At 43.7% G+C, this 125,487-nt stretch overlaps 1 protein-coding gene across 1 annotated transcript; it reads left to right on the top strand.

The window, feature by feature from the left end:
• The first annotated feature begins 20,803 nt into the window (after positions 1 to 20,803).
• GPCPD1 (glycerophosphocholine phosphodiesterase 1) lies at positions 20,804 to 101,690 on the top strand. The gene is made up of 20 exons (XM_039528583.1): positions 20,804 to 20,987; positions 30,710 to 30,793; positions 44,332 to 44,422; positions 45,683 to 45,767; positions 52,029 to 52,104; positions 54,105 to 54,146; positions 55,513 to 55,636; positions 60,804 to 61,038; positions 70,734 to 70,896; positions 75,603 to 75,735; positions 75,971 to 76,025; positions 82,351 to 82,443; positions 84,252 to 84,329; positions 86,137 to 86,176; positions 90,096 to 90,157; positions 91,667 to 91,732; positions 92,611 to 92,747; positions 94,968 to 95,103; positions 95,509 to 95,669; positions 99,998 to 101,690. The coding sequence occupies exons 2-20, from the start codon at positions 30,745 to 30,747 to the stop codon at positions 100,185 to 100,187; spliced, it is 2,016 nt and encodes a 671-aa protein (XP_039384517.1). The 5' UTR covers positions 20,804 to 20,987; positions 30,710 to 30,744; the 3' UTR covers positions 100,188 to 101,690.
• The last annotated feature ends 23,797 nt before the right edge of the window (positions 101,691 to 125,487 follow it).

The raw sequence follows: 125,487 nt of genomic DNA, 5'->3' as shown, positions 1-125,487 counted from the left end.
CCTCTTTAGGGAATTTTTCATGGATACTTCTGGTCTCTACTTCAACGCAAGCTGTTAGTGACCTTAGCCTTGCCTTTCATTGTAAAGACTGAGCTGCAATCTGTGGAGTTAAGCTGAAAACCATAGAGGTCTTGGTCCACCAGCTCCTAGAGAGGAAGAGATGTACGTGAGGCTTAATAAAATGAGGGACTTCTGGGTAGTAGGTCATTCCCTCTCTGCTCCCACAATGTGATGTCTGTGCCTCATTTTCCTCTGCTCCCACGACTAGTCTCTGCAATTGCCAGTCTTGATGTCCTGGCATATTTGTTTGAATGAAACAAATAGGGTTTTTTTTGTTTTTTTTAATTCTAACGTCTGAGGCCTTGAAGGTCATTTGCCCAAGTAATAGTGCAGTGGTCCCTGCAGGGACCTTTCTTTGTACTCTGCATTAGATTATGATCAGAACATTGTTCAGTGCTCTCTGTCATGAGCAGAAGGGGCTCCTAGCTGCCAGGCTTCCAAGCTGTAGCACACCTGGCCGAATCCTGGTCCCTCTATTCTGGTTACAGCTCCAGAGCTAAACCTCCTCAAAGCTTTATGTAAGGGGAATCCCTGGATACCATACACACCATACACAGTGGTTTTGATCCAGTCTCCCTAGTCCCCAGCATAGGAGGTCTTGCCAGTGGAGAGGTGCTATGGCCAGAGTGCCTCTCCACTCTGGCTCTTCCCAGCTGCCTCTGGGCTGCTCTAATTTGCCAGGGAGGAGACCAGTTCCCAGCCAGTCCTAGAATCTGGTGTTGCAAAGATGACATGAAGTCTCTCTTGTCTTCCCACTTGCCAGAGCCGTGCCATGCACAGCTCAGACTGGGACCAGAGTCTCACTTACCTACTCAAGACACAGTACAGCTTGATTTAAAAGGATGTGCAACAGATCTGCTTCACTCTAGTCTTCTACTCAATAAGCTCTTGTCCCTTTCCCTCTTTGATTGTAACGTGGTTCTCTTATTCAGGCCAGCAGCAGCTACACAACAGACAGGCATCCTTCACGCTGGAGCCACAAGGAGAAGTGAAACTGAATGTGCCAACATTGAGATACAAATGACCATCCTCTCAGGGCTTGTCTACGCTTACAGATATGCTTACTGGTGAAGCTGCGCCGCTGTAGCATCTAGTGGATTTTTCACACCCTGAGCGGCGTAGTTGTACCAATATAGGTCTGTAGTGTAGACCAGCCCCAAGAGGAAGCAGAGAGACAAATCTTCTTGGGCACAGAGCTTGTTGGAGCAGCAGATTTGGGGATTTGTGAGCAAGGAAACTGCCTTCTGTTTCTTCTTTGTTCAGGGAAGCAGGACTTTGTGTCCATATTTTTGTAAGATCACCCCAAGAATATCGTTGACTCATATTGTTTTCTGCTCCTAAGGGAAACACGCCTGCAAGACCCCAATTATTGGCTAACAGTTCAGGCCAAAGGGATGGCTCTGTACATTACTGACTACCTTACAGCTCAGTTCTTCACTCCTTTGTTTGCCGCTTTCAACACAGAAACTTGGAAAGTTTTTGCTGGTTTTTTTTTTTTATATATATCAATTTAGAGTGTAGTTGGAATTAAAACAAAACATGAAATTTCAATGAAAATTGTAGTGAAAAACTCACTATTCCTTTCCAACCAGCTCTAAAAGAATGACTTGAGTGTTGTGTGGGCAAAATTACTTTTGAAACATCCTCTAAGCGTCAGAAATTACAAGATCCAAAGCAGCTTCTGAAAAATGACCTTTGCCACTGAAATTACAGGATTACCCAACTGAAACAGACTACAGTTGTGGGAAAGAGAAAAAGAAAAAGGCTGTTTATAACCCAAGTAAATAATGTTCCTTAGAATTGAGGTAAGCAGTGCATGCTATCACAGGACAGTAACTGACCACAATTGATCATCCCAGTGTTACATCATGTCTGGAAAAATGCCAAACCAAAGTATGTCTTCCACTGTAGCTAACCTCATCGTAATGTTGGGAATCAGAATTTCTCTGATGCTGAGGCACTTTCGAAATGCTCTAAAGATGAAAGGCCAAAGTAAAGGACCAACCAGTATTCTATGCATTCAAATACATAGATTTCAGACGGCTACTAAGGCTGAAGCTTATTCATTCACGCTTTAGTCCTTATGCTTCTAGGGGAAAGGGCTGGCGAGGATTTCCAAGTGAGTGTGTCTTGGTTCATACTTTCAATGTCTTTTTGTTCTGTGTTTGTACTGCACGTGGCATAATGGAATCCTGGTGATACAATTAATATTTGGCAGAATCTGTCATTAGATCTAGAAAATGTATAAAACAGTTGTGCCCACGGTCACATTCTACCGCCCCTTCACACACTACTAGACCCCTTATTATTGAAGTAATCCCATTGTAAGTAATGGGACTTCTCCAGGAGTAAAGTGGTTTTTGAGTAGTGTAATCTGACCTTTACTGAGCTAGATTCTGCATGACTCTTGTAGTTTACTAAGACCTGACCAAGAGTTAACTGAGCAGCAGCAAGAACTTTCCCTATGAAAACTCCATAATTTTAAGGACACTGAAAATAAAACCTAGGATGAATTGTACAGCAATGTTTAAATCCGGTATAGAGTTATTTCAAAGCAGATTTATAAGAGTAATGAATGCTTCCACCACCCCAACAAATTCTTAAAGTTACAGGACAGAGTTTGCAAAACACGTTTTGATTCCTTTACCAGATATTCATGATTACTTTAAAAAGTTGCCTTGGTTCTTATGCCCACTGTGGCACGATAGCAAATTTCATTCAACTATTTGGGGAAGTAAAAATGCAATATGAGTGGAAATACAAATAAAATTTATCTGAAGAATATTTGTGACCATGAAAATACTATATGTTCAGTTTCAAAACTGTTTTACTATAATTTACTTGTAAAGAAATTCAATCTTTTTGTTTATAAATATGAAGCCTCTTGTTCCTATTTCGCCAATACAAGGTTTCCATAGCAAAAGAGTGTCAAATGAGACCCACACACTAATTGGGTAACTGCTAAGCACTGAAACACCAGTGAAATTGACATGAAACTTTAAAAAAATGAGTAGTTCTATATGTAACATCTTTGACATATCTGTTTAATATTAGGGCTTGTCTACACAGAGACGAAGGGTATGTCTACGCTGCAATAAATGACCTTTGACTGGCCCAGGTCAGCTGATTGAGGCTCTTGGGGCTCATGCTGCAGAGCTATAAAATTGCATATTAGACTTTGGGTTCAGGCTGGAGTCTGGGCTCTCAGACCCTGTGAGGTGGGAAAGTCTCAGAACCCAGGCTCTAGTCCAAATATCTCCACTGCAATTGTTAGCCCTGCAGCCCAAGCCCAACGAGCCTGAGTCAATTGACCCGGGCTCAGAGACTCAGTGCCGTGGGGTTTTGTACAACTGTCTAGATGTACCCTTGGCCTTAGCAGCCTTCAATCTACAGCACCTGCGCCTGCCAAACACTAACTGTCCAAGAGCAGTGTGTCAAAGCACGCTACAGAACATTTAGTGCAAAACAAGTTAGTACACTGTAGACTTTCCCCCAGCTCACCATGCATTAAGTCTCCATGGGGACCCTTGCACTCTCTTGGGACCTGTACATACAGTGAGATTGTACGGTAGTAATGGGGAACAGTGGGAGAATAGATCCTTAACTTTTTAGTGATTATTTTTTAAATAAAAGGCATCCAGAAAATCTGTGGGTCAGAACCTCAGCTAGGAACATAAGAATTGCCAAATTAGATCATACCCAAGGTTCATCTAGCCCAGTACCAGGTCTCTGACAGTGGCCAGCACCAGATGCCTCAGAGCACAGTGTAAGAACCCTGCTGTACCAGATGTGTAATAGTCTGTCCCTAACATGTGGTTTCATCCTGATTTCTAATAGAGATTAGTGTAAACTCTGAAGCATAAAATTTATGTTGTCATCAAACATATCCAGAGTTATCATTAATCTATATATAGATCGAATTCCTGTTTGACTCTTATGAAAGCCATAGCTGCTGTGAGCAGGATTTAAAGCTGCATGGGGAAACCCCATTGGATTTCAAGGCCAGTGCCTTAATCACTTAGCATCAGAGGCCCTGACAAGCTATGTATTTGACACATACACGTAATAAGAGACAGACCATGCCCCAAGAAATTAGGTTCAGTACTAGAGTTGTATTATCCCCATTTTACGGATGAGGAGCTGAAACACAGACAGAATAAGTAACTTGTCCATGGTCACACATGAAGTCTGTTGCAAGGGTGGAAATTGAAACCTGGTCTTCTGAGTCCTAGTGCAGTGCTGTAACCACAAGACCATCCTTCTTCTACAAGGCTGTGCTCCAACACCCACTACCATCAATAAGTCTTCCCATTAAGTTCAATGGGCCTTAGCTCAGGTCCTGAATGAATTCAGATGAATGAATAATTTTCCCTCCCAAAAAATTAAATTATCTGGAATAAGAACTTTCTCAGATCAATCAGCTAAGCAAAGACAGCTCCCTGTCCCTGCATTCGAATAATTCTTCCTGCCAAAAGATACATTACCTCATTCAGGACAACCGTGAATACTAATCACTAGCATTCATGCCTTTTAATGCTAATTGTATTAAATGAAGTGCAGTGGATTTCTACATCAGTGCTATGAGCAGCTATCTATACCAATCCCTTGTGTGGCTATAAGATTCTAGAACTATTTGATTTTTTTCTCTTGAAAATAATTTTTTGTGCTGTAGCATCTTTTAAAATCACTAATTTTGCTTCATCTTCATAGAATCAAGGGCTAGCAACCAATTACCTCCGCATAACGCATGCCTATTTTATAAAGATCTCCAGTTCCTTAATCAGATAGTTTCTGATGCCTAACACACTTCTAAGCAAATGGGCTAAAACAAGCTAATATAGTAAATTGCTTACATGTACTCCTGTGTCTGAGTTGAATTAAAGCCTTTTCAGCTGAAGATGCTCTCTCTCGCTTCAGCAGAAGTTTCCTGCTGACCCATTGTATAACACTTTACATTAAGTGATTATTCACGGGTGCTGGCATTCAGTGTAAGGGGATCATCTGTGGTTGGTGTACTTTATTGTGTTGTGGCTAATATTTTCAAAAATATTTAATTACATGTTTAGTAAAAATAAATACAGGATAACAGGTCAGAGTACGTAGCAGATAATGCAGCCTGTCTATGTCCAAATTTAGTATCATTTCCAATATTGCTGCACCTTCTTCCAGCTATTCCAGGCACCACAGAAGAAATGAAGACATTAACAGTCAGCCATAATTTGGTTTAACCAGACCCACACGCACACATTCAAGACACCATACAAGACAGCGGGACAAACACAGGGGGCAGATTTACATAAGATGCAGACAGGAGTATGCAATAAAGAGAGGCTGATTTCTTTTAATAGGCAATCAGGCTTTGGCATTCCTTCCTTACTCTAGCATAGCAGAAAAGGTCAAATTCCTTAGCCATTCTGGCAACAAGCATCTTTAAGTTTGGTTATGTAGCCATGTCAGCAAGTAGAGAAATGAGCCATTTTTTTCTCTGCCTTTTCCCCTATAGTGCCCCATACTACCCAGGAGTGCTCCAGAGGCAAAAATATCATGACAAGTTCTCTTGTTTTTTCCTGTCTGCATTAGAGAGTTGTCATGAATCAGCACTGTTGTCCCTTCAACAAATTGTCTAATTCTTGGGACATGCACAATGTACATCGCAGGCTTTGCTGGAGTCACTCTTTTGTGGATCTGTGGCCTTGTCTAGACATTTTTGGGAAATCCTCCACCATTTCACCACCAGCCTCAGGGCAGATCGATGGTGGGAGCAGTGGCAGCTAGTGCAAATAGGGCCTTGGCATTAGCTGGAGGTTTTACCATGTTGTCATCTAGATGTGTGCTGAATAGGTTAAGGAGGTACAAGTCCTTCTGCTCTTGGAGCTGCACCAGTGTTGGTGAATGGTGCAGGATTTCCTAGATACAGAAACATTGCAGGGGACAAACAGGTGGTATCTACAGTCATTGTGGGCCATGGACCTGCTGTCAGACATGATTCCAGCTGGCAAAAGTTTCTGAGTTTCTATGGAATCCAAAACAAGTCCACCTGTCAAAGTTCACCAGCATGTGTACTCTCCAAGCACCCTCTCTTGGCAAGTGTCAACAGGTGGGATCACATTTAAAGAAACATGCGGTACCAGAGCTTCAGTGCTGGCACAGAGGATGGAGCATTCTGCAAAAGAGAGGCCACTCATAGTAGTGTCCTGGCTGCCTATCTGAATGCAGGGTCACTTGGCACCTTTGAACCTCAGTAGATTGTAACTAATATGTAAACAGTCAGAATGCCAGCATAACAGATGGACATATGTGGATGAAGCCAAGAGATCATCTGCATTGGATCAGGTGTCTAAGGGCTTGATTCGCTGCCAACACTATTTCAACAGCTGTCCAATCAATTCCTCTCCCTCTCTGATGGAGCAGAGGTGTCATTTCTAATTCCACTCTGACAATATTAACTTTATAAAATAAAAATAAAAATCCTATTTCTTTGATGGAGCCAAGAGGGAGCCCAGTTGGCTTGAATCAGATAGACAGACTATTAAAGAGTGGAGAGAAGCAATGTAACGTACATCTCTTTGTCTCTAGCCACACTGACTGTCTCTAAGTAGGTCAGCAATATTCATAGATTTGTTCCATAGCTTTCTGGGCATGCCAGGAGTGTATAATATTGAGTGCTTCTATCTCCTAGAGAGCAGCCGGAGGCTAGCTGATCTCCCCAGCCAGCTGTGCGCTCTCAGGGCTGAGTGCTTCAGGAGCATTCCAGCTCTGTGCTTGCAGGAGGGGAATGCTTTTTGTCCCGCCTATGCGGAGACCAGGCTGTTCCTCCTTATTTGTGGTGCTCCTGATTAATTTCCCAGGAGGCGGGAGAATAGGGAAGGTTGTTTTTCAGACAGGGATTTCTTCGTAAGTACAACTTGAAAACCCATAGTCTCTGGGGTGAAATCATAGCGTTGGCAGGTCTGCCGAGAGCAGGGGTAAGGTCTCTTTAAGGGCCTGTCTAGGAAGTGATAATCGTTACATCCCAAGGGGTTTAGCACTTCATATAATGAAGTGACCCTGCACTACAAGGCCTTGTTTGGGAAGTAAAGACACATCATTTGCCAACAGTCCAGGTCTGCTGGTGGCTGCAGTGGGCAAAGTTGCCATACAGAAGGGGCTCTTTACCCCCATGCCATCTAACCCTGCTCATTGTTAATGATGGTCACCCAAAAGCTGAAGCACTTGAAAATTTAGGCATAAATCATTGAAGGCCCAATTCTGTTCTCTTTACTCCTGCTTAGTAGCACTTACCCACGTGGTCCGACTGACCTTAATGAGGGCTTCTCACATGAGTACAAGTTAGTATGAACTGGGAGTCCAGAATCAGGTTCTACAAAATTGGCAAAGTCATATTTAAAAGTAAAGGATTTCATTGATTCCTCAGCAATATTGTAACTTAGATTTACAGCCAGTCCATGACAGAAAATTGCAAACATTTGGCACCTGATCGTAAAGATATAGTGGCCCAAATCCTGATGTACCTGGTCATATTTAGAAAGGATAAAGTTTGAATAAAACAGAACAAAGGACTCATGACCTGAACCATGTATAATTAAAATAAATGTGAAAAAATAAAGCAAAGAGTATATAGCAATGGTCTCACTAGTGCAAATGTGCAATTCAGTATTTTCAGACTAGTTCTGTAACACCTGCAGGCTTCCCATAGAGCACAAAATATTGTGAGCCCACAGCACTAAATAGATGAACGATAGGTTAGATTTCGAGTACTGATTCGATAAAGGTTCGTGCATGTGCTTGATTTAAGCTCCCGACTAGGGCCGCTGAACACTGAGGCCAACTACACCACGCTGGCAGCGTAGTGCAGCCTTAAAGAGTGTGTACGTGCAATTTGTGCCCACTTGAGGGGCCCTTTACATTGCCTGAGCACCCAGAATGAGAAGTAGGCTCAGTGTGATTCACTGTAAAGTTAAAGTTCAGCACATGCATAAATCTTTGCAGGATTTAGGTCTGAATTCAACTGGGACGGTCTTTTGCCTTAAATTTAACTCTAATCTACTATTCCTGCTGTGCTTGAGGAAAGTCTTTTATTCACCTTTGAAATTGCTTCAATCTCTTTTCTTATTTTGAGTGTTTATTCGTTTCAGCTGGGCAGCTAATTTAAGTACAGCAGGTCACATGGGAGGTCTTTGCACTCAGGGCTATCCTCATTATATTACAGATGATTCTGGGTACTGATGGATCTATGATTGGCTGATCTCAACATTCCCCGTCTCAGTTTAAACAGCACCTTTAAGGTAGGACAGAGCTTTAATTAATGTTTTCCTATGAATTCTTCTAGTTACCTCCTGTGTCCTGTTGGTTATTTAATTGAAATAGCTACTAAGACAGCTGGTGAACATTGTGGCAATATTAGACTGCTTCCTCACAGTGAAGAACTGCTAGCAATTATCCGGGTTAGTGTGAATCAGCCATGCAGGTTGCTGCTTCTCAATTTTCAGCTGAGCTTTGGACCTTGCTAAATTTGATTTGCCTTCAAGAATACATGCGGGAAGCCAGAAACTCACTAACCATCATCCTTGAGGTTCCTCCAGGGAAACAGGTTGCCTAAACAGGTGGGAAAAAATCCCAAGTGTGGAAACTCATCACTCCAGTTCCCCACTGCATATTCTCTTTAACTGGCCCCTTAAAAAGCACCCTGCAGTTCTCCCCATCTGGCTTCCAGTCAAGTTGGCAGATTTTGCCAGCTAAGCTCTTCCAACGCATCTCACTGAAGGCATCTTGCGGACTGGTCCAGCCTCCCAAGGTTCAGGGTGTGAATTTAGCTCAAAGTTTAGACTATAGTAGGGCTCCGACTCAATCCAGTACTTGATCGAGGTTTATTCCTCCCTAGTATCTGCCAAGCTCTGAAAATAAAACTTTTCTGAGATTGCTGAAAAGGACATCTACTGTCTGATACAACATACATCACACTGTCTGTGGGAATGGTCATCTGCTGCCTTTCCCTTTGTGTAGTCACTTACACCTGTGTAAAGTGTGAGTAAAACACTACTCTTCCGAGTTGGTAGTGACATACGCCCATGTTGCTGTCAGTGACTCAGCATTACTCTTCTTTGTTTATGTGAAGTGAGTGTCTTTTGCACACAATATGGCCCTAGGAGACTGTGGCTGATATTCTTGGTCAGAGGAATAAAGTTTTGATCTTCCCTGGTAAATACAAGGCAAAAAATAATAATAGTGCTCAGACAGAACCTTTTCCCATAATCACAGTGCCCTGTCCGTCTTGATAAATCCCAGCTTGAACTCCGTTGAAGTGGGACTGACAGTCCCCATTCCTTTCTTAAGGTCAGCAGACAAGGCTGTCATGCACTCTTCACTTTGGCAGGCTACCATGTGATCTCTTCTGAGACTTTCTAGGTGACTGACAGTCGGGACAGTCAAGTCAGTGTATAAAAATAGCTTTTTATTACAACAAATTGGGTAATTGGATAACAGGGACAATCCAGCCTAATGAGTAGCTGTGTCACCCCTACCCTCTGACTTGGGGTGCCCATTACACTACTTTGCTGCTGTAGCCTCCAGCCTGGACTGTTCACAAACAGCCTCCAGCCTGCAAGTCACTCCCAGCACTGCAGCCAGCCGGTCACACCTTGGCTCTTACCAGCCTTGGTTATACCGCAGGGTGACCCAACACATCCCCAGTCTTAGAAATGTATGTCCTGTACTGCCCAGCCCTCTCCTGCACAGTACAAATTTATATAAAGTCCGTTATTTCTTTAATAGAAATAATAGGCATACAACTTGCCACCCAAGTGGAGTTTCCCAAACAGTTCAATTTAAACACACTGAATTAGATAAAACAATAAAACAAGTGTATTAACTACAAAGAAAGAGATTTTAAGTGAGTACAAGTAATGAGACATAAAAGTCAGAAATGGTTATAAGAAAATAAAGTTAAAACACTTCTGGTGCCTAACTTAACACGCTATATCAGATTCAAGCAAGGTTCCTCATAACATGCTTTCAGCAGTCTTACTGACCAAACCCTCTAGGTCAGGACCCCTTCTCCCAGAATCCAACTAATGCTTCCTTTGTCGCTTCATGTGCCATCAATGCATTGAGCGGGGTGTGTGGGAGTGTGTGCCTTGTGGGTGTTTGTCCCTCTTTTTATAGTTTCAGTCCTCCCCTTGACAAAAATTTCCGGCCGGGTACCAGGATACAAAAAGTCGATGGGGAAGGATGTTCCCTGCTGCTTTTTCCTCACCTGTTTGAGCCTCCTTTGTTTCCCTTCCTGCTTGATGACTCTGTTTACTGCTTACATGCAAATCAATCAGAGCACACATTCCTTTGTTTGAGACAGACCTGTCTGCCAACCTCACTTTGAAGCATGTGTTGATAACACCATACAGTGGACTCATAACTTCACATAAAAGGTTACCACACATATTTTACCAGAACAATAATGACTAGCAAATTATGAGTTTTCAAATGATAGCTCACAAGACATACTGTGCAAAGATCATTACAATAGCATGTAGGGTGTGGACTCAGGTACATTTTGTCACAATGAGAAAATGTAGAAACCAAGACTGAGCTTTTCAGTGCTGTTTCTAGGGTTTTAGACTGGGCATCCAAATCTCCAAGGCAGCATTGAAACTCTCAGGCCAAAGATTTCAAAAAAATAAAAATGACATTTTAGATCTTAACAACACCATAGCAGAAACCTTAAAATGTACACACAGGCAACAAAGCTACCGAGTATTCTTGTTGGATAACTGTCACCCTTCCTTTCCACACCCATCCCTTCTTACTTGAACCCTCCCTTACAGCAGATGTCTGATTTTTTTAGGCACTGAGCCCGTAAACCCTTAATTTGTCAATGAGACTACTCAGGTGAGTAAAGTAGAACATGCTTATTGTTTGCAATTGTTTTGCACACTTTGGGCACTTATCAATAATTAGTAATCAAAGCAATATAAATATGCGGAAAGTTTGGCAACATATTTAGAGGATGACAATTGTTCCTATTGGAGTCAATGGGCGACAGAATCCTTTACTTCATGGTCTTGTTCACCCCAGACAAGCTGATACTGTCTTCCCAAAATAGGGTCTCTTTTCTGAGCCCAGGATTTTTACCTGCTATCTTTAGATGGGCAATGAGGTGATATGTTAAGTTGAGAAAACCTTGTGTGTTGGGGTTTGTTTTCCAAAACCTGAGAAGGGTTAGGATCTGGATTCTAAGGAAGTTCCAGTGGATTTGGATGAAGTTTCTTAGTTTAAACCCATCTCTACTACTATCCAACTCTTATCGGCCATCTAGAAAAATCTCTGATTTCCTCTGTAAGAGAGTTTCAACACCTTGGTTAGTTTCAGGAAATCCATGAAGGAGTGGTTCATCCTGACAATTTCTGGCTAACTACTTTCCACCCCACCCGCTTTGTTAATAACTGCTACACATGAGGCAAGCCTGTAAAGTTCAAAAGCCCATGAGAATTTCTAGTACAAATGACTATGGCCCAGATCCTGGACTGCAGTGTGCTGTGCCCCTTGCAGCCAGCACCTATGGCCACAACATGGGAGATTGTCTGGTGATCTAGAACCCAGTGTAGCAGCTCGGTCGGTGGGAACAGGGATGTGGGACAGTGACAAGCACACATGGGCTGGTGAGGGGTACTCAGTGCTGGCAGGTGAAAGGGTGGTGATATGGGGCCTTACAACAGGAAGAAGAGAATGAAAGTAGCATGAAAACACAGAGGTCCCAAGGCACAGGAGAGTGATGACATGCAGCTGGTGGAATAGAGGGGTCTCTTCCAGTTCAGCTTAAGCCTTTTGGAGCTGTGCATGGAGGGAGCTCTCTTTGCGTGGTTCTCCCCAGCCCCACATTGAAAAGGGGTCGGGTGAGCTGCCTCCATGCTAGCATTCTTGTCCTGCTGTGTTGTAATTGAAATCAATACATTTGAAAATGTAGAAAAACATCCAAAAATATTTAATAAATTTCAATTGGTATTCTATTGTTTCACAGTGCGATTAATCACGATTACTTTTTTAAATCACAGTTAATTTTTTTGAGTTAATCGCATGAGTTAACTGCGATTAATCGACAGTCCTAGTACGTGCCACTCGGTAATGCAATGCAGGTAGGACTCTGCAGTACTGATCCCCATTAAAAAAAGGAAAGGATCTCTATTTCATGGCTTTGGAGTTACAGCCGATCATTCAGCTCCTTGTTGATCAAACTCATGTTGCCATGGTGTCTTGCTGCAATTAAGCAGTTTACTGGATACTGTTGCTTCGGTTGAAATTAATGAAGTGAGGGGATTTTAATCCCTGGCATTTGACAATTTTACAAAAATAAGTATCAGAGGAATAGAAATAATCTTGACGTTTATGTGCCTTGTCTTTACACATGACTAGTGAATGCTTAAATCTCGAATCACCATTAGTGTGTGACAATCAATCTATAGGCTAAAATATGTGCTTCAGCTAGTTGTCCAAGACTTTTGCATAACAAATAAATGATTCTAAATTGCAGATGGTTTGCTGACAGAAAAGAGGACTTAATTCATCCCATGAATCATTTGCTGTGAATACTTTGCCCAGCTCTAATGACAAGGTGTTCTACTGCCTGTGTGTCTTGGTTATTAACAATGGTCTGTAACAGGATGGCCTGTCTCTCTGGGAGCCAGAGGCCTGGGGTCAGCCAGCCCTGTTCACTAATTAGATGCAGTTGAGACAGGAACAGGTGTTCCCTATAAGGAGCTGAGGAAAGGGACAGACTGCTCCTGGAGAAGTTCCTGGAGAAGGAAGGCTCCCGGTGGTTAGAAAGCCTCAGGTGGAAGTTTGTTTCCTTTTGCAAGTTTGCTGGTTGTTTGAACAATAAATGGAGCTCAGAGGCAAAGGCTAAAGATTGATCTGGGCGTAGCTGATAATTTCCCAGGCTAGTCGGGAAGGTTGCCAGTTTACAGTGCGCGCCCTTGGCAGGTAGATGTCAATGTCCCTTTAGAAGAAGAAAGCCTGCTGGACTGTCTTTGGATGAGAACACAAGACCGAGTAGATAAAGGGCTCAAAACATGCTCTACTTGTCATTTCTGTTCCCCTCTCAAATACCTTGTGTCCATCCAGCCTGAGATATTATGAAAAGCAGATGGTCGTAAATAAACAATGTGTGTACATAAACAAAGCCCATTGGGTGGGTGAGTGTGAGTCCCTCTGGGATTTATCAGCACTGCTCCTGGCAAAGCTGGGAGGAGCTGCTTAAGAATAAAGGCCCTGATCCAGCAAAGCACTTAAGCATGTGCTTTAAACACACAAATAGTCCCATTGGCTTCAGTGGGGCTACTTGTGCTTTGCTGGATTGAGATTCTGCCTCCTGCCCAGTAGCTGAGCATGCTGCCTCCACAACATTCCCAGGAGTTGGAGGTACTCTGCTTAGAAGTCATCCCTAGATCTGACATGCAGCATTGTATAGCTTGCAAGGACACACCTCGCACTTGTGTTGGGAAAATTGGGGAATCCAACAGGATAGAGTTAAAGACAAATATTGTTGCATAAGAGGTAAGAAATTCAGTCAAAAGGAATGTCCAAATTAAATATTGTTCCTCAAAACAGAAGACTGACTGCAGAGCACATGTAAACAAAACAGAGAGACTTATCTGAGCCCTTCTTTCAACAGTTCCAAATACAGACGCTGCTGGCGTGTGGAGTGTATGACCCAAATATTTACAAAAACCTCCGCACACAGCAGGTTTGTGATGCATTATTGGGTAACAAAAGGATACGGTCAGCCCCTGCTTCACTGGGACATTTGTTCTTCACAAAACAATCTCCTCAATGTGTAGCCTAGGTCATATCTCTGGATTGCTGTGATCCCCTGCTGTGGTTATCAAATGCAGAAGGCCAGAATGGAGAACAACCTCTTCATATTAGCCACTCATGTCCAGAAAATTCATCAGCTATCCAGAACCATGGCCCCATTGATGTGTAACCCATGTGCTTGCACTGCAACATTTACTGGTATAAATAAGGGAAGAAACAGTGGGGAGGATCCATGGCTCATTGCACAGCGGGTGGGAAGGGGCAGGGTAACTCCATTAAAAGAGCAAGAAACATCCCATCTGGGGTGTAGCAGTCACCACACATGCTCAGTAGCTGATTTGAAGCTATACAGGCAGCTGTTAATTGCGAACAAACTGCCTGACAGAACCTACTCAGAGTCCCCATCTGAAGGCTGAGCCACCTGAACCTCAGTGAGGCTATAAATAGGGGAAGTCGGAGACCACCTGTGGGAACTCAGCAGCTGAAGCCCACAGGATTAAAAGGTGTTGATGGCAAGGTCCGTGTCTCAAAGATTGTGCCAATCCATATGGATCCAGATAACCTGCTCCCTATCTCACTGGGAGCTACAGGAGACCGAAGTTACTACTGGTTATAAGAGTTAAGACGGCTGTTGCTGAAGAGGTGCAGGGGAGTTGGCCGAAGACCCTGGAATTACTCTAGCTGTAAGAGGCTCAAGGAACATATATACTTTGAATTACACACATTGTAAGAAGGGCTCACCTCATGAGAAACTTGGAGGGAAGTGAAGATACATGTGTGGGTCAAGGTAGACATTTCCTCAATATCTTGTAATAGCAGCAAGTACGGAAGTTTGTGAGCAAAAACACCAAAAGGTTATCACGTAAAAACACGGCTGCTACTCTGAAACACATAATAGTTGTTTATGGGAAATATTGACAACCAAGTCAGATATTGCATATAGATTATTTATACTTATTAAATGTTGGGGTGTTGTTTTTTTTAAAGAAATTGTGTCAGACTCTTTCTCTCAAAAGTGTAATTGTATAACCGTAAATCTCAGTCCTGAAAGGACTGATCTCTGACTTGTGCTTCAGCAGAAGAGTAGGTCAAAATGCAGGAAAGGGAAAGTAATCCTAGATAATATTATCTCTGTCCCCTTACCTGTTACATATGCACATGTACCAGTGCCTCATCTAGTGCCCCTACAACCCAGTAGGTCTTTCCACTACTTAAAAAGATGCTGAATCAAGCCCTTAATGAGTAACTTATTACAAGGAGTAGAGTAGAGCCTGCAGAGGGACTGGGATCCCGTGGGTCCCGCAGGACCCACTGCCGTAAAATCAGGAGTGTGTAAAATGTACTTTATTGTGGGTGGGATTGGGTGGGCAAAAAACCCAACCCAACAGACTGCAGAAATTTACAGGAAAACACTAAATCTCTTGTCAGTTCGTCATAGATAGATTTTCAGCAGTGTAAAACAAGATTTTCTTTTCTTTTCTTTCTTTTCTAAGTTTTAATACTTAAATTTAAGTGAGGGCTAGAAAGAGATTTGATATCTATTATAACAGGAGTTAAAGTATTTTTTACATGGTTTAAGATGTATTTTATTCTTTAATGGCAAATATTGTCTGAATTCCGTGTATTTATATAATTAACCAACTGTAGTAGTTTTTTGTTTTGTTTTTGTTTTTTACCGGCATGGAGGAATCTGTCGCTCTTGTGGAATTTGAAGGATCTTTTTGTGGGACAAAAATGCAAGAAACAGTGAGGGAGCAAGTGGGAATGGGAATTGCTGGGTGGACAGGATTAAATAAATAGCCCCACATAGGGCTCTAGATTGGAGCTCTTCTGTACTCATACAAATAGCCTTATTCATGTGAGTAAACCTTGGTCATGTGCATAGTCCTATTGAAATCAAGGATTGCACATGTGGTTAAAGGTGAAGGATGAGGCCCTGAGATGAGATATGGGGTAGTTGGCGTGTAAAACTATATTCATTACTGTTTAAAAACAGCTGGATAATGAACTTTGGCCATGATTCAGGTGAGTGTATAATAAAAATGGTTTTAATACAAAGTTATGGTTGTGAATTTAAATATAGCTAATGTTGGGAAATTCTCAGTTAAGGTTCTAATATGCACTTTATGTATATTTGCTAAGGTTAGAGATGACAATAGAGTATTTCATTGAAGCACTGGAGCCTTAAAAGCCCACCTGCGCTGCAGGAAGAGAGTGAGGCCACAGAGCTATACAACTGTGAACATCATCCCTCCTCCCAGCCTATGAGAGGAGGCTTTTCAAGGGCAGGAGCCTCCAGCCCATAGCAGCAGGGTGGATGGGTGGGGATAGGTAAGGACACTTGCAGTCCCTGGCCCACATGTTGATGGGGATGGTACATGGGAGGGCTGGTGTACATTGGGGTCTCTTGCCTGTACATGGAGGGACGGCAGAAGTATGAGTGGGTCTCCAGACAGTGGAGTTAAATTAAATGCAGAGTTCTAGGTCCTCCAGTTCCTAGAGAGGAATGAGATGTTGTAGGAAGTAATTTAATAAATTGCTGGATTTCCAGGTTCGGGGTCATTCTTTAGCTCACTGTTCTCTCTACTCCCACAATCCATCCAGAGGGTGGAGGAGGTTGGACTGGAGAATATTTTCTGTCCATATATGTACAGAAAATCCAAATCTAACCCTGACTCCAAACCTAATTCCAGTTTAGGGAGCGGAGGCAGAGTTAAAATTGGTATTGATTTTCCAGACTTCTTTGCATTTAATTTCTCAATATAACCTTAGCCTTCATGGAATTTTTTGCTGTTGACATTTCCTACGGCCAAATCCTCTACTGATGTAAACTGGTTCTGCATCAGTGAAGTCACAGAATTGCACCAGCATACAACAGCTGAGCATCGTGCCCCTTGCTTCCATTGCATGCTTTACTTAGAGTTTTGTTTCAACACTGCGGCTAAACATAAAAAAGGAGTAACACAACAGTGCAATTGCTTTGTCTAGCAGTTAGGACTGCAGTGAGGGTATGAGTTTGCCATTTCAAGACTTGGAAGAAAATTTTATAAAACAGTTCCTTTAATTATAAAGAAAGCAAATTTTTTTTGTAAATGTCTGCCAAAAGGTGTCAGAAAAATCTGCTTTGTGCAAAGTTAACAAATCTTATTGACACTTTATGTGTTTATAAATTGAAGTCTCTGTTTGGAGTACAGTATACTACAAACCACACTGGAGTAAACTTTGACAAACAGGAAATAGTTGGAAGGTTAGCAGTAATACCAATGGGATGGAGTCAGAAGTCTCTCGGTCTTGGCTTTCAATTGTAATCTTTTCCATTTTCTATTTTTGATGGAGGTTTTGGAACTTTAGTTTCATACTTTCTCAGCTTTTCCGTGTGTGTTTTAATGGAACACTCTCCTCTCTTATAAAGATTTTAAAAAACAGGAAACAACATACTTTCATCTCAGTGCCACAGTAGGAAAGTTCACATCAGGAAACAGGATGCTTACAATGCATCTATCAGGACCTGCGTTTGAAAATTAATTGGTTTGCTCTGATTCACTTGAACTTGTGTTACACTGGTGATTTCATTGGACCAGATCCTTGGCCCTGTTCAGAACCCTGTGCACTGACTGCTCTGTGGCACAAAGGGGCCAGAAACCCAGCATATCCAATAATCCAATCCGGGTGGCACAGAGCCAGCATAGCCTGTTTCCCCCTATTCCCTTCACACTTTCCTGCCCAGGCAGCATGTTGGGGGCACAGCTGAGAATGGACATATGAGTAACATGCTCTGCTGCACTCTGGTGATCCTCAGCTAGTGTAAGAGCCCCTTAGGGGCTGTTACTAGCAGGCACAAGCTAGAATAGCCAAGACTACTCGGGCTGAACTCAACACAAAATCAGCCACTCATGCTGCGTTCCTATATTCTGTGCCTCAGATCACTTGCTCTGTTAAGTCAAGCCAGTGGCGTAGCCAGCATGGGATATTTGGGTGGGCAGGCAATGACGGTGGCAGGTGGTAGGAAGGATCAGGGAGGTGATAGACATTCTGGCCAGGGGCCCCCTGCGTGCACCCAGCTCTGGAAGGAGACACCACTCTCCAGTGTGCATGGCTCCCGGCCGGCACCCATCCCCATCCCACTCTGGGCTCAGCTCCTTGAGGTGGCAGGCCTATCTCTTTTTTGAGGATCGCCTCTGCCATGCCGCTCACCTTCCCTCCACCTGTTGCGACGTGTTTGCATGACATACTCATCCAGCACGGTGCTGCTGTCCTGCCCCCTCCGGTTGGGCCGTGTGTGCACCCAGCGTGCGGTGTCCTCCATGTCTGGGTGGGGCTAGTGCTGGGGCTGGAGCAGAGGAGGGGGCGACATGCCAAACCCACATAAAACCCACAGAAATTGGGCTTGTTTTTGGCTTAATTGGCTTGTGAGTTTCTTGTTGACTAGTTTTTGGCTTGTAGCTTGTTTGGCTTCTTTTTTTTTTGAACGGCCCCCAGCAAGCAGGGGTGAGTGGCAAGCTGGGGTAAGGAGGAGAGAGAGTCAGGGGTGCACAGCGGGCCCACTACAGTCCCAGACTGCAGGCCAGGGGGATCTAGTCACAGAGTGTTGGGATTCTTAGGGATTGTCTTGTTTTGCCTTCTTTTGAAATAGGATTAGCTTGATTTTTGGCTTATTGTGAAAGTTGGGGTGCTTATTTACCCCGTGAAAGTTGGTAACTGTGCACACAGACCCACTTGTGGCTACGCCCCTGATTCAAGCACAGAGTTTTGACTCCAAAGGCCAGATTTTTAAAGGTAGTTAGGTGCCTATAAGTGGGTTGTGTTCCTATGCAGGCTGATCCAACACCCACTGAAGGTAATGGGAGTCTTTCCACTTTATCAGTGACCTTTAGAGCAGTCCTTATCCCTTTGTGTAATTATGGCAAGCCTTTAAGCAGGATCTTGGGTTTTCAGCAAACAGTTTTAGGAGTGTTTAGTTGCAAGGAAGTCTTTTTATTTAGCTATAATCCCATTAATATTACTTACCTTAACATTAAATAATAAATAAAAAAAATACAATTGGAGATATACCAATCTCCTAAAACTGGAATAGACCTTGGAAGGTCATTGAGTCCAGCCCCCTGCCTTCACTAGCAGGACCAATTTTTGCCCCAGATCCCTAAGTGGCCCCCTCAAGGATTGAGCTCACAGCCCTGGATTTAGTAGGCCAATGCTCAAACCACTGAGCTCTTTCTCCCCCCAAGGTAGCCTATTGTCAAAGCTGCAGTTTGATTTCAACAAAATTAAAAACTAGTTCATTTTAAGGAGACAAACATTCTAATTATTATTTGAGTGTGTGTGTGTGGCAGAGGATCTATAATAATGGTTACTACAGCTCTCTCTGAAATAAAACTGTTACTATACCATGGAGATAGGTACTTTACTGACAGCTAGAACAGATGAGTGAATTAAGAATTCACTCTACTTATATGAATACACTTATTTTAAAAAAGTACTTTAAAAGCGTCCAAAATTTGACATCTGAAAGGTTTTTAAAGCAAATGGTTTTCCACTCAGAATATGTGGGTGTTTACAAAACAGTAGGCCCCACTACAGCATGCCATCTAAATTCAAGGTGCCTTTTAACAAAATCTGTAAGTGCATGGTGCTACCCTCCTGGAATTCTGTAGGACTTTTATAATCCGGAGGATCAGAATGAGAAAAAATGGCTTTTAATAACAGGTTATGGTATGAAAAGTCATCTTCCATCTGCCTGAACAATCCTTTAGGATAACTCATATGGGTATTTATGTAGTCAAATAAAATGACAGTAATATTGTAATGGCTACATCTCCCTGTCCTGTGCAAAGGAGGCTCAAAGACACGTTTCCCTTGGCCTCAGCCTATTCCCACACCCAGCACAGGCACAGAAGTCCAAAACAGCCCCACCAAGCGAGAAATTTTCCAGAACACTAGTGCTTTTAGGGCTTTTTTTTTTTAATACAGGAAAACAGCCTGACTGGTCCCCTAAAGGGCTCAGCTCCTTCCAGACCTGTTCTGACCTCTCCCTCGTGGCCCTGGCTGAACCCCCTCCCCTGCCTGCTGAGCTCCCTGCTGGCCCTAGCTGCATCCTCAGCTTCCTCCTGGCCCTGGCTGCATCCTGCCCTCCCTCTGCTCCACTCCCTGCTGGCCCTGGCAGCACCCTGCCCAAAGCTCTGCACCCTCAACTCCCTAGCTCCCGGGGGCAGGCAGGGTCCAGGTGTGGGAGCAAGAGGCGAGTGCAGGGCTCCTGGGGGGGCGGGCAGAGGGGGCAGGCGGGGTCCGGATGTGGGGGCAAGAGGGAAGTGCAGGTCTCCCAGGGTGGTGGTGGTGGGGGCAGGTGGGATCCGGGTGTGGGGGCAAGAGGGGAGTGCAGGGCTCCCGGGGGGGCAGGAGGGGAGTGCAGGGCTCCGGGGGCGGCGGAGGGGGCAGGTGGGGTCCGGATGTGGGGGCAGGAGGGGAGTGCAGGGCTCCCGGGGGGGGGCAGGAGGGGTCCGGGTGTGGGGGCCAGAGGGGAGTGCAGGGCTCCTGGGGGCCAGAGGGGGGCAGGAGGGGAGTGCAGGGCTCCCGGGGGGGGCAGGTGGGGTCCGGGTGTGGGGGGCCAGAGGGGAGTGCAGGGCTCCCGGGGGGGCAGAGGGGAGTGCAGGGCTCCGGAGGTGGGGGCGGCCCTGGCTGCACCCCGGCCCCGCTGCCCCCTCCCGGCGCTGGCACCCCAGTCCGAGTCATCACATCTGTGTCCCCCATCCCGGGCCGGCAGGGCACTCTCCGCTCTGATTGGCTGGCCGTTGCTGCGCTACTGATTGGCCGACATCCTTAGCGTAGTCCCGCCCCCCAGGCCTTCCTGCTTCTGCTCCACTCAGCGCCTGTCTCCCGGCCGGCTCCGACGCCCCGCCCCCTAGAGCTGCGCTTTCTAGGAATCTTCTCCGCTCCCATTGGCTGTGCTGTCACGTGGCCGCTGCTGTCCCCGCCTCACGCCCGGTTCGGCCGGGCGGTTGGAACCGGTTTGTCCGGACGGTTGGGGACTGCAGAGCTCGGCCGGGAGCTCGCGCGGCGCGTCCTGCAGCCGGGGCAGCCGCTTCCTCAGACAAAGGCAGCCGGAGCCGCCAGCCGCGCTCAGCCTCCAGGTCACACCCGCGGCCGCTGAGGTGGAGGGGAGGCGCCTGGGGGAGGGGGCAGGTCTCTGACAGGTGGGAGCTGGGGTCCGGGTGTGGGGGCAAGAGGGGCGTGTAGGGCTCCCGGGGCGGGGGGGCAGGCGGGAAGTGCGGAGCTCTGGGGGGACGGGGGACGGGAGCAGTCGGGGGCAGGGAGAGGGGTGTGGGCGGGAGCAGTCGGGGTCCGGGTGTCAGGGCAGGAGGAAGAGCGGGCTCCCGGTGGGGGCCGGGAGGAGAAGGGGGGCGGGAGCAGTCGGGGTCCGGGTGTGGGGTCAGGAGGGGAAGAGTGGGGCTCCCGGGGGGTGGAGGGGCGAAGGGGGCCGGGAGCAGTCGGGGTGTGGGGTCAGGAGGGGAAGAGCGGGGCTCCCGGGGGGGGTGGAGGGGCGAAGGGGGCGGAAGAGCGGGGCTCCCGGGTGGGGGTGGAGGGGCGAAGGGGGCCGGGAGCAGTCGGGGTGGGGGTGTCAGGGCAGGCGGGGAAGAGCGGGGCTCCCGGGGGTGGTGGAGGGGCGAAGGGGGCCGGGAGCAGTCGGGGTCCGGGTGTGGGGTCAGGAGGGGAAGAGCGGGGCTCCCGGGGGGCGGGAGCAGTCGGGGTGTGGGTGTGAGCGGGGGTTTGTGGGGGGCTGGAGCAGGCTACGGTGTCTTAATCGCCCGGCGCTGCGGAGGAGGCGGTGAAGGGTGATGCCAGTCGGGGCAGGTGCTGTCCGGGCAGCTGTTTCATGCAAGGAGGTTTTGTTTACTGCCCTGATTGGGCGCAGAGCCGGTGACGAGCCCCCCAGAGGAAGGTTGTTTAAATCGCCTTTCACTTCACCTTATGTAACCCGCTCTCAGACTGAGGAGACGGCTCTTGGGTAGCTGCAGCCAGCAAGTGTCGGGACAGCTCTCTGGTTAGGAGCACGATGAGTCACTGACAGCGCTATCTCCCAGTGCTTCCTGGGTCTCCTCGGGAGCGCTGTCACGAAACATGGGGTCGCCATCCTTTGGGCTGCTTCTGAGCTGGAAAACAAGAAACGATGCTGGTTACCTTAATTAATGTCTTGTTCCACATGTGCCTATCTCTTCTTTTGACCAGAGTAAAAGGAGGGGTGATGTGAAGGGATTAGGAGGACTTGTCAAATTTACAAACTAGGGTACTTTCATAGATACACCTCTACCCCATATAACGAAAAAAATCTTCTCGCATTATAGGAGAAACTGCGCTATATCAAACTTGCTTTGATCCCCTGGAGTGTGCAGCTCTGCCCCCCTCCCTTCCCCGCCCCGCTCCAAAGCCCTGGTCGAGGGGCTAACAGTCACGTCATAAAATATTTTCATAACAGAAATATGTCACACCTGTAAACCAAAACTAATCCATTGTGTTACTGTCACTTCTGGAACAAGTGTAGAGTATGTTTAAAATCTTCCTGGGAAAATTACCTGGCTTGAATAGTGGCCACTTTACGAAATAGTCAGCTGACTTTCTCACTTCCAAAAAAACAGAATTCAGTACTCCACATAATGGGTAAATAACTTAAAAGCACTTTTTAAAAAAAAGCTGTTTTTTAGTCCTAGGACTGTGGGGAGCATTGAAAATTTGTGATTAAGTGTCCATTTCATTTTTATCCAGGGGTGAGCTGGAGCCGGTTCGCACCGGTTCGCGAACCCGTTGTTAAATTTAGAAGCGGTTTTAGAACCGCTTGTTAACTAGCTTCCCTGGGAGGGAAGCTTTGATGGGCTCTGCCTGGGAAGCCTGTAATTCCTCCTCCCGGCCGCTAGGGGGCGCTGCGCTGTGCTGCGAGAGCCATGTGAGCTGCCTCCTGGCTCCTGCTCTTTGGACCTCTGGCCCTGGGACTCCTGCTGCTGCCTGGTGAGTCCCTGGCTGCGTCCTGCTGCTCCCAGCCGCTCCCCCCGTGTGAGTGTCTGCGCCCCTGCCCCCAGCCAGCCCCTGCCCCCAGCCAGCCCGCAGCCACCCCCCTGCCCGCAGCCACCCGCAGCCAGCCCCTGCCCACAGCCGCCCTCTGCCCGCAGCCAGCCCTTGCCACAGCCACCCTCTGCCCGCAGCCCCTGTCCACAGCCACCCCCTGTCCACAGCCACCCGCAGCCCGCCCGTCTGCATCACCTGCCCACAGCCAGCCCGTGTCACTCCCTGCCTCCAGCTAGCCCTGCCCCACGCCCCTATCTGCAGCCAGCCCCACATCCACTGGTGCCCTGCAGTTCCCAGGGCAGTAACCCTGCACACCTGCTTCAATGAGGGGGGGGGGGCAGGGAGCAGCTGGGACCCACACATGTGCACACCCTAGAGTGACCAGACAGCAAGTGTGAAAAATCGGGACGGGGGTGAGGGGTAATAGGAGCCTATATAAGAAAAAGACCCAAAAATTGAGACTGTCCCTGATCACCACCCACACATGTGAAACGGAGCTCATTTCTAGTTCAGCCCCATCTTTTTAAAAAAGAACTTTAGGTAGGGTTAAAATACATCTGTATTTTCCTGGACATGTCAGGCTTTTCGGTTCTTAATCACCTCCTGGGAAAATATGGACGTATGGTAACCCTATTGGTACAAAAAGTACATGCTGTCGCACATCCCTTAAATCAGAACCTTTTATAGGGAACCCATTGTTAAGATTTTGGCTGCTCATCACTGTTTTTATCACAAGTTGGTATGTGAGAAGTAGGGTTGCCAACTTTCTAACTGCACAAAACGGAACACCTCTGCCCCACCCATTCTCCAAGGCCCCACCCCTGCTTGCTCTATTCCCCCCCCCCCTCGCTTATTCTCCCCCATCCACTTTTATTGGGCTGTAGCACAGGGTGGGGTGAAGGCTCTGGGGTGTGGCCAGAAATGAGGGGTTCAAGGTATGGGAGAGGGCTCTGGGCTGGGGCAAGCGGTTAGGGTGTGTGTGGGGGGGTGAGGTCTCCGGCTGGGGGTGCAGACTCTGGGGTTGGGCTGGGGATGAGGAGTTTGGGGTGCAGGAGTGGGCTCCAGGCTGGGGCCAAGGGGTTAGGAGTGCAGGTGGTGGTGCAGGATACGGCTGGGGGTGTGGACTCTGGGGTAGGGCCAGGGATGAGGGGTTTGGGGTGCAGGAGAGGGCTGGGGCAGGGTGTTGGGATGTTGGGGGTGGTTTGGGCTCCTGGAGGGAGTTTGGGTGCGGGGGCAACTCTGGGCTGGGGTAGGCGGTTGGGGTGTGGGAGCAGGTGTGGGGTCCCGCCAGTGCTTACTGTGGCTCATGGGAAGCGGCTGCCAGGTCCCTGCAGCCCCTAGACATGTGGGCAGCCAGAGAGGCTCTGTGTGCTGCCCTTGCACCTGCGGGTGCCACCCCTGCAACTCCCATTGGTCGCAGTTCCTGGCCAATGAGAGCTGCGGAGCCAGCACTCGGGGTGAGGACAGCACATGGAGCCTCCCATGCATCTAGTGGCTGCAGGGACCTGGCAGCTGCTTCCAGGAGCCACACAGAGCTAGGGCAGGCCGGGAGCCTGCCTTAGCCCCGGGCCCCTGCTGCACTGCTGACCGGAGCTGCCAGGGTCCCTTTCTGACTGGGCATTCTGGTTGAAATTCAGATGCCTGGCAACCCTAGAGGGAGGAGGTTGAGAGGGGGGACTTGCTCCTAGACTGAGACTTTTTTTGTCAAGTTTCAGCACTGAAATATTTCATCCCAAACTAGATCTTTATTAAAACACTAAACAAACAAAGAATACCTACACAACTTGGTGCCATTGCAAACATGCCCAGATCATTTCCACTTTCTTTTCTCAGGAACTCATTCTTCAGAATTGCTGTTAAATGACTGGGCTGGAAGAACAGTTTGCATATAGGCATAGTTCAGTTATTTCTTGTTTTGTCTGTTTTTTAAGAGATGACAATGTAAGCTAATGTTAGCTGCAAATTTGTTTTATTATGGTAGCAACTAAAATATAACTGATATTGAGTTTGGGATGCAGGAGGAGGCTGGGGCAGGATGTTGGGCTATTGTAAGTACTCACCTTTGGGGACATATTTAATTTTCCAGATACTTACAAGATAAACAATTTCCTTAAATGTTAGTGTTGCTATTTTAAACCCCAGGCATATTCTGATATTTCTTGAAATAGTATTTCTGTTTCGCTTCTTCCTAAATGATGGATTAAAATGTACAACAGGATTTTGTTTTGTCAGTAGAATTTCTGCTTTTGGATCAGAAGTTGTGTGTTCAAATCTTGCACCTAGCTTAGCTCATATCTAAATGTTAATGCTGCAGAACTTGTAGAGGTGCTTACCTATGTAGGAAAGATGAAAAAATAAGGTCCTTTTTGTCTGTGACTATTCAGATGGAAACAGAGGGTTTCAGAACTCTTTTTGTAAAGAATGATAGCAGTTATGATTTGATATGCTGTCCAACCTTGGCACTGGTTCTGATGTCGAACGTTATATGATTATTGCTGATTCATTTGCCTGTAGTCACTGTACTGCATGTATCTGATTTGTTACTTTCTGATATCTTGTGTATGAGCAGAAGAGAATTCTATTCTTTGTACCATTAGCCTAATGAGTTTTTGCTGGAAATCATTTAAACACTGTGTGATGCTGGAAGCAACTTATGTTGATATTTGGCATCTGAGGGTTTATTTCTGTAAGACGTGTAAAAATCACATCTTAGAATGTTAGTTAGCAGTTGTCTCCTTTTTTGTTCCCTGCATTACTGAACATTTTGTTCCATAGATACTAAATATATGTAAAACAATAAATATGATTTTAGGGTAGGGCAAACAGGGGGGCCAACAAGTGCCTTGTCTGTACTTTCCTGTCAGTAGGGACAGGTGTTGATAGCATCCATATATTCTGTGGATATTATAATAGGGAGAAGGACTGCTTAAGATGGAAACATGCAATTTTAAAAACACTGTAATGCAACCCTCATGTATATGCCTATGAATTTTGGGTTTGGAAAATATAGTCACATTTTGATATAATTAAGGAAAATACTTATTTTCTGCAGTACCAGTATTGTACACTTTGATCTGTTCGGTGATTAGTGTGACGTTCACACAAACATGCTATGTGTTTACCATTATTTTCATATGGCTAATTAAGCAAACTTTCTAGCATAGTGACTTTGTCCCTTAAACTCATTATGCACCTAAATACCTCTAAATATCTAAAATTAAAGATAGGTGTCCGAAAATCCCACTAGATGCCTGTTTGCATCTTTAGGCAGCTAAATAACTTTACAAATCTGACCCTCCATAAATAGCAAGTCAGAGATTTTTTTTTTTCAATGAAAGATCTGAATTCTACATTACAATTTCTTCCTTCAAGATAACATTATCTAGGTGAGTTTCAGGTTGGTGGAGTATGTGCCAATCAGAAGTTTCTGATGGTCTTTTGTCAGCTGGAAAATGTTATTTTAGATCCGGAAATTTATATAACATAAGCAAAGCTTAGTTCCAGGTAAATCCTGCTCCTTTTGGCTTTCTCATAAAAAAAAAAAAGTAGCATAAGAATGACCATACTGAGTTAGACCAATGGTCCATCAATCCCAGTATCCTGTCTTATGACAGTGGCCAATGCCATATGCTTCAGAGAGAATGAGGAGGACAGGTCAGTTATCAAGAGATCCATCCTCTTTTGTCCAGTCCCAGCATCTGTTTGTCAGAGTCTTGGAGACACCTGGAGCATGGGATTGTATTCATGACCATCTTGGCTAATACCCCCTGATAGACCTATCCTCCATTAACTTATCTAACTCTTTTTTGAATCCAGTTATGTTTTGGCCTTCACAACATTGCCTAGCAACGAGTTCCACAGGTTGATTGTCTGTTGTGTGAAGAAGTACTTCCTTTATTTATTTCTTCAGGTGACCCATGGTCCTTGTGTTATGTGACATGGTAAATAATGCTTTTTCTCCACAACATTCATGGATTTTATAGATCTGTCATATCCCCTTTAATTGTCTCTTTTCCGAGCTGAACAGTCATACTCTTAAAATTCTCCTCCTAAAACTCAGCTTGCCAAATACTGATTAACCTCAGTGGGTAAGGTTCACCTAGAAGACCAAATCCTCATATGATGTAAATAGCTATTATTTCCAGTAAGTTAATTGGAACTACTCCACCATAATGCTGTCTGAAGATCTGACCTAGAGACTTCAGCGTATCAAAATCCTTGGGTTTTGTCGTATGTACAGCTAGATTAGACAATTTACTTAACTTCTTGTCCTACCTTTTAGTTCTTTCTGCTTTGAATTCTATTCTGGCACCAGCTGGAATTTTGTCTCCTTTCTTTACTTTCCAAATTGCAAAAGGTTCGTACTGGATTCTTTTCATTAAGATGTAAAAATGTTAGTTGTCTTTATGGGGATGATGCAATACTCAGCTACTCTGCTCCCCTTCCAGATACTGTAGTTTACAAAATCAACACTTCTTTCAGGGTCTAACAATTCTTCATCTATTTTGGATAGTGAATGGAAAGTAGCTCAGTCAATCTCTAGTCTCAAAATTGTCTCCTTTCTGATTCTGAAAGTCATAAGTTAATGTAAGCAAGAGACTCTTCAAGATTTGTAATACTTGAGGGTTTTTTTTTTGTAAGTTCCTGTGAAAGTTGGAAAATTCAAGAGAGCACTATAGCAGCAAAGAGTTGTACTGGAGGTCTAGTCATGAAGTGATTAATACCACCTGAGCTTGAAATTAACAAAATGTTGACTTATTTTGGTACATCCTGCCTGTAGCCAAAAATTAGACCAGTACCCTGTTTATGCTAACAGCCCTAAACTATGCTACATACAGTCTTTATGGGAAACAATTGTTATACTTAATTGCAGTACATCCAGACTTGATCACATCTCCTCAGAGGGAGAAGGGAGATGCTCCTTTCTCTCTTCAACTCTGGAGATTCATCAGCCTCTTCAGAACTCTGAGGATTATTGCAAGTATGAGGAAATAGGGAATTTTCCTTGACTGCTCTTAATTGGGTAGGGAGTCTTGCATACCAATAGGATCCGGGGCTTATAAAATTTACATGACACTGACTAGCCAGAGAGTTAGAATTCTTAGCCAGGAAACTCTTCCCCTTGCCTTGCAAGAGTTTAAAGGAATAAAATTAAAGCCTTCTGGACAGTTTCATTGTGTGTTCTTTTCAAGATATATCAGGTTGTTCATCCAGTATCACAAATGTACACAGCGCTTTACAAATGCAGAATAATATACAGCATGGATTTTGATGCATTATTGTAAAGTTAGAGGGAAATCTAAACTGAAATATAGTAACTTGATGCCACAGAGAAGTGTGCGTGTGAATTTGTATTGTATTCCATACTTGCAGGCATAGCTTTCCTTCAGGAACTTTCTTGAAAATTGTTAGGTTTTTTTTACCTAAACCTGGTAAGACTAATCATAAGCCTGATATATTTGGCAAGGAGTTCTACAGCTGCAGTAATGTCCCTGAAAATGTTCTATTTCCTGTGAGTGTAAACTAGGGTTTTTTCAGGTGTATTATCCCTGTGGAAGTTGAGGTAGTCTCGAGGTAGATCGTTTCCATTCCATTGAAGGAAGCTTTGCAAAACTGCAAATGAAAGTTCTTTCAGCCCAGGCTCAAAATCCATTCATCCACCCTTGAACATTATAATGAAAAACTAATTATTTTTGCCTGTCAACTAAAAAGCCCAAACTCAATATTATCTGTCGGTAAATGAGTGAATAGAACTTTATAAAGCACTTAAAGCAACCTTACAGATTTAAGATCAGGATATTGACTCCCAATTAGTTTCGAAACTGAATTCAGAGTTAGTGTAGCATAGGCATAGTCTCTTTCATATCCACCTTAGCTTTGTGAGACACGCTGCATCATCGTTGGAGGCAGTGTTATCCAGTGATAAGACATTGGTCTGGGACACCAGAAGTTCTGGGTTTAGTTTTCAGCTGTGCCAGTTACTTGCGTGATAGTCTTGGACAACTCCCTTCCCCTCTGTACCTCAGCTTCTCTTTGTTTGGGGTGGGGTGGGGTGGGGTGGGGGAAAGCTCCTTCCTGTTTCCACTTAAGTTAAATCTCCTCCCTCCCAGTTCACAGATGGAAGAGAAAGGGGGTGGGGTGAATAAGAAAAGAACAGGAGTGAAAGAGGTAAAATAATGTGTGGGGCAGATGAGGGACAGACCCAAAGGGAAGAAGTGTGGAGGACACAGAAGGAAGAAACTCAAACATTAGAACTTGTTTTTTTCAGCTCTCTGACTTTCTGCTCTGGGCTCTGAAGAGCTACCTTTCTGCATTCTCACCTATTTGGTCTCTAGATCTTCTCACTCTGCCTTCTGGGCTCCTTCTCAGCTCTGTATACGTTTTGCAATCACTGGAGGACTGGGGCTTGCCCTCTAGTGTTGTAACTTGGATATTTTTTGTTCAGTAACACTAAGGCTCTCAACATAGGCATGCTGCTGTCAGCATTGTATTATATAAACAATACTTCTGTTTAGAACTGGATTTTTTGAAACCCGGTGTGAAGTGTTCAGAAACTGACAAGGTGGGAGTACAGAACTAAAATTTCTTGCTGTATATAACCCTTTCAAAATCATTTGGCTTATTTGGCATTCTGCTGGTAGTGCATTTACATACAGTGTATGCTGTTTACATATAGAAACATTATGGCCTTCATTGACTCTGAAATTATTTTATAAGTAATGGAAAAGGAAATTATTTTAACTTATACATTTCAAATCCATAGTTATTTAGGACTGCCAGTGTTGTCACTAGGAACTGTCTTTTATTCAACTCTAAAATACCTTGCATATTTACGGCAGGGCAATAAGGCATAGATAATATTTTAATAGTCATAGCAGTTCTGAATAAATGTGATTTTGGTTTTTTTCCTGGTTATTAAAATAGGACTGCTATAGTTATGTAAACTATCATCATGTTTTCATTGCTGCCATGTTATTTTGAGGCATTATTTTTCATGAGTAGCTTTGAAAGTAAGAGTAGGGTTGTCAACCTTCCAGGATTGGCCTGGAGTCTCCAGGAATTAAAGATTAATCTTTAATTAAAGATGTCATGTGATGAAATCTCCAGGAATACATCCAACCAAAATTGACAACCCTAAGTAAAAGTAAAGAATAGCTTAAAGAGGTAGCTCCTTACTCATAGAAAAGCCATTGGCCATTGAAGGGTATAATTTCACTGTCTCTCTAATGATAAAGCTCCCATTGACTTCATTGAGAGCAGAATTAGGCAAATGCTGAGTGCTTTAGAGCAGTGCTTCTTAAAATGGTGGTCTGCGGACCGAGCCATCGGCTGCCAGTCCGCGGCGAGTTTCCTCATAAGAGCATCGAATTGGATGATGATAATATGGCACTGGTGCATTGGGGAAAAAAATTGCCAGTCCCTCACATCAGATAGCTTGAGAAGCACTGCTTTAGAGAAATCCTCCCCTAAAAATATTGAATTAGTGCTATTCGTCATTCCACATATCAATCTCACTATTTCTATTTAACACTTGTTAATCTTGTAGATAGGCTCTGTGTCACGCTGACTTCCTTGCTGACTGGACAATGGTTTCTTGATCTGGGCAGTCCTTTTCTTTGGGTTGCTGTGGGATGGTCCAGAGCTCACAAGTACTGCCATTTGCTCAGAACATTAAGACCAATACTTGGTCACCCCCCTATAGATGACTGAAGTTCATACCCTAGCTTTTAGTGAGACAGCTACAGAGGCAGTATATTGTTACTGAAATACTTTTATTTTTCCCTCCTCCTAATAGGAGACATCAGACTTCCTTAGTCGTCATCTGCAAGTATGACCCCATCTCAAGTTACCTTTGAAGTAAGAGGAACATCAGTACACGGTACGCAAATCACACTTGTCAAACACTTTTGTGTGTGTGTGGTAAAGCTAGAAGAAAATCTTCAAGCCATACAGTTTAAAAAATATTTTTTTATTTTAGTTAGAGGGCAAAGAATCATATAATTTTGATACCTGGGATGACAAGGTTCAGGAGGGTGGATCAGTAAAGAGGAGCTTTACAAAATAATTATTCTTTAGCAGAGAGTTGGGGAATGAATTTTATCTTATTTATTAATAACTTGTTTGTAAAATGTTAGCATACTAGAGATTTTGATATGCTCCCTGAAATAGTCTGAATACTTTTAAAATTAGAATTGTATTTGTGATAACCTTACTTTATCAAGTGGAAATATTTAGCATTAATCCTGACCTCAGATATGCAGGCATATGGAAAATCCTCAGTTTGTGCATAGGTTTGCAGAGGGTTCCTGTTGAACCAAATATAACAAGAGAATGATTTTTGAACATAAGTTAATATATTTGATCAGAACAGTGTGCCATCTTATCCAGTATTCTGAAACCTCAGAAGGGAAATGTAACCAATATCTCCGTGTAGCTGGGTTTGGGATGTTAGCTCTGTCTGTGTCTAGCCAGCAGGATGTTATCGAATCTTTGCCTTCAACCTTTTTTCCTAAATCATTACAAGCCAAAAGCAGACACTGGGTAGCTATTCCTTTGAGTTTCCTATCTTTCACCTCCTCTAATTCAGAGACAGACACCCCCGCCCCCAATCAGTGGTTGACTGCATCTAAAACAGAGTGCTTCCTCCATGAGTCATTATATGATTGCCACAGGGTGGATTTGATTTAAATCATGACTAAAATCACTAGTCAGGAAGACTCGATTTAATCATGGGTTTTCTACATAAAAGTGCATTTTTGTTGGTTGTTGTAACCTTAATATATATTCTTCACAACTCAGAGGTAGATGTAGGTTTCATTTTTAGAAGGTACACGCTATACATTTTTAAACAGTGATTTTATTTTGAAAACTTTTCAGATTAGTTTTACAGCTATATCAGAAAATGAATGATTGGTTATTTCATTTACCAAAGGTAATTGAAGCAAATATTTATGAAGTCATTGGGAGGTGAACTATCTCCAATTCAACAGGCTAATCATTAATATTTGGAGGATTTTCTTGCCATGCTGTATTAGGAGGCGAACATCACCAGACAGACATTTAAATTGTTTTGTATTTAAAACAACAACGTTAAATATTCTGGATTTTTTTCTTCAACGGCAAACATATAATATAATATTTTAACAAAACAAGCATATGTCCCTTACTTCTCACATTTATCTCAAGATTTCTTCTACTTATCCAGATCTATTCCGCCCCCAACAATCTTCTATTTGTTGAACTTTTTGAAACTTTGCACTTTTAGAGAGAGGTAAGGGATTGACACATTTGCAAAGGGATATTAGAGTTGAGGTCTGTTGTTTCTCACTTCTATATATTTATTTATTTATTTAAAAACATTTGTGCTGTTAACAAGCATGTTACCTCTGGGGAGACAAATCCATAGTTTGAGAACTGCAAAACTAAGTATCTCTGATGGTATCTTCTAGGCTGAGCACTAAGTCCCATTGGGTAGATAGATTATTTAGGTTAGTCTTTCTATAAAGCCCCTTGAACCCCATAAGACTGGGTCACTAATCCATGAACTATTGGAACTCATTTACAAAACTTTTCTTAAATGTTACATGAATATATTGTCTCATACTATAGAATTTATAATCCTTATTCCATGATGAGATATCTTTGAGCTACAATAGGTTTTTTCTCAAAAAGCATTTTATCAAAAAAATCTGATTTAAATAAAAAAATCACTGATTTTTATCCACCCTGATTTGCCACAAACGTATCTAAGGTATTCATCTTCTCAGTCATCCTGGTCAGCCTAACCATACATGCTCCCCTGTTTAACAGCATAGCAGTACCTAACTGTATATACACAACTGTTGTTTATACAGTGTTATAATGCTTAAATTCACAGTTAGCAACTCTAATAAATCACTAGAAGGCATCAGTAACCATTCAATAATAAATCACTAAAATCACCAGAAGCCCCCCCTCCCCTTCTTACTGAGCATACTCTGCTATGCCAAACTTAGTGGAGGTATGACTAAGCACTGTTTGCTCCCCTCTGCTAAAATCATAGGGAAAATTCCCATTCTTGGACTTGTGGGAGCTTAGCTCTCTCCCCCTCCTCTGCTGGTGAAGTTGAGGACTCAATAGGTGTTCAGGATGTTCCACTGGTCCCTTTACATTCCTTCCATGCTGCAAATCAGAGACCTTGTCTACACTACAGGGGAAATGCGATCTAAGCTACGCAATTTGTGTTATGTGAATAGCGTAACTCAAATGGACATAGCTTAGACCTACTTACTGTGGGATCCACACTACGCGATGTCGACAGGAGATGCTTTCCCTTCGACTCTCCCTACTCTTCTCGATCCAGTGGAGTACAAGAGTCGATGGGAGAGCAATCTGTGGTCAATTTAGTGGGTCTAATGAAGACCCACTAAACCAACCTCTGATGCATCGATCGCTGTGTGTCTTTCCCCCTGGTAAGCGTAGACAAGCCTAGAGCAGTTAAACACCTTCTTGTGACTTCTTTAAGCAGTTAGTCATTAGGTAGAAGATGCATGGAATCTGCATTTGTGTTGCTACAAAGATGCTACTTGGGTATACCCTTGTTTTGCTGTACTTTTTGCTGTACCCGATGTTGCAGTTCTTGCTTATTATGGGTTATCATAGAGTTTCCAGTTTCAACTTAAAATGATGAATCTAGATCCCATTACCAAAAATCTGAATTATTTTTTTGTTATAAACAATCTTGGAAAAGTGCTTGTAGAGGAAGCAGGTAGGAGCCTGGGAGACGTTATTTTCTGTAGCATGTGATTTCAAAGGGGCCATTTTGAACATTACCATTTGCATGGTAGGAGGAGGCAAGAAATGTAGCAGGCCAATATTACTGCAGCTTATGTGGCAACTTAATAAAATCTTCAATATATCATTCTGCTCTTTGATATAAAAATGTTTTATTTGGCGGTAATTAGTACAACAAGAAGTACAAACTGGAAGTAAACAGGGAAACAGTTAACCATACATGGTTTATTACTAGAATGATATTGGCAAAATAATGAATATATAATAGATTTCTTTTTTCACTAGTCATCTGTTGAAACTCCTTAGGGGGCACACTTTCTGTCACATTTTAGTTCAAAACTATAAGCATTAATTGTATCTTTTTTGTTTAAAATTACACTGAGCTTATGATATGTAACGAGGAGAAGTAACAGACTATTAAAACAGAAATATGCATTGAGACAGAAACCAATGCCAACATCTTGATAATTTGTTGATTGTTCAAGCATTTGTTGATAGTTCAAGTGCAAATGTTTACCAATAACCAATTGCAGTTTATTACAAAAACTTAAATTTGCAATAAGATTGAAGTAGCATTCATTTATTTCACATAAAATAAATCAGTAGCTGTTGCTCAACAGAAACAGCTGAACATGTAATTATGAATATTGGCTGTTGTCAGTGTGTTACCGGTGTGGTGCTCTGCTTTCTCCTTGTTGATATCACTCGGCTGCGTGCATGAGTTCCCTCTGTGTGCTGCCCCAGCTCTGCAGATAGCTGACACAGCAGACCTGACGAGAACCCCCAATAACCACAGAGTCCAGTAAGATGCAAAGCCACGTTGGCTAGGTTTATTGTGACCTCGGACACAATTGCAGTTCCCTGTAGGTTTCTTAGCCTAATTCAGAGCATGCTACGAGAAAGTGCCTCTTGGCAATGGACCCGGCTCAGTCAGTGGCGGGACTTTCCACTGCCCCCTAGACTGGATAAAGACACCGCCCTAGGAATGCATTCTTATACACAGATACAAACAAGTTACACATCATACCTGACGTATTGAGGTGCAACTTTTCTACGTAGCAAGGTACAACCCCTCTACATAGCAAGGTGCCGTCTCTCACCTTGTACATGTTGGTTCGATCAAAACAACTCTATCCATCATATTACCCTTTTGCCCCTGTCATTGGGATGGCCAGCCTGTTCTTTGTTATCTGTGTGGAATGTGCAAGTATGTGAATGTTCTGATATCTAGTGTTCAGTACCTTTTAGGTACGTATCTTCTTGCAGCATCAGCCCTTTCCTTGCTTCTGTGAGCAGGGCCTGTCTCTGGCTCACAGCTTAACTTTGCTTTATGTTAGCAAAGTCTTGACCATTACTTTAGGCCTCAGGCCTCATACCAGGCCTCTGATACCAAGGTTTATATCTTAGGGCCACCTCTTACGACATTGGCAAATATTTGGTTGCATACGTTTCCGTTGCATTTGAGCAAAATGTTTCAGCCATATTTGAGTATGAGGCCAGAAGGGCAAAAATATACTTTTACTGGTATAAAAAAAACTTGCAATTTTTTAAACAGCTGTACAGGCAAAATGTCCAGGGCTTGGAACCTGAAACCCAATATGAATATCTAGCCTTGGCTAAGGAGCAGTGTCTTTGATTTTTGTATTTTTAAAATAATGACTCTCCATGATTCTAGTTGTCACAATCTGTAAGAACTGTTCGATGCCTCAGGGAGAGTATTTTGTTTAAAAATTATTCTAGTTGTATGTCATAGTTTTTGTAGAATTCTGAAAACTTGCAAAAATCAAAAATAACTAACAAAAAAAGCCACAATTCTCCAAAAAAGCTTCTGCTGTGCTGCTTATTTCCTTCCTGTAGTTACAAGCTTGTTATTTCTAAAGCAGCTAGTTGCGACATTGTTGTCCCCAGCAGAACAGACTTGAGTAAGATTTTTTTTTTTTCTAATTGCAATAGCAACAGTAAACAATAAGGCTAGAGAACATTAATTCCTTTTCTGTCAGTGGTTTGCGGGGAGCCTTTCTGTGGCAAATACTTACAGAATGTGGATGGCATAAGGGGATTCTGTTGCACCACAATACTGACATGACATGAGTGCTTGTCTTCACTACGGGGGTAAGTCGACCTAAGTTACGCTGCTCTAGCTACGTGAATAATGACATAGTTTACGTTGACTTACTGTGGTGTCTTTACTGCGCTGTGTTGAGGGGGGGGACCTCTCCAGTCAACTTCCCTCACTCTTCTTGGAGAGCTGGAGTACCTGAGGGTATGTCTACGCTACAAGAGTAGTTCGAATCAACTTAAGTCGAATTTGTGGAATCGACCTTACGAAGTCGAATTTGTGTATCCACACTAAGGACACTAATTCGACTTTGTGAGTCCACACTAACGGGGCAAGCGTCGACTTTGGAAGCGGTGCACTGTGGGAAGCTATCCCACAGTTCACCGCTTCCAAAGTCGATGAAGCTATCCCACAGTTCCCGCAGTCCCCGCTGCCCATTGGAATGCTGGGTAGAGCCCCCAATGCCTGCTGGGGGAAAAAATGTGTCGAGGGTGGTTTTGGGTAACTGTCATCATTGAACTGTCAATCACGCCCTCCCTCCTTGAAAGCGCCTGTGGGCAATCTGTTCGTGCACTTTTCTGGTCAGTGACAGCGCGGACACCACAGCACTGCGAGCATGGAGCCCGCTGCAGTTATGGCCGTTTTCACCTCCTCGCACCTTATCGTCCACCTCTTCCACAGTCAGCTGCTGAGAAATCGGGCTACTTTTCAATGGTGCTGCAAGCACTGGTGGACCATAGGGGACATTTTGCCAACATCAACGTTGGGTGGCCAGGCAAGGTTCATGACGCGCGTGTTTTCAGGAACTGTGGTCTGTTTATACACCTGCAGGAAGGTAGTTTCTTCCCGGACCACAAAATAACTGTTGGGGATGTGCAGATGCCTATAGTGATCCTCAGGGACCCAGCCTACCCGCTAATGCCCTGGCTCATGAAGCCCTATACAGGCGCCTTGGACAGCGACAAGGAACTCTTCAAGTACCAGCGAGCAGCGTGACCTGTGACTGTTCAGTTTCTTTACAGAGAAGCTGAACCTGCCCCTGTTTCTTTACCCAGTTACTGTTGACTATCCTCTGCAGTTACATACCCCATTCACCCCGTTTCCCCCACTTCCAACACACGTGTAAAAATAAAATACATGTTCCACTGTAACTTTACAAAGGTTTCTTTATTAATGACTTTGCGTTAAAGGATTGAAACTGGGACGCAGACTGTGCTGGGCAGGGTGTGCAGTGATGTAAAGACCACCTCTAAACTCGAGGAATGACAGGCTCCTGCTCCTAAAGCGGTCCGCAGTGCCGGACTGGTTGTTTCAACGGAGTCTGCCATTCCTCCTTTTTGGGATTCTGTGTGCGGGGGCTATGTGACCTTGGCGGAGGAGGACGGATACAGATTCCTCTGCTGCGTGACTCTGCGGTCCAGGACAAGGACCGCTGCATAAGATCTGTAACCGCCCTCCCCCGCTACAAAGTCACGTACCCCCCCACCCACACAGAACCTGGAAACCACCTCCCATACCGACCAGGATGCCTACTGACTGCACTGTGTGTGTGACCTGCTGCTGATCCTGCCCCCGTGTCTGTACCCTGGTAAAGGTGACCGTCCTATGCAATTACCAACCCCCTTCCCCACCCCCCCTTCAAACACAGTCTTCTGTAAAAAAGCATGACGGAAACAGTAATTAACAGCAAAGTATTTTTAATAATTAACTAGACAGTTAGGGGATGAAACTGGGATTGGGGCTTGGGTGAGTCAGGAAGGGAAGGACTTCTCAAAATTTAGGGTATGAGAGCTTTTGGGTACTTGAGCACTCTGCTGGGGTGCAGTGACAGTTTTCACGGCCCCTGGCGCCCCTCCTTCTGGTTATTTTGGGTGAGGGGGGTATGGGACTTTGTGGCGGGGGAGGGCGGTTGCAGATACACTGCAGGGGGGCTCTGTCCTCCTGCCTGAGGTCCTGCATAACATCCACAAGGCGCCTGAACGTGTCCGTTTGCTCCCTCATTAGTCCAAGCAGCGTTTGAGTCGCCTGCTTGTCTTCCTCACGCCACCTCTCCTCCCGTTCGCTGTGTGAGCGCTGGTACAGAGAGAGGGTCTCCCTCCACTGGCTCTGCTGGTCCGCCTCGGCTCGGGAGCAGCCCATAAGTTCAGCGAACATCTCGTCCCGTGTCTTTTTCTTTCGCCGCCTAATCTTTGCCAGCCTCTGTGAGGGGGATGCTGTGGCAGGTCTGGAGACAGTCGAAGCTGTGTGATGGGAAAAAGGGAGTGAATTCCTTGCAAAGATACATTTTTGCGAACAATGAACACAGTCTAGTCTGTGTCTGTGAACAAGAGCATGCACAGCACCTATCTCGTGCGCACTCCTGCTGCAGGCGATCCGGAAAGCGTAAACTCTGCCCCTGTCCCACCCCATCGCAGTGTCCCCCGACCCTTTGAATTCTGGGTTGAGATCCTAGTGCCTGATGGGGCAAATTTCATTGTTGCGGGTGGTTCTGGGTAAATGTAGTCACTCATTCCTTCCTCCGGAAAAGCAACAGCAGACAATCATTTTGAGCCCGTTTTCCCTGGATTACTCTGGCAGACGCCATAGCGTGGCAACCATGGAGCCTGTTTTGCCTTTTGTCACTGTCACCGTATGTGTATTAGATGCCGCGGACAGGGGCGATTCAGCAGCGCTACACAGCAGCATTCATTTGCTTTTGCATGACAGCAGAGATGGTTATCAGCCATACTGTACCATCTACCATGCCATTGTAAATTGGCAATGTGATGACGGTTACCAGTCGTATTGCATTATACCTTCTGCTGCTGTCATAGGTGCCCCTGGCCGAGATCAGCCGGGGGCGCAAAAGACAAAACTGGGAATGACTCCCCGAGTCAATCCCTCCTTTATGGTATGTAAAAATAGAATAATTCCGGCATAGAATATGGGACTAGTGTAGTAGAGATCCAGTGTTTCAGAGAACCAGAGAGCACAGCCGCTCCGTGTCAGATTATGCAGGAATGATGAGCTGCATGGCATTCACAGGGGGTGCTCCTGCAACAACCCCACCTGTTGCTTCCCTCCTCCCCCAGCCTTCCCGGGCTACCATTGCAGTGTCCCCTGATTTGTGTGCTGAAGTAATAAAGAATGCAGGAATAAGAAACAGTGACTTGTTAGTGAAATGAAATGAGGGGAAGGCAGCCTCCAGCTGCTATGATTGTCCAGACAGGACATTAAGCAGTGTGGGGGAGAGGAGAACAGCATCCTGCTGCTATGACAGTCCAGGCAGTACAGAATCTTTTCTTTACACATGAAGGGCGGGGGCTGATGGAGCTCAGCCCCCTGTTGCTATGATGAAGACGGTTAGCAGGCCGTCTACTTATGGGCTGATGACGAGGATGGGTACCAGTCGTATTGCACTACACCATCTACCGCAAGGCTGATGATGACGGATATCAGTCACATTGCACCGTCAGCCACCCATGAGGCGGGGGGGGGGGGGGAGGATGCTACAGTACAGGGCCGCAGCATCGCGTCTACCAGCAGCATTCAGTACACATAGCGTGACATTTAAAAGAGTCAAGAAACGATTTTTTTTCCTTTTCCTTCTGGAGGTGGGGGAGGGGGGTACATTGACGAGCTATGCCCTGAACTGCCGCGGACAATGTGTTTGACCGTACAGGTATTGGGAGCTCAGCCAAGAATGCAAATGCTTTTCGGAGACTGCAGGAACCGTGGGATAGCTTGCGTCCTCAATCCCCCCTCCCTCCATGAGCGTCCATTTGATTCTTTGGCTTTCCGTTACGCTTGTCACGCAGCAGCGTGCTGAGTCTCTGCTACACCGTCTGTCTGGAGATTTTTTAAAAATAGTTTGGACCAGGCGTAACATTACAGTAATTCCCCTAATTAGATGCAGGAGTCTCTGAGCGAGATCACCCTGAGGACGGTCACTGAAGGAGATAGAGAGCGCATGCTGCGTGAAAGCCAGCACAAACCAGGGGCCTATGCAGCCATGTTCGGGGAGGCAATGCTCCCTGAGTACCTCATGAAAGCCTGGCGCGGAAAAGGTGTGCTACCACGGAGCACCCAATAAGGCAGCTCTCCCCAGGAACCTCCTGCGGAGGCTTTTCGATTACCTCCAGGAGAGCTTCGTGGAGATCTCCCAGGAGGATTTCTGTTCTATCCCCATATATATATAGACCTCCTTTTCACATAGTTCAGATTCCTGTTCCATTAATAGTAAAAGTTTACATGTTTAAAGCACTTAACGACTGATCCTTCCCCTGAATCAGGGTCCAGGTTAACGGCCGGGGAGGATTGGTAGGGGATCTCCATGAGGGTGATGAAGAGATCCTGGCTGTCGGGGGAATCCAGCGTTGTAAGCGCTGTCGCCTGCCTCGTCCTCCACAAACCCTTCCTCATCTTCCCCGTCCGCGAACATCGCCGAGGAACTGGCCGTCGACACTATCCCATCGTCAGAGTCCACGGTCACTGGTGGGGCAGTGGTGGCAGGCTCCGGAGCGTCCGTTTGCCGCTTTGGTCTTGTGGTAGCCTTGTCTCAGGTCCTTGATTTTCACGCGGCACTGCGTTGCATCCCGGCTGTATCCTCTGTCTCTCATGGCTTTGGAGACCTTCTCGTAGGTCTTTGCATTCCGTTTTTTGGAGCGCAGCTCCGAAAGCACAGACTCCTCGCCCCACACACCGATCAGATCCAAGACTTCCCGGTCAGTCCATGCTGGGGCCCTGTTTCTATTCTGAGATCGCATGAACTCCTCTGCTGGAGAGCTCTGCATCGTTGCCGGTGCTGCTGAGCTCGCCCCGATGTCCAACCAGGAAATGAGATTCAAACTGGCCAGGCAGGAAAAGGAATTCAAATTTTCCTGGGGCTTTTCCTGTGTGCCTGATCAGAACATCCAAGCTCGGACTGCTGTCCAGAGCGTCAACAGAGTGGTGCAGTGTGGGATAGCTCCCGGAGCTACTAAGGTCGATTTCCGTCCACACCTAGCCTAATTCAACATGGCCATGTCGAATTTAGCGCTACTTCCCTCGTCGGGGAGGAGTACAGAAGTCGAACTAAAGAGCCCTCTATGTCGAATTAAATAGCTTCGTGGTGTGGACGGGTGCACGGTTAATTCGAATTAACGCTGCTAAATTCGAATTAAAGTCCTAGTGTGGACCAGACCTGAGTCGCTCTGCCGTCAATTTAGCAGGTCTTATGAAGACCAGCCCTTAGTTTCATTTTGCTGCTACTAGTGGAGAAGTGCTTTGGGTATCAGCAGAGGCAGGAAGCAGGCTTGTGGACATGTAAACAAACTTTCCAAGAGGCTTCAGCAGTTCTCTATGCAGTTATATATTTTTTCCTCCTTATCTAGACATAGTGTGTGTGAATTTTGTCAAATCACAGCTATAAATAGTAAGTGATGTATGAAATTAGAATCCTTGCCTAGTGCATTGAGAGAATATGTATTTTAGTCCCACTACTATTTTCTGTAGTATTCAGCTATGGAGTGTTGCAGTGAACTTGAAAATGCTCTTAACATTAAGGAATTCAAGTTTATAATATACTTGCGTTTCTCTAGTGCCTTTCATCTAGGGACTTTACAGCATTTTACAAACACTAATTAAGCCTCAACACCTTTCTGAAGGTACATAAGGGTTCACTACCTCTATCATTTAAATATAGCCACTTGTGTGTTGCAGCTTTCTGTGTGGTGAGCAATTGCCAAACCTTCACACATTTAGGACAAGAAATGAAGAATATTGCTAAATAAAACTGCAGGGGAATTTAGAGAGGCAGAATATAATTATCTAATCTAGAGATTGGCCAGTACACAGACTTTACTCTTACTCTTAAGACAAGAGACCTGGTATCTGTGATGTGCGTGTGGGACAGATCTGTGTTTTGTTTTGTGTCCCGCCCCCAACCTTTTTTTTTCTTTCCTCAGAATAATCCAGGCCGTGAACTTCTTAAATGCTTTAAAAACTTGCTAAAAGCTACTAGGTAGATTTGACTTACTAGCAACCCCTCAGTTGCCAGAAAAAAGTTGCTCTTATCCAGAAGTTGCTGAAAAGTGGAAGGCAGGTTTGCAAGGCAATAGCCCGGGAAGAAGCGTTGGGACGTGCCATCCCTGGCTGCAGCACTACAAGCCTGCCTGTGTAGAGGACAGCAATGGAGTGGGGTGCTGCAACCCTGCTTCCATGGGCAGCAAGAGCACAGGAGACCCATGGAGCTGCACTGTACATCTTCTTGTGCTGTCCAGTGATCGGGGTTCAACGCTTCCCAGCACTTCCTTCCCTGCTGCAATCTTCTGGAAGGGTTTAGGGAGAGGTACCATGCAGCCAGGCTGCAGCCCCACTCCCTGCTATGGCTCTTCCCACAGCCCCTTACTGCTTATGCAGGGCCTATGTGCAGACAGGTTTGCAATCACAGAAAGAAAATTTTTGGGATAGACTGAGCACTGGCCACAGGCAGACTTGTGGGGTTGCAGCCAGAGATAGGCATATCCCAGCACTTCAGTGCTTAAATTTGTAATGCTAGAGCTCAAGCAATTTTTTAACTTCCATAACTGATGTGGCAAGCCCAGAAATGCCGGGGCTCAGCACTGGTAAGCCCTGGTGCAAATTAAGCACTACAGCACTTCCTTCCCTGGCTGCAGCCTTGCAAACCTGCTTTCAGATGGTGCATTTCTTCACCCCCCCCCAATGTTGCTAATAAGCAGTATGCCATTGCTGATACCCAAATCCAATTAACGTTGATGTTAATGAGGTGGGATTTATTTCCAGCAATATGTTGCTATTAACTGGAAGTTACTAATATCATTGCTGTTAAATGGAATCTGCTGTATTTTAAGAGTGTTCCAAGTGTTTTTACCTTAATATTAATCTACTATAACAGTTCTAGTTTGGAATCTCTTGCCTTTGTAGCTGCATGGTGTTAAACAAATCTTTTCTGTAGCACGTGTTTTTTAAAGAATAGCACCTGACTTGCATTGATTTTGTGCGCACCAGTTACATAGTAAGTGCATTGTCATATTACCCATCTGCCATTGTAGGTTTACAACAAACTGTAAAGTAGGTCTGTGTTCTGTTTTTTCTTTTTAATATTTAAAGAAAATATTGATGCAAAATTTGATTGGCAAAATACTAAATGGGATGAATAATTACTATTACTGGGACTGAATGAACTTGGTAACATCCTTTTTAAAGTTGTAAGTTTTGCATCTACCTCCAAGCTGCAATATATTCTTTCCCAGTATGAGAATTTGAAATAGCTGTCAGATATAATGACTTGTGGCACAGGTTCACAGCTTTTTATTAAGGCTCCCTGTGTCTCTGTAAGATTGGTTCAAGTTTAATAGTTGAAAATACCTAGCCCATTGTCATAACAGGTAGGTTAGTCTTCATTAATCCCATTTTTCTGATGCTCATGTTTACTGAAATTAAAGAACTATTTTCCTTTTGGGCTAAAAATGCTGCATGTTTGGTCTCAGCCCAAAGGTGACATTAAGACAATTCAGTTTTTAGTGAGGGTGAAACAAATTCTAATCCTGGTTTTTACTTTTTAGGAACAGTTCTAGTAGAAATGACTGACATTTGAAATTTTTGCATGCAAATTGTTCTTAATGAAGGGGTAATACTTTTATAGGCGTTTTGGGGAGGGAGGTGGTGAGTAGAGGGAAAAGCTCAGTGAGCTTCTCCTAAAACTTACAGCAGAGCCAAATGAAACCCCATCACTGTGTTAATATTTCTATGTTCTTGCATGTATAGACTACTGCTCTGAAGTGGAACACTTTGCATGAGGGAGAGGAGGCAATGCTCACTGTGTAAACTACAAAAAACCCCAAACCTCCAAAAGTACTGTTTTAACATCAAGAAAAGGAAGAACGTTAAAGTTGTGCAGTTCAAGTAATCCAGGGGAAAATTCTTGAGATTCTGAATGTTAACGTCCCAACAGAAGCATTAACCCCTTAACTTGCCTCTGTTGCATATCCTTTTAATGCAGGTGTAATGTACATATGCACAATCCAATTAATTTTGTGTGTTGCTTTTCTATTCATGTAAACATAAAAAAAACCCTAAAAGAACAAGATTAAGGTTGAAAAGTCAAGTATTCAAGTTTGAAAATGCCAAAATAAATTAGCAGCCTGCTCTCTTATCAGTGCTTTCCTGCTTGTTGACACCAGTTAAGAGACTTAAAAATAAACAACAAAGTAGTTGCTGACTATTGAGTGTAAAATTCTGCTTGAGCTACTATTATGTATTTGAAATGAATTTCAAGGAAACTGACTTGGCATTAAGCATCTGTGCTTCAGAATCTGCCTCTACCATTGTCTGCAGAAGCATTTGTGTGGTTGTCCCTGTTATTTAGCAGTGACTGTCAATGGACCTGCCCATCGGTAAACTGGAGGTGAAGCCTTCAAGATGGAGATGAAATGTGAAGCACAGTCAGTCCTGTAGTAAAATATCCTTTGTGAAACAAAAATAATGAAGAGAGATGGATTGGTGTCTTTCATGTATCACAAGTTTTTAAATCCCTTCAACCACTGTGTAGAATGTCCTTTCTAATTGAAGACAAGTCTAAATAATTATGATGATTATCTTCCTAGGAGAGGTTTTTGCAATATGTGGGAGTTGCAGCGCTTTAGGAAACTGGAATCCTCAAACTGCAGTGGTACTTCAGGCTGATGATGCTGATGGGTAAGCTTTTAGTAATAAAAACACTGATCTAATACTTGCATTTTGATACTGAATTCAGAATTCTAAAAACTATACACACAATTCATAGAACATGTTTATCTAATCAGGTCTCTCCATTGCTTGATCATTTGGAATGCATTTTTAGAAAAAAGTTGTTTACTAATGTAATACAATTTGTAACTTACACATGTGCTTTTCCAGTTATGAGTGATATCACATACTGGAGTGGGGTGGTAGCACTGCTCAGCAGTACACTTGCAAAATCTTCTTTAAAGTGCAGTTATGGATGATCTGTACTAAAAACTTCTGTTGCTGTGACTGTAAACCTGTAATAAGAGTAATTTTTTTGTGTAGCAATGAGTGGGGGAATATCAAACACTAACACTTGTGTTGCATACATTTTAAATGGTTTAGTATGAGAATAAATACTGCAGAAAGAGTCAACCATTTTCTTAAAATTACACTATGTTGCTTATTTTTCTCTGGTTTGGGGAATAGCATGCATGGAATCTGTTTCTAACTCTGCCAGTGACTGTGTGTGACCTTATTCATTTAACTGTTTCTCATTTTCCCCCTATCTTTTAAATGAAAATTTTTCCCTTACTTTGTAAAACACCTCAGATCTACAGATGAAAGGCACAATAGAAGTGCTATGTATTTTATTTTACTTGATGCATGCTTAATTAAGTCACCTAGAACAGAACTTTTTGTGATTTTTTTTTTTACATGTAGTTTATTTTACAAGACATATGAGAACATGCACTTATGTCTGAGATCACAATCAAGTTTCAAAGCTTTTTATATTTAATGGAAAAACTGACAATGCTGCATATTTGTATTACCACAATATTCTACATGTGGTCTCTTTCTAAATGACTGAATCACGACTGCAGCATTGATAATAGATGGTTGTAGCAATAAAATCGTACTGCAACTTCATTATAAATGTTGTAAAATGCTTTCAGCCTCTCAAACCATTTTAGAGGGCTGTTAATAAATTCAGTGTTGCTATTCAAGTTTCACAAATACACTAAGCTAGCATTCTTGAATCTGTTTCTTTGACTAACTTTTTTTTTTAAACAGCCCTGGTGCTTTCTTAAAAGGTAGCAAGAAATGTACTTTGATAGTAAAATCATATTTTTCCCAAAGCCATGTTTGTATACTTACCCGTTTCTATAAAACTTTTAGTTTTGGGCTAACGATAAAAATTTTTGAAAACCTTCATGTAACCAAATACTTTTAAAAACTATTTTTCCACAGTACGTTATGGAAAACTACTGTTGAACTTACTAGAGGAGTTGCTGTTCAGTATCGATATTTTAAAGGGTGCTTCTTAGAACCCAAGGTATGGATAACTTTTTAAGCTTTTTTTTCTTTTAGTTTTTACTGTAATACTTTAACTTCATAAGGAATAGGTCTTATGACTCCAGCAAAATAATAAAAGACACAAACTTAGTCTGCGACAACTTACTGTTACTAAATGGAGTTTGTTACTTTAGTCATGCCTACTGCCCTGCCCCACAATTGCTGGTTTTTGTTCCACCAAAAAAGTGAGCTTAAATACATACAAAATCCATCATAACTGCAGGTCGTCTTTATCTGTTCTCACTAGAAGTAATCATTAAAAGCCAACAAGTTTATTAATCAGAGTAAGAGTATTGCATCATAATAATGTGAATGTGTAATAGCAGAAGAAAATTATTGGTAATTTCAGTAAACACACTAAAATTCTGCCTTACCAGGCTGTCTTTAATATTTACATTTTTTGATAAAACATTAAATGTTAACTGCCTCTTTTCTTGTGGAGTTGCCACATCTTAACTGCTTTCATTTAAAAAAGCCAAAAAAGAGTGAGAGCATTCCAATATTTTCCATAGTTCCTATGTAGGCATTTGCATGAGTTATACACCTGCAGTTTTTACATGGATTCATACTGAAGATGCATGTGAGTAGGAGTTAGAAGGCAGCATACTCATCTGTGGATACCAAGCTCTTCTTGGGATTAAGGATAGGAGAGCTCCAAGGAGATGTAGGGGAAGACAAACAGCTACTGTTCAGCTGCATTTTCCTAGAATCCACCATACTGAAGAAAAGGGGTCCACTAAACCCACCCAACTGTCTTTTTATTTATTTATTTATTTATGTTTTGCACCTATTACGTCTACAAATATATTGTAGTTCTTCACCTGGGCACAATTCATTGTCAATTATATGTGACTTCAGTAGTAAGTAAGTGCATGGAAGAAGGGCTGCAGAATCGTGCATCCTCTATGTATAGCTCAATTATTTTAAATTATTTCATGGCTAATAGGTCTAAAAATTTACTGTTCTTGGTTTTCATTTTTTGGCGATTGGGAAAAATTCTTTCTTGAGTTGAAAAATACATTATTAAAATTCTCTAACATTAGCTTATTTGACACATACTCTAAAAGATAGTGTTAGTTTATCAGTTCCAGCATGTGAAATCAACCAATCTTAAACTGAGACTTAAAATAGATATTTGTGAAATATTCTGGGGGCATAAGAGGAGGGTGCAATGATGGTTTTTTCAAGATGAGAAATTTATAAATTGGTACTCCTGTCAAGGTAGGTCAGTTTTTAGGCCTAACAAATCGGATAGTATCCTTCTAATTGTTCACATACCCCAATATTTAAAATGTAAGCAGTAACAAACTGGGGGGAAAAGCACACTTAGATTTAAAGAAAATTGGCAAGGAATTTTTTGCTAGTAAAACACATTTTTCCCTTGTAATATTTGTAAAAGTTCACAGTATATATTGGTGAGTGTGTTTCTTTAAGTAGGTGCTCTGTATCGTGCACGCTCTATGTACCGTGTGATGCAGAGGCTGCCAAGGTAAGTATGAATTTTATGGAATAGCAGAGTAAATAGCTACTGTATATAAAAACCCATATAAATAGCCATAGTGAGAACTATCCACCCGCAAACTTTAAATTGCACCTTGTTACAAACACCTGACTTCATTTTTAATAAAATTTGGCTTTTGTGTCTAGAAATGCTTTTCTAGTGGTTTTTCCTTTTTTTAGTTCTTAAGTTGTTTATGAATATAGGAAAGATCAGTTGCATGGGTGGAGTGGACAAGTTTAAGAACAAAATAAAAGGTGCCACACAAATGAACAAGGTATACAGAGAACCTAAGGAGATGAAACAATAATGTAATAACTAAGAGCTATGTTTTTAATATAATTTTAGATTCAAAACACTTTTCAATCACTGGACTGTATTATATATTTCCTGCTGTTTTTATTTAGTACTCTTGGTTAACTTCTAAATTTGAAACGTTGCATCTGTACTGTTGCACTAACATAAAATTTAGTAAGGGTCTGAAAGGTACTTCATATATCTTGAACTTTTAATCTATCTATGAATAATCACTTGAATACTTATATGCTAATCCTTCAGCTAATAAACAAATTAGGGGGTTAAGTATCTCTAAATATGTTTTGGAAAAAGTCCTTTTGTACTATAGTCCCATAATGTTTATAAGTTTACAAACTGAAACGTATTAGAATAAAAAATGCTAAAGACAAACTCAGTTTAAATATGTAAAGTGGTTAGTAGTTCTGTTTCACATTTCTTCATGAACTGGGGGTGCCTCATATGCTTGAATCAGAACATCATATTGATATATATGTGAATATTGGCTAAGCTAAAGGTCGTAGGAAACTGACCACTTCCACCTATATCTATCTAGAAACAAAATACTAATACAAATGAGAAGCTGAACATTTTAGCACAGCAAAAGATGCTTCTAATCAGTATTCATATTCAAGAAGAAATAAGCCAAAAAATCCTTTCCCTCAATCTTGTAAAATGCCATTTTGGGTAGTATCTCTGACCAGTCTTATTTCACTTTGAAATATAGTGTCAAATTAAAAGGGCAGTTTATACTGAAGTATTTGTGTACAATCAATATGAATATTTAATACCAGTTAGTAACTGTCTTGGGTTGTTTTGCTGCCATCTCTCCCCCCTTTCCCCGATTTATAAATACACCTCTGCCCTGATATAACGCGACCCAATATAACACAAATTCGGATATAACATGGTAAAACAGTGCTCTGGGGGAGTAGGCTGCGCACTCCGGCGGATCAAAGCAAGTTTGATATAACACAGTTTCACCTATAACGTAAGATTTTTTTTTTTTGCTCTCAAAGACAGTGTTATATTGGGGTAGAGGTGTATAAATGAAAATTCATGAACATAAATTATTCGTGTACAATTAATGCATATATTGGGTGCATTAATGAAATGCAGCACATCCATGCAGAAGGAAAAAGCTTTTAATGAATTCTAGATGCATAAAAGCTATTGCAAAAGTTATCTTGTGCATTTTTCTGAACAAATGGTTACATATAGTTATTGAAGCAAGGTATCTAGATATTTCTGCTATTTTGTACAAGCTGAGCTTTTGTTTCAAACATATATATGTCTTTGAAGATATACTCACTTATTACAACTATTTTGCTTCACAGTTCTTTCTATTTTTATGAAGTTCTTTATTTGAGCAGGTTGCTTCTAGGTACCTGTTGAAAAAAAAAATAGCAATCCTGTTTGGAACATAAGTCATGCATGTATATTATATATAGATAAATTAAATATACTATACTATTAAGTATGTTTTAAAAAGCTCATTATGGTCAATACAGAATAAATAAAATACATAAACTCTTATCCTTTATTTAATTTTTTCCCTTCCAGTAAATAAGTTTGCACATTTAGGGAATTACCTTCAAGGAACTATGCAGTGACTAAGCCACCAGTGGATGTAGCAAAGCTTTGAAAACTTGGCATCACTCTTCAGTCACTTTTAAATATTGGCAGAATACCATTTGATATATTCATGGGGATTTTAACAGAGCTTTGTATTTTCTTAATTTTCTAGTAATAAACACTCCAAAGATGAATCTTGGGTTCATACTCTGTTTACTATTAGAGTACCCTAGTAAAATCCTTTGGCTGTCAGTCAGTAGCAGGCTAGCAACTTCTAGTTTCTGCCTAACTGCTAGCAACGAAGGGGTTCTCCACTTTACTGTGCTACAGCAGCAAGTTGTGTGTTAAATCATTGCCTGAAAGATTTTCAAACAGTAACTGAAAACTAGTTAGCCTAGTGTTTTCTGTGTTAGGTAACTTAAATGTGTGTTCTTAAGTCTTTGTGCCTTGTGAAGTCAGCTACCCTTTGAGCTTTCAGATTCTGTGCCAGTGCTGGTTGATGTGCTCAAATATTGTCTATCAGTGTGGTATAAAAACCTAGGTAGATAGACATCCATTGTCAAAAGTGCAATGTTAAGTATGCTTTAGTTTTCTAAGGCATTCAGCTGCCTTGTGCTCTTACCTAGCTTTTATGTGGCACATAGGTTCCATTTTGAGAATCTTGGACTTATGGTGTGCATGTTCAATGCCCGTTTAGGCACCTGGCATAACACTTGCACAGATTCCACTGGTGAGTTCTTCAGGGCAGAGACTGACTTCCTTTGTTCTTGCCCTGCTATCATTGTTTTTTAGCTTTTGGAGAGTTCACTAGCCTACTTGATAGGAGCAGCTGTGGGCACCTGCCTCCCTGCTGGCAGACAAAGTTTTCACTATGGGAATCCAGAGTGTGTCTGTCAGCCAAAAGCATGTGGGTCTGTTATAAGAAAACAGGGAAGAAACTTGACTTCACATTCTTTTCAACTTACTCATATTTTAGACAGTTCTGTTTTCCCTTTCCCTCTCTTTTATCCTTGCAGTTATTATCTTTCTGTGTGTGTGCGCGTGCTGTTAATTAGCATAATATTACCAAAAGAGAGATTAATAATGTAATATTAATCTTGTTTTATAACTAGATGTATTCTACCTTTTAAAGCATCAAGTGCTAAATAACTTTGGATATGTATTTTGCGTGAAGTGGCTTTGGGTGGGGTATATGCAGCTTTGAGCTAAATGGGAACTTTGCATTTGTTTTTAGCAGTGATATAGAGATCAAACCTAAATTTACTGAATGCTTTTAAATCTTTGGCTTTTGGGGTCACCTAATGCAAAAACCTTCATAGATTTCATATCCTTGACATAATATCAGGAAGTCCCAGCTGGTGCTAAAAAAAGATACTGAGCCATAAACATTCACAGTGTTTAGATATTTTGATTATTACTATTGGATTTTAAGCTTGACTGAATTGTCTATTTTTATCAGAAAATTAAGTTGTTTCTGTTAATCTGAAACAAATTTTAATGTTTTTGTCTCTTTTTAAACTCTGCTGAGGTAAAACTGGTGTTGGAGCTTGTGATGCTTTGTAAGAGAAGGGACAATGTAGGCTTGATGAAATCTAGAGTGGCTTCTTAGCCAAAAATACCAGGATGGTGAACCCCGCAGATAGCTAACAGCACTTTCTGTAGAAAATGGTAACCATGTATTGATAGGGGAAGTAGATAATTTAAGAAAAAAAAGGCAGAAAAATAACTTGTCATTAAGAGGTCCAATCAGTACAGATTATCCAGAGACTTGGGCCCAACAAAGTCCGGTTCCTGCTTCTGCAGCCAGCCAAATGATTCACTATAAGCTCTAACTTAGAAAGCATTTTAAAAGTTCTGTTGATCCTCGCAACAGAGAAACAATCTTTGGTCTCAATATCTAATTGGTTTTCTACCAGATTCACTAAAACCAAATATTGCCCCCTACAATTGGCAATATATGGGGGGAGACCCACAAATTTAATCCTGGTCCAACCAAAACTAACCACAAAGGACTTCACTGATAGCTTGTTGTGAATAAAGCTAGAAGCATATTTTTGTAGTGGGATTTCTTAGTCTGCTGCCCTGGTATCTTCATCCCTATTCTGTGGATTCTTCTCCTTTGCCCAGGAATAGTCTATATGTAAAATATTTAACATGGATATATGGTTCACCTAAAATGATGTACCTCTCTGCCTCCCTTTGAGCATTGTGAACACTTTCTTCATGCTTTTGCTATGCCTTTTAAGCAGTATAAATTTTTATATTCCTTTTTGTGGCAGTGAACCAAATTCAGATCTTCTATTTGAATTTTAATGAGGTAATGTGGAAGAGCAAAATCTCTGCCACAGTCAAAACACTTTTGTGTCAGTCTGAGTTCCTCACCAAATAAAATAAATATTTTTTTCAAACTTTCAACTGCCCCCCGTCCCCCCCCAAAAAAAACTTGTTTTAGGTTCGTTAGAACCCTACCTGAAGGAATAAATTTAAGTAATATAGTTAGCATTAATTATCTGAATATCTATTGCAGTACCACAAATTAAAACAAAAACCTCAGTTCAGTGAGAATTGTTTTCTTGTTGGAAAGCATAACTTTCCAATAAAGTAGCTATAAACACTGAGGATTTAATAATTCCATCCAACTTCTCTGCTCCCAGTTTGAATTTGTCAGTTTGTCATAGTGTGACCTGACTCATCAAATCTCAGCATCAGCAGTCTCAGTGGTAAGAAGCAAGCCTTATCTTTTCTTATTCTTTAGTATCTTTTCTTATTCTTTAGCATATAAATTAAGATCACAAGCACCCAAAGTGGCATTGTGGGTAGAATATCAGATATAACATAAGAGATTATTGCAGACGTTTAACTTTTAAATTACAGACTATCGATGGTCCCTGCCAAGTCATAATTCACAAGTGGGAGACTCATCTTCAACCACGATCAATAACCCCTTTAGGTATGGGCATCAATTGCATCTGTTTGAGGCATATGCATAAGATTACTAATATGCTGCACATTGGTTTAGTGGGATTGACAACAATTTATAGCTTTAAAATATTTAAATTTAGTACTGTGTTACAGGTAAAAAAATTTCTTTATACATCATGGACCTCATTCTCAAAACCTTAAAATTGTCAAATCTTAAACTCTGAGCAACTGCTTTAAAAAAAAGCAATGGGTTTGAAGTTGTTTCCTAAATTTTATCTTTTGCCTATTTCTATTTAAATTGGAGTTAACATAACTTTTTAATGTTTGTCACTCTTGAGACTGAGGATCCATACTTCTATTTTTAAAAGAAGTGTGGAGAAGGGGAGGATGTGAACTTACCCTTGTTCATATGAAGTTTCAGTAGTAAACTTTAAGAGGACTTTTAATCCCAGTAAGTGGGCATCTTAAGTAGATATTACTAACAACAATAGTAACATAATTCAAGGTGATGGAGTTTTTTTCTAACTGTAAATACCAGAAATCCCACTCTGTTGTAGGGGCATACAATATGAACTTGTTCCTCTTAGGAACAAGAGTTTTCTGAAATCCAAACTTTCTTTTTAAAAAGTGATTGAATGTAGTTCATTCATTGAATGTAGTTCAGATCTCTTTATCAGCCATAGGATGGCACTTTTCTACATATATTTTTGTCTAATATATCAGAAGGCCAGTGTTTCCTAAATCTGTATTAGTTCATTCTACATAGATTAAATACCTTCTGGCTCCTGGAGAGCATGTACCCTTTAGTTAGAATTTTCTATTTAAATATTTGTTAGGACTAATCATGTGTACCATAAGGGATTACTGTTGCTTACTAGTTAGTTTGTGAATTAGAGCAGTTAAGGATTTCTATTCCTGCAGCAAATTGTTTTTTCTGTATATTGATCAGCAATTAATATTCTGGTCTATATACCACACTCTGAACTTCGTCTCTAATACATTTGTTTACCTTACTCTGAACAGTTTTGAATTTTTAAGTAATATTCAACTTTATTCTTTTTAACCCTGTAGTCATTGAAAAAAATACACTGGTCCTGTGAGTTCTGGGGTGATTATTTAAAATGTATAATATATTTCCTAGGAAAGCTAAAGTACTAATAAATTAACTTTCTAGGGATCTATTTATTTAATATATCAGCTGTTTATAAACAAACAATCTTTTTAAAGAAAAAGTACTTTCTTGATCTAGTGAAACCTGGATATTGGAGTTCTAGAGCTGTGTGGAAACTTTTGCGGTCAGAGAAATCACTCTTCGCAAGTTCATAATAAAAATAAAACATGTCTCTTGTCACAAAAATGTCAGCCTGTTAATGCTGATAGAAAACTTTTGTCATTACACAACAAAATGTTGTTTAATGACTATTAAAGATTGAGGGCAGACTTGTGGTGCTTTTTACAAAAGGCTAATGGCATTATTGGCAAAATATGATTAAGTCAAATTTGGTTTTCAAATTTTGAGAAACAAAGGTTGATTATTTTAGTTTTTTTTTTTATAGCTCTGAAAGTTTATGGTTATGCTGGCGAGTTTGCATACTTCCTGAGTTTCCTGCTTTTATAACCTTTTTGAGTAGGGTAAAAGTGAAGAAACACTTCGAATGTCCCGTTCCAGGAAAACGGGTCTGTCAGATGCACAGAATAATATTTTAATTATGACTAATGTGATTTAGAAGCTTTTCATAGCAAAAAGCTTGTATGCTTTCAAGAAACATTTCTTAAACACTGTCAACATATATAATACTAAACGGATCTTGAACACTAGCAATGCAGAATACTAGCAATATAGTGTGATCTGCAAGAAAATCAAACTTTTAGAATGTATTTAATAGAATTTTGCAATAAATATGCTTATTCTTTGTCTACTTTTTTCCTTCTAAATTTTAAATATAGTAGTTCAATTTTGACATTTGACTCTGTGTAAGGTAAGAATGCTAACTAGTTTCCTTCTGTTTCCCCTCCCTTCAATTATAGAAAATGACATCACTGTTGATGATGGACAGTTTGGAATCCATAGTAAGTAAGATGTGTTAATTACTTTAAAATCCTTACCAGCATGTATGAATTTTAAGAAGTCAAGTGTTAGTGATGAAAAATGTAATGAAATTATACATGTTAAACAAAACATTTGCCAGTGCCTGAGGGCCTGCTTCTGACTGGTGATGCCCTTTTCAGGGCGAAGAGCACTAGCCATGTGCCAGGGAGATAGTCCACTGATCGCAGGATGCTGTGGCATCATGTTTTGGCCATGATCTTCATCCTCCTCAGATCCTCCCCCTTTCTGCTGCTGTGTGTCAGCTGTTAGGTTCGGTAATATCTTTTAGGTCTTGTCTACACTCCAGAGTTATGTTGACAAAAGTTATATTGACTATCAAAAAGCACTATAATACACTCTCTCCATCACCAGAGCGCATCCACACTTGGGGCTGTAGCGTCAAAAGTGAGAGCAGTGCACTATGGGTAGTTATCCCACAGCCCTCCTCACTACCTTCTGCTGCTAGCATTTGTAGGTTGGCAGAATGGATCATGGCGCATCGTGGGTTTGTGGCATTTTTCAATGGCCCATGTTTACTGTGTGCTCGCCATCTCTGTGTTAAAGGATGGATCCTGCACTGCTCTCTCCTGCTCTGTTAACTGTCGAAATTTGTAATGTTAAATTGAACATACCCATTATCAGACCAACAGCCATCAATACGCTACCTCCCCAATTGCTCTCTATATATGTTCCCACACTTGCAGGCTTCATACCAAGTTCTCCCTTACTTTACAACTGTTTTTTCACACACCTCACAACCACTCCACCATTCACTCATTGCTCGGCCCTCTAACACCTACAAAATTATCCCAGTTTGACACTACTCCGTCACACCTTACACATCAGTTCTGTCCCTTCCACTAAATTCTTAACTTCTGTTTTCTCCTGTCTTTGCTTTATGCTGTCCACCCCCAAGCTATCTTTCTTACTCCTGTCCCCAAAGTTGTCACTTCTCTTCACTGCTACACTAATCGGTTGCTTCTCAGCAGCTTCAGACCTGCAGAGCCAATTTCAGAACCTCATCTGATAGCTGGTACCTTGCACCCCTTCCTGGCAGCCCCACTTGCACTACTTTCCTCATTCTGAGAAGCTGAGGATTCTTCTCTACCTCTAGCCAGCTCACACTTACACTCACGTATCTATTCTGCACATGGGTGGAAAAAATTAGAGGGAACATTGGTTACAAGGTATGGTGGACTCTGCCAAAGAAACTAGTTATGTGAAATCACGTTATTTCAAAGTTATACCAATATTCTGTTTTTAATTATATTGATGTATGTTTCTTTTTTGAAAATCTCTTCGGCTGTATATAACTGTTACTACTTTTCATCATGTTTACTTTGCCAGATGGTGTTGAGACTCTGGATTCTGGGTGGCTGTCCTGTCAGACTGAAATAAGATTACGTCTACATTATTCTGAAAAACCGCCTGTCTCAATATCCAAGAACAAATTTAAAAATTCTAGGTTTAGGTAAGATCATCATAAGTTGCAATTTTTGTAATGTTAAGCTCCATCACAAGTTCACATCTGTTGATAACATTAAATCAGTGGTGCTGCTTTCCCCAGGCTTCTCCCATTGCTAACTTGATTGTTCAAAAGAAAAATGTTAAGAGGCCACAATGTATGTTAGCATCCCACCTATTTTACAGCTAGTTGGGGGGGGATACTGTCATACATGCGATATTTATGTATCCTTACGTGTGCTCTCAAATGACACAAATAATTAATTTGGTATTTTTAATACTCCATTCTGATTTAGATGAATGTGAAGAAATTAATAGCTGTTACAATCTTTACTTCAGTTGATTTTTACTGTAGTCCTCTGATTTTGTTCAGAGCTATATTTCTTGAGATTCTTCATTAAATATTTAATATTGAAAGAGTTCTCTTTATGAAAGAATGAAGCAGTACATTCAGATGAAAGGACTACTTCAGTATTAGCCCATTTTCAGTCTTTATATTTTTATAAGAAGTTATTTTAATAGGTCCCTTTTCTCAAACTACAAAAAAAAATCTGTATCCAATAAAAGCTGTTTTATCCAGCACTTCATCAACTGGAAAGCTCTATAAACCAGCATTTCTGATCTTCGTTGAAATTCCAGTTTATAATCCTGTTGGCATGGGGTGTGGGGGTGGGTGCTGGGTCTGGGGGACACTCACCTCAGGTGGCTCCCGACAAGTGGCAACCTATCCCAGCTACTTCTAGATGGAGGTGCCCCAACCTGCTGCCTCGAGCCCCTGCCTGCACCCCGTCCCGCACCCAAGCCCTGCACCCAAACTCCTTCCCTCTTAGTTAACCAGTATTTTTCACTTACCAGCACCCCCCTTCCACCAACATGCTGGATAAAACAGCTTTTACTGTAGCAAGTATTATAGCATCATATACCAGGAAGTAAACAGACAGTAGGTACACACACATATCCCTTTGTCTTAATTTCCCTTAGCCCTAGAAAAAGAAAGTATAAACTAAGTGATTAGATGTGATTCATCTCTCAAGTTATATATATATATATGCTGTGCTAAAGTCTGATCGTGTTAAGCGCAGTTAGCTGTCAAATATTTTATACAGCTTTTGATAGTGCAGCGGTTCTCCAGCTTTTAAAATAGCGTATCTGGTGTCATTTTTCCTCCCATTTCTCAATCATGCTGACCACCTGCCTTCCAGTTTTCAGTTGGTTAGAGGATTGGGTTATACTTGTTTACATGGAAAAAATATTAAATTGTGTGTATTTTTAACTATCAATGTGATTTAGCTGCTGGAAGTCAGATACTGAGCCCACATCATGTGATCAGCTAGCTTTTCACATACCACCACCAAGTAATCTGCAGATCATGGACCGTAATTTTGAGAGCCTTGTCATAATGAACGCCTAGCTAAGATGGTAGGGACACCTTCCCTTCCCCCACCCCACTCAACCTTGTCATGAGACTGGAGAGGTAATTGCCTTACTGAGAACAATTGCACCTAATATGCCCTTGCTCTGTCCCAATACTGTAGCACCTTACATTGTTTCCTGGGGCACACTGTTGGCAGGGCATGCAAGAGAGAGAAAGTAATTCTTGAAACCTGATCCTAGTTTTCCTGAGAATCAGTGCACTGCCTAATTGCTGGTTACTTCAAGGACCTCCTTACTGGCTTGTTGTTAGCAATTCAGGAGGGCAGGGAGAGGCTTTGAACCTCTTTCTCTGTGGTACATCGGTTCTTCTGCTGCCTAGGACCATTCATGTCACCAAAGTCCTGATCTGCTTGGCAGATTGAATAGACATTACACTCCTTCTTTCTCCCCACCCCCCTGAAAATTGGGATTCATAAGAACTCTAATAAAGATGTCTAAGCTCGATATCCCTGCCAAAACTGGGAATTCTGGGCAGTGCCAGGTCAGACAAAGGAGGTAAGTCTGCATGTAACAATTCGATCATTTTGCAAAAGCTTGGTCTCATGACTCATACCTAGACTAATTTTCTCAGGAGGCCTGATAGGTCTGGTGGTAATCTTCAATTAGATCTGGATGGCTAAATGCTGTTTTTAGTGACATGGGTGCATTGAGACACCTTTCATAGAAGAGTTCCACACTCAAACTTTCTTTTTAGAACCAGAAATTGCATGTGTTAAGTGATCTAAATATCAGAAGAGGTGTATAATGCACCAAGGACCTGTAGAGTTCTGGTACATGAAAGGATGGATGGTCTGAAATCCGTTGGATAGTCAGAACAGCACAATTAAGGTGATTTGTGGCAGCCATTTCCACTGTGTGGGGTCCTGTAGTGGAGAGTTAGTTTCAGTCTCTGGACTGAGATTTTTCATTCTGTGGTATTGAAGATACAGATTTGATGTAGAGGCTCTATACTGGCAGCATTCTCTCAGTGGGAATTGTTTGCTGCTTTTAGAGTTATGTGGACCTCTTTTTGTAACCATTGAGGAAAAATAGCTCTTTATTTACTTTGCTTTCTTTGTAAAGGACTGAGAAAGGGATTGGAACCTGGTTATATATACTTCCTTTGATAGGAAGCAAAGAGGCAGAAAACCTGTTTCATGGAATGATAATGTTTGCTGGGTGCAACTTTGTTTGCTAGAATTGGGCACACTGGAAGCCAGGGAGAATTCTCCACTTTCGATGCAGGACCACTTACTATTTTCAGTCTGGGAACCTTCATAAGCACTACATTCAATTAAATTTTGTGTTTATTTAAAAATAATCTGAGGTTTACTCTTTTTTTGCATTTATCTTTGTGGCTTATCAATAGCACCGCATATACCTACTTATATTACTTGACTTTAGGAATATTACAGAACTTGTGTATTTGTGTGTGCATATTCATACATCAGTTGTCATATGCTCAAGGCTGAGGGGCTGATGGTGACAATTACCCTAGTCTTCAGTTACCTTCAGGTGACCCTTTAGGTTGTTGGTAATCTCCTGAAGGAGGCCATCTGTTCACTCTGGCACCCATATAATTAGTCAGTAATGATTACTAACTTTTAGACAGTGGGAAAACTTTTCAAAACATCCAGTAATTATTTTTTTTCAAAAGTAACTTGTGCACTTATAAGTCAAAATTAATCATTTTTGAAAAATGGAATGTAGTCACTAGAGCCTAAGTTTCTCTGAAAGCATGCAACTCAGGCTGCATGTACACTGCAAGAGAGGAGTGTGATTCCAAGCTTGCATATGTGTACTCGTGCTAGCTTCCATCTGAACTAGTATGCTAAAAATAGCGGCGTAGTTGCAGTAGCTTGGGCAGTGGCGGGTACAGTCTAGCCATCCCAAATACAAACCTGCCTGAACCCCATGGTTGTGTGATGGGATCCCCAGGCTACAACCTGAAATTGTGGGACTGTTGTGCCTCCTTAACTCTCCAGCCTGGGTTGTCTCTTATGATGCAGTGCCAGCCAGTGAAAAGCAGTGAACCCTTCCAGGTGCTGTGATTGCCCAGCCATCAGCATGTGGAGACCCACACACACAGCTAAATTGCATGAAGGCTTTCCCAGTCATTCATGAATTATACAGAGAGAGGCACCAGCAAATACAGTCTTACTCTGCTCAAGACTCACTTGGACAGTGCAAGCTCATTAGTTTTCCATTCCAACAAGGATAGTAGACATGCAACAGTGCTTGTTAGCTTGAGCTGAGATTCTCTAAGCATTTCGACCTAAAACATGCTGTTTTAGGTAAAATATAAAACAGGTTTATTAACTACAGAAAGATCGATTGAGCTCTATGCCTGCTACTTATAATCACTTAAAGTTGGCTACATAAGAAATAAAAATGAACTCGCAGTCTAAATTCTACAGACTAAGTAAGGTTTGAATCAAACAGCTTTTCTCACCCTAATAGATGTTACAGGCAGCTTACAGTTCCAATACATTGGTCCCAGGCTGGGAAGGAAATCCACCCTATCTCCCCAGTTCAAAGTCTTTGTCTTCCGAACAATCTTCGAGGTGTTGAGATGGAGGAGAGAGGCCAAGTGATGTCACTGTCCCTCTCCTCTACTTCCAGTTACTAGAAAGATCCTTGCTGTGATGGGAGGTTAGGCAGACCCAATTGTGTATGTGTCCTCTCCGAGTCGTCTCTGGGAGAGTGGATTCTTCTCAGTGGGCAATCAAATGTCTGGCTGGTCCTGATGTAAATCTGTTTTACTAGGTTGCCACCGAAAAGCTGGCTGTGGGCATCTCCCAACTTCATGACATATTTCAGTAACACACACATAGCAATACTTCATAGCTTCAGAGTCACACAATCCAACAGGGTAGTAATAGTCAACAGATCATGACTTCTCAAATGATACCTCACAAGGTATACTTTGTGACATGATTATGATATGTTTTGTACAGTGGTTATTATGGGGATTCCAGGGTGCCATTTTGTACTCAGCAGCTAGCCTGTGCTGCCAGTGGCCAGGCTGCTGTCTATGCTGTTTTTTAGTATGCTAGCTCTAAAGAAAGAGGGTGTGGGTTGGTGTACATGAGCTGCAGACCACACCCCTAGTTTGTAGCATAGACATACCCTTAGGGATTGTCTACATGGTGAGTTAGCGTGCAGCATGCCAGGGTGTGAGTCTACAGCATGCTGTTTGCTATGTGCTAGCTTGCTATGTGGACCCTGCTACACTGAAAGTTCTATAGTGAGCTTTGATATCCTCTTCTTTGGGACTGCAAAGCTTTTAATGCACAGTAGCAGGTCCACTTGGCATGTTAGAGTGTGGCAAACTAGCACACTATAGAGTCACACTGTGGCTTGCTGCATGCTAACTCATGTAGACAACTCCAATTCTCCTAAGTCACATAGGCATTTTAGAAAATCTTACCCAGTGTCTTGAGCTTTTGTGATGTGCAAGAGCATAAGCTGTGAGGTTAAAATCTAAATCTATAGAGGTGTTTTGGAAAGTGTAACTAGAGAGTAATGGCTCCAGGATGGGAGGAGTAGGGAAGTATTATCCCACTAATGGTGCCTTGAGATCTGGGTCATCATGATGTTTAGGGAAATATAGGTAATACAGTGGCATATAAAGTTTTTGTGGGGCAGAATCCTACTAGATCTCCTGACCTAGTATTTTGTAGGCTTTTGAGTTGTTGCTGTCACTGAAGATGCGTCACTAATTTTCTAGCCTCTGATTTGTTTTTCTTTTTGGTGCATAGGGTGAAGCTGACTCTAGAAGGCTTGGAGGAAGATCACGATGATGACAACCAAGATAAAAATGTTACTCAGAAAATGTCAAACACTCTGGAGATCTCCTTAATAAGTGATACTGAATACAAATCTCGGCACTCTCAACCAGAATGTGGTTATGGTTTGCAGCCTGATCGATGGACAGAATACAGCATACAGACAATGGAACCAGATAACTTGGAATTAGTCTTTGACTTTTTTGAAGTGAGTACTTGTCTGGCATGTATATTATAAGTGATGAGTTCTTGGTGCAGGAAGGGGTCATTTTAAATTGCTGAACAGCTAGCAATTTTATTTTAAAAATGACTAAAAATATTTAGTCCAGATAAGTTGTTCTCAGCCAGGGGTATTTGTACCCCTGGGGGTACACAGAGGTGTTCCAGGGGGTACATCAACTCATCTATATATTTGCCTAGTTTTACAACAGGCTACAGAAAAAGTCAGTACAAACTAAAATTTTATACAGACAGTGACTTGTTTATACTGCTCTATATATTATACACTGAAATGCAAATACAATATTTATAGTCCAATTGATTTATTTTATAGTTATAGGATAAAAATAAAAAAGCAAGCAATTTTTCAGTAATTGTGTGCTGTGACATTTTTGTCTGTGTAAGCAAATAGTTTTAAAGTGAGTTGAAACTTGGGGGTACTCAAGACAACTCAGACTCCTGAAAGGGGTACAGTAGTTTGAAAAGGTTGAGAGCCAGTAGTCCAGAAAAGAAAGAAATAGTAGGCCAGTTCTTCCTAATTGTTTCACTTACTGCCAACTCAGGTATGGGTCCCACTATTTAGTCAAGGAGTTCTTTACATACCTTAGGAGTCCCTGTGATTTAAGACCAAGCAAAATAATCACTGCTGTTAACCAGGGCTATTTTATTACCAAAAAGAAAACATTAAACAAGAGAGCAAGTGATAAACTGGTTACTTCCATTACAATCTCTTCCGTATCAACAATATATTGTGACTCTTCAGTATATTTGTAGTTAACTAAATGTTTATAGATGGTCAAAATAATTTGTTTCAGAACAGGTGTACCTGTTGGTTATTAATAAATAGCCAGTCCGTTTATAGTTGGTAAAGAAGCAATTGTAACTATGTCTATGAAATCAAAGATATTTAAATCAGTTACTTAGAAGAAGCCATTTAAGGAGCCTGTCTTGAGACAGGCCAGTTAACCATATTAAGAACCTTAAATCCATGTAACTCCCAATATTTATTTCTGTTTATCAGTGTTTATCATTTATCTCCTGTCCAGGAATACATGGACTAACCACTTTGTGATTAGCAGGAGTAAAACTGCTAATATTTTAAGTTACAACAGCATTTCACTATTCCAACAAAATCATTACAAAAGGGTGTGGGGTGTTTTTTTTTGTTTGTTTGTTTTTAAATCTAATAGTTTGGCAGTGTCTTAGTTAACTTTCTCTCACCCGTCCATGTTGAAGTTTTCTTATGCGTCTGTGGCAGCTTGTTTGTAGAGATGGACAGGATGAGTTGCAAAGTGCTTGCTGTCTAAGCAGAGTAACAGGATTGTGTGAGTTCTTCTTCGAGTGATTGCTCATATCCATTCCAGTTAGGTGTGTGCGCGCCGCGTGCACTTTCGTCGGAAGACTTTTACCCTAGCAACCCCAGTGGGTCGGCTGAGCGCCCCCTGGAGTGGCGCCATAACGGCACCGCATATATACCTCAGCCGACCCACCCGACCCTCAGTTCCTTCTTACCGCCCGTGTCGGTCGTTGGAACAGCGGAGTGCAGCTTGTCTGACCTCCGCTTCCCTAGCTTCCTCATAGTTTTCTCTGTAAAAATTGTACATAGTTCTTATCTTAGTTTAGGTTTTCTTATTTTTGATAGTTTAAAATCAGTTTAGTGTAGATAGTTAGCGGGTTCGTGGGTTAGCCCCACCCGCACCCGGGACCGGAGCGTATGCCCGGCTCCCCGGGTTTCAAGCCGTGCTCGGCCTGCCGCAGGCCTATGCCTACAGGAGATCCTCATAGCTCCTGTTTAAAGTGCTTAGGAGAGTCGCACTTATCTACTAAGTGCCCAATTTGCAAGGCCTTTAAGCCTCGCACTAAGAGGGAGAGAGACATTAGGCTGAAACAGCTCCTAATGGAGGCAGCCTTAACCCCTCCAGCCGCGGCACCGCCCGCGAAGGACTCTCGCAGCACTGCCACGGCGCCAGGCCACTCTGCGGTGCCACCGAAACCGTCATCGGCACCGAAGCCGGCTCAAAGACGCTTCCTCTCCCCGAGGGCGAAGAAAGGAAAGGTCGCTGCCTCCATGGCACCGCCGGCTCCGAAGCCACAGAGTGCGCCCTGTCCGGACCGCCCGGCACCAAAACCTGCCGCGGCACCGGTTCCTCTGCCGCAGACGCTTCTGCCGGCACCGGCGACTCCGGCCCCCGAGAGGCCGTCGAGCCCGGAACCTGTAGCCTCCCCGGCTCCGGCCGCGGTTGAGATGCCACTGCCATCGACTTCTGAGACCTTCGAGGCAGCACGGGACCTCATTGCGCTGACAGAACCGCTTGTGCCACCGCCCCCGGCGCCGCCGGTGCGGGCGTCCCACTCCATGGGCAAGCCGTCCATGTTTAGGCCACCCGCTGGCACCGACTCTGACCGGCACTGAACCCGTTCCCATTCTCGACGCCGATCTCGATCTGGCCGTCGATCGCACCGCCGCTCGCAGTCCCGGCACCGCTCAACCACGCGGCACCGGTCGGACTCGCGGCACCGGTTGTTCTCTCGATCTCCGACCCGTCACTCCCGGCACCGATCCAGTTCTCGGTACCGCTATGGCCGCCGCTACTCGCGGAGTCGCTCCCGGCACCGATCGTGGAGATCCCGCTCGACCTCCCGGCACCGCACCGGTCGCAGGTCCCAGTCGCGCTCCTGCTCTCGATACCGAGATGCCTCCCGGCACTGTTCACCACAAAGGCGGCAGATGAGATCTGTAGGCACTTCGACGGAAGGCTTATCTGCTCCTCCTTGGCCCTCTTGACACGCTTCGGCCTCCTCACACGCCGACAGCTACTATGTCGATGACCATGACTCTCAGGTCCCTTCGGGAGTTTTCCGGCAATCCCATCCTGCGGACCAGGACCCAAATCAGTGGGGTTATTGGACTCCTTGGGCCTACCACCAAAGCCAAGGCCCTCCTGTGCCTCCTATGCGCACTGTCTCGCATGAGCCACACGTCCCAGAGGCTACCGTAAGCCGCCCCCCAGTTGACACTGAGGTACCATCCGGTGCAGACGAAGAGGCTCAGCCTGCCCAGGAACCTCTGGGGCAGGAATCCTTACAGGAGCCGGATGCTGACCAAGATGCCATTCTGCCCGGCACTTCTTCCTCCTCCTCTCCCCCAGATGAGGCGGTGGCAGGCTCGTCATCAGCGGGTCCCCCGCCAATTGATTTAAGGGCGCACCAAGAGCTCCTTCGCAGGGTGGCACTGCGCATGGATCTCCAGGCTGAGGAGGTGTCGGAAGTCAGTGACCCAATAGTGAACATTTTGTCCGCGAACGCTCCAACCCGCATAGCTCTACCCTTCATAAGGACTATCCAGGCGAACGCTGATACCTTGTGGCAGACTCCGTCGTCTGTTGCGCCCACAGCCCGAGGGGTGGAACGCAGATACATGGTCCCTTCCAGGGGATACGAACATTTGTGTATGCACTCTGTCCCCTCGTCCTTAGTAGTGCAGTCGGTCAACGACAAAGAGCGTAACGGCCAGCAGGGCCCGGCTCCTAAGTCGAAGGAGGCCAAGCGCATGGACTTGCTTGGTCGCAAGGTCTACTCTGCCGGTGCCCTACAGATCCGTGTGGCTAACCAGCAGGCCTTGCTCAGCCGCTACGGCCATGACACTTGGGCTGAGGTAGAAAAATATAAAGAGCTCCTGCCTCAGGATTCCGCGGCCTTTGTAGAAGAAGGCAAAAAGGTAGCACGCACCTCCTTACAGGCCTCCTTAGACGCGGCTGACTCGGCGACACGTACTGTAGCCTCGGGCGTTACCATGCGCCGGATCTCTTGGCTCCAGAGTTCGACGCTTCCCCCTGAGGTTCAATATACCATTCAGGACCTTCCTTTTGATTCGAAGGAGCTCTTTTCTGAAAAGACGGACTCCAAGCTTCAGAATCTAAAGGACAACAGGGTTATCATCCGCACTTTGGGGATGCATACCCCGGCTAACCAGAGGCGTCCGTTCCGTCCCCAATTTAACCGGCCTTACTATATGCCTCGCTACAGGCAAGACTCTGGTCGACGGCGGGGTCGTGGCGGCCGTGGGCGACGGCCTGGCAACCAACCGTCCCAAGGGCGAGCCCCCTCTAAACCACCGGGGCCTAAACCATCTTTTTGAAGATGCGCCCGGGGACGACATACCAGTTCTTCCTACCAATTCCTCCCTCCTTTTTTCCAACCGCCTTTCCTATTTCCTCCCGGCGAGGGCCAGGCTAACCACTGATGCCTGGGTCCTGCGCACGGTGGAACGTGGTTACCAACTCCAATTCGTTTCACCTCCACCTTCCCACCCTCCTTCCCGGTCCCTCTTCAGGGACCCCTCTCACGAGCAACTCCTCTTACAGGAGGTGCACTCGCTCCTAGCCATCGGAGCGGTCGAGAAGGTTCCGGACATGGAACGGGGCAAGGGGTTTTATTCCCGATATTTTTTTGATTCCCAAGTCCAAAGGAGGCCTCCGACCCATTCTCAACCTGCGAGGACTCAACGCATACATGCTGAAGTTGAAGTTCCGCATGGTATCCCTCGGGGTCATTATCCCTACTTTGGATTCAGGAGACTGGTATGCCGCCCTCGATATGAAGGACGCTTATTTTCATATCGCCATCTTCCCACCGCACAGACACTTCCTCCGTTTCACAATCGCTCACCTACACTTCCAGTTTGCGGTACTCCCCTTCGGCCTCTCCACGGCCCCAAGGGTGTTCACAAAGTGCATGGCCGTTGTCGCCACCCACCTCCGTCGGCGCGCCATCTCCGTTTTTCCCTACCTGGACGACTGGCTCATCAGGGGGGACTCGCAGGCCACGGTCCAGCAACATGTCACAGAGATCAAGGACTTATTCACGCGCCTAGGCCTACTTCTCAACATAGAGAAGTCCACCTTAGTTCCAACTCAGAGGTTGGATTTTATTGGCGCGACCCTGGACTCCGCTCTAGCGAGAGCCTTCCTTCCGCAGGTTCGGTTCCAGGCCCTTACACAGCTGATCCGCGACCTTCAGGCCTCTCGCATGACCTCGGCCCGTGCTTGCCTCCGCCTCCTCGGTCATATGGCGGCTTGCACACACGTCACCCCGTTTGCCCGGCTCCGCCTCCGCCCGCTTCAGCTGTGGCTTCATTCCAGGTACCGCCCTCACAGGGACCCCCTGGATACCATACTCACCATCCCAGCAGGTGTCCTTCAATCTCTGGATTGGTGGCTGACCCCGTCCAACGTATGTGCGGGCGTCCCATTCCAGGCTCCTCAACCTTCCATGTCTCTGACAACGGACGCCTCGTCCCTTGGATGGGGAGCCCATCTTGGCGATCTTCAGACTCAAGGTCTTTGGTCGCTGCAGGAATTAAACATGCACATCAACGTCAGGGAGCTCCGGGCAGTACGCCTGGCCTGCCAAGTGTTCCAGACTCGCCTCCGCGGCTGTTGTGTCTCAGTCTTTACGGACAACACAACGGCCATGTACTATATCAACAAGCAAGGCGGGACCCGCTCATCCCCCCCTCTGCGACGAGGCAATGCTACTGTGGGAATTCTGCATAGCCCACTCGATACATCTAGTAGCGTCATTCCTTCCTGGCGTCAAGAACACCATCGCGGATCGCCTGAGCAGATCCTTTCTCTGCCACGAGTGGTCGCTGAGAGCAGACATCGCTCATTCCATTTTCCAACAGTGGGGGTTTCCCCACATAGACTTGTTTGTGTCCCGATTGAACCGCAAATGCCAGAAGTTTTGCTCCTTTCAAGGTCTGGCACCGGGCTCTCTGTCGGACGCGTTTCTCCTTCCATGGACTCGTCACCTGTTCTATGCCTTTCCTCCGTTTCCCCTCATACACAAAGTCCTGCTGAAGCTCCGACGGGACAAGGCACGTCTCATCTTAATTGCGCCAGCGTGGCCCAGGCAACACTGGTTCACCACGCTGCTCCGTCTGTCGATAGCCAGCCCCATTCCTCTGCCGCTCCATCCGGATCTGATAACACAAGATCACGGCACTCTCCGTCACCCGGACCTGCCGGCCCTCCACCTCACGGCGTGGCTCCTCAGTGGCTAGACCAGACGGAGTTGCGCTGCTCTGCTCCCGTGCAGCACGTTTTATTGAGCAGCAGAAAGCCTTCCACTCGATCTACCTACCTGGCCAAGTGGAAGCGCTTCGCTTGCTGGGCTCAAGCGCGGGACGCTATTCCTTCGGAACTCCCACTTCCGATGATACTGGACTATCTCTGGTCGCTAAAACAACAAGGTCTGGCGCTGTCCTCCATTAAAGTGCACTTAGCGGCCATCTCCGCTTTCCACCCCGGTGAAGGGGGATATACGCTGTTTTCTCACCCGCTGACTACTCGCTTCAGGAAGGGCCTTGATCGTCTCTACCCCCAGGTTCGTCATCCGACTCCCACCTGGGACCTCAATCTGGTCCTCAACAGGCTCATGTCTCCGCCCTTCGAGCCGCTGGCCACCTGCTCCTTGCTGTACCTCTCATGGAAGACAGTGTTTCTCGTGGCTATCACATCTGCCAGACGAGTCTCTGAGCTCAAGGCGCTCATGGCGGACCCGCCATACACCGTTTTCCATAAGGACAAGGTACAGCTACGCCCACATCCGGCGTTTCTCCCGAAGGTAGTGTCCGCCTTCCACGTTAACCAGGATATCTTCCTGCCAGTTTTCTTTCCAAAGCCTCACGCATCTCCGAGAGAACAACGACTTCACTCCCTCGATGTTCGCAGGGCGTTGGCTTTCTAAGTTGATCGGACAAGACCGTTCCGCAAATCCCCGCAACTGTTTGTGGCAATTGCTGATCGGATGAGAGGCCTTCCTGTCTCATCGCAGCGAATCTCCTCCTGGCTCGCAGAGTGCATTCGCACCTGCTATAACTTGGCTAATGTTCCCTGGGGCCACCTCACCGCCCACTCTACCAGGGCCCAGGCATCCTCCGCTGCCTTTCTGGCGCACGTCCCCATACAAGAGATATGCAGAGCGGCGACCTGGTCATCCGTCCATACTTTTGCCTCACACTACGCCCTGGTCCAACAGTCGAGAGGTGACGCAGCCTTTGGCTCTGCGGTCCTGCATACCGCCACGTCTCACTCTGACCCCACCGCCTAGGTAAGGCTTGGGATTCACCTAACTGGAATGGATATGAGCAATCACTCGAAGAAGAAAAAACGGTTACTTACCTTTGTAACTGTTCTTCGAGATGTGTTGCTCATATCCATTCCACACCCACCCTCCTTCCCCACTGTCGGAGTAGCCGGCAAGAAGGAACTGAGGGTCGAGTGGGTCGGCTGAGGTATATATGCGGTGCCGTTATGGCGCCACTCCAGGGGGCGCTCAGCCAACCCACTGGGGTTGCTAGGGTAAAAGTCTTCCGACGAAAGTGCACGCGACGCGCACACACCTAACTGGAATGGATATGAGCAACACATCTCGAAGAACAACAGTTACAAAGGTAAGTAACCGTTTTTTACTCACTCCAGAGTCTTGTACTCTTCTCCTTCCTATTTCTGTAAAATTATAAGAGAAAACACAAGCTTGTTTAGATTTCAGGTCGATTGCTCTCACCCTTTAATTGGTTTCATGTCTTCATGGTAGTTCTAGGAGGCCCTTCATCTTTAAGAATATATAGTTTAATACATATACAACATTTCTTTAATTTTCTGTATTTTTGTGGCAGGAAAGATTCAGATGAGTTAAAAACTAACTTTCAAAAATTTCTTTTTAATTTAGTCCACTTTTTGACAGTCTTTCAGTTTTATTAAATTTTTGAGAGGGAATATATAATTTTATTTTTAAAAGGTCCAAACACTCCTGTTTCTTATGTTTTAGTCCTCAAACAGTTTTTTACAAATTAAATAGCTCTTATAAAGTCTTCAGCTTCAATAATTAAAAAGTCACTGACTCTTAAGAGTTTGGAGAGAGAATTCTTGTCTTCCAAAAGTGGATGAGCGTATTTAAATGGCTTCCTGAATTAGTAATTAGTTTATGATCAAATGATCATGCTATACTTGTACATACTATTCATATAACAATATCAAGTAGTTATTATATGAACGTTTGCAGTTAATATAATATACATTTTAAAAGAGGCTTATGCCATCACTTGAGAAACATCAAAGGTTTTTACCTTTAAGTGGAAACGTGAGTTTGAAGTGACCAATATCTACTCTAAAACATCTGACCATAAATGTTCTCGAAGATTAAAGAATGATGACTTCAGTACATGTACAAAATGAAATATCCTTATTGAAATTGATTTTAGAATTTGGATGAGTGTAAAGTAAGGTTCTTCTTCGAGTGCTTGCTCATGTCTATTCCACAGTAGGTGTGCGTGCTCACCACATGCACATTCCTCCCCAAGGTGGTCTCTGCCTTTCACGTGAACCAGGACATCTTCCTACCTTTTTTCTGCCCTAAGCCACATGCTTCTAACGAGGAACGCTGCCTCCATACTCTCGATGTGCGCAGGGCGCTTGCCTTTTACCTGGAGCGGACTAAGCCGTTCTGTAGGTGTTCGCAACTCTTTGTTGCCTCGGCAGAGTGCATGAAGGGCCAACCGATCTCCACCCAGAGACTGTGTCGGTGGATCACGTCGTCCATCTGGACATGCTACAACCTAGCAGGGGTTCCCGCACCACCTATCGTAAGGGCTCACTCAACAAAGGCTCGGGCCTCATTGGCTGATTTTGTGGCCCACGTCCCTATCCAGGAATCTGTAGGGCCGCTACCTGGTCCTCAGTACACATGTTCACATTGCACTATGCGATAGCATCATCCCTGGTGTGGGAGACTGTTTTTGGTAGGGCTGTGCTCTAGCCAGGGGATCCATAAACTCCTACCCACCTCCTTCACCCATAGCTTGTAATCAGTTACTGTGGAATACACATGAGCAAGCACTCGAAGTAGAAAGGACAGTTATCTGTTTCGTAACTGACGTTCTTTGAGATGTGTTGCTCATGTCTATTCCACATCCCACCCTCCTTCCCTACTGTCAGAATTGGTCTGGCAAGAAGGAACGGAGGGTGGGGGGAGCGCGCGGATCCCCTTATAGCGTGCCATAATGGCACCACTCCAGGGGTCACAGCAGCGCTCCCCCTACGGGTACTGCTGAGGGAAAAACTTCCGACACCAGTGCATGTGGTGAGCACGCACACCTACTGTGGAATAGAGATGAGCAACACATCTCGAACGCCAGTTACAGAACAGGTAACTGTCCTTTCTGTCTGCATACCCTTTGACCTTTTCCGTCCCCCAGAAAAATACTGTATATAGTGTAATCGTATATTTAATAACCTAGTCCTGAATAAGATAATGGGCTTTGTATGTCATAAAGCCAAAATAAACTGCAAACCAAGAGAGTGGCTGAAATTCTGTAAGGGTCTCTTAACCATTTTTTCCTACAGTTCTATCAAATTCAGATTTTATATTTCTGATAATTTACAATAACAATGAGGTCCGGTTTGTGTGTAACACAGGTACATTTGAGTTTAAAGGGGGGGATCTCATAATGAAGCACACTAGAGGGGTATCTTTCGTTTTATATAAGTGCTTGTGTAAATTTGCTCGTCAAGCAGAGTTTCCATGACTATGGAGAGTTTATATTGTCATTCGTACATATAGCCGTAATTTAATGTCTTGTTCTGTTTTTTAAAAAGAAAACCTAATACTTGTCATTTTTAGGAAGATCTAAGCGAAAGAGTATTACAAGGAGATGAACTTCCAGGCCATGTGGGTACTGCATGCCTGTTATCCTCCATGATTGCAGAACTGGGAAAGAGTGCTGGAATTCTCACACTTCCTATTATGAGTAGAAGTTCAAGAAAAACCATTGGAAAAGTCAGAGGTATGGTTGATACAAAATAAGAACTTCAACATAAACTAACTTAAAATTAGACTGACAATTTTGTTTAAAGTGCTGCATTTGGCCATTTAATCCAATGATTTCAGAATGCATAGCCTAATGTGTTAGGTTGAATTTATAGAAGTTGTTTTTTTAGAAATCGTTTTTATACAATCGATTGTGTGTGTCCCCACACAAAATGCTCTAAGTCCATTAAGTCCTGGGCAGACATGGGAGTGACTCAGCCAGGTCATTCCCATCTTCTGCCGAGCACCCAGGAGATGAAGATGGCTAGTAGTCGTACTGCACCGTCTGCTGCCAGCCTAGGATGTAAAAGATAGATGGAGTGAATCAAAACAAGAAATAGACCCGTTTTGTTTTGTATTCATTTGCTCCTCCCTCCCTCCCTCCGTGAAATCAACGGCCTGCTAAACCCAGGGTTTTGAGTTCAGTCCTTGAGGGGGCCATTCTGTGTGACAGTTGTTTGTGTTTTTCCTTGATGCAGAGCCACCCCCTTTGTTGTTGTTTTTTTTTATTTTTTTTATTTTAAATTCCCTGTAAGCCAAGTCATCAGTTGCCCCTCCTGCCGTCAGAGCAATTGTCTTGCGCCTTTTTTCAGCGCAGACGCTATAGCACTGGGATCATAAAGCCTGCTCAGATCACTGCGGCAATTATGAGTACTGTAAACACCACGCGCATTATCCTGGAGTATATGCAGAACCAGAACCTGCAAAAGCAAAACCAGGCGAGGAGATGACAGCAGCGCGGTGACGGGAGTGATGAAGACATAGACATGGACATAGGGCCCGTACTTTGTGAGAAGTCTGGCAGTGTGCACATCATGGTGTTAATGGGGCAGGTTCATGCCGTGGAATGCCGATTCTGAGCCCGGAAAAAATGCCAGACTGGTGGGACCGCAATAGTGTTGCAGGTCTGGGACGATTCCCAGTGGCTGTGAAATTTTCGCATGCATAAGGGCACTTTCATGGAACTTTGTGACTTGCTTTCCCCTGCCCTGAAGCGCCAGAATACCAAGATGAGAGCAGCCCTCACAGTTGAGAAGCGAGTGGCGATAGTCCTGTGGAAGCTTGCAATGCCAGACAGCTACCGGTCAGTTGGGCATCAATTTGGAGTGGGCAAATCGACTGTGGGGGCTGCTGTGATCCAAGTAGCCAATGCAATCAAAGAGCTGCTGATATCAAGGGTAGTGACTCTGGGAAATGTGCAGGTCATAGTGGATGGCTTTGCTGCAATGGGGAGTCCCTAACTGTGGTGGGGCGAGAGGTGGAACCCATATCCCTATCTTGGCACCGGAGCACCAAGCCAGCGAGTACATAAACCGAATGGTGCTGCAAGCACTGGTGGGTCACCATGGACGTTTCACCAACATCAACGTAGGATGGCTGGGAAAGGTACATGACGCTCGCATCTTCAGGAACTCTGGTCTGTTTCAAAAGCTGCAGCAAGGGACTTTCTTCCCACACCAGAAGATAACTGTTGGGGATGTTGAAATGCCTATAGTGCCTACCCCTTAGTGCCATGGCTCATGAAGCCATACAGGCAGCCTGAACAGTAGTCAGGAGCTGTTCAACTATAGGTTGAGCAAGTGCAGAATGGTGGTAGAATGTGCATTTAGACGTTTGAAAGCGCGCTGGCACAGTTTACTGACTCGGATAGACCTCAGCGAAACCAATATTTCCATTATTACTGCTTGCTGTGCGCTCCACGTAAGGGGGAGGCGTATATGGCGGGGTGGGAGGTTGAGGCAAATTGCCTGGCCGCTGATTACGCGCAGCCAGACACCAGGGCAGTTAGAGTACAGGAGGGTGTGGTGCGCATCAGAGAAACTTTGAAAACCAGTTTCATAACTGGCCAGGCTACGGTGTGAAAGTTCTGTTTGTTTCTCCTTGATGGACACCTCCTCCCCCCTTGGTTCACTCTACTTCCCTGTAAGCTAACCACCCTCCCCTGCCCTCTTCGATCACCGCTTGCAGAGGCAATAAAGTCATTATTGCTACACATTCATGCATTCTTTATTAATTCATAACGCAAATAGAGGGATAACTGCCAGGTAGCCCAGGCGGGGTGGGGGAGGAGGGAAGCACCGGGTAGAGTGCGGGAGGAGAGAAGGACAAGGCCACATTGCACTTTAAAACGTATTGAATGCCAGCCTTCTGTTGCTTGGGCAATCCTCTGGGTTGGAGTGGCTGGGTGGCCGGCGGCCCCCCCACCGCGTTCTTGGGCGTCTGGGTGAGGAGGCTATGGAGCTTGGAGGGAAGGGCTGTTGGTTACACAGGGCCTGTAGTGGCGGTCTGTGCTCTTGTTGCCTTTCCTGCAGCTCAGCCATATGCTGAAGCATATGAGTTTGATCCTCCAGCAGCCTGAGCACTGACTCCTGCCTTCTGTCAGCAAGCTTACGCCACCTATTATCTTCAGCCCACCACTTACTCTCTTAAGCCCGCCACCTCTCCTCACGTTCATATTGTGCTTTCCTGCACTCTGACATTGTCTGCCTCCACACATTCTGCTGTGCTTTGTCAGTGTGGGAGGACAGCATGAGCTCAGAGAACATTTCATCCTGAGTGCGTTTTTTTTTTTCCGCCTTCTAATCTTCGCTAGCCTCTGGGAAGGAGAAACATATGCGGCTGGTGGAGGGGGAAAAAAGGGGAGAGTGGTAGTTAGACACATTTTATAGAACAATGGGTACACTCTTTCATGGTAAACCTTGCTGTTAACGTTACATAGCACATGTGCTTTAGTTACAAGGTCGCATTTTGCCTCTTATTGAGGGAGGGCCTGCTGGTTTGGTGTGAGAGATCACTCACGCAGAGCCAGGCAACAGAATTCGGCTTGCAGGTAGCCATGGTAAAACACTGTTTTTTGGCTTCTTTAACCTTCATAACATGTGGGAATGGTTTCAAACAGCAGCGCCCGCATTTCCCATACCAAGCGGCCGTTGGGTTGGCCATTTAAAATGGGTTGGCAGTTTAAAAGGAGGGGCTGCAGTTTGCAGGTTAGCATGCAGCACAAAGCCAACTAACCCCCCCATACACCCAATTCTCTGGGATGATCGCTTCACCCCTCCCCCCACCGCGTGGCTAACAGAAAGGAACGTTTCTGTTCAGTCACAGGCAAACAGCCCAGCAGGAACGGGCACCTCTGAATGTCCCCTTAATAAAATCACCCTATTTCAACCAGGTGACCATGGATGATATCACTCTCCTGAGGATAACACTGAGAGATAAGGAACGGATGTTTGAATGCCAGCAAACACCAGGACCATGCGCTGTGTTATGCAATGATTCCAGACTACGTGCTGCTGGCCTGGCATGGTAAAGTGTCCTACCATGGAGGACTGAATAAGGCTGCCCTCCCCAGAAACGTTTTGCAAAGGCTTTGGGAGTACATCCAGGAGAGCTTTATGGAGATGTCTGTGGAGGATTTCTGCTCTATCCCCAGACGCATTAAGAGACTTTGCCAGTAGCTGTACTGGCCGCAAATGCCAGGGCAAATTAATCATTAAACATGCTTGCTTTTAAACCATGTCTAATATTTACAAAGGTACACTCACCAGAGGTCCCTTCTTCACCTTCAGGGTCCGGGAGCCTGCCATGGGTGGGTTCTAGGGTTACTGGCTCCCGATCCAGGGTGAGAAACTGATCCTGGCTGTTGGAGAAACCGGTTTTCTCACTTCTTTGCTGTGAGCTATCTTCAACCTCTTCCTCATCCCCAAAACCCGCTTCCGTGTTGCATCCATTGACGGAGTCAAAGCACAGGGTTGGGGTACTGGTGGCTGCACCCCCTAGAATGGCATGCAGCTCATCATAGAAGCAGCATATCCAGTCTGTGACCCGGAGCGGCCGCTTGCCTCTCTGTTTTTTGGTAGGCTTGCCTGAGCTCCTTAATTTTCACATGAGTCCCTGTTATAGCCTCTGTCCTTCATGCCCTTGGAGACTTTCAAATGTTTTGGCATTTCATTTACTGGAACGGAGTTCAGCTAGCATGGATTCGTCTCCCCATACAGCTATCAGATCCTGTACCTCCCGTTTGGTCCATGCTGGAGCTCTTTTGCAATTCTGCGACTCCATGGTCACCTCTGCTGATGAACTGTGCATGGTCACCTCTGCTGATCAGCTCGCCACGCTGGCCAAACAGGAAACGAAATTCAAAAGTTTGTGGGCCTTTTCCTGTCTACCTGGCCAGTGCATCTGAGTTGAGAGCGCTGTCCAGAGCAGTCACAATGGAGCACTCTGGGATAGCTCGCAGAGGCAGTACCGTCAGATTGCATCCACACTACCCCAAATTCGACCTGGCAAGGCCGATTTCAGCACTAATCCCCTCATCGGAGGTGGAGTAAAGAAATTGATTTAAAGACCCCTTTAAGTCGGGGGAAAAAAGGGCTTCATCGTGTGGACATGTCCAGGCTTAAATCGAGGTAACGCTGCTAAATTCGACCAAAAATCGTAGTGTAGACCAAGCCTTAGAAATTAACTTATTTAATTTCTTTTTTTCACTTTAAGATGGCTGTGGTGGTATTTAAAGTTAGTTTCCTAGCATGTGTGCATAGTTATTGTACATCAGGAAATTCTGTAGACTTGCAGTAAATTCTCAAGTGCAGTGGCTCTGAATCAGCTCCAGAGATATAGCCAGACTGCTTTACTTAAAACCGTCACCTTTTTGACATTCAAAACAATGTGTTTTCTTTATAGTGGACTACATAATTATAAAGCCGATATCAGGATACAGTTGTGATATGGAAGCTTCATATTCTAAATACTGGAGACCAAGAAGTACAATTGATGTTGGACATAGGGGTGCAGGAAACTCTACAACAACTACCAAGTAAGTAAATGTGTACTGGAATTGTGATATTTTGTCTAGTCCCACATACTTCATTTTTGTAGGTATCCACTTGTGTAAATAGGTTTGCCAGGTCAATTTTTATGAAAAACTCGTAGCAGATTTTAAGTGATTTTATTCTAAATGTGAGTATTCCTTTTAAAACTAAAATTGCTGATAGGTACTCGTGTGTGTACTGTCTTACTCCTAACAATTTTTCCCTCTGTTTCTATTTCAGACTTGCTAAAGTTCAGGAGAACACTGTTGCTTCTCTGCGGAATGCTGCTAGCCATGTATGTGTGGGTGTATATGGAAACAAGCTATTTGTAAAAATACATCTGATATGTTGTGTTAAGGATCTAGTTATTCAGCAATTCAGTCAGGAAAATCTTAAGTGAAAAGAAAAGAATAGTCAAATACACAAAGTATGGAACTTTAATAGCAACTCCATAGGCATGGTTGTTACTTTCTTTTATATGCTCACTTTAGACTTTCATTCTCAAACTCACCTTTCCACCTTAAAATTTGCAGATGTTGCTTCTAACACATGGAGAACTTTAGAGAGCTAACCTCAAATCCTACAAACTCACACGTAATGCATAACTTTTAAGCATGTGAGTAGCTTACTGAAGGCAATAGGCAAGATTCTGGCTCTGAAATCAGTGGATAAATTCGCACTGACTTCAGTAGGGCCAGGATTTCATCCAGTGGGAACTGGTCAGGTATATGAAGTTGATTTCCATAAATCTTTTAAGGATTATGGTCTTGGAGGTTAATTGGAAAAGACATTTTTGGAGATGAGTTTGAAAAATTAAATCTTCCATTTTTTCAAAATGTGTTTTATATTGAAATCTAATTTTTACTTGTCTTCAACGAGAACTAGTACCTCTGACTTTTTAAAGGTTGCATGGTTAATTTCGGGGATATTCATTTAGAATTCACAGTGCCGATATTCTGCCATTTAGTCTGAGGTTGCATTCAGACTTTCCTGTCCAAAGATATTGATCAGAGGATAGGTATGTCTACATGTTACAGCACAGCTGCGGCAGTACTACCATGGCCGCGCTGTGACATGGGCGGTGTAGACATGCTTTTATCACTGGTGGAGAGCGTTCCTGGCGATTTAAAAAAACAAAAACACCCCTAACATCTTTTAGCGCTGAAAGTGGCAGTGTAGACACAGCCTAAGATGAAGGAAGTGTTAATGGACTCGGACTGAAAGGAAGGTGGTAAGCAGGTTATGAGATGTCTTGTCCCACTCCCTTTTTCACACTGGGAATGAGGTGAGGCACTTGAGGAGATGCTGCTGTGAGATAGATTCTTGGCATTACGCATCCTTGAAAGTCTGCTAGGAGCAGACCGACCTTGACCTTTCTATTAGTTTATCACTTCCTTGTCACTGTGTTCTCTCAAAGTCTGTAGTTGAAAGGTGATTGTGCATTATTTTCTGCTGTGGCATCGTTAACTTGCTGTCTGAATGCCATGTCAATGCATGTAGTATGCAGCAGAGCAGGTTTCATAGCCTACTTCAGGGATGTTGCAGTCCAGATGTACTACATATTCATGTTAAGGACTTTTAAGGAAAGTCTGATTTATTATTTCTTCTTTGAGTAGTGTCCCTCTGGGTGCTCCGCTGTGGGTTTCTGTGTCCCTGCGCTGCCGATTGGAGAACTCTGATAGCTGTGTCTGTTTGGCCTCTGCATGCCCTGCCTCCCCCACGCCATTTCCCTGCTCCCTCCCCCCGCCGCTCTGCTATGAGGCTAACCAGAGTTGTGTGGGCAAACTCTTCTCAACCACCTGGACTAGCAAGGGAGCTTTCACTGTCCATTAGCGAATTTTAACTTCTTTAGAATTGTTAATTTTTAGCTACCTTTTGGAGCTTCCCTTTCTTTTCTCCTTTATCTTTTATTTACCAACCAACCTCTTATCCCCCCCCCCCCCCCCCCCCAAAAAAAACCACCAACAAAAAACCCTATGCTTTATTTAGACTTAGTCTTTCTTCAACCCCCCTGGACAGGGTATATGCCCAGTTCAGTGGGCTTCAAGAAGTGTCTCAGTTGCAAGGAATCTATCCCGATGACTGACTGACATTCTCAGTGTATCCACTGTGTGGTAAAGGACCACATTCCCCAGAAGTGTGGTTTTATGCCAGTAACTGAAGCCCAGATTCAGAAAGGATAGAGAACTGAGACTCAAGCTTCTCCTAATGGAGGTGTCCCTTCTACCACTCTCAGAGCCATGCCAAGACCCCAGAAGGTGGGAAGCCTCACCACAGCCCTCTACATCTAAGGGTAGTGAGCCCAAGAAGGCAACAATGAGCCACTCACACGAGGCCTTTAAGAAAAGGGCAGTGAGTCCCCACTGTGAGCCCCAACCGAGCTGAGAACAATCTCTGGCTCGCTCAATATTATTAGTACTTACAGCACCGAAGGCATCTAAGTCTGGTACCCAAAGCTCACACAGTACCAACTCGACAGAGCATGTTGGGCTGCATAAGGACCATATGGGCACAGGCAAGGAATCATTGGTATGAACAAGGCGTGAGAAATCCAGAGAATCTGCCATGTGGAAGGCTTCTTCAGCCTACATCAGTCTTTGGCACACTAGACACTGATGGACTACACTATCAGATCCACATCACAGGCTCCTTCGGTGCAGACATCTTGGCACCGTCAACTGCCACAAGTAATGACGTCTTAGGCACCACAGGACTTCTGGTATGTGTCAGACACTGAAAGGTCTGGACAAGCATAAGGCATCTCATAACCTGCTCTACTGGATTCACCTCTACTTGGTACTGGGGCCCTGGTACAAGTCCGCCCAGAGCGCCAGACTTAGAGGCAACATCATGTCATGCACCCCCATTTTCAAGTACTGAGTTGGATAGTGAGCAAGAGGACGTGGTCTCTTGCTGCTCTTCTCACCCATCCTACAGTACCCATTTCCAGTATGGACCTCAACTGTACTGCCCCTCTGATCTGCAGCTTCCCTGATACGGGTGGCCATGGTATCTACCATCGGGCCCCTTCCCATCTTCTCAATGGCCCTATTGGGACTAGCATGGCCTATCAAGAGCCACGGAGACACCTTGCTTCGGCTTCCACATCAAGGGCATCCAAGTCCCCTGAACCATTAAGAGAGGAACAGGAGGCTGAAGTAGAGGAGATAGCTACCCCCCAGACTAATTTCTCATCATCACCAGATAATACAGTGATGCACCCTCCACCATCGTTGACAGATGACTTTAAGCTTTTTCAGGAGCTGGCCCAGCAGGTGGCAGAGGCACTCTAGATACCATTACAAGAGGTGACTGAGCCTCACCATAAACTAGTGGACATTTTACATTCTTCTGCCTTGTCCAGAGTAACCCTCCCGATTAACGAGGCTGTCTTGGACCCTGCCAAACTCATATGGCAGACCCCTGCATCAGTCCCACCAACATGCAGGCGGGCCAACAAAAAGTACTATGTGCCAGCAAAAGAGAGACAGCTTCTTTTCTCTGACCTACCTTTTAATTCGTGGACATGGTGAACTCAAGGGGCTGCCGGCACCATCTCAAATCTACCCTCTACAACTGGGACTGGAAGCGTCTAGATCTCTTGGGGGGGGAAAAAACATATTCATCAGCCAACCTGCAATTCCGTATTCAAACTATCAACCTTAATGGCAAAATGTGGTTACTTAAACTATTCAAAACTAAATTCCCTTATTGAGCAGCTCCCAAATTCTCACAAAGAACAATTTAAAGACATTGTTAAAAAAGGCCAATTGGTGGCAAAGACATCACTCCAATCTGCGCTTGAAGCAGCTGACATGGCGGTACACTCCATCTCTACTGCAGTTGTGATGAAACGAGCCTCTTGGCTGCACTTACCTGGTTTCTGCAAGGAGGTGCAAACAACTGTGGATGACCTTCCGTTTGAAGTTTCAAAACTGTTCATTGAGAAGACAGATGTTTCCATCGACACTTTAAAGATTGCAGAGTTACTCTTCAAATGCTCAGAATCTACATGTCTGGTTAGAAGAGAATATACTCCTCAACCTTCATTCAGACTCCGTTCATCACAGTACTCATTTCAACGATCATATGAACCCCAAAGAAAGAAGTGCAGGTTCCCCGTACAGAAACCTTCAGGCTCTCAGCTTGCTTCTTCACAGCCATCTACCACAAAATTACAGTTTTGACAGATTGGTTGAGGTGCCATCAGACCACTCTCCTCAATACCATCTGACGCTGGAAAACCTTACTCATCCCTGTGGATGACTCACCCCGTTCCGCAGCACCTGGTAACAGATAGCTTATCTCTTATTGTAGCAGGCTCTCGTGAGAAGGGTCGCTGAAAAGGGATGGAGAAGGGCTGGGAGGGAGGTGAAATGGATGGAGTACCCATTTCAAATAATCCTCAGCACTCATTTGTTGGAGGCTATCTCCTCAGTGTAGGAGTCTTATAGCAAGTGTCCATACATCTTAAAGGCAAAGGTTTTTACTCTTGCTATTTCCTGATACCCAATAAAAAGTGAGATTGAAGAGCCATACTACACCTCAGAGCGCTGAACAAATTTGTCAAGGCTCAGAAGTTCAATATGGTCACCTTGGCGACGAGGTTTTTTAACCCATGAAAGCTTATGCCCAAATAAATCTGTTTAGTCTTCAAGGTGCCACCAGACTCCTTGTTGTTGTTTTTGTGGATACAGACTAACATGGCTACCCCCGATACTTGATTATTCCAGCGTTAGAAAAGGGAGACTGGTTCTCATCCCTCAACCTTCAAGATGCTTGCTTCCACATTTTGATCATACCAAGTCACAGACGATACCTCAGATTCACACTAGGCCAAGACCATTATCAGTACAGAGTACTCCGTTTGGCCTCTCATCAGTCCCCAGAGTATTCTCCAAGGTTTTCTCAGTAATGGCAACCCACCTACATTCCCAGGGTATTATGATTTACCCATACCTGGACAATTGTCTCGGCAGGTTGTGTTCTGTCGCTGAAGCCCAGCTAGTCACCATCTGCAGAACTACTACCTGGACATCTGCACATACCTTTGCAGAACTCTATGCGATCCTAGGAGACTTTGCTGCAGATGTCAGATTTGACGCCAGGGTACTATCATCCGTAAATATATTCGACTCTGAAGTCCCAGCCTCCAGTGGGGGATACTGCTCAGGAGTCATCTACAGTCGAGCATCTATAAGGACATTACTAGAAGAAGGTACTTCCCTTGTGCAGTAGTGATCATTCTTTGAGATGTGTGTCCCTGTGGGTACTCCACGCCCCCCCTTCTTCCCTCTACTTCAGAGTTCTCATAATAAACTCAGCAGTAGAGAAGGAATTGAGAGTCGCCTGCACAATGCTGGTTAGCCTTGTGGCAGAGCATACGAGGGGGAGGAGACTGCATGCACGGGCTAAACGGACCCCGCTACCAAAGTTCTCTGATCAGCCGCGCAGGAATGCAGACATGCCTATAGTGGAGCACCTACAGGGACACGCATCTCGAACGATTGTTACTGCACAAGGTGAGTAATTTCTTCCCTCAGAGTCAGGGATTTTTGTTAGCCAGCGCTGATGCTAGTCATTCACTGAAAACAAAGTTCCTGTTTAGTCCAGTGGAGATGTGGTCTTTCTTTGAAACTAAGTTTTCAAGAAATGGAAATTGGCTCGAATTCTATTTTATTCTCTACTGATCCACCTGTACCGATGTTCTCTTGGTGGCTAGAGTAAGAAACAGATGACCGTGATGGGAACACAGGAATTACCAATGGAGAGAAAAACAGCAGTGGTCTGTAGATCAGGATCCTGTCTTTCAGTCCTCTGAAGCATTGAATGTAGGGAAAATTTAAAAAATGAATTCAGAGAGAGAGTGGAAATGTCCTAGACTTTCTATTTAGCTTCTAAAGCTAATGGAGAGAGAACATATGATCCAGGTGTGGGAATTTGAGTGCTACCTTCAGAGGACTTGATTTACTTCTGAATAATTCCTCTTTAATCAACCAAAAATAAAACTGGTCTTCAATTGACTTTTCTAATAAAAGCAGCACATGTTGTTCTTCAGCTTTCTTCTTTAAAAAGAGCAAACTTTCTAAGTGCTTTTATATAGTCATAACATAAAAAATAACAATTTAGCTCAATCCAAATAGGTTACACTTATTTATTTGATGCTGTTGCTTTAGTTTTTAACTGATACTTGAATGCTCATCAGCAATTTCAGTATCTCAAATCACCCCTTTGAGCAGACCTTGGCGCTTATGTCAGAGCAGAGAAAGGTGTGTAAATTTCAGTATATGAAGTGTAACTCCTCTCATGGCTTTTCTTCAGTGAAGAGTGCATAATACTCTGACACACACTTGAACCCTTAAGAGATTGAATAAATAATAGCTATCAGACTTGCATACTGGTTATTTAAATATTTTTTCCTGTACATCGTTTATCAGTTGTTGAACTGAAGAATTTGGTCAACATATAACCAGTAGTTCCCTACAATGCTGTACTGAACTCTAACTTTTATCAGCTACTGTAGTTATTGTAGATCAGTTGACATGCTATATATAAAATTTATAAATATGAAAACTTTCTTCTCTAGTTCTTATATGCAGTTCTTACTTTCTTCTCTGCAGGGAGCAGCATTTGTGGAATTTGATGTACATCTCTCTAAGGATCATGTGCCTGTTGTATATCACGATCTTACTTGTTGCATGGCTATGAAAAAGGTATATATGAATGTGCTGACCAAATTTCTGTTGTTAGTGTGACAATTACTGGAACTCAAATTATTTGACTGAAATTCCAAGGTGTCTTGTAAAAATAGTTCGGTAACTCAGGAAAAAGTATGGAATGGAAACAAACAATACAATCTTAATATATTGGAAATTATGGTTTTGTATGAAAATATACCACAAAAGATGAGCTAATTTAATAGTAATTCTTTATCTTGACATTAGGGGCCCTTCAGATATGTGATCTGAAATACTTCCTTCTATGCTGTAGTGCAGTGGTTCTCAACCTCTTAGTCCATGACCTACAAAATCGCAGGAAATTCCTGTAATCTACCATATCTCGCGAGCCTTTGTGGCCATAATATATTGTCACAAGTTGGATTTTTTTGGTCTTCTCAGCCCCTTGAAGCACTGCTTACCCTATTTTAGTATTTAACATTTTGTGGGGAGGAAAATTGGGGCTGAAGAACTTCCCTGGGGTTGAGTGTTAGGCCAGAAAGGATGGAGCCAGGGCAGAAGTGATAGTAGCAGGAAGAAAGGTCCTGGAAACAAGATGCTTCTTCAGTCACCTGCCAAAACAATTCTTCTGCTTTCTCACAGTATGATTCTCGAGGCCCCTGTATGTGACTCATTGGATGAGCAACACTGTTGTAGTGCATACTGATTATGATAGAAATTCACTAAGGAGGGCACAATCTTACAGCAGACGTGTAGAATTTCTCTTAAACCTCCAAGTTTCATAGCATACAAACCATTGAATATTGTTTATGAAAAAGGTGACTATAGATTTCATAATAAAAATGGGGCACTTTTCTGGTAGAGTTTGTCACAAAATGCTTGAGTGCATCACATTCTCTCATTGGATTTGTCCACATGGGTCAGCAGACCAGGTCAGGTAGGCTGAACCCTACGTTTCCCCCTTTCTTTCCTCTTCGCTACATTTTGACATCCATAGAGAAGAAGGAAGTGAAGGTGGAGAACTTGATAGATCTGCACCCCCTTTCCCCTGAGAAGCTTGAGCAAGTGTTTTTCACTGAGTAGACAGGGTTATCAACTCCTCATACTCAGCTTGCAATATTGTCACCTGACACATGACAAGCTTTGGCTTTGAATTGTGGTTGGCATGAAATGTGCACTCAGTATGTGAGTAATGAAATGGGTGTACAAAACATCTTAAATCAGTATAGCAATGTTTGAACAAAAACTTTTTAGTTGGAATGGGGAGAACATTTGAAATGAAAAATGGGGACAGATGTCTTGAAAAAGTTCTTGGGACACTAGGACATCATATGAAATGACGTGTTCTCTTTATCAATGTTTTTGAGATGTTCAAAACAAAAATTTGGAAGGGTTGTCAAATGAGGTGTTTGGGGTTTTAGAATTTTTATTGTACACTTTCCATCTTGTGAACTTCAAGTTGAATGCAGAGTAACATCAATAAATTAATCTTTTTTAATGAACAAATGTAGGCAGTTACAAGAACTTTTAATAACGTACAGCAACAGCCTAGTGCATAGTTCACCACTTGAAAATTAAGTCCTAAATTGTGCTTGCAAATCTTACTTTTGCCTTAACTAAGTGCACTAAGACAGTTACTGTTTTGCACATCAAAACACCACTTTTGAAAACTGGTCTTCTCATCCATAAATTGATAAAGTGCCATTTTAACGTTATCAGTGGTAAACAACATATTTGTCAGTGTGCTTGACTAAATGCTTTAGTGATGTCTGTCTTGAAATAAGTGTATTGCTTATACTAGTGCATTTTCAACATTTTATGTCAAATACATATTTTTTTCCAAGAAATACGATGCTGAGCCATTGGAATTGTTTGAGATACCAGTAAAAGAACTTACATATGATCAACTGCAATTATTAAAGGTAATGTCATGGTAGGCTAGTTTGGTATGTTGCTGCACAGTAGATGTTTGTATTAAAACTGGATATCAGACCTTCATTTTGAAATAGTTACAGTCTGAGAGAGCTCTTGCTGCTGCTCTGAATGTACTACACAATAAGTAGTTTAAAAGCATTTTTTTTCAATTTTAGCAGAGAGCATTCCTTATGGAAGACTAGCTATATATCAAGATGGGAGTTTAAATATTAAGCCATATGAATTACTGAGCACAAAAAATTACCTCTTAGTTGTAGATGACTAAGTGGATCTCCTTTATGTCCCCAAAAACTTAATAAAAAGAGAGATTCTTGGACAAAGGTATAAGAGATTGGGAGTAGGGGGTTTAAAATGCAATGGCCATATCTGTAGTATCACTACCATGATACTCCGAATATACTGAAGATGAGGTCAAGGGCCTAATTTTCAGAAGTGCTAAGTATTCGCATCTTGCATAGAAGTTAATGGAAGCTGAGGGTACTCAGTAACTCTAAAAATCTGGCACTAGTTTGTTTGTTTATTTATTTATTTATTTATTTTTTCACGTTAACGGGATTTTTAAGGTATTTTTACTGTTGTGATCAATCGAATAGCTTTTCAGGAAAATAGCTTATTTTCTGATCAAATGCTACTTTGTTTTCAACTTGTTCTGTCCTTATAACTCATACACTGGGTGGAAAGGTGGAACAGCATGCTAAACAGACCCAGATGATGACCCATTAACATTGAGTATTACAACAATATGAGTTTAAAAAAAAAATAGAATAGCCTGAAGATGGTGTTAGAAGTCATTTAAAGCTGATAGTTCAGAATCTTTACCAAGGAAGGGATATAAAAACTACATTTGTTATTTTGGGGGTTTGTCTGCATTAGGAAAAGACATCGAGGGTATATCAGATAATCCTGGCTTAATCTAAACAGACCCTTGCAGTTGAGGGCAAAGGTTAGGAATGATGCATAATCCAATCTAACCTGGTCAGGCAAAATTGGAGAGTAGGATATTGGCATGTCACTATGGATACCATGGGGGCATTGACTTTCTGGAAAAATAGAGAACAGGAGATGAGTCTGGGAAGCATGAGAGTTGAAAACGGGGGGTGAAACTGCTTATTTCAGAGTCAAGGAAAGATGTGACTGAAACAAGAATTTTAGGTACTCTTATTTTCTTAAATTACCTAATTTTTCTCCTTCAGCCTCAAATTGAAAATTGAGTGGATGCAGGGTCTCAGCTGAAGCCCCACAGTATTTTAAGTCAGATGCATGGCCCCATCCCATAAACTGTGGTCAGCCCTCTGCTTGTAGTGGGGCCCAGAGTACAGAAAGTATACAGACAGATTAGATGAGTTTTCATGGATGCACGTTATGGTCATTGCATAAGGAGAAGGTACAATTTTCATAATGTGCCTTACACATCTTAACTTTTAAATTCTATCCTTATCGCCATGTCCACTTGTACATTTTTTTGGTTGGATAATTTATTTATGTATTTATTTATTTATATATATATATATATTAAGATTTTATATCTATTTTAAGATTTTAGGGAGAAATTTTATAAAATTTCTCCCTAAAATCTTAAAATAGGCAAGTTGGAAAGAAAATAGATATGTGTATTAGAATTTTTTTGTCTGTCTTCCTACCAGAACTGCATGTTTGGCAGACTTTTTTAAACTTTTAAAAACAAATGTAAGGGAATTCAGAAGGAAAAATCTAATTGTTCTTTACCAAAATAGTACAGTCTCTACAGATAAAAGAATACTTGTTAATTTAATATATTCTTTTTGTGATCTTTAGCTGGCTCATGTGACTGCCTTGAAATTAAAAGATCACAATGGTATGTACTAATATAAGGCAGCAGATAAAAACATTTGTAAGAATTTATATTGTCATTGAAATGTTTATTTTCCAATCAATTTTGTTTATTCCTAGAAACTGAAAGTTGAGATTTTCAAATATTTAAGAGCGCTATTTATCACAGTATTTTCACAGGGAAGTTATGTATAAAGGCATCACTGGTAGCATGTAATACCATTCTCCAACATATTTAAGAAAAATTGTAATTATTCCACTAACAAAATCACCACCAGTGTCTCCCTCCAACAGCTTCTTGACCGTACCAGTTTCTCAGCTCCTGATATTCCAGGGACAAAAGATGGACCTTGCAGTGTGCCCTAAAATGCTAGTAAACTTGGGCTGTTATAAAATATGTAACACGGTCTCTTTTGCTGCAGAATTTCATAGTACTGTTCACTATAGAATTAAATATCACCAGGATTTAGTTAGTTCTGATAACAGTGAAATATGTAATTTTGCTGCATTACAAAAACTTTTAGTGCACTATTTAAATTTGTAAACTGAGCTGAATTTCTTTACCACTTGTGTTGCCATTGCGCAGTTGATGTAATGAAGTGAACACTATCATCAATTTACTGGGTTTGCTCAAAGCATGAGTACATTATTGAAACAAGGCCCTGGGGAAATAAGAATAACTAGAGGAGTCTCTCAAAGCAGGAGTTTCTTATCAGATGTCAGAATTCTGTGTTCTCAGCCATTTTCCTTGGTGCCTTTCATAATAAGCTTCATCAGAAAAATGTGAGAATTTATTTTTATTTGACTTATGGTCTTTTAAACCTTCCTTAAGATCACTCATTGAACCTTTTAGTTTGTATATGACTTGCATGTATTAGACCAGGAGTAGGCAACCTATGGCAAGTGTGCCAAAGGCGGCACGCAAGCTGATTTTCAGTGGCACACACTGCCCGGGTCCTGGCCACTAGTCCGGGGACTCTGCATTTTAATTTAATTTTAAATAAAGCTTCTTAAACATTTTAAAAATCTTATTTACTTTACATACAACAATAGTTTAGTTATATATTATAGACTTATAGAAAGAGACCTTCTAAAAACATTAAAATGTATTACTGGCATGCAAAGATTTAAATTAGAATGAATAAGACTCGGCACACCACTTCTGAAAGGTTGTCAACTCCTGAATTAGACCATTATCCTGCTCAGGCTTGGTAACATACTTTTTTAATATTTCCATAAAAAAGATGTACGTTTTCAGAATCCATTATGCAAACTGTAGTTGAATCTTAACTTCTTTACTAGTGAGCATATCCCAGGAAATACATTCAAAATTACTGAATTTTGAGGACTGGCATACAAATCCAGAAGCAAATTGTCCCAAGTTTTGCGCATCACACTGTACTATATTACATTGAAGTACAAGTGGCAAAATATATTAAGATTTCATCATGAACTAGTAAATGTACTGTAATTTGTTTTTAAAAGTTTTAGTAATACCACTTAGCTGGAGATGCCAATTAAAGTATTGTGCAACTGAACTTTTGACTGCCACTTTCATGTATAGAATCCATTGACTAGCTTAATTTTGATAAATATTATTCTTTTTATCTAGTTATTATTGGATACATGTCTTCCAGCATTAGGTGTTTGCAATTTGCAGTGTTGCCAACTCAGATTTATTGGAAATAACATGATTTTGGCCACCTCCTATAGGCAGTCTTGTGATGATGTGAAAAGCTCCCTCCATTTATATAATTTGGGGAAAGCAAAATCAGAGTGAGCTCCCCGCATACTACACTGTAGTCTTGAGGAAGGTGCACTGAACTGCAAGCCCAAGAGACCATGAATTTTAGTTTCAGTTCTTTAATATATCTGTGCCCTTCACAATTATGAGTCAAGGTCTCATACTTTTGCCTTGGAGAAGGGGTTAAGTATCATTCATCAATTTCACAGGATAATGGAGAATGTATATAAAGTCATTTTAGACAAAGCTGGGAATCGAATCTAGGTATCTAATATAAGAGAGCCAAATCTTACCCATTTTGATAGTTTGCCAAAGGAATGTGGCAAATTAGGTGCTTCTGTAACCCATGCTAACACAGTGTGGCTCTATCACCACACACAGCAGCTTATGACTTTTATGGTTTCCGTGTTAAAAAAAATCTGGTAAAGGCCTGTGCTTTTACATCCAGAGGTCTCTGTCTCATTCCTCAAAGACAACCTACAGGGGTATTGTTCTGTTTAGCTATGCTGTCTGTAACCACTAGACCACAATCTGGTCCTGTAACCAGAAGAAAAAACCAAGAACTCTGATGCCCAGTGTTAGGCTGTTTCTCAAATGCTGTGTAATCCACTGGCATTGTGTGTATGATGTATGGACAGGCTCCTACTGAGGATAACAGCATGCTTTTCCTTTCACCAGTTACTCTAGTGGAAGTAGAAGAGATGTGTGCTGTGGAACAGAAGGTTTAAACTCTGACAATGACCCATGTGGGAGTGAAACAAGTGTGTGTGTGTGTGTGTGTGTGTGTGTGTGTGTAAAATGAATAATTTATACTGAATAAAAGTTAGTATAGGACCCTGAAGTAAGAGTTGGAATGGTTTTATATTCCAAAACATTGCATTTAGAAGTGACTTTACATGTGGTATTAAGTTACTGTTGCATTTTTTTTTTTTGTGCTTGTACTTTGGTTTAATGGGAGTGTTCACTTTAAGAACAGAATGTGAGATTAAGACTGCCTATAGAGAGAGGTATTTGAGGCTGAGAGTAATGTGTGGGAGACTCTGTTTCCTGAGTGGAAGATATTGTCTCTAATTTCCAAAAAGGTCAGAACTTCTAGAAAACAAGCTTAATTCTCAAACCATACTATTAGCACTTATAGGGAACTATGAGTCTGTCTACACTACAGTAAAACACCTATGGCTGGCTCATGTCAGCCAACTCGGGCTTGTGGGGGTAGGGCTGTGGGGCTACAAAATTGCAGTGTAGACGTCCAGGCTTGGATTGGAGCCTGGGGTCTGTGAACCTCCCCGCCCAATTAAGTCCCAGAGCCTGGGCTCCAGCTTGAGCCTGGACATCATCATGGCAATTTTATAGCCCCGCAGCCTGAGTTGGCTGACACAGGTCAGCTGTGGGTGTTTTTATTGCAGTGTAGACATGCTCTGTATGTCTCAGGGCATTGCTAAGGAGCTGTAGAGCGTTTCAGCCATAGGTCACCAGTATGAAATCCAGCTCAGCAGGGATAAAAAGGCATTCCCATTTAAAGGAAGTCTGGTAGCCTCAGAGTTCAACTTTCAGCTGCCCTGTCACAAACTTTGCACTAAATTGTAAGCTCTTCAGGGCATAACTTTCTTACTATATGTTTGGACAGACCATAGCGCAATGGGGACCGATCTCAGTTGAGTACTCGAGGAAAAGCTCATGCAGCATGGGCCAAAATCACCTTGTTCACTATATGTTTGAGCTGGCAACACTAAGGGTACGTCCAGACTACCCGCCAAATCGGCGGGTAGCGATCGATTTTGCGGGGATCAATATATCGCATCTCATCTAGACGCGATATATTGATCCCTGAACGCGCTCCAGTCGACTCCGGAACTCCACCGGAGCAAGTGGCGGTAGCGGAGTCGACGGGGGAGCCGCGGACGTCGATCCCGAGCGGTGAGGACGGGAGGTAAGTCGAGATAAGATACTTCGACTTCAGCTACGGTATTCCCGTAGCTGAAGTTGTGTATCTTACTTCGACACTGCCCCCCAGTGTGAACCAGGCCTAAGTCTCACACATGTTGGAGGTGGGGTGGGAGGAGTTAAATAATCAAAAGACAAACTTCAAAAAAAGTTAATCTCTTTTAAAATCTCATGATTTTGAAGACACTCTCCTAATTTGGGGGTTGGCAATACTGGTATTCACCTTATTTAAATATATTTTTTTATTTAATTTCAGCATCTTTTAAAGGGGAGGAAAGCCCTGCTTCTGAGAACCAACCATTTCCGTCTCTCCAGACGGTAAGCAGCAGTCAGTATAGAACTAGACAATGTTGAGCAATGTAATGCTAGGCAAATTGAAATTTGCAAATATTTATAAATAAGTTTGGGTTCTTGCATGCTTAATGGAGAAGTGGAGTCTAGAACACAAATTTCCAAAGGTTTTTGTCACAGAACGAGGAAAGGGTTCAAAATGGAACATTTTTTTGACTGTCTACGTGCACATAAATTCAGGGGACTGAAATGCTGTAATTGTCTAGTAAATAACCAATGTAGGTTGTATAGCCACTGTAAATGTATCAGCCACATTCAAAACCTCTTCAGTTTCCAACATGAATTATAAATGGGACATCTTTTGATTTACTGCTTCAATTTTGAGGAAAAGCCAAAAAAGATGATCTGGAAAAAAAAAATCCATTTCTTTCCAGTTCCTGAATCAGCCTGATTTTTGCAATAGGAGCTCACTGGTGGGTAATGAAACACTTCTTCCCAGCAGTTGACAAGACACTTTTTACCAGCAACGGTGCATTAAAGCCAAAGAAAATGGGTGGAGTGGCACTAAAAGGAGGCTATGGGCCAGAACTTTCAAAAGTGGCCACTAATTATGGATGGCTCAGTTTTTAGGTGTCCAGCTTGGCACCTAGAGCCTGCTTTTCAGAAATCCTGTTCATCCACAACTCTAGAAGTTTTTGGGACCCGCAGGTGCTTAACATCTCTGAAAATCAGACCTCTGGGAAGTGACAAATTGGGCACCAAATTTGAGGCATCCGCAATTGGTGGCCGCTTTTCAAAACTTTAGCCTTAGAATTGCATTCGTTCACCACTTAGCTTCTGCCACTTAGCACAAGCACATATATCACTGAGTGAGTACAGTTCCAGTATATTCCACTCATAACTAATCTTTGCCAAAGTTGTGTTTCTGAGTTGGCTTTTTCTTCAGAAACTGTTCACCAGACTTAGTCTGTGATAATGCTTGAAACTTTTTTTTTCTTGAACTGTGCTTCTATTTGCCCCTTACAGCAATTGCTGGGTACTTTTCTCCCAAATCCAAATGAAAGTAATTAAATCTTTATCTTTTGTCTGAGAGGTAAACATGAATAAATGGATAATGAACTGGCCTAGACAATTTTTGGCAGTTAACCAGGAAAATTGTGACTTTTTTCATGTATCAGAGCAATTGTTTTTGATATGTAAACATATGTAATAAGTAGCCAAACAGAAAATGTATGCACTAAGTATTTATAAATTGTAAATAATATACATCCCAAAGTGTTAGTACATAAGAAATTAGTTGCAGATAATGCTGTAGCTAATTCCTGAAGGTTTTTCTCATTATTCCATTGACCCACTTTGGACCAGAGTAGAAAAGGGATAATGTGCCTTTAAGTGTTAAAGAATCATATATATGATGTACTTCTTGGCCCTTGCTGGGTGATGTTTCAGCATTTTTTGTTCTGTATTTATCCTTGCCAATAGTATTTAATGAGCAGCATGTGATTTGGTCCCTTTTTATAATACTATTGTATCCAGGTTCTGGAATCCCTTCCTGAAGATGTCGGGTTTAACATAGAAATAAAATGGATCTGCCAACAAAGAGTAAGCAATGTATAATGTTCCTTGTTGTGATAACTTGTGTTACATTGCAGACTACCATGCATATCTTGATAAGTCAGTTTGCATGTGACACAGACCTAAACAACTTTGATTAAATAAAAATAGCTCTAAAATAGTAATTAGGCTTACCCAGACTTTTTTTCTTTTGAACAGTAAAAGGCAGTTTTGTTCCACTGACAGTGTATCCTACTAGGTTTAGAACTAGAAAATAAGACACTGAACCTGCAAATAAACAGACACATACTTCCCTTTTAAGCACATGCGTAAGTGTTTGTATTGGGATCATAATGCAGAACTGACCATTTTTTGTAGGCAATCATCTTCTAAAGATGAAAAGATTCCTGAGTTATTTATATAATTAAATATTGCTACAACATTTATACACTTACAGATGGTTGTACAAAACATCTAATGTTAGTTGCCCTTTCCTTTATTAATTTATACTACATTTGGCTTTTTAATATATTTTATAATATATTATACTACATTTTTATATTTTAATATAACCCATATTTAAATTATTTTATTATGCAAATGATCTTTTAATTTTAATACACTTCATGTATAGTTGATGTTCCTAGGAATAAAGTAAGTTGTTTTAATGAATCTTGAAAAGTCCATTTAAAGTTATAAAACTTAAAACACTGATTTAAAAGCTGCATATTTCTGAACAATTTTGTTGAAAGCCAGCTCTATAGTGTTGCAAATAGCACTTGGTAGACTGGAGAAGAGTGCTATTTTTTTATTCATATTGATGAGCTGGATTCTTTTTTCACTCAACTTAAATAATAGACTCCTGTCATTTGAAATAATTACAGTAGTCATTGAGTTAGTTCAGCTACTTGTTCTTGTTTTTATAGGATGGGAAATGGGATGGCAACCTGTCAACCTATTTTGATATGAACCTCTTCTTAGATATCATTCTAAAAACTATTCTAGAAAATGCTGGAAGAAGGAGAATTATATTTTCTTCATTTGATGCGGACATTTGCACAATGTAAGTTACAACTCAACTTTAAACCATTTTTGACTCAATAGATTTCACTTTCGGTGTTAGTGCACAATGGAAAACTCATTAAGAAGTTATTTTTGTGACTTGAGTTTGAATGCCAACATGCTTAAGTTTAGTTGCTAAACATGGATTTAGACCTTTCATCCATCTGACTCCTGCCCAAAAATATAATCTGAAAACAAAGCCAGCAACATATTAAGAGAAAAGGCATTGGAAAAAATAGAGAATGTACTATTTGTTAAAGTGGCTCAGTTGTCTGAGTAAACATTTTATTTTCTTAAAACAGGGAAAAGAGCAGACTTTATACTGGGGTTTCACTTTCCCTCTGGCTTCAGTTTCCTGGCCATTCCAGCATGTGTCAAACTGTTCCTTCCTCTCAGCTGGAGGATAAAATATTTAGTCTCAAAACAAGAAAATACCTGTTTGAAATGCTCTGCTTCACAGTACTGCATAAGGAAAGTCAGGGCCAGATAACAGCTCTAATGTCTCTTCAGGTATAGGACAGTTTTGGGTAATGTCAGTGTCCATATGCTGCTGTGCAAACAAATGCCAAGACAGTACACTTACCCGGTAACAACCAATTCTTATCACAATAGGCGACCATGTTAGAACAGGGCGTATCATCTTTATTTGGCAGTTATTTAGTGCAGCAAATTAAATATACATCTATAATGATAGAATTCTCTATTGACAATTTTCAATAAATCTCTGATTAAAAAAACAAACATGAAAATTCTTAAATTACATAAATACAGTTAGTGGATATTGGCTTTCTGTTGTGGCACATCTTACGTTGGTTTTTTGGGTGCTGAATAAAGAAGAGACAGACCCTGAATAGGGAACTTATGGTCTACGACATAGAGTAATCGACATACTACACCAGTCTTTGTATGGAAATATTGCAGAATTCCCTATTGAAAGACTGTGTAGAACAGGGTCGGCAGCCTTTCAGAAGTGCTGTGCCGAGTCTTCATTTATTCACTCTAATTTAAGGTTTTGCATGCCAGTAATACATTTTAACGTTTTTAGAAGGTCTCTTTCTATAAGTCTATAATACAACAATAGATTAATTATATATGTAAAGTAAATAAGGTTTCAAAATGTTTAAGAAGCTTCATTTAAAATTAAATTAAAATGCAGAGCCTCCCAGACCAGTGGCCAGGACCCGGGCAGTGTGAGTGCCACTGAAAATCAGCTCATGTGCCACCTTCGGCACACGGGCCATAGGTTGCCTACCCCTGGTGTAGAAGAAATCTTTAAAGCAGAGATTTGAAAGAAGACGGGTACTTGACAATAAGAGGACTTCCAAACATAAGGGACAGCCTGGGAAAAAGAGTGGAAGAAGGGTTCAAAGGGGCTAGTTAGGAGGGGGCAATGAAAGGTGAAGAGTAAGTGACGGAGTCAAAGTTGACGAATCACCATGCCCAGAATACTACTTTGGCCTATTACTATTTCATAGTTGTGCTGGTGAACCAACTCTAAAGCAGTCAAGGTGGCTTGGGAATGTTTTACATTTGCTGTTGTGTGTTTTACAAAGGGAAAAATGATAGAAGGCTACTTGCTTCTAGAATTTTATATATGGAAAACTTTGGGGAGGAGGAACATACTTTAGCTTACTTTAAATAGTTGAAATATGTAAATCTCTAAAGTGGTGAAAGGGACAATGGTATGTTGTACACACTGAGGCAAAACTGCAGTGTTTATCTGTTGCATCTGCAAAGGATTAAATGAATATCCAATAAGTAAAAGTATTCCCTTCTAACCATGAGACTGAACTTGTCATTTGTAGTGAATGTGTTCAAACATGCAAATGTGCATATTACTATGCAGGAAAGAGAGACATCACTATGCCAAACTATCTTTCTGGAATTAAAATCCAGGGCAGTCATGTTCCTTTTGCTTAGGAAGAAAGGGGAGAAAAAAATCAGTCTTGTGAAAAATAATTTCTCCATTTTCTCATAACATTTGCCTTGTCTTTTCTGGAATATAGTAAAGGTTACTGCATTATGTTAACTTTTTAGTCATATCCAACTGTCTAGACAGACTGGTGTCTGCCCACAAAACTGCCTAATCCTTGATTAATACTTTGCATATTACATGTCAGTACAGTTTGGGAATGGTGACTCTGCTTTCATATTCTCATCCGTGTGAGAGAAACACTACTGAAGTTTCCCTTTGCAATTGTATTTTTATATTCTTTTACAGGGTTCGGCAAAAGCAAAATAAGTATCCTGTGTTGTTTCTGACACAAGGAACATCTGAAATTTATCCAGAACTTATGGATCTCAGGTCTCGTACAACTCCTATTGCCATGAGCTTTGCCCAGTTTGAAAACTTGCTGGTAAGTTGTCATGCTCTTGTTACTCTGTGAAATGAAACTAACTTATTGCTCCATTCCATAATTGCTGATAAACTGACTTTTAAAATATGGAAGCAGAATAAGGTGACAAGCAAACTGTTAAAAGAATACATAAACATTTAGTAAACATGTTAAAGTAATGAATTTTCATTGCTTTAAAGTACTAAGAATGCACTTCAGCCCTCTTGCATTTTTAAAGACTTGCTTCTTTAACTACGGTTCAATAGTCATTGAATTCCTTTTTAATTCATTTTATTTTTTTCTTTTAGTTGTCTAAAAATTGTGAAACGCTTCAGTGATCAAAAGCTAGAAACGCTGACTTTTAAAAGTATTTAGTCTAGATTATATTTGTGTTTTCTTAAGTGTTTTTTTTTTATAACTTTTCAGGGAATTAATGTGCACACTGAAGACCTGCTTAGGGACCCATCATATATTCAAGAGGCCAAATCTAAAGGTTTAGTTATTTTCTGTTGGGGTGATGATACGAATGACCCAGAGAACAGGAAGAAGTTGAGAGAATATGGCATTAATGGGCTAATATATGACAGGTATTTATTTCTTCAGATATTTCTTTAGAATTACAATACCTAAAGTGAGCATATGAAATGTTTGTTCTTTCTGATCCTGCATTGACTTCACTTTGATTTTGGCCTGATTTGAGTGGGTGTTAGAATATCCTGCTCTGTCTGTGTCTGTAAACCCAAGTTCAAGAGACAGTTGTCCTAAAACTCACATACTGTCTCAGTTGCATATGTGAAACATAGGTGACTCTTCCTTCTGTAGGAGGAGGATGCAAGTACATGGATGGCCAATTTATTGTGTGGCCTTGCGTTTGATTCCTAAAAGAGAACACAGTGACACAACCTCTTTACTGGTCTGGGTTGAACCCCAAAGTGTCACATCTCTTCTCCAACTCTGCAGTAGAATGCTACATCTCCTTTAAAGTAAGGAAATAATGAGATGTAAGAGGAGAGGCTTGCATATAGCTTCCTGGAGCGCACACACCACCCCTGCACACCTATAATATGATTGGTGGACCAGTTAGTAAAGAAGCACTCTGGGTAAGTTCTAGAACTTCTCTCTCTCTCTCGCCAACAGAAGTTGGTCCAGTGAAAGATATTACCTCACCCACCTTGTCTTTTGATTCGAGAAGACTGATTATTTTGTGTCCTGAGGTTATGAAAAGGGCTAGGCCTAACTTGGGGGAGGTGGGGAGGTACTGGTGAAATTGTCATAAAAGTGTCTCATTGATCGAATATCAGAGGGGTAGCCGTGTTAGTCTGGATCTGTAAAAGCAGCAAAGAATCCTGTGGCACCTTATAGACTGACAGACGTTTTGCAGCATGAGCTTTCGTGGGTGAATACCCACTTCTTCGGATGCAAGACACGAAAGCTCATGCTGCAAAACGTCTGTTAGTCTATAAGGTGCTACAGGATTCTTTGCTGTTTTCATTGATCGAAAGGACTTAACACCTCAATCAGCAGCAGTTCCTAAACTGCAGCTGAAAGTGAATGCCTCTTAGCTGTGGAAATGAATGCTATATAGTAATTTTCTTGAACATGCTAAAAGGTAGTTGTTCCTCCATGTACTGCAACTGTTATAGCTGGTGGTGTAACAGAGGATTGCCATAGGAATGGATCTGCCGACTGAGGGAGGGCCAGAAAGTGAATCCAGATATCTTGAGTCCCGGTCTACTACCCAACCACAAAACCATCCTCCTTTCCTTTCCTTTCCTTTCCTTTCCTTTCAAACTTGTGACATTGGGCAAGTTGCTTAACTTTCTGTGCCTCTTGTTTCCCAGCTGTGAAAAGAGGCTAGCACTTGCCTATTTTACAGAGATGTTGAAAATTCATTAATGTTTTCAAGGTGCTGAGATACTACAGTAAAGAGGGGTGATGAGGACAGAAGAACTTACGTACTCCAGAAAGAACTGGGGTCTAGCTGGGAAACCAGAGGCACAGAAAATTAAGTGACTAATAGCTAAAAAGTTAAAGAACTTGCTAATGATTAAAATAATTTAACAAATTGAAAGTATATATTAAACCTAAATTAAAAAAAACTTTTCACCATTTATTTTTTCACTTTGGTAAAGCTGTCGAAACTGAAGTTTTGTTTTCTGGCTCTTACATTCTAGCACAAAACTGCAATGTTTAGGTTGCAACCAACACAGTGGAATATTTACATCCAATCTAACAAACTTTAATTGCAATTAAAACCATCAAGGAAAAACATTTCCAGTGTTAGTTTTGGTACATAATTGTTTTACATAACTTACAGCTTGGGCCTCCCCCACCTAACGGTATTTTCTTAATTTCTCTCACTATTGTTGTCATGTGTACTCACAAAAATGGAAGCTTTAGCATAGATGAGACACTATTGGCAGCCCGGTGTAGTTAATTCTTATGCACTGATGCAAAGCTCTAGAATTTGTGTTGCAAATACTACAGGGGAATGTTCAATCCAAACTCACTGGAATAACTTCTTTTTAAAAAAACAACATATGTTCTGTAAAAGTTATACAAATTCTAAACTTGGGGCCTTAATTGCCTAAGTGTTCATGTAAATTAGCAGTGCCTTCCTGTAAAATTAAAGTTAAATAATGTTTTATTAGATGAATTAATGTTTAATAAATGTTGAACATTAATGTATATTCAACTAACTATGTTTAATAAAAGACAGATATTGTAAGTATACAGATAGATATAGTGTCTGCATGTAATAATTCTACTGACAAGATGTTTACTGTATAATTACTGTTTGGCACCTAAATAGCATGATGACAGAAACATTAGATATAGATATTTCCTAAAAAGACTTTCTGCCTGTCATACTGGTTTCTTCACTTTTAAGCCATTTAATAATACACCTCTACCCCAATATAATGCTGTCCTTGGGAGCCAAAAAATCTTACCACATTATATCGAACTTGCTTTGATTCGCCGAGTGCGCAGCCCAGCCCCTCCGGAGCACTGCTTTACTGTGTTGTATCCGAATTCGTGTTATATCAGGTCGCGTTATATCTGGGTAGAGGTGTACTATATTTAGTTTGTGTGTAAACTTACGTATTTGATATTTTCCCTTTCACACTGTCCCTTCCTATGTTACTTGCCTGGGACTGTAATTTTTTTGAGGACATGGACATAGTCTCAAGCATGGTGGGTCTTAAATCCTGATTGGGGGCCCATGGATGCAACTGAAAAACAAATATTAAAGAATCACTCTTTAAATGATTGTTGAGCTCTGAAATAAATTTACTTTACTGTGTTGCTACATGCTTCCTTGGTTACAAGCTTTCTGCTTTATTATGCATTATAAATGGTACTCCTGAAAAGCCCGGTCTGAAATGATTTGAGTATTTTGGACCTGAACATTTTATTTTAAAAGAAAAATATTCCAGTTGACAAAACTAGTGTAGATGAATTAATAGTGTTTAGTAAAGCAGATGAAAATGTTTAGTGGAATGGAAAGCCAAACTGTTGCTGTTTTATTCATTGGCACGAGAATCTTGAAACACTGTGTACTTCACCCAGTATTAAAACACACTCCTATAACGATATGTGAATCAAGGAAATTTCACCTTCTAAGGCTGATACTGGGCCCTTAAGTTTTATACTGCATGAGCGTCAGTATCTAGTTACAACAGAACATCACACTGATCACAGAACCACTCGGATATGCCTTTGTGTTAATTTGTGTTTGATATTGGTGGCACTTGAACTAGTTTTTAATACAAAGCTTTAATTGGACTTTTAAAGTACAACATTTTATACTTAACTAATGTCTAAATGAACTCTTCTTAAAAAGCTAATTATTGGGGGTTAAATAAGTGAGTTGACAAGCAAAGATGAAAGTTGGGAGCTACTGAGGGAAGAATGGAATGAACTGCTGAGTTTCTGGGAGATTGGAAAGGATACAAGTCCATTGAGGGCATTAGTTTCATCCTGTTAGGAGCCATTCAAGAGATAGTGGAGAAGAACAGACACACCTCTTTTCTACTACGCTGCTGCCAGTGAGTTGTCTTAAAAATTGGACCAATATAGAATGCAGTGGCAATTTCTGTGGGGAATAATTAAACACGAACAATGCTCCTTAAAAAAACGTTTATAATTTGCAACAGCAAACTTGAATTTGGACTATTTGGATATATGTCAGCCTTCTGGGGCTCCAGCCAGTTTAACACTGGATCTGCTTCACAGACCCCCTGAAACTGGCTTGTAAGCCCCCTATGGGGCCGCAGACTCCTGGTTGAGGACTGCTGCTCAAAGGGACTGTCAAACAAGGGGCTGGAGGTTCCTTTGAAAACTCTCTCCGGCTAAAGAGAAAAGAACAGGAAAATGGGTTTTCGTTTTAACATTCTTACCACTTTACATTTCAAATGCTATAACAGTGTTTTTCCTCTTCTTTATCTTTAATAAAAGAAGGTTTAAAAGGTTTTTCAGTGGTGTTTGCAATGGTACAAAGCCAGCTGAAATCTCTGCATACGACACTCCGGACCTTGTCCAGCACTGTTTAATGTTGGATAGTGACTGGGTTATGTTAATATCTTTGGCTCATATATTCCATCTAAATGAGTACAACACCTCCTGTAAAGTCATGTCTTCAGAAGAATAAGTGGATGTTAGTGATCATAGTTGCTTGCTTTTTAGCATATCCAGTCAAACCGTTAACCATGCTGATAAAGGACTACCACTTTCTATTGCAGGATATGGTTTAGAGAGACAAGTTTCAAGTGTTAAGTACAGATGTACTAATTTATAGAGGTGTTAGCTACCTAATTTCACTCTAAGCAGAAAAAATGGAAATTTAACAGTTTTATGTAGCATTATTTCTGTAGAACATCATTTCTTACAGACTTATTTTTTCTCATTTATTCAGGATATATGACTGGATGCCTGAACAACCAAATATATTCCAGGTAGAGCAGCTGGAACGTCTAAAGAGAGAATTACCAGAGCTGAAATTCTGTACATGTCCCACTGTTAGCCACTTTAGCACCATGTCTCTGTGTAAATGTCGTAATAGCCTTATGGAAATGAATGGCATAGATAACTTATCAGATGCTTAAGTGTGCATAGGCAGGATTCTGCTTTCTGTATTTAATTTTTACCATTGGAGCAGTGCCATCTATGCCTTCATTTTTTTGAGCAATAACTATGTTCCTATTCCAAGACAGTACTGCTAGAATTTAAAATTCTGTTAAAATGTTAGGCCAGTTATAATTATTGTTCTAGTTTACATATACAATTTTTAAATATCACAATCAACAAGTTCAAAATCTTAAAATCGAAACCAAGTACTGTAACAGTGTGCAAACATGACTTATAAAATGAGCAATCTGAGGTGTGGTAGTTTCAAAAATGAAATTCTAGAGGTTACGGTGATATGATATTGAAACTGCTGATGTATCATTTTGTCATATATTTGATTCCAGTACTAATCTGACATCAGATTAGGGGAGTGATTGTAATGTATGCATAATTAGATCTGGCCTGAATAAATTAGTACCTCATATGCATGTATTTGCACTGATGCATCCAATTGTAAAAAACCTTTGTGCCATCTTAAAATGTGTGTATATACAGTATAGATATATTTTTAAGTAAACTGCACTGCACATGAACTGATTTTTCTCACTCTGTTAGAACGTTTAGGTTGCTGCCATTTTTTTTCTTTACCAGCCAACTGAATGGCATAAAGTCTATATATGGCAGTTAAGGGCGAACCACAAGTACAGCTTTTAATTAATCCTGCACCACCCTGCCAAACCTCAAAACCTTGCAAATAACTTTAGACACACACAAGATTTTTCATTGGTTAAGAACTTTATTGTTGCACAACAATCTTAAAAGAGCAAAAGTATATAATGCACAAATTCTACAAAATGCATGCTTCAGGTATTAAAGCATGAAATTATAGGTGTTTGCAATGGTCCTTCCATCCTTGAGGTGCTAGTTGAGTGGGAGGGTAGCAGGGATGAACTAAAACACTTAATCTTTGTTGCCTAAAACCATGAGCCTATATGTAAGTATATTCAAATAAGGTTTTTACCAGCTACAGTTCATCTTACTACATGTTACAGACCACTGACTTTTTTGTATTCTGCAACAGTTGTGATTTTTGCTTTCAAAATTGATTTCTCAGATAATCCTTATCCTCTATTGGCTGATGTCTGTCCTCTGTAATTTATTCCAAAATTATATCTTAAAAAATCCTGTTAGGTATGTATGCATGTTCTTCAATTTGTACCTTGTAAGATACTGTCATGGCAACACAACAGCTATAACTTTTTACTGAAGTGTTCATGTCTAATAAAAAAAACAACCCAAATATTTATTTTTCCCTTGTTGTAAATTGACAATGAAATTGATAGCTTGTATTATAATCTTTAAATACTGTCGTTGCTGTATAGAATTGATTACATGAACAATTGCAAATATGTATTTGGGCCTGCACCACTGAATAGTTTGAGGCAAAGGGTTTCTTTCAGCCTGCCTTGCATATCTCGTAGTTAAATTTCTTTTGTCCTCCACAAACAGCACAGTACTTGGAATTTGTCTTTATTTAAAAAAATAAAATAAATTTGAATTTAAAAACAGCTGTTAATTTTTCTTTTTCATTAACTATTAAACTGGTTTGAAGCCAACTGTTTAGTAGTAAATCATAGGGGTGTGATTTGGTACAGATCCAGATTCATAAATCTGTAAGACTGCAGATTGTGATGAAATTTTAAAATGTTCTTAATTCAGTTATTTATCTTGAAAGATGCCCAAGTGCTTGTTAACCCACCAGACTGGCTCTCTTACAGCCTGAGTGAAGACCCAGATTGCATGATTTGAAGACCCAGAGAATTTAAAGTGATAGCTTGTAATGTTAACAGTTTTCAATACAACATAATTTACAAACTGATGTACTAACTACACTGGAGGGTTGCACGTTTCATTGCTTGGGTAGGTTGAGCTGTACACCCAATGAGAGCAGCATATTAAACTGCTGCTGGTGGTGTGTGCTTTTTAATTTGGGGTATACATTTTAATATGAGCCTCTATTATGGTGTCTTTAGAAAGTTCCCATGCAGCTTCCAGGCATTTAACTTTTGTGACTGTACCTTTTAATTTCCATTTCACTAGCTTCCTCGTTTTCGTGTAGTTCCTCTTTCTGAAGCTAAGGTGGTGGGATTCTTTGGTGTCCTCCCCCCTCCCCCCCAATGATATATTGAATTATATTATGGTGGCTATTATCAAGTGGTTCAGCTATATTCACCTCTTGGATCAGTTCCAGTGCTCCATTTCTGGACCCACTGCTGGTCATGACAGGTCTGCATGACTACATTATTCCACCAGTCTCTGCTGTGATCTCATAGTGGGCATCAGCAGCTGTGCCAGTGTATGATGCCAGGGTACTCCCCTGCTGCCGCTGCCTCCTCCTCCTGCAGCTCCATTAGGAAATCCATTAGGCACCTTTGTGCTAGGTGCTGTACAAACACAGGACAAAATGAGTCCTTGCCCCAAATGTTTAAAATACACATTTAAAACGAGACAGAAGCTGGGCACAGATGGGAATCCAAGGAAACAATAATGTCTAGGTAAACCAGATGGACTATATGGGTGAGTGAAAGGATAGAACACACAAGCAGAGTGAATAGTCTGGCCAAATGTTATACGAGTTCTATTATTTGGGCTGGGCTTTTGGGCGGGGGAGGAGGTTAGGAGGGGCTCCGCTAAATGGGAGGGGGCTGAAGGGGACTCAGTAGGGCAGGTGTGGAGGGAAGCTGAAGTAAAGAAACGGGGGGCGGGGCAGAGGGATTTGGAGCGAGTGGCCAGTCAGCGCTGGGCAGGAATAGCACAGACACAGTTCGGATTGGACTGTCCAGAGCCTCCTGCTTGGGCAGCTCCTGTCCCTGTGGTTGGAGTCTCTGCTGTTCTCCCCTAAGGCCGCACAGGGTGGGAGAGGGGAGGCATCACCTGGGTACTAGTGTCCCTGGAGTGGTGGGGGGAGGGATCCTTCCCTGCACAGTTCTGGAGCTGGGGTTAATGGGGGAGGGGTGGCTCCATCTAGGCCCCAATTTACCCTCTTCTTCTCCCCACCCCCCTGCTGCAGTGCCTGTGGCTGCTCCACCCAGCCAGAGGCTGACTGGCCGGCTACTGCCTGGTCACAAGATCTGACCCAGCCCCTGAAGTCCTTGGACGAAGGTGAGTCTCTCTCTTCATCGCTGTGTTTCCTTCAGCTCCTCATAGAACTTGTGCCAGAGTATCCTTCACGTGGGTGGGCTGCAGGGAGTATCCTCGGGGGTCCTGGTCGTGGAGGCCCCTCAGACAGGAGTTTCTCCACTGTAAGGGAGGAGGGGGACGATAACTCCTGCTACCGAAGGAACAGTGTGGGCAGGGTCCCAGGAACGCTGTGGAGTGTCCCTTACAGTCTCTGCTAGCGTTAATTTATTGCCACAAATGCCCCTCGTTCCCATCCCGGTGCTGCCTGCCCCCCCCCCACACACACACACACAAACAAAGCTAGGGCTTGGGCATCAGAAGGCTCCCTGGTGTCCAATGGGTCGGTGAGTAGTTGCAAGGACGAGGTTACTTTCGCAACACTCTCCAGGCAGCCTGACTCCTCTCCTTTGGCCTCGGCTCCTGGCATGTGTAAGCGTCCCAGCTGAGAGCTCCCTTCTCCACCTTGTGGGCCGGGGAAGGCTGATGGAGCAGCGCGTCCCCTCAGGCCTCAGTAGCTGCTCTGTTCTCCAGGTGGCCCAGCTAGCTGCCTAACCATTACTGCTTGGCTCAGGGCTGGCTTCTCACTGGTGTCAGAGGAAAATGAATCTTGAGTTGGGATTCGACAGAGGAGAGAGAGTGGCCTATGATTACTTCCAGGAGGGCACTTAATGTAGGAGGCCCCTGGTTTTGGATGCTGAACCTGAGACAGCTCGGTCCTGCGTTTCAGAGGAGCTGAGAACCCACCTCTTCAATTGTCTTTACCATGGGGTGCCTCCGACGTGAGAGGAAGCTTCTAGAAAATGTTGGTCTTCAGCGCTTTAGAGACATTGCTGCTCTTCCTCTTCAAAGCCAGCCTCCTCAGCGCTCGGCCCCTTTCAGCTAGGGTTGTCAGGTGTCCGGTTTTCGACCAGAACGCCCGTTGAAAGGGGACCCTGGCAGCTCTGGTCAGCACCACTGACCGGGCCGTGAAAAGTCCAGTCGGTGGTGCTGCGGGGCTAAAGCAGGCGCTAATCCCAGCTGTCCTGGCACCGCGCTGTGCCGCAGAAGTGGCCAGCAGCAGGTCCAGCTCCTAGGCACGGGTGGGGGGGCCACAGGGCTCCATGTGCTGCCCCAAGCACCAGCTCTGCACTCCCATTGGCCAGGAATAGCAGCCAGGGGGAGCTGGGGTGGCGGTGCCTGTGGGCGAGAGCAGCGCACTGAGACCCTTGGCCCCTCTGCCTAGGAGCCGGACCTGCTGGCTGCTTCTGGGGCACAGCGCCGTGCAAGGACAGGCAGGGAGCCTGTCTTAACCCCGCTGCACTGCTAACTGGGAAGCACATGAGGTAAGCTCATGCCCCAACTCCCTGGCCCAGCCCTTAACCCCTCTCGCAACCCAGACCCCCCCTTCTGTACCCCAAACCCTTCATCCCCAGCCCCACCTCAGAGCCTGCTCCCCCAGCCAGAGCACTCACCCCCTCCCACACCATGACCCCCTTTCCCAGCCCAGTGAAAGTGTGGGGGGGCAAGCCACTGAGGGAGGGGGAATGTAGTGAACAGGGGGCAGGGCCTTGGCAAAGGGGCGGGGCTAGGGTGTTCAGTTTTGTGCAGTTAGAAAGTTGGCATCCCTACTTTGAGTACTTGCATGCCACTGCAGCACTTCTGCCGGGTGTTGCCTGTTCCTATGGGAACACAAGACAGGCAGCCCCCAGCATCACTGCAGAGATGAGCACTCTGCGGCATTTGGCAGGGGAGAACGAAAAGCAGGAAAGGCCAGGGGGTGAGACTGTTTTTAAGCCTTAATTATTCCTTGAAGTTTGTGGGTTCTGAGTGAGTATGGTCCTGCCACCTGCAGCTTTGTTTATTTGCTTTAATCAAGCCTGGAGTTTCCTTTGCAAAAGCCAAGAGACCTCAAAGGAATTGATTTAGAAAGTCTCTGCACTGTGGTGGCTAAGCCTGATGGAATTTCTCTCCTAGCTTCCGAGCATTTGCCAAGCACTGGGCTGGTTGAGATGGGCCCAGCCCTACCTACGTAGAGCAGTGATTTTAATTAAACATTTTTCCAATGCTCACTTACCTAAGGTAAGAATATTGTGCCATATGTTCCATCACAGATGTCTGGCCAATGTTCTATTGTTAGAATGATCCTCTTTATACTAGCAATGGGCCCAAACCGAAACCTTAGAACCGTACTTTATATTTCTGTAATGGGCCAAATAACAAATCTGGACTGGACCATGATCAGACTGGAGGATTTTGCAGACCAGATCCAAATCTTCCAAAACTTCAGCATGTTTGGATTTGGCCTGGTATCCGAAGTACCATGTGTTCTCTGACAAACTTGACCTTTATTCTGGGCAAAACCCTTTAAATCTACCCCACTACTGGAAATGATGTGGCAGCTGCAGATTGAACATATGTATTTAATTTAAATCTGAAAATGATTCATATAATTATTACAATCTCCCTTCCATTACTGAATTTGGTATTAAATTCTGCTGCTTTTATTGATTTTGCACTGAACCCAAAATTGTTATCCGTGTTGTGGGATTTTACTGTGAATACACATAACTGAACAGTAGGAGTTGTCTGAAGGGAAGCTGGAGCCTCTCTTTTGAGTGTGTGTCCATGTGGATCCCAGGGTTCAGTTTCTTGCTCTGCCACAGGGTTCCTGTGTACCTTGGTCAAGTCACTTAGCCCTGAACCTCATCAGTATTTAGGCACCTTGTGGAATTTTCAGAAGGATGTAGGTGATTTCAATAGGTGTTGGAGGTGTGGATGCTTTTGAAAATCCTACCAGGTACGTAAATACCTTTTTAAAAAGCCTTTAATCACTCTGCGACTCAGTTCTCCATCTGCATCATGGGGATGATAGCACTTCCCTCCCTCTCAGAGGTGTTGTGAGGATAAAGACATTAAAGAGTGAGAGTTGCTCAGATACTACAGTAATGGAGGCCCTGTAAGTACCTACACTAGATTTCATTCAGATACGAAGTGAAGCCAGTTTGAGAACAAAGCCGCTGGAAGATTTAAATTGGTTTAGATGGATAAGTAGGGCTGAGTGAGGCAGCTCCTGCAGATTCAGATCCAGCCCTAACCTCCGGGACAGCATCTGCATCCACCCCAGCTATCACCTGCCCTCTTAGCTGTGCTAAAGTCCATCCCTGTCTCAGCAACCTGTACTGGGCCAGCCACTCTCATGAGTTCGGGAGGTTAAAACATCTTTACAGTGCATGCGTGTCCTCATTTCACCCAAAGGAAATACAGATACCCTGAACAATCAGCCTGGCTTTAATAAGGTGAACTCTTAGCTCATTGAAATTAACACTCAAGAATGCTAAACCACCTGTGAGATCAAAGGCTGGCAGTTCTGTGGGGTCTTTGAATGTCTCCATTCCCGAGGCGACGCAGCCATGCTTTTGAGAACAATATACACAGGTTTGTGGTTATATAATAGATGGTAATTGGTTTATTGGCATAGGAACTAGAGTTTCCTTAAAGAAGACAAGGTGAAATTCAGGACCAGCTCCTCAGCTAGTACAAATCAACCTAGCTTCATTGACAATGGTGATGCTGAGCTGCTGGAAATCAGCTGAGAATCAGCCCAGGGTGTTCATAAGGGCATGAAGCACCTAAGGCAAAGCCGTAAAGACGTTAGTTAACAATGATACATTTAAATGTTTCTTAACTAGAGACTTTTGGTCTAGCAGCTGTCTGGGAATTAATGCCCACTCAATGTGATTTCATTTCTCTGTTTCTCTCCACTCAGTCAAATGAACCAGATCCTCAACTGGTGTAATTTGTCACAAGCAATTTCAGTCCCATTTCTCTCACCCGGCTTTCTGCCCTTTCACTCCTATTCCTGTACTATCCACTCATCCTCTTCAGGGCCAGCTCCAGGCACCAGCTTATCAAGCAGATGCTTGGGGCGGCAACTTGGGAGCGGGGTGGCACTTTCAGGTATTCGGTGGCAATTCAGCGGAGGGTCTCTCACTCCCGCTCGGAGCAAAGGACCTCCCACTGAATTGCTGCAGATCGCGATCGTGGCTTTTTTTGTTTGTTGGCTGCTTGGGGCGGCAAAACCCCTGGAGCCGGCCCTGATCCTCTTTTGCTTTACCTTAGCTTCTACTTACAAAATATCAGAGTGTGCATGATATATTTTGACTCGTTTTGTATTTTATCTGTCCATCTTAGGTATTTATATACCCCTATTACCATAACATCTCATAATTTTTTATGCCTTTCTCCTCACAACACTGCTGTGAGGCAGGGCTGTGCTATTATCCCCATTGTACAGATGGGGAACTGAGGCACAGTGAGACTAATGGCACGTCTACACTGCAATTAGATACTCGCATCTGGCCCGTGCCAGCTGACTTGGGCTTGCAGGGCTCAGGCTAAGGGTTTGTTTTACTGCGGTGTCGGCGTTCAGGCTCATGCTGGAGCCCAGGCTCTAGGGAGGGTCCCAGAGCTCAGGCTACACTGTAGTATTAAACAATCCCTTAGCCTGAGCCCAGTCAGCTGGCACAGGCCGGCAGTGGGTGTCTGTCTGCAGTGTAGACACCCCCTCAGTGACTTGCCAAAGGTCACACAGGAAATCTGTGGTAAGACAGGGACATGAACTCACATTTCCCAAGTCTGAGGCTAGTGCTTCAACTACTGGACTTTACCCTTCCTCTTTACCTCATGATTTTTGGGGGCCTGACTCATATTTTAATGCTTGGGGTTGGCACTCCAGCAGTCATTGCAGAGAAAAGGGCTATGCACAGACCATCATTCCCTGAGGACCGAATGGCTCCTGCTGGTATGACAGAGCAGAGCAGGGGTATGTGTAATGGTATGTGTCGGGGGGTGGGAGGTGGGGTACATCAGAGCTCAGGAAGGCACAACCTAAATCTGATGCCTGGCAGCTGCCTTCTCGGGGCTTCTGTCCAAAGCAAACCATCCCTCATTCTGTTGCTCCAGCGATGCATAAAAGAAAACAAAAAGCCTCTCCTGGAGAGTGAGATGATCAGATTGTGGCATTAGCCAGCTGACTCACGCAGGCATTAACACATAGGCCCGAATTCATCCTGGCACCACCCCTACTGAAATCAGTGGAGTTACACAGGGATAGATTTGGCCCAGGAATAGAGTGATTATTTACCTGGTACCATATTGACATGTGTGAGCAGGGTCTGCATGAGCTGTCCCCTGACATCTAGTGATGAATGGGGACAAAAGACTTCAGGAACAGACCGTGTTTGCATAGACACGCCTCCTCTGCCTAGGTGCGCACCATGATGGAACTGCTCTGTCGAAATGATCACTTTTGGCTGGTGTTGGGTTACGAATCACTTTAGTGCGGGGGTGATGGAATGTCGTTATCCTGATTGTGTGAGGAAAGGGCAGCAGAACTGTATTTAGCTGCCCTGATTGGGGAGGTCACCCTAAACGGAACCTCACTAAGCAGGGGGTAGGGTTGCCAAAGCCCTAGTGGGGAGGGGGAAGACAGGTTTTCTTACTTAGCTGTGTAGGCTGTCTAGTGACTAAAGACAGAGCTGATTAGAGCCAATCAAGAGTTAGAGTCAGGGCCGCCCAGAGAATTCAGGGGGCCTGGGGCAAAGCGGGGGAGCTGCGGCGCTTGTACTCACCCAGCGACGGTCCGGGTCTTTGGTGGCATTTTGGCAACGGGGGACCCTTCCGTCGCTCCATGTCTTTGGCAGCACTGAAGGGCCCCCTGCCGCTGAAATGCCGCCAGGCCAGGGCTCATGGGGGCCCTGTGGGGCCCAGGGCAAATTGCCCCACTTCCCCCTTCCCCCCCGAGTGGCCCTGGTTAGTGTTTCTGTCTGGTGATTACTAGAGCTGAATTGCTGATAAGCAGGTGTAGGGGCTATGCTTTAGACCTGCTGCAGGGACAGCGGTGCAAGGAAAGACAATGCAGAGGCTGTACTGGCAGTGAAAGCACTAAGAGCTGACATCACTAAAGAGCGGGGTTAAGTGGTGGAACCTCAGACTGGGGGGGCAGGAGCAGAAATGGCAATGAGCATCTGACAGCGGCAGCATGCAGCCAGCGGCAGCAGCGCAGCAGCAAACAGCCCGTTGCAGAGGCATGCAGCGACCGCAGAGACATTGCTCAATACCCCCCATCTCCCTTTTCTGGGGTGAGAGATGAACCCTATAGAACACACCTCTGAACTCTGGGTCATTGCTAACTAAGTACAGCCAACTGTGAGTGGGGAAAGAGGGGGGAGTGGTGTATTAAGGGGACAGTCATTCATTGCACTTTCCCACCACAAGATGGGAAACTGAGGCAAAAGACACTGCCCAGTGAACTGTGGAGTCAGATTTGCTTATGGTTGGATGCTTTGGAATGTGGTTATGGTGGTTTCCCAAACTAATGCTTGGTTCCCTTTCCCTTTTAATAGAGCGGGGAAGAATTGCCTCTAAGACGCACCTGGGGGTAGTGTTCAGTTTCTCCAGATTACTGGGAGGGGGCTTGAGACGGTTCTGTTTCGTATTGTTAAGAGGGACCCCTAGATATCGAACCCAGCCCTTGTTGCTGCTGACTGCACCTGGCAGATGGGTACACGTGTATTTGTGATAGGAGACTTGGAATGTCACCCAGAGCTTTGGGATAACAAACGGCTCCCAGCTTGTCCACAAACCTTGTGTAGTCTCATTTCTCTCCATTCTTTCTTTGCATTTAACCCCCCTGCTTATCCTACTGAAACTACTCCAAGAACAGCCACCGTGCCTAAGCCTCGCACGTGCATTGTGGATGCAGTGTGTTTGTTCTCAGTGTTCATTGTACACAGACAAAACACAGGGCATCAGTATGCAGTTTCTGTTAATGTTTTGTGATCGGTTTACAAATGACATTTATTCGGAAGTAGCCTCAATATTTCCGCTGATGACAACACAGCTGTCTGCTTCCTAGTACCACACATCCCCACTTGGTATCAAAGTCCAGGCAAGCGACGTTCTTGAGCTGGGAGTTTGGTCTGGGATGTATGTTTCAACAATTGAATAACAGTGGTCACTGCTGTGACACAAATAATAAATCGCACTAACGACAGTGAAGTGTGGTTAAGACACTGAAAGGGGACTACAGAGATCTGGGTTTTATTCCCATTCAGCAACCGACTCCATGTGTAGGGTGACCAGACAGCAAATGTGAAAAATCGGGACAAGGGGTGGAGGGTAATAGGAGCCTATATAAGAAAAAGACCCAAAAATTGGGACTGTCCCTATAAAATCAGGTTACCCTATCCCTATGTGATCAAGTGTCAAGACTTTTTTTCAATGGGATCCATCCCACTCTATATTTAAACACCTAAATGGCCTGATTTTTCAAAACTGCTGAGCACCCTGCAGCTCCCTGTTGCTCCCACGGGGTTTTCAAAAGCACCTGAGTGACTTACGAGTATAAGTCATTGAGAGCTGAAAATCAGTGGGTCTTGTACTAAGTCTTTGAAATGAATGGGAGTTTGGCACCTAAGTACCTCTCAGGCCCATATCCCGAGGCACTTTGGGAAACCTTCATCCTAATTTCTCTGGGCCTTGGTTCATCATCTGTAAAATGGGGATAATAATACTCCTGTCTCCCACCATTTGTCTGTCGTGTCGATTTACACTGTAAACTCTCTGGGACAGGGACTTTTGTACAGCACCTAGCACAGTGGGGCCCTCGTTTTGGTTGAGGTAGTAGGTGCTGCTGTAATATTAATAGCAATAGTTACAATGTAATAATGCATTTTGTCTTTTGTACTTCTTGAGCACAATAGCTCTGGCAGTAATATCTATCTATCTATCTATCGCCATAGGCATTTATCCTAGCATTGCTCAATTCACTTTAATTATTATATTTTTTCCCTCCACTGAGTTTTCATTAAAAGTCATTAGCTAGTGGCGTACAGTGATGAAGCCTGGCATAGTTATAACAAATTGAAGCACTCCCAGTAGATGTAGCTAAAATTAGCTCTCAGAATATGCATAAATATTTCCAACCAGGTATTATTATAGTGTTGCTTTGTTCTGATATTCTTTGAGGGAGCCGGCTCAGTTTTTATTTCTTGCTCTGTACAAAAGCATTGTATGTTCTTTGCAATTCTAGCTAAGACAATTAACAGCCTGTTAATACAAATCATTGGTCCCCAAAAGTGCCTCTGGTCTTGAGCAAACCATGAATAGGAAAGGCTATCTGCTGTGAATTGTGTTGCAGGTTGTTAGCAATGCGGGTGTAGAGGAATCTGTTCGGAGGACCCATGTTAGCAGCTCTGGGAGTTTCCACCATCCTTCCTGCCTGTGGTTTTTTTTAACCAGCTCAGCTGTTGGGATGTGGCAAAACCAACCCAAGGGAGGGAATAGAAGACTCTTTTGCATTCTTATCACTGCTCAGTGGATCTCTTCCTTGCAAACCCCCATATTCTGCAATGTTTTGTGTTTTGTTTTTTTCAGTGCATCCTCCGCAGGCGTAAATCAGCATCGCTCCCCTGAGTTCAATGGAGCTACCCTCGTTTACACTAGGTGAGGATCTCGCCCTCTCTTCAGAATGGGGAGCACATAAAAAGGTGAAGCCTCAATCCCTGTTCATCAGGATTTTCCTCTCCTGCTCCCATTAGCTGAGTTTTAAGTGGGATGATAACAGACTGACCTGGTGGTCGAGTGGGAGCCCATCTCTGGGCTCTGGGCCAGCACTGCTACCAGATGTGGTGGTGCTACAGCAGCCTGGGGCCACAGTCTAGCTACTCACCTAGCCAGCTCCAGGGATGGCACTGATAAATGATAATCTCTGGCGTGGGTTGTGCCTATGCCTCTTTGGTCAGCTGGGGGTTTGCTTATAAATCATAGAAGTCAGGGATGCAAGGGGCCCGTTAGATCATCACATCCATCCCCATGCAAATGGCACCTCTAGAGCCCCGTGGAAGATGTATCAGATAATTAGAGCTGAGCCAATAATATGCAATGACTAAGTGTTGTGAAAGAACCTAGCCTGTTTTCCTGCCTTTCCTCGAGGATGTTTGTTCTACTGGCACCCATTTATTTGTCAAATATTTTACTCTAAGGGCTGATTGCAGGCAATTCATTGCAAGTATTTGATACTCAGAATTTGGATTTTGAGTTGCGTTGCTTAGTTGGGATTGGTTAGCTAAGTCACATGGTATTCCTTCTGGTCCTTGACTGGATGACTGCAGAAGTACCTCCGTCTTGGATACTCGGATATGTAACTTTGAGAATTGCTGTCCATGAACGGTGCACTATTAAGCATGCTTGACTGGGCATTCACAGAAAGCAGCGACTCAAAGGGACCTGAGCATGGTACGTTAGTGCGAGGTAGATTTACACTCCCGCTTGCCATATACTAACTGTTCATCTAGACAAGCCCTGAGTCATGCCGGCTGGAGTAGTCCCATAGAGACTGTATTGCAACCAAGGATCATCCAGAGGGCTGTGCCCTCTGTCCCGCATCATCTCCTTCCCCAGCAATCCCCCTCAGTCAGAGTGAGGCAGGTGTAGCACAAACCTGGCCAGCCCCCGGCCCCCAGGCAGGGTTAAGCTTCCCTTTCACCCTTCCAGCAGTGCAGAGAGACCTTAGGAGGTGCTGAAGATCTGGCTCCTTACATCTGTTCAGGGGTTAAAGTGAGCAGCCTCCCCTGGGAACATGGCTAGTGAATTCTGTGGCTTAGCCAGCACTGAGTTGTGTTAAAGACACTCCTCCCCTAGTGTAAATAACACTCCTTCCCCGAAGCCTATGGCCCTGATCCAACACAGGTATGCACTTGTGACGCCAACATTCCACCAGCTGGTGTAAGGATGTGGGGAATCAGGACCACACAGTACAGACAGGGTCCTGTATCCATTCATATACACTGAGCTGAAGTAGCCTGGAGTTAGTTGTGGGCTGAGGAGAACAGTAAGAGGATGTGAGCAAGCATAGTCCACATGACGCGAATTGCATGAATAAAAGAGCTTCCCACCTGGGCAGAAAAGGGAAAGTGCTATTTCCTCCTTCATTACAATGAGGCAAACATGGCACTTCAGTGCCCTCGGCTTAAATAAACCTTCAGTGCTGAGGCTGCTCTGAGGAGATGATGAGTATTATCATAATAATCATTAATAAATAATTTCCCCTTTTTATACGGTCTTTTAGCCATGGAGCTCAAATTACAAATATTGGGTCATGTGTTGGGGTGGCGTAAATCAGTGGCGTTGTTCCAGTTGACACCAGCTGAGGATCTGATCCATTAACTCGGTTGCAAGTGAACAAATTCCTATTTATCAGCAGGGCGTATTTCTATTTCCTTGTATGTATTTCATGGGGATGACAGAGAAGCTGTTTAGCATTTAGACACTTTCTTGGCAACCTAGTGTCTTGTTGTGGTTGTTAGACGCTACACACTAGATTTAGTTTAGTTATCTCAATGCATTGAATAATTTGAGCCATGTCCTCAGCTGGTATAAATTAGTGTAGCTCCAGCTGACTTCAGTAGAGCTACCCCAGTTTACACGAGCTGAGGATCTGGGGTCTGATGCAAAACCCAGTGAACTCTCCCATTGGCTTGAATCAGGCTTCTGGCTCTCTCACTCTATAGCAATTCTCTTATGAGCTGGAGCTCCAGCTGGTGTAAATTGGCTTTAAGTGAGTGGGGCTATGTTGATTTACACCTGTTGAAGATCTATGGCCCATTGCCCCTCTGTATGTTTTCCCTGGGAATCTGATATTTTCTGTGTGTTTGTGCACACACACATCTATACACTTCTGGTACAAATGTTACTTATTTCTCAAAGCGAATATCCCCACAGACTGTTCAGAGGGGAAAATATTGGGACTGCAAAGGAGAAGGGCCTGGAATAAAATTCCAACCTGTCTTAATTAAGCATGAAATTTATTAGGACTGCAGCATCTGGGTTGAAATTAGCGAATTAATTTCCCAGCTTCGTTTTGATTCGTACTTCGTCGCTTTTCAGAGAGCTGGTGAGTGAGCGTTACCAATGACCGGCGAGAGAAGGTAGCCCGGGAGCAAAGCACAAAGAACCCATGCTGTGTGTGATGCATTATTAAAATAGTTGTCTCATCACAGAGAGAAGAAATCAATCTCCAGGCAACTGTGAATCCTGGGAGAGATGACAGTGACTACATGTTAATGTGGGATCAAGGCTACCTGGTAACCTATTAATAGATCTCAGTGGGAGTTACTTCTGCCATGGGTCAGCATCTTTGTGGTACTGAGGCCAGTGCAAGGATCACTTATGACTCACAGCGGGTCACTATTTTTGGGTGTTTTTAGTTGTTGTATCACAATGCTGTGTTGTCATCTCCCCCCCCCCCCCACCAATCCTTCTCCAAGTTTTTCTGAAATTAACCATTGCACCAAAGAAAATCTACGCATCCAGTTTCTTGAGCCAGGGAAGCAAAAGGTAGGCTGGGCTCCCCAGAATCACTGTTGATATTTCAACCCCACCTGTGTGAATGTGCCAGTCCAGGAAGAATGTCCCTGGTTGCATCTGTTGGAATAGTCCAGTATTCCTAAAGATGTGCACATCATGCACCTTCCCTGACCACCAACGGTAGTATGAGTAAAATATTCCTAGTCATCCACCAGCACCCGCAGAACCTGTAGTCAGTAACTTAATGGCCCTGCACACCTGGATGACAATTACCCCCTTTGTGGACTTTCCATCCCTGAACTGTTTGCCCGCAGACCAATAGTAGTCTGGGATTGTAAGCTCCCAGAGTGTGATCACCACCTGTCAAAGAAACTCTCATTCTGGTTTATCTATACTGGAGGGCTGGGGCAAGCTCCGCACACAGATCTGGGAACGTGACCTTGCAGATCTGAAACGGGTGGCTCCAGGCCCCAGCACGCCAAACGCCCCACCGGAGCCGCGGGACCAGCGGACCCTCCGCAGGCACGCTTGCGGGAGGTCCACCGGAGCTGCGGGACCAGCGGACCCTCCGCAGGCACACCTGCGGGAGGTCCACCGAAGCCGCGGGACCAGCGGACCCTCCGCAGGCACACCTGTGGGAGGTCCACCAAAACCGCGGGACCAGCGGACCCTCCACAGGCACGCCTGCGGGAGGTCCACCGGAGCCGCGGGACTGGCGAGCAGCAGAGCGCCCCCCGTGGCATGATGCCGTGCTTGGGGCGGCGAAATGTCTAGAGCCGCCCCTGATCTGAAAGTCCTGCAGCTGCTGCTGATCACCTCAGATCAGCTTCACGCTGCAATCCCCCTAGTCAGTGCTCATCTCTCAGGTCCAGAAGGGGCTCTCCACCACATGTAGCTGGTCAACGAATGTCTGCAGCATCCTACGATTTTTATGTGCTGTCTGCAGCATTCACTCATTCTTCTCCAACTGGGTTGTCTCATTTTTATCCCCACATCGCCATCCGCTATGGGAGTGATAGTGACCGAAGTTCTGCAAATATAGAAGAATTGTGTGCCTGTCTCTAAAACAGACACAAGGACGCTGATCTGTGCTGGGTCCATGGTTCTGATGGTGGGATGGCAGAGAGAACAATAAACAGCATGATGAACTCTGGGAATTTTTGTTTTAAAGGAAAATTATGGGATGCAGGAAAGGGAATTGTGGGACCCTGACCCCAAGATCCCATGATTCCCTGAGCAAAGTGGTGGTATCCCATTATCCATGGCAAAAATATCCCACAAGGCATTGCACTGGTTGATGATGCAGAAGACATTGGGATGCCTACCCATGGTGCGCTATGTCTTTTGCTAACAAAACCTCTCCTGGGAGAATGTGTGGCACCAGCAAAAGCAGCCAAGCCTGCATGTGCTCTAGTGACATAGCAATGTCAGAACGGTCAGTAGTGTAAACATGGTCTGAGGACTGACCCATTTTTCCAGTTGCTAAACTTGGCTTCTGGCCAAATCATTCCCCCAAGAAACTAAGCAGCTGCTCGCCAGTGAAAATGCCTCTGAAAATGGAGAGAGCTGAGACTATGAACTGCTTGCCTAAAATGTCTGTTCCACTACTTTCCTGGTCCTCGGACTGGTAAAGAGCGGCTGCCTGCCCATCCCGTAACAGTGAGGACACAGCCCTGTGCTTCCTTTCTCAGTAAATCAGGTGCGTGGTGGTTGCTGGTCCATGTCGACCAAAGAAAAGTGACAGGCCGTGTCAAGGTGAGCAGGAATGAGGTTCCCATTGTTAACAGGAATTCATGTGTGTTTGTAAAATGCAGCAAGGTCCTATAGACAGGTAGTGAAAAGTGTTGTTCTTTTTATTAGGGTCTGATCTGCAGCCCATTGAAGTCCATGGAAAGACTCCCTTTAATATCAATGGGAGCTGAAAAATCGTACCCTAAAGGACCAACCCCAAACAAGTCTCTAGCATAATACGAATGCATGCAGGAGAATGAAGCAATTAGGCAAAGAACATGGAAGGAGGCAGGATACTTGTCTGAATTTCACTGAGACTAGGCAGTGAAGCAGTCGGATGGATTTTGGAGCACAGTATTTCAGACACTGCAGTGAATATATAACTATGTAGGTCAGTGATTTTCAACCTGTGGTCCCCAGACCTCTGGGGGTCCGCAGACTGCGTGTTAGATTTCCAAAGGTGTCTGCACTTCCATTTGAATTTTTTTAGGGGTCCACAAATGAAAAAAGGTTGAAAGGATCTGGGCCCAGGTGCTTTCATTAGTGAGGTATCTGACTAGCCAGATATCAGAGATCAACTCAAAGCAGATTATCCAGAGGGCTAAAGTGGCAAAAAGTCTTAGCAACACGGGACTGGAAACCTCATGATAACAAAGGATGTCGCAAAAAACCCAGAGAAGAAATTAGCATATAGGGCTTGACCCAACTTCCATTATAGTGACTTGGAAGAAGCTATTAGCCATTATTCCGCTGTGGTTGATGTCTCACCTCCTGTTCTACACCAGCTGACCAAAGAAATCAGAAATTGTGTCGGGTGAGCTTTGTCTGACTGTCACTCGCAATTCTTCACTGCTGCCCCAGAGCACCCCCACCCACCTGTGTCTAGAACAAGGTGTGGAGAGCTCTGTCCCTGTGGGCCAAGCAGTTTCCTTCCTGCTTGGTTTTTTTTAAGACATTTAGAAACTCTTCTGTCTGAGTGGTGATGGCGAGAAGTTGGTTCTTCATCACTTGGATGATTGTCTATTTGCAAGCCTGCCTCAGCACTTGGACCTGGCAGGAGACACTTGCCGCTTTTGCAGAGGCTGATGATGGCTTCGCACACCTCCCCGCAGCTGCAAACAGGGGGCAAAAGAAATGGCAACTTTTACCGAAAACAAAAAACCCCTAGGACGGGATGCAAATAGAATTGTGAAACTTGTGCCTGCTGGGAGTCGAGAAGCCAAGAGACTAGCACAGGCGTCATCTTCTGTTATTGTTTACATTTATGATAGTGCCTAGAGGCCTTATCTGAGACCAGGGCTCCATTTTGTTAGGTGCTTGTGATGGGGTGTATAAGCCCCATCCTGCCACAGCCAGTAAGGGGTTAAGAGACAGAGTAGATACCCCCTCAGCTGTGGCTGGTTGGCAGACCATCAACAGCTGCCTGGGATAAGGGTTGCAGAGAGGAGGAGGCTGCTAAGAAGCGGAGGGGATGTAGCATCTGCCTCAAGCTGGCAGGAAGTGGCTGGAGGAGCCGGACCCTGCAGGGAGGAAGCGCGGGAAGGAGCGGCTCTGAGAAAGGGGCTTGGAGGCAGATGAAGGTGGGAAGTGACACCTGGAAGCAGCAGTGAGGCTGAGGGAGCAGCCCTGAGCTGCTTGGTACAGGGCGCCTGGGCTGGAACCCAGAGGAGAGGGAGGCCCCGGGCTCCCCTGCCTGCCACCAGGAAAAGGGATGTAAGAGCCCTCCTGGTGCCAGGGGGCAAGGACCACAGAGCCCAGACCTGCCATATAAGGTCATGAGACTCCTTGTGTGCTAGACTCTCCACCAGTGGGGACTATGAGTGACCTGGCTGCAGGGCTGAGCTGTGAGAAGGACCCACCACTGCAGGCTCGGATGGGCTGTCGATGGGAGGTGCCAGAGCTGGAGATGCTGCTGCAGCATGCCCGGCTGGGAAGGGGAGCAATGGGCCAGGAGGAGGCACACTGGCCAAGGAGTGACTCCTCCAGAGTGCTGTGCAGACACATGGTAAGAGGCAACCCCTGCTCCGAAGAGATTACAATCTAAATACGCAAGGGAGACAGAGAATGGGAGGCAGGAAGTGCCGTTACCTCCCTTTTACAGATGGGGAATTGAGGCAAAATAAGATTAGCTGTGCAAGGTCATGCCAGCGCGGGCAGAGCAGCGTGCTCCGCAAAATGGCATCCTCGGTGCGGCGCACTCTTCCCAAAAGTACCCAAAGGGAGTTCCGGCGTGTTCTGGCTGGACTGTCCCATTGCAGATTGGCTGACTTGCCCAGGAAGTCTCTGTCTGTGGCAGATATCAGTTTCCTTCCCCCCAACCTCCCCCCCCCCCCCGCCCTTCTTTGGCTGTCTTGTGTATTCAGATGATCAGTTCTCCTGGCCAGATACCTCCTATGTGGTTGCACCGTGCCCCTAGCATAGTGGGGCACTGATCTAAACACGAGTCCTTAGACACTACTAATCTGTAAAACAAAGGATAATAATAATAATAAAGGGCTCTAGAAATGCAAAGTCCCTTTACAGGTTATGACTGCAAGAGCAGATTTTGTGCAACTCTGTGAACTCTATTTTTATCCTTAGATTTTAAAGCAGATGTTTCCCACTCAGTTTGAGCCATAGCAGTCACCACATTTACCAAGGTGTTCTCTGTGGAGCGATTACTGTTCTGTAACAGAGTTGAAAAGAAGCTTTGTCATAGGAACTAACTGTTTATACTTTGCACAGGAACATTTGTTCTCATGCTGATGAGAGAAGGGAATTGAGTCCCCTTCCCCTCCACAAACAACGCTGCTGAAATTCCAGTCAATACAACCCTCTGTTCCCTATAGAAGAGACTTGCTATAGCAGACATTTGTATTAATATTAATATGATGGGGCATTGGGCAGCCAAACAGCTTTGAAAATTGCAGCCTTAAGGCTGAACGTGAAAGCAAAACAAATCGGACATAACTGTTAGGGGGTATTTTTTTTTCTATGCAGTGCTGGGGAATTCTACACAAATGATTTGTTTTAGGTGGGGAAGTTTACCAGCATAACTATACTGTATAATTATTCTGTGGAGGTATACCGGTATAAGCATGTCAAAACAGGGAGTTAAACCATCATAACCATCATGGTACAGTTATGGCAATAAACATCCCTGTGTCAACAAGCCCTAAAGCCCTGATCTCATAGGCCTCCGTGTCAATGGGGCCACTTAGAATTTATGGCCCTTTATGATTATGAAGGATTGGGCCATCAGGCCCTGCTTCAGCAAGGCACTGAAGCATGTGCCTAGCTCTAAGCGAGTAAGTAAACTCACAGGTATTGCTGGGATTACTCATGTGCTTCAATTGAGGCATATGCGTAAGTACTTGGCTAAATCAGGGCCTTCAACAGTATATTATTGAGCCATTCTTCTCTTGCATCATTCCATGAAGTTGGAATACGTGACTGTTACCAGCAAGGAACGCCTAATACACGACTAGTGAGGAAGAGGACTTGGGAACGTAGTGACGCAGCTCTGCTTTTTCTGGCGCTGCCTTGATCACTAAAAAACAAAGGCTGCAGATGAAGGCGTCTTCATGACTTGGTTTGGTTTTAATCTCTAGCCTTCAGGAAGGAAATGTAATCAGGGACTGAGATCTGGGACGTGCGCCAGGCTGCAGTGAAACACACGGGCGTTCCTTCCGTTTGCATTTAAACAAGTGCTAGTCACGGCAGAACATCACTACGTGTCAGGGTGGGGAAGGATGGATGTGAGCCTGGCTATCTCTCCAAACCCTGCCACTGTTCTCACACCTGCTCCTGAAGCTGGGGCACCCTTAAACTGGCCTGTGAGACCCTTCTACAGCATAGTGGCTTTCTTGAAAGTGACCAATGTGATGCTGCCATCAAGTGGTAACAAAGGGTAATTAACAATGTACAGCAGTCTGCCCCCTATTCCGATCTGAATTTACCTGGGGAGCTAAATATTATGCCAGGGTTTTACTTTGGGAAGAGGTGCAAAAGGATAGAAAAGCAACAAGTAACGCTCTGGGGATCTGAACTAGAAACAGAAGCTCAGATCAGAGGAGAGAGAGAGTGGATGAGAGTTGGTGGTACAAAATGCAAAGGAATTCAGATAGAAGGAAATAATCTGATCTGTTCATACATTTTACTGGGCCCTAAACTAACTCTGCCAACTCAGGGAAAGGTCTGGGTATCACGGTGTGAAGCTCAGTGAAGCAGCAGTCAAACAAAACATTAGGATGATTATTAGCTTCCGACCCATTCCTTAATGGAATTACAGTGGGATTATCTAAACCACTAATACCCATCACTTGGGATAGCACATGCTTGCAAAGAGGAATCCAAGGCAAGGAAGCCCCTCCTGTGACAGGCTTGTTGGAAAATTCCAGCCTGAACATTTTCACGTTCAAAACAGGCGCAGAAGAGACCAATCAGAAAAGAGACCGATCCGGAAGAAAGGGAGGGGTTGGCGGGAGAGGGGGAATACTATACTATACATGTGAAAAGAAGGGAAAGTAGAGAGAAGTTAGTCTAAGGGGAAACTTGGGAATGTCTCAAATATATGGAGGGTTTCTGCCTTCCAAGAAAAGTGAAGGATAGGAAGGGAAAGACGAGGGAGACATGGTATATTTTAAAATATTATAGAAATTGACTTCCTCTGACATTTTGAATCTCTGATATTCTGGTGGTTTGGCTCTTTTTGGGGGGAGAAACCCCATTCCTGGCTTTGGAGAGGGAATGGCTGCTGTCTTCCCCTTCTCTCCTCCCTTTAGGGGCAAGAGTTCCTTGGAAAGGTCGGTGTGTGTATTGTTTGTAATGCAGCAGCACCCAACAGAGATCAGTGGGTCTGGGCAGTGCACAATCCTATCGTTAGAGATGGTCTCTGCCCCAAAGAGCTTACAGTCTAAATAGAGGCAGCACCCAATGGGGAGGAGAAACCGAGGCACTGAGCAGTCACATGACTTGCCCCAGGACACTCAGCAGGCTGTGGTGGAGCTGGGAATGGGACCTAAGGCTTTTACTCTGTTGTTGAGTAGAATTCTTCTTTCTGATGCCTTTTTCGCAGTCTCTCCTAAGCAGAACACAACATTAATAATACGACTGCCCTGACTTCCCCACCCACGCTGGTAGGGTGGATTTGAAATTCGATGGAGCTCTTTCATCCATCCCTCTTTAAACTGCATGTCACATGAGGGCCCTGCTCGAGCAAAGCCCTTAAGTGGGTGCTTCCCTTCAGGCATGTGAGTAGAAGCCAATGGGATTCCTCACATGCTCAGAGTTATACATGAGCTTAACTACGTCACTGGATCGGGGCCCAGGGGAAGGCGACTAGGGTGGCTCTGTGACTGTGGAAGAGCGTCTTACTGGGAGGAAGGCTGCACTCTGGCACTGTGTGTCATTGACCTGGCTCCCGTTACACCAAGATCAGGATGCCTAGATGGCCCTGCGCTAAGCGTGGTCATTAGGTGGAGGATTGAACCTTGGACTTTGGGATTGAAAAGCACAATCCTCTACTGCTTGAGCTAAAAAATCCCCCTTCTGTCAGCCAAGCCTGGAGCACGCTCATCAACCTCTCTCTGTGACCCGGCCACCACCAGGGGCGGGGGCGGCACTGAATGGGTGTCGGTTACGCATTGCATTGAAACTGACAATTACAGCACCTCTTCCAAGCCTTGCAGATTCAAGGCCAGAGAGAGAAGATTGAGGGCCCTAAGGAATCTGGCAGACAGGGCTTCTTACCATCACTTCGGCTTGTTTCACTGAGCCTCGGCTTTGGAACTCTAGATCCACCCTCTTGTGCCATTGAAAGCATCTGCACTGAGGTCCAGCCAGCCAATCTGGTGTCCCCACAAAGCCGCACAGAGTTCCTTGGTGCCCAGGACTCTGTGATCCTGGTGCAGCCTCTGGCTCCCATATAGGTCGTTTCCATTGGTAAATGCACAATAATTGTGTTTCTGAGTGGAGTGTAGCTCACATTTTAATGCAGAACATTACTGCCATCTAGTGCCTGCTGCTGTCAGTCACAGAAAGGGGGAAATGCTCTACTACCCTTCCTGGGAGTTCTGCTGGGGAACGGCCATGGGCCGTGGGTGAAACTTCCCCTGGGGGAGGCGAGCTCCTTGTCCTGCCTCTTCCGCCCACAGCCCCACCCACACTCCACCCCTGCTCCACCCCACCCACCACTTACTCGCCACTCACCTCTTCACCCCCCCAACCCTCCCTCTGCTCACCTTCTCCCCCACCTGCCTGCCGCTCGCCCACCTGCTGCTCGCCTCCTCGCCCCCCCGCCAGACCCTTTCCCTGCCCACCACAAGACCACCACCACCTGCTGTGCAGCTGGCTTGGCCCTCACCTCCTCACCCTGCTGCTGCCCCCTCACTCTGACACCCTCTCCCCTTTTCACCTTAAAGCACTAACAACATTTCCCAAGGGAACTGAACAGGCAACAGGCGTAGCTCAACTGCCAGATCGATTCTCCTCTGCGGGGCGGGGAGTTCGGGGTACGCTGTACAGACAGAGACGAAAAGCCAGGCTACCTGCGCCAGCCTGAAGCCTGATCGCTCCTTTTGAAAAAGTGCCTGTCATTGACAGCCTGCATTAGGGCAGTAGTTTAATCACCTTCCTTACACAGAATTCCAGGCCAGGCTCATTTACTGAGTTTGAATAAAATGACTAGATCAAGAAATAAACTCACTGGCTATGTCAGCTCCTCCTTGAGCCAGGACAGCAGTTACTTCTGCTGGGTGCAGAGAATAACTGATGGGTCATTTGGAAACTGTTTTTAACCCCAATAACACATTTTCCTACAATAGAAAAGCCAGCGAATGTGGCCAAAGGCTTCCTGGGTGCTGGCAAATGCCTGTTAAATGGCTCCATTACCACTTCAAAGGCTCTTTAACAGTTTCAGTGATCTCTGCTACTACCTCTCTGGAAGGCTTTTTCACTGTGTAAAGTTACTCAGGGATCCCTTCTGCTCATGACAACGCCTCCCCTTGCCTATTATACCCGCCACCCATGGGAACGGGAGCTTTTAACTTCACCCCACATTCAATGAGTCTGTCTACTGTGTGTTCCCAGGGTTGTGAATCCATACACCCCTTGGGTAACCAGCCCGGCTCCCCTTCCCTTTGGGACAGGGCAGTCTGGCTGTGGGCCTGTGGCTTTACAACCATAGGTTCTCTCCTGGACGACTGCAAGCCAGTGACGTTCCCACCCTATTCTAGACAGTAAGGGCCTGATTCTCATTTACTCTAAGGCCATTTTTCACTGCTCTCAGAGCATCCAAGGGCCTTGAGGAGGGTGTATCTGTGCGACCACCCCTTACATGACCTCTCTTTCCGGTGATTTGGCTCAGTTGGTACCCATACAACGGCAAAACATCACCTCTCATGTAAACTCATTCCCTATGTTTGGCTGTTCCCAAGGGCTTCCCTGCAGGACCTCTCCTTTCCCAGCCCCTCATTTCCCCCTGCCACTTCAACCCCCCGTTGTGGCCTGGTTGGTGTTAACAAGCACTCCTGCCATCAGGAGGGAGCTGATCCAGGGTGCCAGGACCCAAGCTCTGATATAGGTTGTCTGATGCCATCAACTGTGTCTAGAGAAACAGTCCTGAAATCCAGACTTAGCAGGTATGTAAAAGAGAAACTAACATTCAAAGGCCAGATCCTCAGCTGGTGTAAATTAACCTAGCTCCATTGACTTCATTCACTTCCAAATATGCCACTTTCATGCAACAAACTCTAGCTGTGATCATGGATTTGGAGCTCCTTTGAAAATCTGGCCCTGATGGATGCCTGTCTGTTCTGTTCATATGAACCTCTCCATCCCCCTTCTCCGGGCCTCCCCTGAATGGCTTCTCCGTCCATATGTATCCTTGTCCTGACAGTGAAATGAAGCCTGATGAATTAGCCTGGTTACAGAAGGGCAAGCCCATCTTTGAGGAAGGTTCGATTTACTGGAGGGTTCCTGAACCAAATGATACTTCATGAGTTTGTGACATTCCAGGCGCCTTTAATAGGTTACTGGATTATTGCAGGTCTCCGGGCTCTAAAGATGAACGATGCCAACTGCCTTTGTGTAATACTGATAGGAAAATAAAGACACAAGAATGTCCCATTCCAGCAGCTGCGGTCTGCAGCTGAGGATATACACCTACTCTGGAGCTGAAAGAAATATGGGCTGCAAAACCCAGCTCGGTATCTTGATTCTGCTCCCTGCAAGTAATGAAGAATTAATTTCAATTGAGTCAATGTATTTCCTCCCCGCCTTCAACAAAATGAAATGGGCCAAGTTAGGCCTGAGAACTCTGGCAAGAAGAATTGAGTACATTTGCCAATGAAATTCTTATACTGCTTCAGTGTGGTGAACAATAAACACTTCACTTTCGCATCAAACCTATAACCCAGGCTGGGTGTTTTATAGGGGCTGTTGCCATGTGGAAGAACGTTTTATTTATATTGCTATAAAAACACCCTTGCTGACCCGCTGCTAAATCATCAGCTCCTCAGGCCATCCCTCTGGATTGCCATCTTTATTCCAAACTAGTGATATGCAACAAATGCAACCACTTGGCTTCATCACAAGAGGTGCAGAGCACCCACAGCTCCCCGTTGATGTCAATGAAAGTCACAAGCGTTCAGCCCCTCAAGCAGCAAGTCACTTCTATCCAGTGCTGGATTACACGTTCCTTTATAAGATAAGTTCTGTAGGTTGGTAGCCATGTTTGGTGTTCAGTACTACTGTGTGATGGACTGAGGTATGATTCCTGGCTCTGGTCCTACCTCGGTATGAACAAGGAGCATTGCAGAGGCATCGCAAAGCTTAGAAGGACAATGTTACTTTGCAGTATTCAACCTGGGAGCTGTGTCTGATGGGCCTCCCACCTATTGGTAGAAGGTCACAGTGCAAAGCTTTGGAGGAAGGTAGGATTCCTTCTTTGAGAAACCCTACTCTCCTGTCAGAGAAAGGACAGTGCAGATCAGTGGCGTGATGCAAAGAAGGCTATTAGCTTTTCTCAAAAATGGGATTTTATTTGGGGTTTTTTTGGCAAAAAAAGAGTCAACTTTTTCAAATGTTTGCTGACTTTTTCAA

Source organism: Mauremys reevesii, linkage group 3, assembly GCF_016161935.1.
Source record: "Mauremys reevesii isolate NIE-2019 linkage group 3, ASM1616193v1, whole genome shotgun sequence".
Classification (NCBI taxonomy): domain Eukaryota; kingdom Metazoa; phylum Chordata; order Testudines; family Geoemydidae; genus Mauremys; species Mauremys reevesii.
This window is presented reverse-complemented; position numbering and strand designations above follow the sequence as displayed.

What these genes read in the sequence shown, in the direction of transcription:
- GPCPD1 (XM_039528583.1), top strand. Translation starts at nt 30,745, where the DNA reads ATGACCCCATCTCAAGTTACCTTTGAAGTAAGAGGAACATCAGTACAC. An exon ending in TTTAAAAATTCTAGGTTTAG is followed by an intron (nt 55,637 to 60,803) that starts GTAAGATCATCA and finishes TTTGGTGCATAG; the next exon opens with GGTGAAGCTGACTCTAGAAG. An exon ending in TAGTCTTTGACTTTTTTGAA is followed by an intron (nt 61,039 to 70,733) that starts GTGAGTACTTGT and finishes TGTCATTTTTAG; the next exon opens with GAAGATCTAAGCGAAAGAGT.